Source organism: Thunnus maccoyii, chromosome 18, assembly GCF_910596095.1.
Source record: "Thunnus maccoyii chromosome 18, fThuMac1.1, whole genome shotgun sequence".
NCBI lineage: Eukaryota > Metazoa > Chordata > Actinopteri > Scombriformes > Scombridae > Thunnus > Thunnus maccoyii.
This window is the reverse complement of record NC_056550.1, coordinates 20509745-20633209: the sequence shown is the minus strand read 5'-3', so window position 1 is coordinate 20633209 and position 123465 is coordinate 20509745. Positions and strand designations below refer to the sequence as shown.

Below are 123465 nucleotides of genomic sequence, written 5' to 3'. Positions count from 1 at the left end.
TTCAATGATTCAACACCTTTATTCCTTAATTTTACTGGAAAATTTTAAGCTTTTCAACTCTAACATAATAAAGGAAGGCTGTTCTTCATAGTTGCAGGTATCACAATTTTAAATTTGTGTAATCATGTGTATCACATCAGACATCATATGTTAAATACTTTTCCATATATTATCAGACTTTCTACTAAATCAAATATCTGGGCTCATGTTTTAGAAGTTACCTCACAAATTGTCACCAACTGATGTCATCTCAAATACACCGAACTGATTGTGTTGAAATGGTTTTGTTGAGGCACATAGTTCTCATTAGATATTTTATGAACAAATCGTAATACTGTACGTACATACAGTAGAAAACATTTGTTTTTGGCAAAAAAAAAAGTATTAGAAATCAAGTTAACTTGAACAGAATATGACACTCAATGAAACTGTAAAACTGTTGTTGTAGATATTGTAAATATTTTATTAAAAAAATGAAATCAAATGCTGAATTGTGTAAAATCAGTTATCCTGAAAAATAAAAATACAGAACTGAAAAACATGTCAGTGTACTGCTGCCTTGATTTCTTTTATTACAAAAAGGTGTGATCAGGAATGAATACCGGCAAAATATCAGGCTGATAATATTTCTAAAGACTAGAATTAAAATTATATACAGAAAAAAAAAAGGTTTCATCCTGATATATTACAGTATATCCACATGTACAGTTAACATCTGTTTGGTCCTCAGTATCTTCGTTTTCCTCCCACAAACGAAACTGAACAACGAACACTGAACAGTATGATATATCCAACATTTAAAGATATCTGAAGGGCTGATCCAGTCTTCAACAACATCTGCAGTGCAGACCTCACAGCTCCTCCACCTCCTCCAGTTTGTGGCTGAGGATCACGTCGTGACCCTGAAACTTGAAGTAGCCCACAAATTTCTTCTTCTGGAGCATCAGGGGGAACCACAGAATGTCATCAGCCCACATTTGACTGAAGGGGACTTTGTCACATTCAAACCACTGAGGCCTCATTTCTAGAAACCGAAAAAGAGAAAATAATTACTAGACGTCACAAAAACAAATCAGCTTTTTATCATCTACCTTGATGTAACAGGAGGAACGCCAGAATCCCAGAGTTTATCACTAATCACCGTTTCTGTGCCACTTCTGACCCATCTCAGTCACTGCTCAGTGCACTGTGTTATTATCATTAAATCAATTCAAGCTGCATTATGACTTGCAAAATTACATGTAGCTGACAGACATCATTATTAACCTCTGTGCAGATAAAAACGGTATCAAACTCCTTTCCTGCTTTATCTAATCTATTCTGTACAAAGACGGAGGATGTTCTCGTGAACTGAATATTAAATTATCCTACTTCCAATTCAGTAAAGCAACAGTTTCATAGGAATAAGAAGGTGAAATGTGATTTAAAGTGTTTATATTGAGCAAGCGATGTCGGTACCACCACTGCTGTGGGCTGTTATGTATATATGGAGGCATAATTTTGTTCTTTAGTGGGAGAAAAACCAGGATTTCTGGCTGTGAAAAATTATGTAAGTACATACAGTACTGTGCAAAAGTTTTAGACACTTTAGATGTTTCTTATCCATAATGCAATACCATCTGGGAGGTGTCTGATTGGTCCCGAATTAATTCTGCAGCAAGACAACGACCCCTAAACATACAGCCGGGAGTCCTAAAGAACTATCTTCATCGACAAGAAGAACAAGGAGTCCTGCAGCAGATGGTACAGCCCCCACAGAGTCCTGATCTCATCATCATGGTCTGGGATAACATGAGGAGACAGAAGCACCTGAGATGCCTAAATCCACAGGAAAATTCTCCACAAATGCTCAGAACAACCTACCTGCCAGGTAAAACTATTCTTGGCATTAGTTTTGAAAGCATCCTCACTTTACAGCATTTTTTTTCCACAAGTGCCTTAAACATTTGCACAGTATTGTACATCTTTGAGGAAATTCAGTCTCTCCTTAAAAACCAAAACAATCTAACTTGTATCTTTGTGTCACAGATGATACAACTTTTGCCCATCTTATCCTGCATCAACTGCCTAGACTGCCTCTCAGCCTGATTCCACACCTTTGAATTGCTGCCAACTTCTCCGATTTGTTCAGCAATTTAAACACATTCTTCCCTTTCACTAACTTCAGGACATTTCATTCAAGCTTTTTCTCCTCTTATCTCTTCACCCCCCTCCCCCGCCCCCCCTGGCTGTTTGACTTCTCTAACCCTCCAGACTCTTCAGTGCTCAAGCTGTCTGACTACTCTTTGAGCTGTGGTTTGCTGTGTGTCTCAGGACTTCCCCCCGGTCGACCTTGGCTAAATTCTCAGGAAATACAGATCAGCTCAGGGTCTCTGCATTCCTTCTGTCGAGTGCCTCCTGTCTCCCTTGTGTATTTACAGTCCTTTAACGTTGGTCTGTTAAGAGCACACTTATAAATTCTTCCCTTTCACTAATATGCTATTGTTCCCACATAACTGTTTCAGTCAGTACACTTAACAGAACATTACTAGTTTACTTTCAAAGTGATAATCGTAAACTAGCTATTATTCTTTGGATTCTCTGACGGCTTCATCTAAACTTTAAGGACCAACCTAAACTATAAATGTCATGTAGTCTCAAGTGGTAGTGAGGTAAATCATTTATAAGGAAGTCAAGATTAAGAGGAACCAAAAGTAAGAAGAGAGAAATTTCATAGGATTCCTGGGGTTTTTCCACACTTCATTTACTTGGAATTATATTCCACCAAAATATACAGTTCCTCTCCACCCACAGAGTGCGTGAAGACTTTCTATCATGGGAACCAGTACTTCCCTTTATACAGTGATTGTTTTAAAGGTTATGCTATTTTTACATTATAAGAAATTTCCATTTAAGGGTGTTGTTTTCTAGCTTCAGTTGTGTGAAATCTAGCTTTATTTTCGAGACTTTTACATTTTTATGTTACATATTATATATATTTTTGTACATAGCTGTTCCATTTTTGTGTTCTTCTGATTATTCCACTGTGATTATGATTATCCCATAGATATAAAACACTAGTAACACATAAAAACGCTTTCCAATTATCCTTTAACAGTACCCACTTCTGTTTCTTCACACTTCATTGCAGTGCAGAGGAACTCGTACCTTCTGATTCTGTCGGTTGTCCGTTATAACTGTCGGCTCTGAAAACATGGACGTCGAGCAGCTGCGTTTCTCCGACGAATTCAAACTTGATATTTCCGACCTTCTCGAGAGCATCCACCGTGAGACCGCTTTCTTCATGCAGTTCTCTAAGAAATAAAAACATCACATACATTTTTGATGACGCGTTTTAAAAAATAATCTCACGGTACACTTCACACGGATGCTAAAAGTGAACAGATGGTAAAGTAATACAATATGAGTGTTTTGCAGACATGGGATTTATTGTGAGTCATCTCCATTTGCTGATGAAGACCATGGGATGCAGTTGAAAGCATTCAAGATCAGTTTGCAGTCAATTCTTACACTCAGTGCCATTTAGGTCCCTAGCATTATCTCCCTCAAGGTTGACCCCTGAACATGTATTCTCATAGTGTGATAAACACTGTTATCTTTGATTTTTCCCACCAAGGTTAACATCTACAATGTTAAGTCCTATTTCCTTCTGTCATCCTTATGACTTGTGATTTATCTTTGCAAAAAGCAAAGATAAATCACAGTAAAACATTGACATAGCGTACAATATTTGAATCTTGTATCTTAGACATCCAATACTAAATAAAAAAACGTTATTCTCCTCAATATAGACACTTAAGTTAATAGCAAAAAATCTTTCCTCTGATTGATTTATCAATCTAATAGCAGTCAAACAGCAATCACAAGTATTTTTACTGACTCACAGAGCTCTGATATTGATGACTGTCTGGCTGTCCTAAGAGCTTTTGTTCCAAATATTCTTTACACAAAGCAGGTCTGTTTTTCACATTTGAGTGAAAACATCTTGGGACTTGGCCTGTTTTCCCTCAGGGCTTCCTTCCTTTAGCTTTAGAGCAAACTTCCTGCTGATAACTGATCAAACACTCATCATTCATTTATTTTGTCGAACTTAACAAACTACATGAACTCACATCTTAAATGAGTTGATCTTTTTTTACTATTTACTATCTTTCTTTTAACATTTGCACACTATACTGGGATTGTCTATGTTGTTATATCCAAATAGACAAACTGTTTGAGTCCAACAGCTGCTTCACAGCTTTGGGCATGTTGTTTTTATTAATGCATGTTAGCAACACAAAAATGTGATAGCATGCACTGTGAAGATGAAAATGAATTGCAAAATCAGCTACATTTTTTATCAAACTTCCTTTTTTCCTTTAGTGCATTATGCAGCATTCATAGCTAATACATATTTGGTATCTGAGGAGTAATAAATAGAGGATTTTTACTGCTTTTAATCTAGACTTTATTAAATGTATCTTAGGTTTGAATTCACTTCCCTACCTTATATTGTGTGATAATAAACTGTGAGCTGATTGTGTCCTTACACCCTTTCTGCTCATTAACTTATTGTCACTACATTGTACTTAGACCAGTTTTTTAAAAAGACTTGATCCACTACATTTCAGAGGGAAATATTGGACTTTCTACTCCACTACATTTATTTGACAGCTTTAGTTACTTTTCAGATGAAGATTTGACACAATGGATAATATATCAAGCTTTTAAAATAAGATTAAACCAGTGGTTTCCAACATTTTTGGCTTTTGAAGTATTACAAAAAGCAGTGTGTAGTACGGGTCACATTTCAGATGTCTATGAGTTGTTAACAGCTCCACCAAATAGTGATTTTTCCCTCTAAACTTCTCACATGGTTTCATTTCAATAAATAATCAAATGATCCAATATTTCACCAAAAATCAAAGATTAGAGAAAAACTCCAAAAACTCGAAGACAAAGACTTCTTTCCTCTCCCATGAATCATCTCAAGACCCCTCAGATTTATCTGGTGACCCTTTGGAGGGGCCCGACCCCTAGATTGGGAACCACTGGACTAAACTAGCTAACTGTATATAAAGTAGTTCAAACTAGCTCCACCTCCAGCAGCTACAACAGTAACACGCTGCTTACACAGTGATGCTTCAGTATTAATAAACTAATGATTTCATTTATAATAATATATCAGTCAGAGGAACCATGCAAATACTTAGGTACTTTTACTTAAGGGGGATTTTACAGGACTTTTTCATGCAGGCCTATTATTGTATGTAACTTGTATTTTTACATTGCAGTATTGGCACTTTTAATTTAAGTCCCCCTCCACTCAAAAATATGTTTTTATATGTCTGGAGGGGATCTTTAAGTACAAGATCTTCTTCCAATTATCTATTAGTCTATAGTTCATATAGTTCATATACTAAATACAAACAGCTTTTCCCTTTAACATAACAGGAAGGGTGTCAGATTAATATACCTTCTTGCAGCATCTTCAATGGTTTCTCCAGGTTGAACTTTGCCCCCAAACCCATTCCACTTCCCAACCCCAAATCCTCTCTTCTTCATGCCCAGCAGCACTCTGCCCGGCTGGACCACCAGAACCAGAGTCAGCAGCTTGGAGGTCAACATCTCACCTGTCTGTGGAGGGAAGTATAGGCCCACTTAAACACACTGTAGGCTAAATACTGCGACCAGTAACATTATCTGCCAACCTGCACTGTCTGGGCACAGTCAACACAACGTTTAGATCCTCACCTGTTCAGTCTGTGACCTGATGAAAAACAAAATACTGAACAATGAGAAAGTATTTATTGTCTGCACGCAGTACACAGTGATTTTAACGTTGATTGATTCCCGCGTGCAACACTACAAGACGTCCTCACGTGACGTGCTGATAATGTAACACTACGGATTGGTCTAATCATGTTAAACTCAATCCACGAGTTCCATCATTCACGTGAAAGATCAGTTTTTTTTATGTGTAACCCCGAAATACGATCGACTGGAAACCTGACCAACGTGTTCCTCCAGTCATACGTCACAGTTTCTAGTGTTTTGACTAAGACTTTGTGTTTTTTATTTATTCATTTAATTCTCTTTGTCACCACATGGGTCATCTGTGTGATTTGTGTGATGTGACATAAAATGAATAAAAATTTAGGCTGATATATTTCATTTCCATGATTTAATTTAAAAAATGCAAATATTAAGCTAAATATTGTACATTGTACAACAATTTTGCTTGCATTGTTAGGTTGTTCTCTTGTGATAAGAAGCTGGATGTTATACCAACCTTAACAACAACAACAACAACAACAACAACAACAACAACAATAATAATGATGATAATAATAATAATAATAATAATAATAATAATAATAATAATAACAACAACAACAACAACAACAACAACAATAATAATAATAATAATAAATAACATACATAATAAATAATAAATAATGATAAGAAAATGAAGATCGAATGATAAAAATATTCATATATAACCTTTGTCCAATGATATTTCCAACGTGCCTAAAAGTATAAAACGTAATGAAAGACAGAAACGATTAAAATGTAGAAAATTACAAGATACAGACAGAAAATGAAACATAAATATTCAGAGAAAGATACAAACACATCGCATTCATACGCGTTTTAGAAGTAGGAACTACTTTGCAGTAAGGGGGACATGTTTAGGCATTACACACTGTGTCTTTCTTCAACCAATGGCGAGTTGTATTTCGACGCAGGCGCAGTTGACTACGCGTCGCACATGACCCTGCTCAGTCAAAAACAATGTGGTGCCCTTCTCTACAGAGGAGGTTTGTTCACACGTCGTTATGTCTCCTGAGGAAGATGAAGGGGAAGACTCCGGCAGAGCAGCGTTGGCTGCAGCGGCAGCTCAGTGACCCGTATGTCAAAGCTTCTCACGCACAAAACTTCCGGTGCAGAAGTGCCTTCAAGCTGCTGGAGATAGATGACAAGTTCAGGGTGTTACAGCCTGGATACAGTGTGGTGGACTGCGGAGCTGCACCTGGAGCCTGGAGCCAGGTGGCAGTTCAAAGGGTCAACTCAGCCGGGACAGGTGAGACAAGAGGCGGGTATAGATGCAGCTAATCACGTACGACACTATAGAGACACTATGACAAGCCACTGTGGACAATGACTACACCTGTTTAAATTATTAGGGTCGTAATTTACCCAAAAGCTTAGTCAGTAAGTTGTTTTATATTGTCATTTATAGGAGAATGAGCCTCTTGATTAATGCATCTTTCTTGCTTTGTTTTGAACTTAAAAATGAAGATTTATAGAGTAACTTGAACATGAAATAATACTGGAAAAACTGATATTTCAAGACAAGTAAGTGATAAAGTGGTACTGTACAGTATGGGGTTACTATGGACACCATTAATATTATATATGGACAGTTTTTATACTTTTGACTCAACACCTCAGTTTGAAAAATATAATAAGTTTGTATTTGGTATAACTTTAGTTGTATTTCCATCAGTATTTGCCCATGATATATGATGCTGTGTGATGTTTTGATACTCCTCATGGTGTGACCATAACGATTAAAAAAAAACAAACTAATTGCAATTATTTTGACTGATATTTCAATTGCCATATGATTTGCGATATTAGAGAGAATGATAATTCCTACATCATTGTTCTCATTTTCATTGAAAAACATATTAAAATGATTATGGTATGATTTTTGCAGAGATCTGTAGCCAACAGATGTTTTTTTTTTTAAGTCTGTAGAATATGATGTGTAGGCCAGTATGACAATATTTAATTCAAAATGTTATTTTTTACACACGTTTCACCTTTAACAAATATTGCGCCTCCTGCAATTGTCATATTGCTATTTCAATAAAATTTTGAATATTTGTTCAGCAACAAATAGAAGCTGGAAGTTTCTACACTAAATAACGGATAGATTCGCTGCAACTAACAATTATTTTCATTATCGATTAATCTGTTTATTATTTTCTCGATTGATTGATTAGTCGTTTGGTCTATTAAATGTCTGAAAATGGTGAAAAATGTCCATCACTGTTTCCCAAAACCCAAATGTCTTGTTTTGTCTCGACCAACAGTCCACATCCCAAAGATATCATCATCATCAGAATAGTTGGTGTTTAATTTTCAGTTGATTGATTAATCAACTAATTGTAGTAGCTCTAGATAAACAATTATATACATCAGCGAGTGACTAATTTTACAAGTTTTTTTAATTGTAAATTGTCACATTTGACTCTTTGATTAGCCTCTAAAGTTTGTACAAACGCACGGCACGACTCAGAAAGCCACAGCAATGTGCTGCAGTTGTATAATATCTGAGATATTGAACATAATGTGAAGTGTCACAGCAGATGTCACAGCTGAAGCCACATGTTTAAAACCTCTATTAAGTTCTGTATTCTTTACCTACATTAACTGCAACCTGGATTTTTAAAACACACTGTTTCCAATGTTTTATTTGTTTTTACTTTACTCTCTCAGACAGCGGTTTTCACTATGGTATGAAAATCAACACACAGACACTTGTACCTGTTCTTGTGCATTTATTCTTGTCAAAGTTAGTTTATTGTTAATTAGTAATGAAGCATATTGATTTGCAAAGTTTACACTGCACTAACAAGCAACACAATCCAACCAACTTTTGATAAAAGTAGAAGCAGATGTGACATTGATGGATTACCAATCTAAAGGATTTTAAAAGTCTATACAAGTTGATTTTCATACTAATTAAGCGAAACCTGTGGCTGCTCGGAGGACAGGAGATTAAGCAAAGAAAAATTTGGTTGGGTGAAATATACATAAGTTTGGCTAAACAAATGCAAACACACTAGTATAGAAATGTGTATATTATCTTAACATCGAAGCAATATTTAAGTAGTGAACATATTAAAAACCACTAAAAGGGCTTTAAGTTGGCAATTAAACCACCAGTACTTTACCAGTTTCCCAGAAGAATCAACTGAAATCTTTTCTTTCATTGCAGATTCAGAGTTACCACGTGGTACAGTTGTTGGCATTGATCTGCTAAACATACCACCTCTGGACGGTGCCCACTTCCTGTCCAATCACGATGTCGCTGACCCCACCACGCACGCCAAGCTGCTCGAGCTGCTCCCCAGCGGCCGGGCCGATGTCATCCTGAGCGACATGGCGCCCAACGCCAGCGGTTTCAGAGAGATGGACCATGAGAAACTCATCACTTTGTGTTTGTCTTTGATAGACTTGGCGGGGAAGATTTTACAGCCGGGGGGCTCTCTGCTTTGTAAATACTGGGACGGGATCCTCTCTCAGAAACTCCAGGATAAACTCTCGAGTGTGTTCAGTAATGTTCGGACTTTGAAGCCAAATGCCAGCAGAAAGGACTCAGCTGAGAAATATTTCCTCGCTAGAATGTACAGAAAGCCAATAAAATGATGGTAGCTCTCTTTTATTTGTCTAATTAGTATTCTACAATGAACAATTTGGTCAAGTTAGATGTTCTCTTGAGATCCACAAAAGTGTTTTTGATGAGTCTGAACATGAAGAAGAGGCTTTCTTAATAACTCTCATCAAAAGGTGGCACTGTTGAGGCATCAGTGAGTCTCGCCGCTGAAGGCACAAGACACATCACATACTGTTGGTGTTGATTTTTATCCCTGCAAACTTCACACAGTAGCAGCACTGAATCAGTAAAAGGTAAACCTATGCAAGAATCATCTGTGTGATATTCCTCAAGAGCCCAATGCTATGGTTTCTCTCAAGTTGTTGTTTGCCTCACAGTGTTTGTTCTACATTCTCAGTTTGGTATTTGCTTTGTTACAGAAAGTCATTTACCAGTGCTGCTTATGCTAATAATTTGCACTGCCAGCCATGTAGAAATATGTGATCATTCTCTCATTGAAACCTAATGCATAAGAGTCACATAGCAGCATGACTAATAAGAAGTGGGATGATACTGAAGGCTCTGCTCTCTGACAGCGGAGAGATGTCCATTTCCTGGAAAAAATATTTTTAGCCCAGTGGACTGACTGAACTTTTAAGATTCCTCCTTAAAAAAACACACTGCTGAATTCTTTTGAAAGTACCATTTATTTTGTTTGTTTCTGTCCTTTTTATATATTTATTTGATTCTGTTCTGACCAGAGTTTGGAAGTACTGGTGATGAAATAAAAGAACATTTCAGAGGTGCATAATGTATGATAGATGAGTCATGTATTTGATGTCACAAAAAATGTACAGAGGTTCACTGTGTAGGTCATAGTAACATATCTTTGCCTATAATTTCATGCAAATAATTGCTTGATAATTGCTTGACTTGCAGTGAGTGACTCCATTCACAGATTAATAACAGGTCTGATAAGCAACAGTTAGAGGGCGTTGTGTACTATGGACGCTGTGCATATTGCTTGAAAATTACCTTTTGAGAAAAGGGTAATTAGAGGTGAAGTACATTTGATAAAATTTCTATTAAACATTGAACTTTATGGATATCAATAAGTATTTTTGTTAAATTTACCAGCCCAATACATGTTCCTTCCAGTTTAATTGGAATATCTTCATTTTTTTTTAAATTAAAACAAATAAAAATAAATATTGAAATCTGATTATTCCAAAATTGATTTTTGAAGCCTGATTGTTCCACAAAATGAAAATTGGAAACCCTAATCAAGCTCAAATTTGCATTTATGGCAGCAAAGGAAGGGATGGCTCGCATGAATAAATTAATATGGCTGCTATTTGGCCTTTGTGTCTCAGGAGTGATGAGTAATACAGTATGAACTGAAACATTCATGCCTCTTGGTAAAATTAACTGGATAGAAAGGGGACTGACCTCTAAAGATGATTGTTTGGAATGAATGGGAGCAGCCATGCCTGTTGATGAAGCTGATAGTGAAAGATGTGAACAGATGACCAATTTTACTTCTCATTACTTGTTGATTATTCAGCCCTTTGCTATTTAGATTTAAATTATTCTAAAATTACTTTGGGATTTATGTTAATTTCATTGGAGCTGAGCACTCGGGCTCAGGATGAATGATGATTCATTCACAGGTTAATTCATTCTTCTCTTGCCAGCTGCAGGTTCAGATGTAAATATTAGTGAAATTAAGAGAGAAAAACAGTTGGAGAGCCACAAATTTTAAATTCAGATCCAATTCTAGATGCTGTAATCACTTCTGTAATCGGCTGACAATTGAAAACAAATCTGCCACACCTCTCGAAAACCTCTTTGAACTGCTTCAATTTGTTTTTAGTTGAATACGTTTGAATGCACTTTAATAGTGTGACGTAATTCGGGATATCAAAGGTGATATATGCTGAAAACCCTTATACAACAGCTGGGATAAGCTCCTTTTGATTACCAATATATATTACATATCACCATATACAAATATTAGAGGAAAAACACTTTAAATATCACACCTTTTCTCTCAGTTTATGTGTAAAGTGGCTTATGTTCAAATTCTGACTATGAAGAAGAGTATAATCTGCTGATGCTTAATGTCACCTTAATCAGCTGTTACCTGGAAATTTCTGCACATAAACACACAATCTGGCAGTAAGGGGTTTTTTTTCTCCACAGGTTATTATGAATAAAATTGTGTTCACTTGAGTGAGTTCTTAATAGATACATCTGCTTCCTCCCATGCACTCTGACGTTATTTGCTCTGGAGGTGTCAAAGGCCTGCAAAAGACATGAAATTAGAAAAGCTCTTGAACGGTATGCAATCAGAATTGATTTGTTCCACTGCCTGCATACTACATCAGAAACTGTATGGCTGCTGGACTATGGAGTGATTTAGAAAATGGCCATCATATTCACATGCAAACTAGATGTTTATGATGTTCATCAGATGCAACAAAACTTTCCTTCTGTAAAAGGAGGGGACTGTGTCCTTCTTGTATTTTGCTTGGCCTCGTAATAAAAACAAACAATCACTCTAATATTAACGTAGTGGAAGTCTCAAATTGACAGGAAATTAAAGAAATGGTAATATCATTCCTAACCATCGTGCCATTCATTCCCTTGGCTGACCTGAGTTGCAAGAATGAATTGCTCGTCTGACAACATTCATCATTCCCCGAGCCTGTCGCTGAATGTTAGCAGACTGAGCCAAGCAGGCATTCACTGACACAAAGTAATGACTGCTATTATGATGATAATTTCATACCATCTTCACAGATAAATGAATCCGAAATCTCAGGACTGTATGACGACTGCTTGGTTTTTTTTTTTTTTATGGGTACCACTCCCAGTTTATGATGTTGATGTTTTGGCAGGCCATTTGACATTATGACATTGGGAAATTTCCCCGTAAACACTGAGTTTCTTCAAGGATGTGGGTGTTTAAATTGAAGCTTACAATTAAAATATTCATGCCTGTACAAACATGATATTGTAGCCACAGTGCTCCGTTGCATCTCACAACACAAAATGTTAAATTCTACCAAAAACTTAAATTTTTTCTTCTTCTTCTTCTCTGACGCTACCATACAAAAGGACACGTCAGTGAATAACCAAGCAATCTCCTCTTGATCTTTGCTTTTTTCGAGGTTGCGGCAGTCCTGCAGAAAAATGTCAGAGACATTATTGCAAACAGGGTGAAGGATGGTTGTGGGAGGAGGGTTAAAGTGACAAGGGAAAAACAAAACACGGGCAAACAAAACACAGGTTGCTCTCGGTGGCACCATTTTGCATCCCCATATCAACTGAGCCTGACATTTACAAGGAAGAATAGATGATGGCTGCAGATGCAAACTGAAAGCGAATAACCTTATGTTGACATTCTTATTGCTAATGTGGATTTCCTCCAGGTGAGATGCATTCATCAGACTTTTAAGTTTTTAAGTTTAAATGGTTTTAGCCAAGTCAAAACTTCTGCCAAGCACGGACAAATGGTTTATTTAAAGAAAATAAGGAACAGAAAGAGACGTAAAGGGACGTCGTGGAAACTGAGGCAGTAGAGAGGAGGATGAGGATTATATTGCAATATCTTTTTAAAAATCTCAATAACATCACTTTCTGTTGTCTCCTTTGCATTTGCACACAAACACATCTTTTCACTCAGCTTTTTATTTCATTGATAAACTCTGTATTGCTAGTTGCAATACTTTCTAGAGAAGGTCTAAGCTGATGAAACATTATGCCCAAAAGTGGCAGCTTCTTTTTTAAACCCTTGAGACATGAGTCTAGAGCTCATGAATAATAATGCTTCATTATCATCATCATCAGCTATCCTTTGAAGACCAGAAAGACCACTTATCAGTCTCAAACACTTCAGTCTCTATAATGGTTAGATCTTAACATCATTGTGTTTCATATGAATCAGCTAATAAGTAGGTATGAATTTGCTTGTTTTCTCTTCTGCTACACCCCCTCTTTTCTTGTAAAGACATGATCCATGTCTAATCTGCGCAAGCACAGATGGCATGTTTTGTTAAGATACAGATCACTATACATCATTTACAACCACAGCTTTTTGCAATTTGTGAACGAAGAGGAGGGCAGTGAAGATTTCAGTCAGAGTCAACTCCAGAATCAAAAAACAGGTTTTAAACTACAAAACTCATCTAGTCAAAGACTGTGCCCAGTTACTGGCATCAAACTGTGAAGCACTGCCATTTTGGAATATGCAACTGTATCTTGCTATGAGGGTCTAATTTTTTAATCATGTCATTATCATCATCTAAGAACAAACTGGTCATTATCCCTGGGATGATGTTGGTGGAGCCACTGCAAAGAAGTGAAGTGACTCCTGATTAAGGGTCGAGTGGTTAGACTATTTAGTCCGCCATCATTTACCTGCCCTGTACCTATTATATTTCACTTAAAAAGGAGGGAGTCTCAGGTACAGTACAGCCGTGCAGATTTATATACTAAAAGCCCACGCGGGTAGTTCCGGTTCTGAAAAGTGAAGTCAATGCGGAAGTGCCTTAAACCTGCATTATCTCTGATGGCCAGCAGGGGGCGACTCCACTGGCTCCAAAAAGAAGTCCGACTGTATAGAAGTGTATGGAAAAATGACCCTACTTCTCACTTGATTTATTACCTCAGAGAACACTTTCCTAATGAGTTTACGGTCTCAATATCTAGTTTCAAGTCTTCTTCAACACAATATGATGTTCATTTTGTAAATTACGGTCCCATTTAGTTTAAATTTGACGATAAAGCAGGGTATGCTTTGGGGCGTGGCTACATTGTGATTGACGCTACCATGGCGACAACATTACTAACGTTGAGTTAGTAACAGTTGCTATTTCAGTGTGTTTACAGTTCATGAATGTTAATTGTAACATTTTGGTCGCCTAAAAAAGTCTTGTTCATAGTTTGGTTGTGCTAAAAGACCCTCTAAGGAGTCAGATGTTCAGTTTTTCCGGTAAGTACATTTTGTTTTAATGGTTTTACGCCAGTTTTTCACTAGCGAAAATTAGCATTAGCATTAGCATTATCACAGTTAACCATAGAATGTAAATGCACTGTGCTAATCAAGCTAACAGTTAGCGTTAGGCTCAGCTCCACCCTCTCGTCCAAATATAGTCACTTCTCACCATTCATCCAAAAATCCAAGATGGCGACGATCAATATGCCAAACTCGAGGCTTCAATATCATGGATGTATAAAGAGAACATTATTCTCTTTGTTCCTTCATACATCCATGTTCAAAACACGAATCTATGAGCAAAAATGCTGTTTTCCATAACTGGCATGCAGAAATCTCAAATTTCTTTAAGCATACGTGTACTTTGCTTTAGGTAGAAAGATAAAAGCCACTGCATTGTCTTATGAATGTGCACACACAAAAAAACACATATATATAGTGTGTATGTACACACACAAACACACACACACACACACACACACACACACACACACACACACACACACACACACTAATATGTCTAAATAAGAAGTTGTTATAAGTTATTTCCTTGTTTTCCTAAAGAGCCATTTATATTGTGCCTCTTTCAAGCCCACTGGAATACTGTTTTATATTGACTTCAGGCAATAGTAGCTATTTTGTCTTTATTTTACAAGCCACAGTATAACAAGCAGATTTTGTGGTCTGTGCATGTTTGCTGCATGTTTTTTTTGCTGATTCAAAGACGCAGGGATCATTGTTTCAGAGCAGTATTTCTTAGTTTAAGCACATTGTATAGGAATCTAATTGAAATCTGAGTTTTAACTGGATCTTTGTTTTCTTTTTCATTTAATCGACTTGTCATGATACAGGTGTGGTGACTTTCTTCTGGGGATTGTAGAGCCGATCTGCTTGCTGGTGGATAGAAAAAAGTGAAGCTGCAACTGTGAATGAGGACTGAGCATAAGACAGATGATGAAAGGGATAATTGTATGACATCTTACTTCATGTAACTCTGCATATTGGACATTTTTATCTACTTACAAACACACATATTCTTCTACCCATAAACTTCTATGTTGACAGTTGAAAAATGTTTTGGTTGTTCAGGGCAAAATTACACTTTTGTTGCCAGGATTTGCATCTTTTGGAAGTCCGCTAGGTTATGATGATATAAATCAAGAATCTTTATCGTATTAAAGACTTTGAAGTGAAAATCAGCCACTTTGCATCTCAGGTAATGACTGGAACCTCCCTGGATTACTTAGAAAGTGAGAGTGGAGGCAGGGGAATCTTTTGGAGTGTGCTTGCTCATTAATCTTTCTAAAGATGCTGAAGGCAGGACTTGACATGGTTGTACAGTGGGTGCCCCTTGGGTTTGTGTCAGCACTGTATGGAGAGCTGGTTGTACAACCAGAGGCACTGTGTTGGGTTTTGTTTTTCTCAAGCAGAATGGGAGACAGATCGGACGAGCTGTCTGCGGGGCTCTCACAGTGCCCTAGTGGTTGTTATGGTTGACTTGTCTCATTCCTGGAAGGTGCAAAGCTTCACCTATTGGGGGAGTTGTCATTCTACCAGCAGGAGAGAAAGACAGCACTTTTGGCAAGACATCTAACATTCTCTCAGAGTAGAAAGCAGCAGGGGGTTGATGAATGTAGAGGAAAAACATGTCCTCATTGTTATGCAAGAGGATTGAATTATCCTTGTTTCCGGTTTAGAGTTTTGGTCGCTTCAAGCTGTGATTTCAAATATTCATATAATTGACAAGGATCCTGTGTTAACATACAGGACTTGCAAGATGGTGTGGATTATCACTATCAGTGTTGACATACAATAAACTATCATAACAAACTCATGCAATAAGATAAAACGCTATAATCTAACTCATCTTTTGAGTTTTATTCATTTAATTTAACTACTTCCTGTGTATGCTTCTCTACAGCAGTGTCTCCAGGGAAAATTGTCAACTGGGATTTAAGAAAATATTTTGTATGTGTGCAGTAATTGCTCTGGGATGTTTCTTGTTTTGCCTAATTGCCACAGGAACATGGGAGCAGTCTTTGAAGTGAACTATATGAAAATCTGTTTATGAGATACTCATCAGAATTTTAGAGGCCTTTATGGGAAAAAGAGAAAGGCTTCAAATTAGTTTTTGTCTGTATTGTGGTGTTGAAACAATTTGAAGACACAGTAGACAAACACGTCCATGTGAAAGGTATGAAAACAAGAAAAGAATCCACTAAAAGATGGATGTGTGTGGCAAGCGGGGCCGAGTTGGGTTGTTGGTCAGGAAGCGGAGAGGGGTGAGGGGCGGCTTGATGAGACAACCAGCAGCACCTGAGTCCCATTAACTCTCTATATCTGTCCCCATCCTTCTGCACAGTCACAACCTATTCCAACCGCCTCACCATATGGTGGCTTCATCTTTTTCTATACAGGCTTTATTTTATGAAAATAGTCTTTTCCTGCCGTCCTCCGCTTTTCATTTCTTTTCAGGTTCAGGGGAGTCTCGGCAGGAGCCACCATGTTGAAAACTTCTCTTTTGTGACAGGACTTGCCTCCCTCTGCGGAATGAGCAGTCTCTTTGTTTCCAATTTTATTGTTCTGATTTTATTTCAGAAATGCTCTATCATCTATTTCCCTCAGCCTGCTGTTAAATGAATGAACATTTCTTGTCGTGGCATGGTCCTTTGGTTTTGTGAAATACAAGAGGGAAGAAAGAAAGCTCCAGCAAAAAGAAAGCATCTTGCCTGAAAAACAACTGGTATTTGGAGCTTGTTGCTCTTGTGCCTCTTTTCGTGTGGGCATCATTGAAGTCTTGGGCTTGGCCAAGGTTGCTGAGAAGAGTGAAAGCCAAGCAATGACGTGCTTACCATCAGGGCAGTTGAATATTCATAGCTGAATAGGACATAATTAACTTATGAATGAATCTTAACTGAATAAGGCAAAGTACTGAACTGTAGGTTGGCTAGTGTGGGTTATTGTTCAGAGTCTGTGGCTCTTGTGTAGTGTAGCTGGCTACTATCAGGCTAAGTGTGACCGTCTGTTCTGCCTGTGATCGAATGCCACGTTATTGCTTTATTCAAGATTTGATTTTCTGTATTGAAACAACCCACTGTATTTGATTAAAATAATGCAAACAGGGGGAGCCATCACGAAAATCAAAGAATTTAGAATATACATTTCACAAAGGGAAGGTGGTTTAATTTCAGTCGGACATTAATGCAGCAAAGTAGCTAACGGGGGCGATAAGGCTAGCATGGGGGTAATCATCTTGAAATGATCCATGGGTATTTCTAAACTGAAATGATGGGAGGTTTTCCTGTTTTTCTATTGTCAGGGTTATGTCCCATGTGCTTTACCCATACCCCCACACAGTTAAAACTTCATTGAAATTATCCATTACTACAATTTGTGTGTGGAGGTACTGCAATGTAACTGTGAGGCCACCATAAAAATGCATTGTTGTGCATCTTGTTTTATCTTCAATGGATATTAATATTCAGATTCCTACATAAATGTAGTCTTCAGCACTATATTATGGTATTACTACTCTGTTAGAGCTGTTGTGTAACCACCCCACCACTGTTTTTCACATGCCATGATAGAGAATTATGCCAGATAATTTCCTTGATAAAGTCTTAAACTAAAACTAATGGAACCTAATAGAGAAAAATCGCCATTGTCAAGCCAGCCAAAATGAAATGATCTCTCAATAACCAAAGGGGTCACTCCGTCCTTGTCTTACTCTGCCTTCCTTTTGCCTTTCGGATAAACTGAGACTCTCACATACATGCAGAGAAAACTTCCTTCTAAATGCCTCTGGTAATTGCATGAGTAAGTAATATTTGAGTGTGTTTCAGGATTTCATAGGTGTAAAGATTTCACATTTTCCTCAGTCTTTTTGATGCATGAAATGCAAATGTTTTAATTTATAGTTTTTTCAGGAAATTGTTTGCTTTGATGCTTCCACTTCCCTCTTTTTCTTTCTCCCTTCTGCTTGTGTTGATTCTGTGTTGATTTATGTGGTGTTTGTGTTGCAATTTTGGAAAAAATACATATCAATTTTATGAAAAACCTTGGTTGGACGAAGGTCAAATACAAAACTAAGAAAAAAAAGTGTCCATAAGAGCAGCAGAGTTTGCAGACTCAAAAGGAGGTTTGTTTGCATCAGTTGAGGCTTCATTCTAGTCAGATCAGCCTTTTCATAATCATTGTTTCTAACTTGCAGTGTGACTACAAATGAGTCTTGCCACTTTGACAATAATTAGAGGGAGGAGTTGGCTAATACAAGTATCTTATCTCCCTGTGAAAATGATCTCAGTTGAGCTCGAGACATGACGAACAACAAACTTACTGGTACAATTTCCTGTTCTTTTATTTCAAGGTCTATGCAGAGCAGGTGTAGGGACTGAAGGCTTTGTCTTAAGGAAGGTTTGATCTTATATTCATATGAGTCATCTGCTGCGACATTCTGGCTTTTACATGTGATGCATTAGAATACCTGCATTATATTCATAATTATTTCTCCTCTGCCATAGAAATGATCCAATGAATATTAATACTAAAATCAACCTGTAGGCTATAAGTTAAAGAAAATACAGTTGCTGTTGGATGAAACTTCATATAATAGCACCTACATTTTAGAGTTTATTGAATAGCCTAGTTAAAGAATAGTTTGGAAGATAATTATAAATTTGTCAAATCATTAAAATCTTCAGTCACTTTGTTGTTGTAAACATCCACAAAAGCTGTTTATTAGCAGTCAACAACCAATGCCGTTCCTTGTCTGATTTTCCTTTAAATCATGCAAGAGTTAATCGACCGTGTTAGGAAGAAAGTCTTTGCTGCATTTTGTTTGTGTTCGTGTTGAACAACTGGCTGTTTTTCTCAACGGGGGATGTGATTTTAGTATGAATTAATGAAAACAAAAAAATGACTAATGAAGCAAAAATTTTGACCTCTGCTGAGAGGGGCCCTGTTTTTGTCTGCCTGAATAAATGATCAATGCAGGTCTATTGTCAGTTTGCTCCAGCAGATTTGATGGCACACTGCTGGAGACCAGAACACCGATGTCTAGCAAGACATTTTGAAAAGTTTAATCCAATTCCGCTGCTGGCGCATCAGTCTTTGCTGCCATATGTAGACTCATTTTTCTTTACATTTCCATAATTCCAAAGCCATTCACATATTTGGGGCAATGTAAAACACATTTATTCACCTCGGGTCCAGCTTAGGTAAAAACAAAATGATAGTTATTGATCTCTCTCAAACGGCCTCTCATCCTGCTCTTAAGGCTGCATCCATCTATCACATTAACTGTAACTGACAGTCACTGTCAGTGTAGCAGCTTAACAGTCCTCATGAGATTTGTGGCTCTGTTGTTTCAGCTATAAGAGAGATGAGCGGGTCCGCATTCACACTGAAGAAACTGGATCATTATGAAGTGATCTCAGTCTGAAAGTCATGGGAATAACGCGTCTCAATTCTGATAAAGGGAGGATTTTCTTTTTAATGAAGAGAGCTTGTCAAAGTAATTGTCCCGCTTTATTTCTTCTCTATTGCGATGGCATGTAGTTCATCAGTCGACTACAAAGACGTCAAAGTGGAGATTCAAACAGAAATGGGAACTGAAACACAATAGTCAAGCTTTGAATAACAGTGCAATATAGTAAATTATGAAGGCACTTTTGTTACACAGTGGAAAATACGAAGTCTGACCGTAGAAAAAACGTGATAATCCACATTCTAATGTACACCAACTCCGTACGCCTGACGCTGCCGTTTTCACATTTTATAGCAGACATAAGGAATTTACCACATAATCTGGAATCAGCATGGCAATGCAATAAATGATTATGTTGCCGGTGCTAAAAATACATCTCAGGATCATGTGACTGTTTAACAAACAGAAAGGGCATCGATTGAAGTTGGGACTGAAACAAGCCCATGAGAGTAGATCCGAATGAAGTGAGTTAATCAAAGGAGCAAGTTGCAGACAGAATGTCCATATTATTGATGTTCCATAAATAAGAGGCATATATTTTACCTTTTGACAGGCTTCCTAGTTACTGAGCCATTTCGGATCAGAACATTATTACAGCTGGCCAAAATATAACGCTGCAGGTACTTACTGATGTGACTGATGCTTTTCATTTACTGCTTGATTCTTTATACAGGGATATAGATGTGTCCAGAGATGTGTAGCTGCATACAGTGTGATATCTGTTTAAAATTGAACAACTGTGGAAGTGTCAGTGCTTTGCAGTTATTATTAAATATTATTTAAATAATAATACTATAAAGTATCATCCTGAATCTTTGGTCTTCTCTTATTGAGCACAGAATCCTGTTTAAAGAAAGGTAAAACCAATCTTTTACATCTGGCATAATAAAGAAACACCAGTAGCAATTTCCAGTTTCACAGATTTGTGTATTTCAGTACTGTGACCTTCATGAATAGGGTTGTAGACTGTGATGCGCCTTTAGCCCGAATGTCTGTTTAAGGAATGGCTTCAACTCTTTTCTGTTCATCAGATGTGACCAATTGAGGCGGGAATGAGGACACCAGAATCCTCTGGGCCCCACAGCTTCAATTTACGCTACATTGTTGAAAACTCTGCTAAAGCCCCATTCAATCCCTCATTCAGAATGTGAGGAAACTGAGTTGTTTCCAAACAGCGGCTGTGCTTTCCTGGAAAGCAGCATGTATAGGCTTGCCGTGTGTTGATGAAACATTGCAGCCTGGGCCACTGATAGCAAGCACAACAACACGATTTGCCTGATTAATTTGAAGCTTTATTACTCAAGAATGAAAGTTTATATAGCTTGCAGTCATGGTGATAACACAATTGCTCTACTGCAGAGTGATGAAATTGGACTTTTCAGTCAATAATGCCCCATTTGCTTCACATTTACTTGAGGAAAATAGCGAATACTGATGAGAAACAAAAGTAAAACACAATGTTGAGAAAAATCTGAAAACACAATGTTCAGCTGCAAGAAATGACAGCTGGCGAGTCAACCTTTTCTCCACACTTTGTGTACATTTACACGCATGGTCTGTATCACCACCCTCATTGAACTGTTCACGCACACACCTGAGCCAGTCCTATTCTTGCAGGGCAGTTGTCAGCCTGCGTCGAGGCTCAGTAGAACGAAACAACAAACAGCTACTGGTCGTTTTTACATTGTTGGTTTGACAAATCATTACAGTATTGCAGTAAATAGATGTATTTCATACGGAGGCCAATCCAGCAGATTTAGATAGTTTGAATGATAAACAATGAATTGGTTAAATCGAAAGCTTTTAAGTGATTAGGACACATAGGAGAGGTTAAGGCAACTAAAACATTTGGTCAAAGTGGTGATAATCAATATTTTTCATAGCAGTGTATCAAATGACCATGTATCATCCGACTCTGCAGCTCCTCTCGGCTTTACAGAGCTTTATAGGAAGTTTCTGCTCAATGTTAAACTGCTCAGCTGTAACTTTACTGTTTTGGTTCACTCTCACCGCTCTAATAGCTTGTTTTTGGCCGCAGCAGGCAGCTGTTTTCAGAGTTGATATGGCAAACTTTTCAGAGTTCGCCATATCAACTTAGAAGGTTAAGATATGTCAGTGTTGTGTTCACAACTTGTTTCCGCTGCCACAAAGCGGCCAATGAATTATTTAATGCAGGTTTAAGGTTAAGGAAAGATTATCATGATGGTTAAATATTTTTAAAAAGAAGTAAAGTAAAGGAATACACACTTATTTTCATCTACAATTAACCCAAAATTTAAAAGTGAAGCGATTTAAGCTGCAGATTGTGTTTTACTGTAATATTTAGCTTTAGCTCGACGTTAGCCACACACGTAACAGAATTTTAAGCTTCGTGATATGGGACATCTTTTGCGGAAATGCATCTAGGGAGTCATAGCTAACGTCTACCTCGATGTTTTTATGTACACAAGCTTGTACTTTTTATTCAAGAACCATATATTTTCTAATGCAGTTCTTAATCATTTGTATTGATGATTTATCTGGGAGAGTTTCATGCAGATTCAAGTCTTAGAAGCACCAACTGCGAGACACGTAACCTTATCTGGGAAAAACGAATGGACTCAAGTCATTTGTATACTGCACAATCACCCAATATGGACATACAATCACTTCTAGGGAGACTGGGCTATATCGTTTCATATTTCTAACAACTCAGTGACAAACTCGAGACAAACACATTCTTATCATGGAAAACTGTATCGAGCATCCTCAGTCAGTGGCACATTCCAATATGACAGTTGGGTCGACCGCAGGGCTGAACTGGCAAATAGCTGCATCATCTCAGCAGGAGTGTGGATAGAAATTATTGGTTATCCACTGGAAACTGCAAAATGAAATGAAAGTAAGTTCCACAAGTACCGCTTCTTCCTCTACAGGACACCAGCAGGTTTTCAAGTCAGAAATTTCAGAGCACACTCATTGATTATTCTTGGCCAAAGTCTTGTGTGTTTTCATGAGGCAGGAAATCTGTCTCCAAGCCAGTGGTGCATCAGCGTTCAATGAAATCTTCATTTCTGTGTGTTCATCCAAATACGTGAGTCATGTAGCTGAACGTTGCTTCTCATCACAGCGCTTACAGTGGTCCGCCTGGGTGGTCACGCAGATACACAAACAGAAACACACAAGCCCACACACACACACACACACACACACACACACAATACCACTGTCCATCTTGTTCTGTGCACCTCTATTTATTGTTTACATTGTTGCACAGAAAGCAATTACAAGTTATGCAAAATGGAATGAAATGTCACTATTAATAAATGTAATAGCGGACACTGATAGAAGTAGAAGGAGATATAACTGATGATCTGGTGCCAAATGTGGGTCTGTTGTCACTGAACTTGAGTCAGTGCACAGCCAAAGCACTGTGTGACTCTGCATTTATGATTTTAATGCGCATTTGTTTTCAAATACCCTGTCTGTGATGATTTATGTGGACACTTTGATAGATGTTTTGTTGAGATTCAGCGGCAGAAAATCAGATGGCATTATCCATGGCAAAATTGAAATTAGCTTATTCTCCATTATCACACTGGAAGTGCAATCATAGTGACAAGGGATGTGAAACCTATCATCACGAGGCCGGTCTAAGAGTGGGAGAGACAAAAACAAATCTACTCTGGTTGAGCAATTTTGTGTTTCACCTTAATTGCGTTTCTATACCTTGGGAGACGGCTGAAGTTTGCGCTCGGGACATTTCTGCTCATATTTTATTGAAGACAGTCATTATTATTTAAGATGTGAAAATCATTTTTGTATTAAAGTATGAAGTAATCAGAGCACAGATTTATTCACCGATATCTATATATAATTGGGTTATTCATTATGATTGATACATTACCCCACTTTTTCCAGTTTCAAGAGTGTTACTTGAGTTGATACATGATACAGAAATGTTAAAGATCCACGACATGTCAGGACTCATGTTGACACCTCATTTTCATGTCCCTCACCCTATCTCACCCTCCTGCATATGTATTCATCCATTTCGCTGCAGATATGTACATGTTTCTTTAACACTATTCCACCTGAAGCGGGTGTGAAGCTCACTGACTGACAGTCACTCTTCAAAGTACAGACTGTCCTTTTCTCATGGCACAGCCCACAGGCATCAAACAGCTAATTCAGGTCAGCAGTCAGGCACTCGTCCCATGTATCTTTGGCAGCAGCTGTAAACGAGTGGGGCTTTGTGTGTTTAATGGCATGTTTAAAGCTTCTATGGGTAGGTTACATCTGCTGGTGACCTTTATTGCAGTGAGCTGCAGACTGTCTGCTAAACCTGCACATGTTGACTGTTCTGGCTGTGCTTTTACAACATTTTATCCACAAATCTCAATTTCAAATTTAAAGCTGCTCTAGTTAATATTTTTAAATCAACAAAGGATCAAATAACCGTGCATAGAGAAAGGTGTCGCTTGTATGGATGAACTACAGGGGGTGGATGCAGGTGTACACCAAAACAGAGCTATACAGAGAGTGAATAATGGACTTACATTTATCAGGTGAATAGAAACATGTGTAAATAAGTTTTAATATGTATAAAAAAGCCAGTGCTTGCTCATAGGTTTGCCATATCAACTTTATATAGTGACTGTAGGTTTAAAGTTTTAGTCTAGGACCATATAAACTGTATATAAAGATGGACGTAGCGAAGTGTGACGGCACCCATTGGTTTGCATTGGAGCCGGTTTGAAGCCCAGAGTTGCCGCTTATGATCGGAGCCGCCTTTTCCATTTTCCATTTGAAACACGCCTTGCTACCACAAACGGAGCAAACACTAGATAACTGGGAACACTGACCTGTGCACACTTGGGCTAATGTTAGCTACTTTAGCTAAACTGTGTAACAGAGCAGGTATCGTAATCATGTAACATTAAACTTACTAAAATATTGCGACAATAGTCCAACTCAGCAGCAGGTGAGCAAACTGTCAATCACAGCTGTCAATCAACGCCCACACGGCAGACATCAAAGCTACTATATGTCTTTAAACCTTATTACCAGAAAACTGCAGGCCTGCTGCAACTCTCAGTTCTTTTAAATCACACCTGAAGACTTTTCTGTTTGCCTTTTATGAAACCAAGTTTGAGGGTTAGTATCTTACACTGCACTGTAACTTTTATTCTCCTATTTTATCCATCTTATTATATTTTAACTCCTTTTTATTTCCAATTTAACACTTTTTAATTGCATTTAAATGTCTTTTTACATTGCCTTGTGTTGCTTTCATTTTCTGTCTTGATGCCTTTTATACTTTTAACTTGCCTTGCCTTGCCTATTAAAGGAGCAATAATTTCCAAAATGACTACCAGCACACTTATTAGACTCTAGCTATTAAGACCATAATGACCTATTGAAAAAAATAATTGACTTGATATTTCTAGAGAGAAGTTGACACATTTTGAATGGGAGTCAACTGGAGCCAGCATCTAGCGGCTGTTGGTGGCATTGCAATTTAAGGTACTAAGGTACTGTATTGGCTTAAGCTGTGGTACTGGCTGCTTATACAGGATGTTGTTAACTTGCACACTGTAAAAGCCAAACATATGCTGCACATCAAAATAATATTATATGTTGTTATTTCACCATGCAAAGGATATAATTTAAAATGCATATCTAAGGACTAGTCATTACAGTCTTTCTGTGCCGTTCACATGTTTCTGTCTTTTACAAACTAATAGCAAGAAACATTATCTATGTCTGAGGGCGGATGATGACTGCTTTAGGTATGATTATAACAGCAGCCATCATACTGAGAGAAAATCTTTCCTGGTTGCATATTTGGGGATTTAACATAATTAAACTTGGGTCAATTGTAATATTGCGTTATTTGTTTTGGTTTGAATAGCTTCTATCTCTACAGTTTATGAATTTTGAGGCAATAGAAGTTCAGACATGGGAGTTCAGACTGAGCCACAACAAGTTCATGAGCAGCAACATGTTACAAATACATCACATAACTCCATTATCAGCCATTTTTTCCCAGCATCCTCTGTGGGTAGAAGATGTTCAAGGTTGTTCAATTATGTAATGAAACCTGTAACTCATCTGCAGGGCAATAGTCTCATCATAGTAAAATTAACAAAATAGTGATTCTCCTCCTTCTTTATGTGATTTCAGTTGAGTTTTATGAGGTGTTGATCCTCATATTGCAGAGATAGATTTGAATAACTGCCATGTACAGCCATTACAGTGAAGGCAATGGCCATGTTATCGCTGATTATCAAAACTGGGGGAGTCTGTTATTTAGGTTCTCGCTGTCTCAAGCATGCCCCAGCTCCTTTCGGTGTGGTAAATTATGACATTGTTTTATACCAAATCCAATAATGCTACAGATTTACTTTTTCAATAACAAGTAGTTCTCAAAATTCTGTGTTTTCACATAGTATCTGCGCCTTCATGATGAAACATTTGGTTATTGCGTCTCTTTATTCATGGCTATTGTGCTATAATTAAAGAGATATGACTTGAAACAGTAATTCAGTCAATATGCAGTCCTCAGTAGTTCTTAAAGGATGATTAGAGTGAGTCACAAGTTAGTGGAAGGATAATTTATAATAATAAATTTACAAACTTGGCAAATAAAGGCATGCTGATATGCATAATAACTGCTTTATATTCGTCCCGTCACCTTTTAAACCTGGTGAGAAACGAGCTGGAAACACGGAAAACAAAAAGCAACTAAAGCTCATTTGAAAGAAGGAAAACAAGAGTCTTCAGGCTCAGATTAAATGGGGGAAAAAAAAACATTAAAATGCAAAATACTGAACAAATTTGAGCTGCTGAGTTCAAAATTAAAACAATTTTGAACCTAAATGTGCACCAGGTTTCTACCACATTACATTATCTATTAGAGTTGACATGACAATATGCCTCAGCATGGTAGGTTGCAACTTCCTGTTGCTTTTGTATGTTCATGTATTGAGTATTTTAACTAAAAAAGTCTTCGAGCAAGCTGTAGATTAAGTCTTAAGCGGATTTAAGTTCATTTAAGAGATGCTGTTTAACTGTCATGTCATGTTCCTGAATCTGCTCGGTATTATACATTCAGGTTGCATATAATATTTTACTTTATCGTGCAGGTTTTATTTATGGATTTATTGTAATGCTTTCTCTGACATTTCTGTGTTACTTCAGACTTGTGTAGCAAAAACAACACTACACTGATGGAGCAAAGCCTGCAAAAATAATTCAGTGCTCACAGTACGCACATACAGTACATCCAACCCCCCCATTGCTCTGTCAAGGCCTTATGCATTGCTTCGGTCTGCACATGTAGCATTTTAAAGCAAGTCAGGTTTTGGAGGAAACAATCATGTTTGTGTTGTGCTTCCCACACTTCAGATTAACTGTTGGCCTTAAACTTGGACTTCACACCAAGATTTTTCCTGCAGTCTGCAAGTTTGGACCTCACTCTTTCCAGAGGAGATCAAAGCTTCACTTCAGCAAGCTAAGTGCACTTACAATTTTCTTTTTTTTTTGCTAACTTGTGTGTGTCAGTGTGCTTTAAAGGCTAGAGTAAGCTAAAAGGCTAGGTTTTATTCACATCTGTGTTGTGTGTTGATTTTGGGAAATGCATTTGCTTCTGCTGGCTGCTAATTTGTGCTGCATTTATGTTAATTGTGAAATACTCTTGCTTTTTTTCTCTTTTACTTGTTATTTGGAACATGTGTTACGATGCTTTTATGTTGTTTATTTACATCCTGGTGAAGCTGAAGTATTAAAAAGTGAAGTGTTTTGGGCTGAAATGACATATTCCCCTTCTTTGTTGTTGCTGTTGTTTTTTGTGCAGTTCCCGTTGTCTTGCTGCAAAGTGGATAAAAACAACATTACTGATATTTCTTCCCCTGCTGCTGCTTATCAATTGGAATTCAGTGTTTAGATTTATCCACCTCTGTTCACCAGTATTTCCCTGCAATATTTGGAGGTGCTTTGTTTGGGAATAGCCACGCTGCTGCTGTATAACCGTCCCCCCACACAGAGGATCCCACAGAACAGCTGGTGTTGGGCTCTGTGTTTAATGCAATATTGTATCTAATGCAGTGTCAGAGTGAAGTTTATTAATCGATGTTTGCGACTCTCTGCTGCGCTACGCTTGGTGCTTGCAGAGCCTACAGGCCAAAATATGAACTCATATCATATCAGTACTCAGTAATTCACATAACAAATGCATTGGTTGGTACAGCACAATATTAATATGTAACCTAATATAAAATAATCAAACCAAAACAACTTTTTATTCACATAAATCAGATACAGAGAAATAAAACTCAACATATGTATCACAAAAGTATGTTGTTTGATGAAATCCGCCATATTAATCTTCTTTATCCTCTCATCTTTCCTATTTTCTTAACAACAATGCAGCATTCAGTGTACCATGTACAGTGTGAAGATGCCTAAAAAATGTAAAAACAAATGCAGCAGACATATAGTATATACTGAAATAAGAAATTACTAAAAGAGAATGGGGTTATTTGTTGTGTTGTGACAGCAGAAGCTTTCAGTCATTTGTATGGCCTTTGTGGATTTCCTTTTTTTTTTTTTTTTAAACTTTTGAGACCGGTGTCCCACCTCGTCCACTGCTGAATCCAAATGCTGAATCTGGACTTGATGCATTGCTCCGACTTTTGCTGCTGTTGGTGAGTCACAAATACATCATACGTGCAAGTACAGCAGTTTTCCATTAGTATAGAAGTTTTAAAGTATTATAGTGTGAGTCTTTACACAAGAAGTATGATGTACAGTAGATAAGAATATAAGTATTTTGTATGTGTCTATGTGAGTGTAAAATAAGCTTTTACAATTTAGACACACAAATTCTTTCCATCGCAATCTTACTGCAACAGGAAAGTCTGACAGCCTCATATCACTGCTGAGCATACTGTCTGTCTGTAAATACAGTTTTACTCTGGTTTCTTAAGTGAATGAATGAAGCCATCTTTAAGCTTTCATCATCGATGCATGATGGGCTGGTGAGAGCTGGCACAAAATTGTTCCATTTGTTACTTTGAAGAACAACAATTTGTCTTGAAATGACAGTGACCGAAACTGCTTAAAACCCTCCTCCACATTATATCAGCATTTTCATGCAGTGGTAAATAATCTGTGGAAAGTCTCAAAAGTTAGAATGATGTGAGATATTACACAAAAGAGACAAATGCAAGTATTTTTTTTCATCTTTAAATGAGTTTATTAGGGGCATTTAGGCAGAAGCATTAAGTACATTACTCTTAAGTACAGTATCAAAAGTGATTGTGGATGGCAAAACAACAACCACATTATCTATATGATACTTAATTGATGACTCCAAAAATGTCTTCTTGTTTTCCTGTTTTGCTACAAGTACAGTTACGTTTTAACTGTACTTGTAGTCACTTATAATCATAATACAGAAACATCTGAATTTATTTATTTGATAGGGACGATGCAATTTAACATAGTTCCAATACAGAGCATGAAACTGATGCATAGAGAGTGAACACTTTGCAGTTTCTGTGGAATATTTTGGTCTAAAACCAAATTGTTGCAGATGAAGGAGTTGATTGGTGTCTAAGTGGTCAACTAGATGCGATGCCACAACCTTCTCAAGTACCTTTGACAGGACAGGAAGAGTAGAAATAGGGTGATAATTGCATATCAGATCATGATCCCCTGCTTTGAAGACCAGTGTGATGACTTCCTTTTCCCAGTTATTTGGGAATTTTCTGATGAGTCACAGGCCTTATCAATATAGAACTGTATTTCTTAATGAAACAAGTATCCAAATTATATATGTTCTTTGCCTTAGAATCTAATAATTTCTTAATGACTTCTACAATTTTTGCTTCATTGACCTTTTGGATATGAAAGGAATCTGGTGATTCTATAGCTACTGTGTTATTAGTTATTAATAATATTAGTTATTAGTTGGAGAATCAAAATTTTGTGTCAGTTCGTCTACTGATTGTATAAAATATGTGTTAAATTCATGTGCAATGGTGACATTATCTGTGATTTTCAGTTCCTTAATTCCTTTTCGACTCTATGATTTGTTGGGTAAATTGTTTAAGTGTTTCCAGAGAGATACATTGTGACTTTTGGCGTCTACTGTAAGTTGTGTGATATGAGGTTTTTGCTTTGTGTAATTGCAGGACTACTTCATTTCTTAAACTTTTGTAGATCAGATGATCAGTATTGAGTTTGGAAGATAGAAGAAGATGTTTTCAGTGCCAGATCTGACAACACGAAGAAATGTTTTGCATCTGAAAAAGCAAAGGGCTTCAAACCACAACATTTTTAATGAACATTTTTAAGTGATCTTGATGCTTGGAGCATCTTTTACATTTTTTATACTTTGTTTTATATTTTTTATAAAATGAACCGAAGAGATTATCATTAATGGATCCAAGAGCAATACAGTAAGCAGTACAGCTGCCGAAAACAGAACAGCCTGGAAGATTTGTTTCCATAATTGCCACCCAATTAATGAGCTAACTAAAACAGTATGTCCTGCAGCAGTTTCCTCTGCTTTGTCCTCATATTAAGTTGTGCCTAAATTTAAATGACACATGTCCTTTGGAAGATAAACATTCCCTTATTAGTTTATGCTGCTGGCCCAGTAAATTCTGCTTGTTATAGTGTGAAAAAATCCCCAATGTATTACTCAGTCGTATCAGAAAGAAACTATTTAATATTTTCAAATGCAAAATATTCCAAAGTCTTTTAATAGCACATTTGTAATTTAGCAAAAAGGTTCAACATATAACTTCCTCCTCCATATTCATTGAAGCACTACAGTGGGGACCTAAAAGAGGAAATTGACAAGGGGGTTGTTGGTGTAAATCCTCAGATAATCTTGAAAAAAGTGGGCAAGGAAGTGAATGAACTCTCTTCTCCTAACTACAACCATCCAGCTGCCACTGAGCTCACTTAAAGTCAGTGTTATATCATGAATATATGAAACTGTAAGAATAGTGGTAAACACTTGCTCAGGTTGTCCAAAATGTCTCAAAAATTACTGCACATAATTCTGTATAGAATTACTTCTGTATTTATTGTGTAATTTGTAAATAAGTAATAAGCTTTGAAATTTTGCATTACTTACTCTGACCTATAATTATATTTACTATTATTTTCATCGCTGAGTAATCTGTTTTTAATAAATTATTTATGATATAAAATGTCCAATAATCACGAAAAATACAAATTACAATTTACCAGAACCCAAGATTTAATCTTCATATCAGGTGTTTTTTCTATCAACAGGTCCAATCTGAAGAAATTCAGATTACAGTGATATGAAACAAAGAAAAACAACAAATACTCACATTTGAAAAACTGTAACCAGTGAATGTTTGGGGTATTGTTTAGAAATTACTTAAGCTATGACAGTTTGTTATAATTTTGTGTCATCGACTAATTGTTACAGCACTAAAATATACTGTGCTTTTGTCTACTAACTATATAAGATTTTTCTTATATTTTTTATAGGTCTGTGGCATCATTCATGGGGCTGCCATGATTTAAATATCAGGCTTGCATCTCATTGGTGCCATGATCTTTATAAAGGTGACACGTAGCAGTTTGTCAGTCGAGAAAAATCTGATAACAGGTAGCAGACTTCTGAAGCAGTGCATATCGTAAAACCTCCTAAAGGAAATTTATTTGTCCAGGTTGATGAATTTGGAAAAGGTTTCTTGCTTGTTATCTGCTTTTTTAATGAGAGCACTGATTTCAAATGGTCAAGCAAGGGCACAGGCATCGCACAATATTATAGATCTTTGTCTTGATGTAGCTGACATCCAGCCACAGCATGCCACGCTGTGCATGATAAACACCCTCAAACTGGAGGACAGTATGGACCTCAAGTAGGTCTACAGAAGCATGAAAGACAGTGGGTGGAGATCTCTGTCAGTGCTTAATGCAATGTAGCAGATAGAATTAGAAAATGTGTCTAACTTAGAGAGCAACATTCACAATTAATACATGTTGGAAATGAAGTTCAGATGCGTTTCTGTATGATGTTTTTAGTCTTTTGAAAAGGGCCAATAAAGGGCTTTTGCAGTCCTGAGTCACTTTATTAAAACACCGTCATTATGCAACATCATTGTTCCCCACTGGATCAATGACAAACTCAGGTGGAGGTGGATGGAAAAAGGGAACCACCTGTTGTTTGACATTTAACAGTTAATTTTCATTTGAGGTTTCATGAAGAAATGTTTCATTTCTGACTTCCTTTAATTCACCACAAAGCTGTTTAAGCGCCACATTCTGTGGGTGGAAACTATCTTCCAGGCATTCTCGATTGGAGTGGGAATCTACAGTAATCGCATGAGGTTGCTGCCTGTCATATATCTGTAATTCTTGATGGGATTCATACACTGTAAACTATTCAGTCTGTGCACAGCAGTTCCAAAAAACTGCAACATCAAAGCTAAACGTCTAGTTGCTTCGGCTGCAACACACCCGAATTAGGGTTTGTTCTGTTCCTCTGAGATGTTAAACATTTTTCTCTGAGCCGAGAAAAACAGGCCTGCCTCACCTTTCTCAAGATTATACGGACGAAAACAGTGAAGAAGACAAAAGCATTAATTCCACAGTATGTTTCATTAAAACGACTCCAAGGATCTTTTACAGAATCGATTAAATTGTGCTCAAATTTGCTTCCTCCATTTATATGACACCTTAAAGTGTAATTCAGAAAGACAAAAGTGATCAGATGAGAAAAGTATTGCCTGATATAGAGCCCTGGGATGTAAATGACTTTGGCTAATTGCTGCATTTAGACACCCAGCGCAATTGAAAAGAGGAGAGCAACTGGAAGGAAGACGTCAGCTGCAGGTGCAATAAAAAAGGATGAAATGTGGCGTGTTTTTCCTTTGCAGGGAGAATGCAATACTGAAAGAAAATGTGCTGCCTCATTTGCAATATATGATGTTGGCTTATATCATCATATCAATACTGATACTGCAGCTACAGCCACAACTACAGCAGATGATAGTGATATTAACATTACTACTGATGCTGCGTCCAATGTTAAAACACCAAGCTATTCCCCAGCATGTTGCAAACAAAAACGTTACTGAAATTGTACATGATTTATCCAGGATGGTGCAGAGTCTTGTAAATTGCTATCTTGTGTTTGTCTAAGGATAATGTGAACATCTAAGAAAACCTGCTCAGCTGCTTTTCAGTGCTTGAAATGTTTGTGCAGAATGTAACATGCACAGATGTTTGAGAAATACATAATTTCAATAAAATATCTATTTATATTCATACAGTCTTCATGGCACATTGACTGGCTAATATTGTTGTGAGCAGGAATACAATGAAAAACACAGACAAGAGTGGAGCCTTTCTTTTTTCTCTGAACATCCTGGCAGTTTTGTCATTTGTCATTTGAATTAGAAAACTTGAATATCCCTCTTTCTTCCCTACTGGAAATTGTCAAATCAAAGAGGAGGAGATGTGGACAGTTTGCAGCAGGTTTTGTTTTAAGTGTGAACAAAAGGCGTTTTGAGCCTTTAGATGATATACAAGCTGCATAATCTTCTCGTTGTTTGTTAGGATCTTAGACATGAAAGGGAAAAGCAATTTGTTAGACTGCAAAAATGGGCTCTGTCTTTCATGAGCTGTGGCATGCTGGCCAAGCACCCATAGAGTCCTAACAAACTGTAGTTTTAATGAACAGCAGTTCAAGCAAAAGGGAAAAAAGACACTGGCAAGTCAAAAGATTATTAAGAAGTTATAACATAAACACTGAAATGGAAGCCTTTCAAGGTCGTATTATTGCCTTTAATCTGAATGAAGCATGCACGCTGTATGACTTTCATACTTATTATCTGCTTTGTTCTCTACTTCTGATGCTTATAATGGGAATGCACTTAGCTCATTAAAGACATAAGCAGTCGCTTTAAGCTTGATGACTAAGTGGTACTCAGCTTGGTAAATCAAAAATGGAAAATTTACAAGGTGAAAATCAAAGCAGTCTGGAGCTGTAAATTGTCAGCGAGGCAACATTACAGGTGAAACAGAGGCCATTGGTGAGACAGTGTGATTAGTTCTGCACGGTAATGATCCACATTTCCAATAAGCATAGAAATTAGTAGAAAATCAAGTATAACATTCGAAAGGATGAAATCTGGAGAATTGAAATAATTCAGCAACATCTGAGCAAGGATTTGACAAAGCTTTAAAATGAAAACCTGCATGTGTGTTTCAGCTACAATGACCTTTTTTGAGGGTTTAAGGTTCACATGATAGTTTATGCTATTAGACAGGTCTAAAAAATGATCCTTTCACTTTCAAAAGTTGTAAAGGGGCTCCATTGTTTCTACTGTATCTTAATATTGTTCATATGGCATATTAGTACATAATCTTTTGATGTAAATAGGTGCTTCCACTCTAAAAGAACATAAGAAATTGTCTTTATGGATGGAAAGCTTCAGACTACCAAATGGCTGTCTTGTAATAGGCATTTTTTGTCTGTAATAATAATAACAATAATAATAATAATAATATTAATAATAAAGGAAATTCATTTGTATAGCACCTCTCATACAAAAATGCATCTCAAAGTGCTTTACAACAAAAGAACCTGTAAACCTTTTATACACAGAATCACAAGTGTATCATTAACTGACAGGTCTCTCCAACATATTATCACAGTGGTGGAGTGCTCTGAATAGATTATTCATAGTGTCTGATAACTGTGTGGGATGTCTGTGTAGGAGAGGGGATAGAAGCAGGATCCACTGAATTATGCCTCAACGACTGGGCTACCAACAGCTGATGTCTTCATCACATGTATAACAGGCCTTTGTTTGATCAGTCGTACATTTAAGCTGCCACTTTAGGTTTTTACAGCAGTACTCATTTAACAGGAGAAAAGTAAAATAATGGAAGCTCCTCCATCGTCCTTGGGGAAATGTGAGCTGGCCTGAAGTGGTCTGAATCATTTCTCTCTCTATTGAAAATAAGCCAACATATCCATGCAAACATGTAGTGGAACAAACCTGTGTGTGTGACCTTTGCATGTGTTTTCTTGGAATTAGGGCTGCTTTCTTTCATGTTACATACATGCAGGAATTAATCTACTTTAATTAATATATAACCTTGTATAATCAGGGAACCACCTCCTATAAAGAACCTTTAATGTCTGCAATAAACGCAAATTCACACCTCTGAGTCACTATGTCTGGATACTAAATGTCACACTGGGTATGTTTACATGCACAATAATATTCCACTATTATTCCAAATATGACAATATTCTGAATTTGAGAAAGGTCATGTAAACAGCATATTCTGTTTGGATGATCCGAATTAGGCTTTATTCTGAATGTAGCATTTTCCAATTAAGACGTGGGTTATGCTGGTGTTATTCTGGTTTTAGGAGCATTCTTCGGACATATATACAGTGCATTCGGAATATGCGTCTCAATTGGGTTTTGACAAGAGATACTGGATGTGCCTGTAACTAAAAATTTATAATATCAGTCATATCAATATCCCTAATCCCCAATAACCCTAACCTTTATAAATATCAGGCAGCAGGTCACTAATGTTTTTCTCCTCGCTGGTTTACTTCACTGCTTGGGGAGATCTTGTGATTCCCGTTCCCACCACAGCAGAGGGAAACCCTGAAAACCCTCTGCATGTAAACAGGGATATTAGTGGAATATTCATTAGCCATGTAAATAGCTTAGTAGGAATATTTCCTTTTTCGGAATAAGGGCAAAAACTGGAATTTTTTGTGTATGTAAATGTAGTCATTGTAACCCATGTATTGTAAAACTCTTCAGTAAAACAGTTCAGCATCATACATTCATTTCATAATAAGTAAATCGTTCCTATCAACATACCAAACATTAACATTCATATTAATGCTTCCCCTGATGTTTAGACATTCAACCTTCATTGATTAAACCTTCTCAAACCATCTACACATCTAATAGTGAAATAAAAGTTTAAAGCAACAATCATGTGATTAGATTAAACTTTCAGAAACAATATAAATTCAACATAACTCTTACTTCATGATATAAAACATTCAATATGACTATTATTTCATAATGAAAGTAATCGTTAAACCTGAAATTCTTCACACATTTTCTTTATACATTCCTATTATTTCAGAAACTTTATTCTTTCAATACAACTATTTATCTAATTTAACTATTAAAATGTTTGTCTTTAATAAGGTTATTAGAGAAAAAGTTAAACACTTAGGTGATTTTAAAATACCATTGCATGGTTACTGAACATTCATTAACTCTTAACATTTAAAATTAAATGTGAAGTTCTAACCTTATAAATGGAGGCAGTATTGTCACATGTTACAATATGCAATAAAATCAAAAATTAATATCTCTTCAACGGATGATAGTATAGTTATCAAGGTTATACCATTCTCTATGATTTTTTTTATAACAAACAACATTACATGATTTACATAATGATTAAATATTTAATTCACACAAATTTAGATTTGGCTCAGATTTGCAGAGAGACTCAATGAATGTCCTCCAGGAATGTGAGTTAGAGTTTATGACTCTAGTTTTGGGGAGATAAGGAAAGGAGTTTTCTGTCCATGGTTACGTGGAGCTGTTGGTCCTCTCTCCTGGTTCAAATGACCCCAAAGGTCATTGATGCTTTTAGTTGAAGCCATAATTTAGTTATTAGTCAGAAATGGTTTCTCAGGAGGTCTATACCTTCTCCATTTTGTCACAGTGTTTAACTTTGGTCTGTCATGTTGTCAGACCTCCACCGGGGAAAGATGTCAGTTCGGGGGTCCAGGGGTCAGGTACTCAGCCATGTCTCTGTAGAATTCACTCACCTCCTCAGTTTGAAATTAAAGAAGGGTTGTTTTATCCCATGAAATTAAAGAAAAGGCCACAATGTGTCCTACATACATAAACTGAAGACTTTTCAAGTGAATATGTAAGCATTTGAAAAATTGGCTGCAGATCCAGAGTTTTGTTGGTTGTTTGTGTTTGTAAAGTATTTGGTCCGTAATTGATGCTGTTGTGTTGACTGTGTGACGTGTTTTGAAGATGTGTACTCATTACTGAACCATGAATGTAACCGATCGTAAAAAAAAACTATAATAAACATTTGGTACACTAGTGAGTGTTTCTGACAGCAGGATAGTATATATGGAATTGACTCAAAATAAACAACAGTGTGTGTTCATGGTAATGAAGGAGCATCACCTAATGCTACGATGTGGCTCACTAATGTTTTTTTAATGGTTTTTGGATGACAATGCAAGTCAACGGCAAAAAAGGCTTTGACTACAATAATTGTTAGTAAGATCATTTCATTCTTGGTTTTGAGCCTTTCATTGGATTTACTGACAATAAGAAAAATATAAAATGTCACCAGACTTTGACCAAGGGTCCAGTTTAATTATATAATATACCGTATATGTTTGGCTTGATAAACAACTCAAATTATTAGTTGATATTTTTTGTATTTTTGTCTTTACTGGACAGTTGACAGTATAGAGACAGACAGGTAGAAAAAGGGATATGACATGCAACAAAGCTTCCCTGTCTAATAGTGTCTCAGTAATAATTTACTTTAATGAGCCTAATTGAGTAAATAGAGGGAACATTTCTATTTCAACATATGCACTTACAGTATTGCTTATTAATATTCTTGAATCACTCAGTGAGGCTAAAGGCTTTGTTTGTTTGTGACGATCTAATCACGTCTCAAATTAACACAACAAAAGGTTTAAGTATGATGCTCATCTGAGGTCAAATAGACACATTCCCTGAAGATGAAACAGCCAGGTAAAGGAGGCGGGTGACACTAAGAAGACCATGTACGTGCATTAAGCTGTATATGAGGAATACTAATGTTAAATAGTGCCCTGAAATTCTAATTGTGTTCCTGTTAATCAACAAGACTGACAACAGGCAGGGTGAGCTCTAGAGGACTGAGAGGAAATCTATTAACATGCAATATGTTGTTGTGCTTGTTAAAATAATGGAAAAGCTTTGTGGTGGGGATGGCTGGGGTAGGTGCATTGTTCTCCTAGCTGTCGCTTTAGTTAATTGCAAATCCGGACTCTTTAAAGCCTTATGGAAGTTTGTGCAGTTTGACAAGCTTCATGAAGACTTGAACTTTATACTCCCAAGGAATTGTGTCTCCGGATAATCCTAATTGAACATATATTGGCCATGCAGCTTACATTGTTGTGGCACTTATTAATAGCATGCTGAAGGAGAATTCTAATGTGGTTTCTACAATTGAAATGAGAGATAAACAAGAGTGCAGATCTCTTTGGCCTGTGGAGGCCAGTAATGCTTGACTTGTCACTACAACTCCTCTAATTGGGCCCTAGGTGAAGACAGGATGGGGCTTTAGGGACTGACTGGCTTTATTTTACAGATCTATTCTTATAAAGGCATTGTGGCTTAGATTTGGATGTCTTTGCTCTCCAGTAAAAAGTATGGATTGCAATTATTCCAATGGATGGATCGCTTGTTTTCTTTGAAATGGCAGGTGGGAGATTTCTGAAAATAGAAAGTCCTTTTTTATAATGGACCATATTTTCCTGATAAAACTGTAATATATAGACTCATTAAAGCCTTTGTTGGAGTATAAGTAACAGAGCAAACTGAGCCTGGCGTGGGTGCTCACTGCTTGTGACAGAACGTTCACAAGCCTGGGTCCCAGGGGTGCCGTGCAGAGAGGCTTCACCACTGCGCCTCTTCTGTCAGCAGACATGGAAGGCAAAGAGTGGCAGCCCCGGGGGAGGGCCACTCAGTCCTGTCTGCTCACTGGCCAAGGCACAGACATGTACTGTCAGATACGTCCTTCCACTGGATAACCAAACTTTTGTGGTTACATGAACTACATGACCCTTTACCCCTTATCTCTGAAAATTTTGGCAGGTTTTTGAAATTTTACCTATTCTGTACCCTCAGGTTCTTACTCAGACAGAGAAAAGTGTGAAACTGTCAAAAAGGTTGATTTGAGGCTAAGATAAAAGGTGTGATGATCAAGTCCACATGTCCTCTCCTGGCAAATACAGAAACCTCCTTAGTGGGCGTTCAAGCCAAAAATAGCACTATGTTAAAAAAAAAAAAAAAAAGGGAAGGACTGCTTTAGTATGGGCGTGTACCTATCTATCAGGTAGCGGTGAGAAGATGAAATACAATCCAGAAAGTCCAGTTTGAGTAATAGATCCATGAATTTTGAGGCTTAACAGATGCAAAAACAGCAGTTTATAATAATAAATGAGAATAAAGGAGAATAAATGCCATTCTTGTTATAAGGAATTCTCCCTTAAATGTGCACTGCAACGTGTTGTGTACATAATGTTGCAAAATTACAAAGTGGAGTTCAACTTTTATCACCAGATTTTGGCCGGAGCCCTCTGTGGTATCACTGAGATGAATAAGTAGTCTTTATTTTTGTCATAGTGCTAATATTGGTATAATCCTTTTCAAATCCTCTATCAGATCTATTTACTGCCTGTAATCTGATTAGGGGGAGGCACCACTGGACTGCACAAATACAGAAAAAGTCTTTTTGTTGACATTGATATACACAGAACTCTTGTTTTGCAAGATAAATGAATCCTGCAGATCTTTGTTTTCTAATATGTTTAGCTAAATAATTTACAAATTTACATAGCTCTTCAGAGGAGATAAAAGATTTGTTAGACTCAGGGCTTAAAATCTGGGTATTTAGTAACTGGCACTCAAAATGGAACCAGCCATCTGACCCCAACACCAGTTGCTACTAGTGTGTGCCTCCCCCGCGCCTTGCATTTTGGGCCACTGCCCTGGACAGTTTCAAGTTGAACATTTCAATTATGCCATGCGTTTCATTAATTTTCCTCCGGTTGATTGAACGACTCCACTGTCAGGTAAAAATAGTACACGGGTACCTGATGTGACTGTCTTAAGTGCTGTAAAAGTAGGGCAAAGGCCTGAGGAGGCTTGGTGTTTCATTAGGGTTGTAAAGTTGGCACCTCCATTCAGAGATGTGAAAAGCCTACAGGAGGCTCAGCATTTAATTCTGATATCCCACAACCACCATTTTTATACATACAGTACTCTGGGCATTCATTGGAGTTGCTGTACACTGTATTTACTGCAGTGTGCATTCTTTAATTTAATTTAGCCCATGGTATCACTAATAATTCCCAAACTTAACATCAGTGTCAGCAACAGTAGGCTGGTGGGTATTGGGCTAATGACCCGGATGTTTGAAAGGAAACAGTCAGCCTTTAAAGGTTATGGTTTTAAAATGTTGATGCTTCAGAAGTTCAGAAATTGCATAACATAAGCAAGAAATAGATTTAACCATTTGAAAAGACCTAAAACAGGGTCTGTGGACAACTTTCATTGCAGCTGTGCATGAATATGGTAGATTAAAGCATCTGTCTTTTGCCCGAAACTGCTGCTGCATTTGTCCAACCGTGGGTCCAGACACCATCAAAGCTGACCATGTGATGTAGAGCTTAGATATGCTTGTAAACATACAGATAGACATCTTGAGAAATTATTAGTTAGAAGTTAAGTTAATTAAATGCACACAAAGTGGCAGATTCATAACCCATACAGAGCAGTGTCGTCAGCATTTTTAGCCTTTCAAAGTTGTGTTTCTTGATGTCAGTTAAAAATCTCTGTTATGAAATCTTGCCAAAACCAATTACGCAACAGTTAATCTGTATCAAGAATTCCCACATTGTGATGGAGGCACTCTTGTGAGACACATGCCAGGACTGCAGAGTCAATTAATCCCTGCAATCAGTGGTCTGATGAAATAAGAGCTGGATGTTGCCCCTCCCAAGACAACTGTTAACAGAGCTGTTCAGCTCTTATTAGTTCTGCAAACTGCTTATCAGACTGCTCCAAATCTGAAGCCCAGCACGCCATTTTCAATCAAGTGTTGCTCTCAGGAACTGCACTGAAAGTATGATTGTGATCAACTCAGAGTCATTTGAATTGTAGCCCTGTGGGTATTAACAGTGATCAAGGCAAAACATACAGTATCTATGTACCACAGAAAAGATCTTGTTATTACAAGAACCTGGAGCCCATACTTGGGTCTCATGTGCAGTTTCACAATGAAATTTTATTTGGAAATGTTCACCTTAACTTACTTACTTATTTACATTGACAAATGTGTTACAAGGACTGAATTTAAAACCTAGGAACTCTTCTTCAGTCAATCAGAAAATCATAAAGCAAGATTCATGCAAAGTAAATGTATTTACACATCTTGAATGAGCTATGAGGCATTCATCATGCTTTGCAAGCTACATAAAATAATAGACGTAGAAAAAGTCTGCCTACAATGAGACTGCAATCTACTTTCATACTGTGAAAGTGGGGTGCAACAAGTTTTACAGAAGTTTTTAGTCACAATGAACCAGTGTGACATTCACCAAGTTAACTTTGCTTCCAAAGTTAATGTGGTAGTAACTGCAGACATTTTAGTAGTAGTAGTAAAATGAATTGTTTACATTTTGGAATAAAACTTTCCCTGATGTTTCTTGTCATATAGGTACATTTATTGGTGCTAAACAGTGGGTACTGTAGCTCACTCCGAATATGTAGTTTGTGTGACAAAAGAGCAACACTTAAATGAATTTACATATTACATAACACATTGAATAAGAGTGCAGGCGGTTAGCTTCAAAAAAGGGGCGTGAGCCTAATTTATTAGCCAAATACAGTAGGCTACAGTGGTGGTAACTTACTGGCTCAATTTCTCAATCTCTGGTAAAGAGCATCCATGTTAATCTGCCTCTGGACATTTGTATAGTACCTGGAGGAATAAAGGTGTCGACAAAGGTAACTTAAAGACAACTTTATCTCAAATATAAAACACTCCAATGAGGGTAATTAACAACATTTGTCAGCTGTAATGTCTGGCAATTAGCTCTTTGGTTCTGAGTCTTCAAAGCATGATGAGCCGACTAACCATGCTTCAAAGGGGCCAGATCGTTTGTGTCAATTGCAAAAGGATTTTGTATCCGTCAAAATCCTGCTGAATTATTTACTACTGTACATCAAGGGAAGCTGCCTTGAAAATCATGATGATACAACAGTATAGCATCCATAAAGATGAACAGTGAACATTGATGAACATTGATTTGTTGCCAATGCACAAAGCCAATTAAAAAAAAATTGCAAAAGCAAATCGCTGCCTGTGGTGCATATAAATAAACCCATGGTTGGTAAATGACTGTGCACTTCTATCTCCTTGAACAGCAATACAAATCTTAGTTGTAAATTATAGGCCCCGAGAAGATAATTATGAAAGGTCCTGAAGGCTATGTTTAGTATCGTGCTCCCATAAGGCCATGCTTTTCACGTGTCAGCAAGCTATTATTCTGAGCGTAATTAGGATGAAGGTGGATAGAGATATCAATATTGGGCGTGCACGCTAAGAGGCGACAATAAAGCTCAATGAGCAACATGACAGTGATAATTGCTTCTTTTATCACTCTGCCAATGTAACATGTTTTGATGTATTAAACTATATTCTTCCTTTTGTTGTTATCTTAGTGTGATTATAGGACCAACACAAGGAAGTGTAGCTGAAAACAGTGTTTCAATTAAACCTTATGTAATGCAGTAAAATTCTGAGGTATAAAAGCACTACATTTCAAACAGACCAGATTCATTCTGGTGTATTGATGTGTTGTATCTGTCAGGTTTTTTTTTTTCCTTTTTTTCACTGTTCATGATGTGAAGCATCTTGAGCTGTATGGCTGTATGGTTGAAAAATAAAATCTATTTTTTTGGATGATTTACAATTTTCATTTGATTTAATGAAAGCCAGCACCACCTGCAAGGCTGTCAGTTATTCATATAAAAAAGATACAGGTTATCCGCTACGACCCTGGGCTATCGGTACCAGATGCTTCAACTAAGGACAGCATGACCATGACCATCCACTTTGATGATCAGTTTCAGCACAGATAAAACAGAAAAATCTGCACACTGCTGTTTATGTTTCTTGATGTCACCCTACAACTGCAGACATCTGGCTAACTACCATCAGTTACACATCAAGTAGGGACAGACTGAACAAAGTAGAATTTGTACACTTTTCAGTCGACTCCCGAGGCTTCACCTCTTGTAACAAGAGATAAAACAACACACACGCAGGCCGAGAGTGCTGACCTATTTGCAGTATTTTTTCAGTCTGTGCCTCTCGTAGATGCAACAGTTAAATTCACTATGAGAAAACCGCAGCCAACGAGCCACCTGAAGTCACAACAGTCAAATTGTAAGTATTCTTGCCATGTAACCAGTTGTCATCTATGTTCCTTTTTGAATGAATGTAACATTTTTGTGCATGTTGTAATAATACAGTCTTCACAATGTGGATATTTTACACATTGAGCAAAAATAAAATCATCCAGCGATATATCATCCAGCCTAACTGGGGCAAGAGACAACTCAACTCGACTCAACTTTATTTATATAATATATTATGAAAAGCAAAATAGACAACAATAAATACATTTTTGTCAGGCTTAAAATTATTCTACTTAAAATTAAGTAGAATAAAGGTCAATAAAATAAATACCAGGGATAAAATGATTCAGAAGATAGGTCTTTAATTTCCTTTTAAAACTACTGAGAAAGCTTGACGTTGTAATATCCAGAAGCAGTGTGTTCAACAGGTTAAGGGCATAAAATCAGAAGGCAGCCTCACCGGTACTTTTATGGGACACATAAGGAACATTTAAAAGAGAAGTGGTGGAGGACCTCAGTGGTCTGGCTGGAACATAAAATGAAAGAAAATCTCTGATGTATGGAGGAGCAAGGTCATTTAAAACTTTATAAACAAGTAAAAGAACTTTAAAATAATTTCTGAAAGATACAGGTAGCCAGTGCAGTGTCTTAAGCAGTAGGGTGATGTGATCCATTTTCTTTGCTTTAGTTAAGACTGTCTGCAGCATTCTGAACTATTTGTAGTTTTCTTATAGACTTTTTAGGTAATCCAGTAAAAAGGGAATTACAATAGTCTTAACGGCTAGAAATAAAAGCATGAATGAGCATCTCAGCATCTCTCTGAGTTAAAAAAAAGGTCTGAAATTGAAAATGTTTCTGAGATAAAATTGATTGCAGTTTTTGTCTTGCTGCTTTGGGTCCTATTAAAAGGATTTCAGTTTTCTTCTCATTTAATTTTAAAAAGTTTTTACCCATTCATACATTATTGTCATTGAGACAGGCAATGAGAGCATGCCGTGTGTTGGGGTCATTTGGCGATAGAAATGTATAATTGTGTGTCATTAGCATGAAAATGGTAATTGACGTGGTGATGGTTAATAATGTTTGCAATCGGGAGCATATATATGTAAACAAAACTGGGCCGCGAATGCTTCCTTGAGGAATACCATATTTTATACCATGAGTCTGTGATACATAAGCAACCAGGCTGACAAAAACCTTTGCACCAGTTAAATAAGACAGAAACCAAGCTAAAACACGGTCAGAGAGACCAACCCATTTCTCAAGTCTGTCAATTAAAATTTTGTGGTCATTTATAATTTTCAGCAGGGCTGTCTCAAGGCTGTGGTATGCTCGATAAATTGATTAGAGTTTTTCTAAAATGCCTTTCTTGGTTAGATGAGCAAGTAGTTGATTAACAACAAATTTCTCTAAAAGTTTACCGAGGCAGATTAGAAATGGGTTTGTAATTGTTGTGTTGTATCTGTCAGGGTTTTTTTTTTTCTTTTCTTTTTTTCACTGTTAATGACGTGAAGCACCTTGAGCTGTATGGTTGTATGGTTAACTTCCATTAGCTACACATTTAGTAGGTACAGACTGAACAAAGTAGAATTTGTACACTTTTCAGTAGACTCCCGAGGCTTCACCTCTTGTAACAAGAGATAAAACACACACACACAGGCCGAGAGTGCTGACCTATTTGCAGTATTTTTTCAGTCTGTCCCTCTCGTAGATGCGACAGTTAAATTCACTATGAGAAAACCGCAGCCAGCGAGCCACCTGAAGTCACAACAGTCAAATTGTAAGTATTCTTGCCACAGTTTACTGTTGTGATTCAAGACAGCATATGTAGCCAGTTGTCATCTATGTTCCTTTTTGAATGAATGTAACGTTTTTGTGCATGTTGTAATAATACAGTCTTCACAATGTGGATATTTTACACATTGTGCAAAAACAAAATCATCCAGCGATATATCATCCAGCCTAACTGGGGCAAGAGACAACTCAACTCAACTCAACTTTATTTATGTAATATATTATAAAAAGCAAAATAGACAACAATAAATACATTTTTGTCAGACTTAAAAATACAACAATAAAACAATAACTTTTTGAAAGTAGAATAAAAGTCAATAAAATAAATACCAGGGATAAAATGATTCAGAAGGTAGGTCTTTAATTTCCTTTTAAAACTACTTAGAGAGCTTGCCATTGTAATATCCAGAGGCAGTGTGTTCAACAGGTTAAGGGCATAAAATCAGAAGGCAGCCTCACCGGTACTTTTATGGGACACATAAGGAACATTTATAAGAGAAGTGGTGGAGGACCTCAGTGGTCTGGCTGGAACATAAAATGAAAGAAAATCTCTGATGTATGGAGGAGCAAGGTCATTTAAAACTTTATAAACAAGTAAAAGAACTTTAAAATAATTTCTGAAAGATACAGGTAGCCAGTGCAGTGTCTTAAGCAGTAGGGTAGACTTTTTAGGTAATCCAGTAAAAAGGGAATTACAATAGTCTTAACGGCTAGAAATAAAAGCATGAATGAGCATCTCAGCATCTCTCTGAATTAAAAAAGGTCTGACTTTGGCAATGTTTCTGAGATAAAAAAGGATGTTTTAATGTTGAAATGAGAATTAAAATTTGAATCAGTCTAAAATCACTCCCAAGTTTGTGACTTGTGTTTTAACCTGTTTGCTAAGACCACCAAGCATTGATTGCAGTTTTTCTCTTGCTGCTTTGGGTCCTATTAAAAGAATTTCAGTTTTCTCCTCATTTAATTTTAAAAAGTTTTTACCCATTCATACATTATTGTCATTGAGACAGGCAATGAGAGCATGCAGTGCGTTGGGGTCATTTGGTGATACAGAGATGTACAATTGTGTGACATCAGCATAAAAATGGTAATTGACGTGGCGATGGTTAATAATGTTTGCAAGCGGGAGCATATATAATGTAAACGAAACTGGGCCGAGAATGCTTCCTTGAGGAATACCATATTCTATACCATGAGTCACTGATACATAAGCAACCAGGCTGACATAAACCTTTGCACCAGTTAAATAAGACAGAAACCAAGCTAAAACACGGTCAGAGAGACCAACCCATTTCTCAAGTCTGTCAATTAAAATTTTGTGGACATTTATAATTTTCAGCAGGGCTGTCTCAAGGCTGTGGTATGCTCGATAAATTGATTAGAGTTTTTCTAAAATGCCTTTCTTGGTTAGATGAGCAAGTAGTTGATTAACAACAAATTTCTCTAAAAGTTTACCAAGGTAGATTAGAAATGGGTTTGTAATTGTTTAGCTCTGAGTAATCTGGATTGGATTTCTTGGGGAGAGGTTTTACCATTGAACTCTTGAAAGCTGTGGGGAAGATGCCTAAATGAAGAGAGGATTTTATTATACTTGTTACTTGGGAGTGGCTATGGCAGCAGGATTTAAACAGTTTGTTTGGGATGGGGTCTAGAGCACATGTGGAAGACTTCATCCTATTAATTACTTCACTAATGGCATCTTCTGACATCAAATCAAAGGATGACATCATAGATGGAGGCCCATGGGCAGGGAGGTCCCAGGAAGTGTCTGTATTTACAATGCTGGCTCTAATAGAAACTATTTTTTCTTTAACAAATGAAGCAATTCACATTTAAGAGTTGAGTTGTTATAAAGACTGACAGCAGGTGATGGATTTAAAAAACTGTCAGTTATGGAAAAAAAGCATGTTTGGATTATTTTGTTTTTCTTTGAGAAATTGGCTTGTCTCTCTTTCTTGATTGCATTATCGTATATTATAACTTGATCTTGAACATGTAGTTTTCCTCCGCCGTCCTTCAGTTTTTCAGCAATTTCTTTTCAGCTGACAAATTGCAGCAGTTTTTCATGGTGATTTGCCAAATAATTGCCTTTTCTGATTTGTGCGGGGGCAACTAATGAGAATTTTAATTTATCATTAAAATCGTAAACAAGGTCATCAACTAAGCCACTAAAACATTATCTTGTGCTTTAGCAGTCAATTCTTAACAAACACCATCAGTTAAAGGGAAAATGTTGATCAGACTAATCAAGCAGCTATTTGTATATTAGGTTTGAAATGCAGACATACTGTACATGTAGAAGTAGGTTTTGAATCAAAGTTTAACCTTGACCTTAAAGGTTAAAAATAAGTGTATGGTTGTTCCACCAGAGTCCTTCAGTATCCAAAAGCATTTGAAGAATTTGATGTTTATTTTCACTTAGTACAGCTTTTTTCTTTAATTGTCTTCATCAAATATTTATACATATGCTTATTTATGAAATTTAAAGACTGCTGCATTGCTGTTCATTCTCATTCTGTCATTTTCTTGCTGCTGGCAGCATGAGGCCCCAGTAGGGGAGAAGAATGGCCTTACCTACGTTACAAGAAGGATGGAAATCAGACACTAAAGGCTCCCTCAAATGCTTATTCTGCTTATTCAATAATCATCTATTTATATCACCGTCTATTTAAATATTCTTATCATCGGGGTATTCTAAGCTTATTTGTATGTGTTTATGCATTGATTTACTCTAAAATAGGTAGAAAAATAGTATAGTATGTAGTAGTTTACTATGCAGGTTTCTGTGCAGTCTGAGGGTGTATATTATAGTCAAAGCCCCCTTAAACCTGGACACTGAAAGAAGTGATATACATGAACAAAGAAAAGAAAAGCTTAACAAAAAACAATGAAATTAATAACAAAAGTTTGCATTTCACTTTCATTCCAAGACATTTTGCTCATTTTATGAAGCTTGTTACACTAGTGCCCCCTCTCATTCGCATACATTTCATACTTTAAAGATGTCAGGACATTTTGGGGGTGTAAGATTTACTATGGGTGTTGCCGTATGGGGGGCAGTAGTGACTGACATGGTACAATACAGAAACAAGAGCAGCAGAGAAATGGAAACCTTCCTTTCTTTAAGCCTTAAAATCTTGATGATCTTTAAATTGTCATAAACACATACATACATCCTGTATAAAAAATAGATGGACTTTGTATTTCAAAATAGAAGTAGTGGGTTTTCTCAGTCACTTCAATACACATTTTGTTGAGAGCCAGCATCTAGTGGCCATTAGAGAAACTGCAGCTTAAGATGCCAACAAACTGGCTTCAGTATCCAGGCTTGGTGGCTGCTGTTGGTCTTTGCTCAGGATAATATCAGTGTAACACATTGTGGAGTCCCTTTTATTCCAAAGTTACAGTTCAGGTTTCCCACTACAGCTTCACATTTATTTCGGTTGCACATTTAGTTGTGCCTCAAAACAAACATAGTCAATTGAAGTGAAAATTTCTGGGTTATGGGACTCTGAGCTGTGACTGAGGAGTGTGTAACTGTGGCGTTATGCCAAAAAAAGTGACATGGATGAGTCAGATGAACACCAAAGTAATTGGTGAAATTAGAGCAGTTTTTAGCATAAACTACTGTGTATTCAAAATGTTTAATTAACAGTTTAAGCCGGCCTAACAGTATCATTAGTATCATTAGAACAGTGTTTTGATCAAAGGATATGAAGCCTGATTTTGGCTGCAATTTCTGATACTTGAATTTGTACTTGAATGAAATATTCATTAAGGTGAATGTCAGATTTTAAATCATATATCTGAAGTGACAGTATTTTGAGTGTGGCAACAAGAAAATTAGCAATTAGCAATTGGGGTGCAGAAAAATGAAGAGGACCAGACATTGCCATTAGCACTACATGCCCATTAGGTTAAAAGAACATGCAGGTTGTGTATGTATGATTATAAAATACATGCTGCTGAAAATAGATTATAAAGTGATTTTTATTCTTTTTTTTCACCATTTACTTTTCCACTTTGGAGTTTCAGAGCTTAGAGAATCCTATTTGCAAGGGAATCATTTTTTTTCAATTTACTTTACAAACAGTAGTTTCCCTTGTGATGTGTTTATTCTTTCTAAATTAAAAGGAATAAAAGTCACAGGTTAAGACGTTTATTGAGTCTGAAAGCCTTGTGAGTCACGATTTCTGGTCTGACATGATAACCAGCAGAGCTGATTGAGGGGGATGACCTTCACAAATGCTTATCCAGAGCTGGTGCTCAGGGCAACCTAATATTGGCATTGGATTATTCCTACATTCCTAATTAGTGTGCTTGAGCTTTGGATCAGGCAACCTCCATCAAGGAGCATCCATGCAATTATATTTATCACAAATCTAAATCTAACAGGCTAGTGGACAAAAAAAGGTTGTTTGTTAAGAAAGGATTTGGAGATGGTATTGATCTTGGTGAAAATCTTGCTAGCAAAAAGAATGAGTAGAGTCTGTATTGAAACATAATTCATTTCCTTTTTTATTTTATCATCGTACAGTTTGATTCTGACCAGAATTTTGTCTGCTGCTTCTTTTTTAGAGCCATTGCCCCTTCAGTTTCCTTGAGAGTATGTAGAGCTCTCAGTGCTCTGCTCTGGGGCATGCACCTTGTCAAGCGAAAGACAAGTAGCTCTGTAGTGAAGTGATGGTGAGACTCTGGCCAAAATGATGCTTAAAATAGAGAGTTATCCCAGACCTTCTGTGTTGCATTATGAAATGAACCAAAGAATTCCATGGAGGGTGAATAATCAGCAGTAAGTTAAGATATAAAAAAAAAAAATTCAGCATCCTTCCTTAAAGGATTAGAACAGGATTTACTTTAATAAAAGCAATGCTCCTGCCATAGTTTTAGTGTAGAGGGCTAAATCTGACATGATCTTCCCTGTGGGAAAAAAGTCTAATGAGAAAGGCACAACTCATATAGTCAACAGAGCAGAAACACATACTTGACCTTGTGAGACCATTCTAATGAGGAAAACCTTTCAGAAGGTAAAGTAGCACACCAGTATTTCATTAAACTTAACGATTTCCTTTAATTGTGCTTAAAGGTTAAACAATAACTAGTTTAATCATTGGGATATCTTCATTTTCACCTATTCCCAATGAGACTGGACCATGAGCAAGAACATGTTGAGTCTACTTCATGAAAAATATGAAAAACAAAATCTGTAGAGGATAATTAAAAATTCAATAGCCACTCTAAAGCCAAACTTAAGTTCTTCAGCTTTGTGCTAATGACTTCCCTCAAGCATTTTGCAATGTGGTGGCTGCTATCCTGAAGAATTGGTCCACAGCACTGAGCAGTCATCTTTAAAAAAAAATAATCCTCACCAGGCCTGGAATTGGGAAAATACTGTATATTGGTCAACATAGTGTGACCGCTAACAATACCTCTGCTGCCTGTAAGAAACACTGAATGAAACTGCTATGTTTGATTTAAAATGTCAGCGTTCTTGGGATCAAATTTCTGACCACTTTCCTCACTTAGTTAAGTTTCTGGTAGATAACCCTCCTGCATCCTATGAGAAGCAGTATTGTATAAGATGTGTGCTACACTTCTGTGAGCCTGAGTGCCTTTGATCAATGTTTGTCAGATTGACTGAGTTAACAGTAGCCTGGAGTGTGCACCTGCGACCTGGCTGTAAAGATTATTCTAAGTCGATGTTCATTAAGCCAGAACCATTTAAACCAGCAGGACTTGCTTTGTGCGACTCAGTCTGCTCAGCGGACGGGCTCTCAACTTGTTGTTTCATTCATGCATTTAGACTGTGCGTCACAGTTCATATAACAGACAGGAACAGCACATTAAAATTCCATTGTTCACCACCGTCACTCATAAATTCAGATGAGATGTCTGAAGTAAGGGAAGCTTCTAAAAAAATCTTGAGGTCTGAGGAAATTTAGGTCCTCGGAGTAGTGGCATTTTTCCTTCCACCTTTCCTTTGGAGTTGGGAAAATTTCTGCTATTGCTTTTGACTGAGGAACTGACATCAGACCTGTAGTCGAGGGGAGCTGTGCTGTAACTGCTCACTTCTCCTGAACAGTCAGGGTGGGTCAACTGCAGAGGATGGATTTCCCATGAGGACTGATGAAGTAACTTGCAGGGAGAGATCTCACTTTATTTTTTTTGTCTTTGATGATTGATGAAGAAATTAGATGGCCACATAGTTATTATGATAAAATACTCTCCATAAGGCAAACCGGGTATTTATATAGCACATTTCATATACAAAAGCAATTTAAAGTGATTTATCTATTAAATAATTAATGAAATGCAAATGATACAATGGTGTAAGAGTTTAATTCATGTATGTCTCTTACATACATACAATGATTTATGGTAATCATATGCAACTGTTGCCTGGAGGCAAACTAAGGTCGATCAGGGCTCAAACGCTGGGCTACCTGCACTTAATGAAAGAGGTCTATTATTGTGAAACACATTAACACCTAAGCAACAAGTTTTCATACAACTACCACAATAGCCAGCCACATGTATTGTGCAACAACAGTGTCTTTCACTGCCTTTGTTACAATGTGGACAAATCATGCCTTTATACCATACCTTATACCTTAATCAATTCAATTTACCGTCCACCATTTTTATAATGGAGGCACATAAAAATTGTATATTTATGGTTTGCGTTATATTCTTTTCTAACTCCATACTTGAGTGAGAAAAAACAATTGCTAAATGAACCACAATGAGTTAATCCTGTTGCAGTAGCACAACGGGTTAAAAATATGAACCCGAATGCATCACTGTGCTGCTCTCTCAGTATGTATCTGTTAAGGCTGCTCTGTATCTTTGTTCACAGTGTCTATTTGTCCATTTCCTACATCAGACTTGTTATTTCACTTGAGGACTATGTGTTCCCTTTAATTTGTAGAAATCCAACAAACTGTCAAACACATCTCGGTGTTATCTCTTTCCACTTCACGGAACTTCCTCCTATTGTGCCCGTTGCAGTAAACATCTCTGAGCTGTAACTTTGAGCCTCTGCTCTCGAAATGTGCAACTAGGGAGCAACTCCATATTCCAAAGCACACTGTTGTTTCTGCCATTGTAAATATGATTCTGCGTCATTCTTTACAAAGGATATACATAACCAATTAATGCAATGTCACCAAGAGTTATAATGTTATTAAATACTTATAAATATATAAAGAGATGTTTTCTTTGATTTATTGAATTAATTGCCTTGAGCATATCTATTCAACTTAGATTACATGTGAGGAAATAAAAGTAAGGGCTCATATATGTACCAGCTCCCAGAGGCGCCCTCATAGTTGGTCTTAGTTTGAGTGCACCACAGAGGATTCAAAGAATATTGGTTCTGTTGGAGCAAAAAACTTCTGCACATGCCTCTGCCGCTGTTGGAAATATATCATACGCCATATATTGCTTGACCATAAACCTGTTGGAGCAGCAGAGGCTGCACAGTGAAGAGATGAGGTGTAGCTGCTAAGCGTATGTTGTATGTTTGTGCTCTGGACTGTGATGTCCAGAGGTCTTGCTCCAAAAGATTCGAGCACCAGGCAGCTGTAGCCCCTCTGGCCGTGTTTGCTTTTGTATCTAACTCACGTGAAATTGATGTGTGGTGGACACTGATCCATGCTGAAATGGGACAACACCTGAACAAATGTCAAAATCATTCCCATCCATGCCTCCCTGAAAGCACCACCATTTTTCGTGTCCACATCTCTGTCAGCTGTGGGAGGTCAGGCATTCAAATTAAAGGGCCATATAAAGAGTAAAGGCCCCAGTTGTAAGAAGCCTCACATGCTTCATGAATAACGGGTAAGCCAAGCACACAGATGAAAGGGGTTAGCTGCCCCCCTTCAGGGACATCTGGCACGAATAGGAATGTGCAGCCATATCATTCTTCCCAGAGGACGCTCTCAGCTCCTACATAGTATTACAGCTCAACAACAACATGACATGTTATCTCTTCATCTAGCAGATCATGTCTGTCCTCACATGGTCTCACAGTATCTCTGAGAACACAGACCACCAAAGTATGTCTGTCACCAGAATTCATATCTATAACTCAAAGCTATAATTCATATCTATAATAGCATATGTGTTATATGTATACTTCCCTCATCTCTGCATCTGAACAGACTCTTTACCAAATAACCCCCATGTATATTTTAATATGGTTTTTGAAGGATATCTTCCCAAGAAAAATGACAGGATCAGTTGTTTATAAGTGCTCCAAAACCACATATATTTATGCTCAAGTGACCGAAGTTTAAGAGCAGCTGAGACTGACACTAAAATAAGAATAGCTGGTCCACCTTGAAGGTCAGTCCACTTTTTGTGAGCCTGGTCAGGTTAGGCTAATGCATTGTCGCTAACTTCAGGGCCATTCTGAAGTCTTTTCTTGGTCGTGAGAAGTTGCAGCATCTATTAACCATACTGACAACTTACTGCTAACCTTTTCCTCTGTTCCGCTCTGCCACTATTCCTTAACGGAGCTACGCTACTCTTGTAACAATACCTTTCACGTAGATGTCCTTTAAAGAATGAAGAGAGGAAGGATGACTCGAAACAATTCCACGGTAACGTAGGGTGTTATCGTGCTCGCACAGTGTGTGAGTGAAAATCATTAGTAGCCCCTTGATGTTAATGATCATATGAAATTTTAGCAGTGGAGCTCATACTTTTGCCGTGCACCAATGCAAAAATGAATATAGGAGAAACACTGTAACTTTAATCCAAACTGCCACCTTTCCCTAAACCTAACCAGGCACAGACATGATGTCATCCTGCCGGTAGAGGCATCAGATCAGAAAACACTTGATGTATAGCCTGTTTCGTTCTGGAGTGCACAGACTACCAATGCATTTTGGCATTTCATTTGGAGGACTTAGAGGACGTTTTTGAGCAGCAAATTAAGCTGAGCTATCAGCACCAGAATGGCCTCACTCATTATTGGTCATTCATTCTTTCTCCTGTGCAGATTGCCTGCTGTCTGCCTGCATCAGAAACATGTGGAGTTCTCTTGTCTTAAACTGTTTATGACACTTGCAGGGGAATGAAATCTCCAGCTCGTAACTTCCAGTGTTTTTAGGATTTTAACCAAATCTGCCCTCTAATTAGCTTAATAATGATATTTTTGATTGACAATTTTTGTCAATCAGATGTGATGTAAATGAGCCTATTTCACATATTCTCTCAGATACCCCTTTTCACTAGTTTGGGGCAAGAAGTTTTTCACAAGTTTTGTGAAAATGTGTAGCTCACCTCTGACTTGGAGGACTTAAGTTTTAAGCCACCATGGTTCTAGGGATGACATTGTCAGTCAGTCCACAACTCCGGTCCATTTAACCTTTAACTCAGTCCCCTTTAAACTGTTGTTGATAAAACGGCACAATTAGTTTCTCTTAAACTCTTATTTAATAGCTTTTAATATATTTGTGCCCTTTAAAGAAGACAAATACCATCAACTTTGTATTCTATGCACTCTATCCTAGAGTTTCCTGGTGCTTTGCTGTCTAACTTTAGTCCCCACCTACCACTGTTCAAGTGTTCAGTGACCTATAGAACTTCCCTCATCTCCGCATCTGAATGGACTCTTTACCAAATGACCCCCATTGTTTGACCCAGTCTCAATTTCACCACTGCTCATTGTCACTTCATTTGATACCCAATCTGCAAGCATCCAGTGGTAAAAGATATGTCTTTTGTTGTCAATCTTGGGAAAATATTCTCTTTGTTTTGCCCCTTTAGAGATCTGGGGTCATGATCACCATCCCTATAGAAATCCTGCATCTAACAGGGATTAAAGCCTTGCTTAAAGACACTGCAGAAGCCTAGACTTGCCAATGCTAGGGCTTGAACTTGGACAGTCTGGTTGAGGAAAGATTTAAGGCCTATACTTTCCCTCATGGAAAGCCTTTCCAAATGTCCAGTTTATTGCCTTCATATACAACATTATAAAGACATTCAACCGTCATATTGGCAAATAATTTGTCGATCGAAGCCACCTCAGGCATGTATGTATTATTCATAATATGTTAATGAAAATAATGACACTGATATTTAAGCCCACTGCTACATTGTTGTGAGAGAGAGAGAGAGAGAAGGAAAGAGAGAAAGCAGTCTTTCTCTAGCCTGCTGTGTGGAGGCATTATCATCAGCTATCACGGTGCATGGCTGAGTTTTCTGATGAAGCTGCCATTGCCTGGGAGCAATGATGCAGTTTGCTGGAAAGCAAGCTTTTATGTGATGGCCGCTGTATCAGCTGGCAGCAGATGATAATCTTGCCGAGTCGACGCTGAAAAGGATAATCAACTCGCTTATGGCCATCACGAGAGGGAACGGTGCAAGAACAGAGACGCAGAGCCTCTTTAATTATTAATACTCTGGCAACAGCCTTTTCCATGTGGACGGTGTTAACCTGCTGCTCGGCCATTCACAGACCGAAAGACACCATAGGAGGTTCTTATGGCCTAATGTGCTCTGCAAAGTGGCACCGCTCAGACCACAGAGAAAATCCATTTTCATCATAATTGTGACAGTGCTCATGTAAATTCTAGCTGCGAAAAATTGCCCCATACACTTGTAAATTGCCATCTGGCCTAGTTGTCACCAGTACAATGCATAAATAAGGCCATGTTCACACCTGGCATTAACATGTGTCTTGGGTGATCTAATCACAAGTGGACAGCTCTAAGTACGTCATTTCACACCTGGCATTAGAATGCGTCTCCACATGAATCTCGAGTGACCACTTGTAATCAGATTTCAGTTCCCTGCTCTATATGGAAATAAACACGTACATAATTTCCTTTTGCAAAGACCAAATGCATTGTTGTTTTTAACTGGCGGGAGGCAGCAATGCACTTCCCGTCCCTAGTCTGCCAGGAATTAAAAAAAGAAGTTTGCAAAGACCTTGGTGCATGGGCAAAATCAAAACTCTTCGGGCCAAATGGAAATCAGACAGTGTGTTTTGTGTGTACTCCATCCATGATAATCCATTTTGCCTGTTGCTGTAGCTTCTTCTTCTGTTGTTTAACACTTTAACTGTGTCCACTTGTGATCGGATCACCCAAAATGCATTTTAATGCCAGATGAGAACAAGGCCTAAGAAACATTCTGATTCCCTGTTTTCTTTGTTGGAGTCTCTTGGTTTCATTTTGTTTTGAAGCTTTTCTCATGTTATCTTTGCAAGTATAACTCAGCCTTGGTGAGATCAACAGCATTAGATTTTTCAGCACAAAGACCTTTAACACAAAAACAAACACTAAAATGTGATAAAGAAGCAATAAAAACCAGGTCTCCACAGATACAAAAGACACTTTATTCACTAGGGCCAGAAAATCACAAGAGGAGTCAATTGGGTAGAAAAGAACCCATTTAAACACAGTGCCACTAAATATTGGTTAGTTAATAATAGGAGTTGTACAACTCCACAATGTACCGAGAACCTCAAAAAACAACATAAAAGTAGTTCTGAGCCAGGCTGGGGATGCAGCCTAGTGAAGTCTGGGAAAATTAAGAGGTTGGAAGCCCACAAAACTAAAGGACAACGCAGTACTGATGAAACACACACACACACAAACTCAAGTTTAGAGTACACGGTACAAATACAGCCCACTACACACTTATGCATTCAGTGAAAGAAGTAGACTGGTCACCATGATCGGTCCCTCCTGGATGAACTCTGTCTTGAGAACAAAAGGAAAAGAAGCAGGTTTTACAGATGGCTGGGTCTGCACATAAAACACAACGTCAGCAAAAACAGTAAAAACTCTTAAAACCAAGGAGAAGCTAAAGGTGATCAATGGATATAAAAACCCATAGCAAAGCAGCAGTTGGTGCTAAAAGATGAAAAGAACAGGGAGAATGTGAGCCAAATAGTTAAAGTGGAAAAAAGTAAGAGCATGTTACTTCAACAAACCTCCAAACAATGTTGTTAGGAGGGCCGTCTGACTACACATAGCTGATGCAAAACTGGGTAAGCTACACCTCTGTGACTCCTATCAGCTACAGGAGACATATGCACATCTCCAGGTCTATGTTTATATTCTGGGGCTCTTTTGGTTTATCTTTGCATGATTTACAGTTCAAAACACTTCTTATTTATAGTGTACTTATCCTTTATGCAACCCCTCGATTCAGACTGTTTTAGCTCCTGTCTCTTTAAGGCCCTGCTCCCGATGAGCATGCTCTCAGAAACTTCCCCTTGGCAAACTTCCGGCCACTCGGGAGGCTACATAAACAAACAATAGTAGAAGGATTTCACTTATTTTTCTCGTTCTTTACTCAAAATGGAAACTTCTCAAATACAGTACATCCATATATGTTTGAGCCCAAATCTGATCTGCAATATGTGAGCGTACAACGCAAACTTGTGGACCTTAGCAACAAAAGCCACAGAATGAACGTCCATTTGTGGGCATGTGCGAACAATCTTCCTGCTTTTCAGACTGAAAAGAACACGAGTTCAGAGCAGGTTGGAGCCTGGGATTTTGACTTGCATGCATTTTCACACACATTCGCCTCAAGTATTGGACCTTTGACCATGTTTAACATAGACATCCAACATCAACAGCATTAACAGTGTAAAAATAACAGAAAATCACAAAAAGCATGATATGTCCACTTTAAAGTGGACTAATGTTAAAGTGAAACAACTCACATTGCTACCTAAAAGAAGAAAATACAAAGTTGAATGTTGAATAGTTCATCAAAAGTTGCATTGCCAAATAAAAAGTAAATTTCATCACCAGTTTGAAGGCTGCCCACTAGTTTTAAGAAAACATTTATGACGATATAATGTAATAATCAGGAATTATTCACCTACTGACACAATAAAGTCATTCACACAATACCGCCCCAGTTAGAAATTGTGAATATGTTCCTTCAGTAAACAAGTAATACTGGAAAGGCTTGGAGTTGTTAATATTGAAAATTATTATTATTTTATTTTTAGAATCACCAATAATCCGATTGGAAATCTTTATAGTGTGTCTGTAAAATGTATACATCACATCCTTAAAAAAGTACTCTTTACAGCTTGTGAACACAACACGAGAATTATATCACAGCTGTGAAGTAGTGAGTTAAGTCTGATAGTAAGAGAGAGCCAGAGAAGAGCCTGTGACTGTGTGATGTCAGGATGGAGCAGCTGCCACACCGGCTGACCCTGCAGGGTAGCAGCCCCTGAGGTTAATTAGCCTGGACAGGCTAGTGCTCTAATATGCCCAGTGCAGGAGTTAGCATCTCTCTGTCTCTCTGACAGCAGTCTGGCAGAATATTGACATAAATACACATCAGGATGTCCTTTGTTGTAAATGGTGTTAAAGTAAAATACAATACAATTCCTAAAGTCTTGAGTAAGCTAGAAGAGAAACATGAAAACCCTAGCGACAGCTCAATTATCTGCACATCAATCAGCAGGGGATGTGATTGGTTCTGTAAATGGAGCGGGAGCGGTGTGTTGTGGTAGATCGATGACCCAGCGGTCCATTTCTTAGACAAGTCCACCGCCATCATCATCACCTCCACCCCCCCACACCCCCCTCAGAGCTGCTTGCATCTTGTTTCTTAACATGCTGATGACTTAAAAATAATGCAGATTGTGCAGAGTGTAAAGCTTTGATCGTATCGTTTTGTGTCAGAATTAGAGATGTGTTGACAGATTTTTTACGAGCGTCTGCAGATATGTAGATCATGCTTTTGTTCGAAGTACAGGTCCAATTTGTACATCATTTAAATACAATACAGTTTTACCATTTTTAAGAGTTAAATACACTTGATTCATGTTGCGCAAACAAGCAAATCTTAATTAATCTGTGGTTCAAAAACAGTTTAATGCCAAAATATTATGTATGTTTTATAATTGTCACAATAATTGACTACAACGTCTAATAAACTGTTGTCTGCTGCAGTATCATATAAATCCATGACCTCTCCTTGATAACACTGTCACATCATTAAACATTATTTCAGTGTACATATTTTAATAATGGTGTTTACAGTAGCTAATTTCTTATTTCTACTTCTGCAGGAACTTTTCCTGATTCTTCATGTTTTTTTTTTTATTTATTTCATGTTTACTGCTTTTCTGTCAGCATAAATCTGATGCTGACTATTGTATAAAAGCCATAAAACCCAAAGGCCTGCTTGACGGAGGCTATGAGTGCGATGTAATGGAATAGGTAAGAGGGAGAGCTATACATATTAGTGATGGGAGGTTGGTAGAAATGCCATTACCTATCATGTCTGAGAATGGAGAGCTCTCACATCTAATATTATCACCACCCCAGTCCCCTCTGAGTTCTGAACATCACTCTGATGTCCTCTCCTCCTGTACATCACAGAGAAGACAAGGGTGCTTTTAAGGAGTAATTTGCTGTGCACAGCTTTTTTTTTTTGTTTTATCTTGGAGCCTGTTTCCAGTGACCCAGGGCCCACTGCTTCTGTCATCCAAATTGTCTTTCTGTTCAGGATCATCTCTTGATAGTAGGGGATGCTCGGTTTTAATCTGAAATTGTACAAATATTCCACGTCTCCCCACATTAGTCATCATACTCTTCCTTTGAATGCAACTCCCCCCTTTTTAATCAACCTTGTTCATGCATGAAGCTCCATCACTCAGCTGCTGCAATAAGATAGGAAGTGTAGAAAATGGACTCATTCAATTTTACAGCCATTTCCATCACTGGCAGAAAAACCCATCCACAATTGATATGAAAACTTTGTTCTACCTCCCTTCATGAAAGAAAACAGTAAACTCCTACTCAAATAATGAAAACTTTTTGGACAAAAGTGTCTAAGCTGTATTGAGTCGTCATGCACAGTGTACCTGTTTGAAAGTTTTTAAATTAAGATTTTGATTTGAAGTTTAGGATGGTGTTTCCGCCTCTCTGTCAGTGATAATCAAATGCAGCAAGTGGTGAGGAAATGTGCATCTCAGCAATCATCTCCATTGACGTGTTAATAGCTCATCAGACTAAATTGTTCTAATAACTGCTTTCGAGAATCATGATTGCACATACTTCAAGGTCTTGATGCCTAATAAAGCCGTGTTTAATTCCTGAGCCATGCATCTATAAAATGTTTTCAGAACCTATGCTGATGTCTGATAGATAATTTGAATGTAATCAGGTGAAGTGAAAAGTGAAAATTGCGGTCTATTATTACTGCATAGTGACATATCCTTCTCTTTAGCTTGCACACAATGATACTATATCAGATGCAGACTGGTGCGGTTCCATTCCCATCAGCTGTCTACTGTATTTTTATTGAATTTAGTGGCTGTGGCACCTAAATCTGAATTTGGCCTGTCTTAAAACAATAGTCATGTGTTCATATGAACATTGAAACAGGTTTTGCCCACTGTAGTCATTCCTTCTTTTAATACTGACCACTATAAGGTCCCTAGAAATTAATTCACTGTCTTCTTTTTTATTTAAAATTGAAGCTTCAGCTGTTCAAATGAGCCAAATCAGGTGGATATCATCCACTGTTACTGTCTTTTTAGATCCATATTCCCTCTTTTTGTTACTGTCCCTCCACTGCAGCTGAGCAGGAAAACACTGTCCAGGGAAAAGAGGGAATATAGTATGAATTTGGAAGGTATCTATTTGATTTGTCTAACTCAGACTACTGAAGCCGCATATTAACTTCAGATAAGCTTTTGAATACATTTTTGCATGAATTAAGGATTGTGGATTTTGTCCTCCATCACTTGCATAGAGAATGCATTAGGAAGGGATCTTATAATGGTCAGTATGAGGCCCTGCTACATCATATAATTTAGTCATTATTTAGAATAACCCTTTAGGTTTTCTGACTGTCTCTCCATCTTGAGTTTTAGGTACAGTAGATCTACAGCATGCTGGTTTGAGAGAGATTATTTATAGTTCTGTAGGTGTTACGAACACAGAGAGCTTCATAGCAAGACACAATGTCTGAGTTAGGAAAGAGAGTGTTACTGTAGATGAATTTAATTACATTACATAATCATATAATCTCCAAATACAAGCTACAAGGCTGGTGCAGACATAAATACTAATAGTTGTTTACAGTTCATATTAAGTTAAACCTCTTAAAGTCTGTATAAAGCAATAATGAATATGTGTTCTGAGTTTGTCACACCACAGAAAAATGTGTAATTAACCTCCCAGCCAAATTTGTAAGATAAAAAAAAATTGCCAAGTATATAAAATTAGGTTTCAAAATTGTAGAAAAATAAGCAGAATTCTCTGCTCTGATGCGCTCAAAGCACTGAAAGCACAGCCCAACTGAACAGCCTCGGGGCTAACAACGTTAGTATAAAAATATAAAATACACAGATTAAATTGGCCTTGTTTGTAGGTGTAAGGCAAGCTACATAGATGATATTTTAGAAATAAAGTAATGATAGGAGCCACTGTTTAATTCAGAACATATTTTGTAGGTAAATGTGAACTTGTTTCAGTAACAATGTAACTTAATGACTAGTTAACAAGCGATCCATCACCAATCATCGTTTTGTTCAGTGCACTTAATGTTACTCAAACGTCCTTGGTGGCTTCATTGTGGCCATCACCCTTGAAGCAAAAGCCTCTCACGCCGTGCATTTTGGTGAAGTGCTGCCCGACAAATGCTCTCCCTCTGGCCAGGGACCTCCCAGCTGGTGCTGAAACTGAAGCCGTGGGCGGCGGCTGGCACCCGGAGCCCCAGTTGTCTCCGATGAAAGTTTGTAAAACTTCCCGGTGTAAAAACAGTAACTATGAGTATGTGTACTCTAATGTTTATATAGTGGGGGAAGGGTCATGCTAGTAACCCCTTTACATCATCAAGCCATCATTTCAGGCCTGCCAAAAAGAAATGGTGAAAAACAGTTTAAGACTCTAAGTCCAAAATTCATCACTACATAGTTCACAGTCTTTTCACATGTTTTCAGCAATTATTTTCTAACATGTATAATGTGTTTAAAAAGAAATCTCTGATTTTCCTTTACAGACTTTAAAATGATATGCTCTACACTTGCTATGATATGCATATTGATATTTAATAAAACACAGCTTGTATGTTTCTCATTCCCTTCCCATTTTTTTCTACATATACAGCCACAAAATGTGTAGATTCTTTTAAATTTAAGATTTCTTTTAAAACCTTTCACATGACATAATTTAAAACCAAAACATATCCATGTTCTGGGCAGGAGCCACGAAGGGCGCAAGTGCATCTGATATCGGCGCCCCCCATTAGATGGTGCCCTAGGCAGTTGCCTAGATTGCCTATAGCTAGGACAGGGCCTGACTGTAATCACAGTTTTATTTTATTTGCCGTAGTTATTCTGCACAACTTCTTCAACAAGCTGGTTTCTCACTTCCTCAACACAGCCCTTTATATCTGAAACAGAAGCAAACTGTTCAACTTCTCAGTTAATCTGCTTTTATTAAGACAGAGTGGTGCTCTCCTGTTCTACAGCGATTGACATGTGGGTGAGCGATGACTTACAGTGGAGATTTTCACAGATAGGCCAGCTGAAGGAAATATCAAGAAGTAATCAATATCGATAGCAAACAGCCCAAATTAGAAGAGCAGACAGTAGGGTGGGGGGGTTCCTGTTTAGCAGTCTACAGGCGAGAGCTGGGAGACTTAGTGGGTAGCACTGGGAGTTTTAATAACACAGAATCAATGAGCACTGCTTGCAAACCTTTCACGTTGAAGTTATTAATTGGAGAATGAACAATGCAAAACTGTCATTGCAGAGTTGTGGGCTTCCAGCAATTTAAACAGGGTCCATTTACCAAGGCAGGAAAGAGCCCTGCCTGCTTTGTATTAATGTTTTGCAGTACTTAGCTGAGATACTGCCGATCTCTCTGTTCCATCCCTAACACCCATGGATTTGGAAACAGTGGAAAAATTCAATCCATGGTCTCTGGTGTAAAATGTTGTTGTGAGAAACACCCAGCAGCTTCTTGTTAGTGCGTTACATGATATAGAGGTTACAGTATGGGAGATTTGTCCTCCGTTATCCTGTCAGCCCAGCATTACTCACCAAACAAAGCTCTGTGATTTATCTCAAAATCTATTATCAAAATGAGTAGGCAGAAACCGGGGCTCATAATTCAGTTGACACTTTACGGTGTTTGTTATTGGGAGCAGAGGGGTGGGAACACATACGGATACTGAAATATGGCTGCTGACAGACTCACTAATAGAGCTACTGGCCTACAAACTTAAAACACACACAGAGTGCCCTTGCTTTGAAAGTAGCCAGCTGAGCGTGGATGAAAATGACAAAGTAAATGAGCTGCTTGGTGTGTGTTTAACAAAGCTCAGAAAGCAGCTGGCACATATTCATCTTGATGGACAGGTACTTGTACATATAAATGGGGGCAGATGATATTTAGAGCAGAACCTTCATTCTGTGCATGTCAGTGCTGAATAAAAATTATTAGACCATGGCATCTTATCATCGTGTTCTTTATTGTCGAGTGATCTGAAATCCTTTTAACAGTTGACCATCTTTGAACCATTGTGATGTTCCTTATTTCATTTGTCACATTGGATTTAAAGGGTTTTCTACAGGATTCTGCAGTGCAGAGCATGTTCACTGTAAAACATCCCAAGTGGGAATGAGTTTGTATGCTGCTAAAGCCAAGGTTAGACTCGGTTTAAATCCTGCTTGCTGCGGACAGTTCAGAATAAATGACTTTGTGCTTGGGATGCTGTTCACACCACACAACAAACCCAAGATGAGCGTCACACTCACAAGAAGTAGAAGAGGTACAGTATAATGCAATGCTAACTTTTCGATTTGTTTTCCATTTCATCCAGAAAAGTTCATTGTAAAAACAGTTATAAAAACCATATGTTGAACGTATGTTGATTGCATGTCAAATCTGTCCTAAAACATGTTCATACTTGCCATTAACAGATCCCTTTATAATGCACTTTCAACGTGATGTGATGGGGGACAAAATCCACAGCCCTCCTTGTGTGCAAAAATGTATTCACTCATATAAATGTGTGAGTTGTTTTTTTACGCTAATATGACATTTTAGCCATGCAAATTAGTCAGATCAAGACAATATCTTTCAAAATTACAGTCATTCTACTGCCAGATTCCCTCTTTTTGTTACTATAATTCTACTGCAGCTGAACAGGAAACACTGTCCAAGTAAACACAAAGGATTTTTTTAACTAAAAAGACTGTAACTATGGAAGCTATCCACTTTTTTTGACTAACTCAGATGTCTGAAGCCTCATATTATCTTCAAATAAACTTTTAAATACATTTTTGCACTGAAGGAGGGCTGTGGACTTTGTCCCCCATCAATGACATTAAAAATGCATTATGAAGGGATCTCTTAATGGCCGATATGAACAGTAGGAATAATTACTGTGAGAAAAATGTGTCAATGATCATTTGGACATCTGACTATTGTTTTATGACAGACTTGTAAAATGGTGAACCTATCCATTAAAGGGGACCTATTATGCTTTTCCTTATATCCAGTCATATATATATATATAGTGCTACAATGTCAGTTAATGTTCATATAAATGTGGCCAAAGTGTCAAATAATGAGGTAAACGTATGTAGAAGTAATCCCTGTAAGCAAAAAGCACCAGCTTCAGACTGCTCTGAACGCATCTGCTCCTCACACAGCGTGCGAGTTCACTGCTCCACTCCGCTAACATTATGGCATTTTTCCGTTGTTTTTGGGGTAGTCACACCGAGCCATGACTAGAGTCAAGCTGGCACACTGTGAGTGTTTTTCCATTACACAGCATGGCAAAGTAAAATAAGTTGATTACCTGTCGGAGGCGTGCTGGTCATCTGCAGCTCTTCATCAAACATCATCATCACTGTGGCTGTTTTTGCTTGTACTATTCCTCCCTGCATTATTTCTAACTGATCCGCTGAACAAAGAGCTCCAAATATCTCCATATCTTGTTGTGTCAGTCAGTTTTTAGCACCGCTAACAAAGCTCTGCTAATTCTGTGAGGAACACTTTTCTTTTTTCTGTTAATTCTTCACAATAAAAGTTTCCCATTATTTAGTCACTTAAAATATTTTAATATGAAGCAGTAAAGCAGGAAATGTTGGGTTTTCATCAGCAGTAACTTAACACAACTCTGATACGGCTGCCCCTTGGCAAGCTCTGGAGGGCTGGCTAGTCAGAACAGAGTGGGCTCATTGGGAGGGGGGCCTTAAAAAGACAGGAGCTAAGACTGCCTTTTAATAGACAGAGGCTGAACTGAGGGGCTGCATTAAGGGCTAGTATAAGAAGGAGTTTTTTGAACTGTAAATCATGCACAGCTACTCTAGTGGAGTCCCAGAATAAAAGTACAGAGCTAGAAATGAGCATTATAGGTCATTTCCAGCCATTTAATGTTAGCTGTGAAACTGTGATCATATGTGATGTGAAAATGAATAATCTTCAATTAAGTTGTCAGGAGGTTACAGTACAGTTTGTATACATAACGCATAAGTGCAGCTTATTATGATGTTATTTTTTATTATGCTTTGACTCTACCTGTTGAACTATTTTGGTGTCATGACGGTGTGAAAATAGACCTCTGTAAATGGAGTAGACACTCCCATCTCTGTAATTTCAAAGACTGATTAGAGATCTGTTTTCTCATGTGAATTGGTCATTAACATTGCAGATGTCCTGTGTTAGAAATGACTTTGCAGACCTTCATCTGCAGATGCAATCTGTTCAAAGAGGGCTGGAGATAATTTTTGAAGAGTTGCGTCACAGTTGCATACTGATGTTATTTGCTGCTATTTTGCTGCTTTGTTTCCTGACTGAGGTAGGTGGTGTGCACCATCATGGCTGAACCCATTAATCTTCTTGAGAGTGGTAAATGAATGCAGCCTTACTGGTCTTTACTGTTTGGTGTTCAAATAATTAGAAGAAGTCTACGCCTAAAGTTCATGAGGCTTATTAGAATCATGATATCGAGTATGTAGGAACCGATGCACTTCAGCTTTCATGAACATTGACACTTGGCATTTTGTCACAGCGACAAGTTCCAATCTGTAGAGAATACAGGTGTTGGAGGAGAGCCGCTCCGGTGGCCGCCTCGCCCCGCCTCATCCCAGTCAGCTGCTGCAAGAAGCCCAGTGAACTAAATGGGCTTCAGGCTTCAGTCACTCAGTTGATCTGTTGTTGAGAGTGAAAACCAGCAGAGGTGAGATGGGCTACAACGAGTGCAACCGAGTTCAAATCCAGAGCTTAGAATAGAGTTTCAGCATGAATTAATGCCACTGTGCTTGAGGGAATATAATATAAATGGTTTTCGTGAGGGCTGAAAAGGTCATTGCACAAAAAAGTGGGCCAGCTGTGTGATGTTGAAACAACCCAGAGTGGTAATTTCCTGAGAGACATTGTAGTTAAATGCAATGTGAGTGTTCAGATAGTAAACATAATTGTATTGGCAGATTTGAAATGACTCCTGTGTAACTCAGAAGGCTTAAAGGTCCCAGGAAATGAAACATGTCTTTTCTGTTGTGTTACCTTGTGGCCCTGGGTGTATTGTTCTGCTGCCCATCATTGCATGCCAAAATGTGTGAAAAAATGCATGTTTGACTTTTTTTTTGGTTTTTTTACATCTCAATTTTTGCTTTTCCCATGAAGTGTCTTTTTCTTATTTTAAAGACTTATTCTGCAGTCAGGGACATGGACAACTGTGAAAACTCCTGCCATCACAGAAGACGTATAGGTCTACTTTCATCCAAAAGTCACTGGCAAAATCAACAATTTTCAACGGAGGTGTGTTGAATCAGGTTGTAAAATCATTGTTTCCATTTAGATACGATGCACATGAGTAATACTTTGTTCCTCCTACTTTTAAACTCTAATATTCCGGTTGAGTGTCTTTCAACATAAAGTCCCTGTTGTGTGATGAAACAAATCAAACCAGATAGAAGAAATACTATCTCAAAGCCACAGATGGATGTTAAAAAAGGTTATTTTTTACAAAAAGGGAGCAAAATATCACACTGAACGACCAAAATAAACAATTATGCATGTTGACTCGCTAGTGTGATCATTTGTGTCATTGAATTTATTTTTGTGCTTTTTATCAGTTTGTATCAGTTTTACTTTTTAGAAATTCAGTTTTTTACTGTATTGTATAAAGCGTGAGCTGACTGAGCCTGCATGCTCTTTCTCCAGCTCCACTGGAGCAGTTAGGGATGTTAATACAAAGTGCTCAAGGGCACTTTGACAGTAGTCACCGAGGAAGTGGAGAGCCTATCTCACTCTGTTTTTTTTTTACCAGGCAATGTTGGGATTCAAATTTGTTTCCTTCTCTAGCCTGTAGCTTCCTGCCTCCTTATTTATTGTAGAATTTGCATTTGGGACATTCGGGGAATATGACAAACATTTTAAAGGATTGAATAGAAGGTGAGAAACAAAAATACACTATTAGGACAGTCTAGGCTAAATAATAAAACCATTTATTATTATGCTTCAAGCCATATTGCACAACTTTTAAGACCATCTTATTTAAGGCTGTAGAAAAAACAATATAGAAGCTCTGATTTTCTAATATTTTATTCTTAAATTTGGCAAGAGGTGCATTTTTAAGGGTCCAGATCAGTATTTAAACTTTTGATCGAAGGGTAAAAAGACAAAATTAGGTTGAATATTGAATTTTATTGTCATATTTTACACCTTTTTGTTGGCAGATCATGATTGTCAATCTTCCCATCCAGTCAGTCAGGTATACAGCACTTGAGTTGACATTAACAGTAAGCTGTGCCACTCAAGCTGTCATCTCAGTGAGCAGAATTAGTTGGTGGAGTCACCAGTCTGTGTCAACAATTGAGATTGCTCTGCTTTTTATTCTCCAATTTAATACACATTTTTTAATGGTGATGTATCAAAGTCATGGCTTGCTTTTCACCTTTGCCACTGCACGTATATTGTGTTTAAGCTTCTATAAAATGAACACTACTCATTATAAAAAGCAAGATGTTACTTTCCATGTGCAATCTTGTGAATTTCACTCCCCAGTCAGTTTTTATTCCTTAAGCTCAAGCTGTCAAGCCAGACTTCACAACAAAATGTTAAAACAGATTCACTGAGGCAAGGTCATCATTTTAACACACATGCTTAAGCAGTTTATCTTGCACAGGGAAAAATAAACACTGCTGTACCTTATCACAAATCTGCTCGGGTATTTGTCTTAAAGCAAGTCCTGTTCACAGCCCAGACACCACTGCTCCCATATATCCACCAACTCAATATCCCTGCCTCTTATCATGGTGGGTGTTAGATTATGGTGCAAGAGATCAAGGGATGTAGGAAGTGACCGCAAAGCAAAAAGTGAGGAACAAATCAGAGAGTCTGTAAAAAGACAAGTGGAAACAGTCCTCAGCCTCAACTGGTTCAGACAGTTGAATAATGAGTGTGAATCTTTAAAATCTTCAATCAAAAAATATAATTCCTCTGCTTTAAAAAATAGCCTTTATAGTTTTATTTGCTTGGAAACATCTGTCTAAGACACTGACACTTGTAGGGTAATCCCTCACGAGAAAGAACAGTTTTTAGAGAGTGGGTGGACATGCTCCCTGTTGCTAGAAATATGCTTTTTTTGTTTTTAATGGCCTTACATTGTAATGTCATAAGTACTTTGACCATCTTGTCATGCAACATGCTGACATGATGATACATGAGAAGCTGCATATGAACCCCCTCTAGATCAGAGCCAAATGAAGTGATACATTTTCATTTAATTGCATTCTCATTTGCGATGAAAAGACTTTCATATCTATTGGGATTCACACATGCTTTTGATCGCTTAAGCTTTTCATAAGAAATCCTTCTGCTGTACAACTTTTAGGCTGTAACCATTAAAGAAAAATATATTATCTCTAACATTACTTTTACTACTTAGAAAGATAATTTGTCTGAATGTTTTAGATATTTGAGGAAGTACTACAAAGACACATTAATATAGATTATTTCACTAATAGGTTTTCTCAGTTCAATTTGATATTAGATTCTTCATCATATTTTATTCATCATATTGATGATCGCATATATTCTATGTGGATGATGTTACCATGTCTGCTAGAGGAAAGGCTTAAATAAGTTTTATGTGATGTTTTAGATCAAATCTACAAAAGGAATTATTTGGCAGTTAAGTCAGAAAATGCTGAGGATGTAGCTTGTTGAGGGAGATGTTATCTAAAAATTTTGGGAGACATTAGGAGAGTTTGCAGCCAAGCAGTCATCTTGCCCTAGTAGAAGCTTTAAAAAATGTCAGCCATTTCCAGTATTACATCATGACTGTAAACAATAGAGGACAAAACAATTACGATGATATCCCTTGGTCTCTGTGTGTTTGTTTTGAAGCAATGAGACTGTGTTTATAGGTGCCCAGCAGGGCTTGAAATTAGCACCTGCCCACCCTCCAAATATAGTTAAAAATTAATCGAGGCAAGTAGTGTCATCAGGTTACAAGCCAATTTGGCAGGTGATGAATTTAATGGTGATACTCCTGCACAGACGCAGACAGAATGACAAGCATAAACTGCACAAAACAGATGTGGTAAAATAAGAATTGTAGAATACGTTGAAGAAGCAGTGTCCTTTCAATTATCATCCACAACTGCTACTAGTACATATGAGACCCAGTGCGAATAAGTTTATGGCACAGTACAGGGCTCTAGCAATAAAAGTACATGACATTTTGGGCACATCTTTGCGCATCAGACTGGCAAGTCATTACACACAGATTATAAATTTATACACTGGAAATCACTAGAGTTATAGGAAGCATTCAGGATACATCCTAAGCCAAAAGATGTCAAGACTCAAGACGAAAACATACTTTATATTTTACTATGTTCTGTTATGTAAATGCAGAATGCAGTAATGCAAATGACTCAAAATTACTCTAATTTACTTAAGAGTATCTGCAGTATTGGTATTGTAATGAATACCTCTCAACTTTTAACGTTAAAAAAGTTGCTACAATAGATGTACTGTAATAGGAAAAGGCAGAAGTTATAGTGTATATATATGTAGATAATGCAACCTGAGTAAATTGTGTAATTCCATCTTAGTATAAGACACATAATTATTTTCTTGATTCACACATAGTGGTCCATAGGACTGTGCATCAGCCGGATGGCTCTGCACAGCATGCTTACATCATGGTAGTGCATTAATATGGAAAAGTGATAAGACCACTCCATCAAAGCTATATACCGTTATCTGAAATTAATCAACACCCCTCGAGACATTCAGAATTGAGTATTCATTGTGGCAGCAGTATGAAAGTGTAAAAAAAATGTATTAGGTCTAAAATCGGTGCGACCCCATAAGGATAATACCAGTGTGACTGAGTTTTTTGCTCGTCTCAGAGGATATAAATGGCTTTCCATCCACTGAAGACATTTTTAGTTCTATTCAGTGCTGCGCCAGAGGCGTTAATCTGAGATGTATTTACCTAATATCTCCTGGTTCCTTCATGCTGTATTTGAAACATTTAGGAAAGTTATATTTTTCACAAGTTGGTTACAGTCTGCAAATATGAACATGATGTCAGTTTTGGTATTTTAATGTATGCAGGTGCGCTGTGCTCAACTTGAAGATGAAAATGCATTTAATAGTTTCATGTGCAAGAACAAAAAGGATTGAATTAATGACAGTGTAACTCCTGGCATTTGCTTGCTGCAGTCAAATTTCACAAGATACAGAAGCTGGAAACATTGCAAGAGCTCCCGATATTCACCACATTCTGAGCTGCAGTCCATCTACACCTTTTTAAAGACAGTTGCCAGGAGGCAAAATATGAAACTATTCCGTTCACTGAGCTGACAAAGGTGACAAATCTGACAGAGTCAAAGCTCCTTAGTGACTGACACAATGACCTGAACAAAGAATTAAAATGAGTTTTCTGTGGTTCTGTTTTGGAGACAGGTGACATTAATGAGAAGGATCTCGTAAATAACTGCACATCATATTAGCAGAAGTCCCAGCTCTCAGTGTCATTGTTGTTAATTAGTGCTGCCAGTATATTGCTTGGTTATTTCAGTCGTTGTTATTGAAGTCATGAATGCACTCTGGTGTATCTTGTTAAAATGCAGCACAGCGAATGATCTGTGACTCTTCTTAATGGTTTTAGATATTAGATATTATTGTAAGTCAGAGTAAGAACTTGTATTGTGACACCACTATTCCCTGTGCTAATTACTCCCAGTAATAACAGTTGAGGTTTAAAGTGTTAGAAATGTGATTTTGAAGTGTGTTGCACACAAGACAGTCCATGAAAGTTCCCGTGAGGTTTATGCATTCTGTTCATGTTTGTCTTGGTTTCCTCTTAGACCTGCAAGTCAGAGTTGGTGACTAATCCATCTTCTTGCTCGCAGATCTGAAGGTGAAGTATTTGTCTTTGTTAGCTCTGTCACAGACTGGCAATGTGTGAAGAGTGTTTCCATCCTTTTTGCCCACTGTGTACATAGTAGGTCGTGGATTCCTGTGATCCTGACTACAACAGTGAAGTTTGGCCTGTAATAGTTTTTAATCTGTTAATTTTTTACTTTATTTCACATTTGTTACAGCTTTTAAAACAATAAGATGTTACTGAATATCAATAGGAACTTTGTCTTTCTTTTCAGTATAACATTAGGCTGCTAAAATTAATTACTGCAAAATAATTAAAGTCTCCCTTTTTCTTCTTGTTCCCTCAGTTGGATGTTTGAGTTTCACTGTGCAGAATGATGTATGTGTAGACTTTGACACTGGAAGGCTGTTTTCACATTCATCTGCTGAAAGTGGAAAGTTTCTCTGTGACATCACAACTAGTTTGGAGCCAATTGTGGACCAGTATGCAACTTACACAAGTGTGATGTGGAAACTTGAAGCCTCCAGTGCACATTTCACACTGAGAATGGACTTTTCAGTAAATTAGGACACCTTGTGTCCAGCAAACTTTAGACATGAAATATATGCCATTTTAAGGATTTTAATGTGGTTGTTATACTTTTTTAGTGGAAAAAATGTATCAGACACAAATTATTGTTAAAAGCACAATTATTTTTATACATTTTAATACATGTCTGGAGGGGATCTCTAAATAAACACATCAAGGATGATATATTTTTACAAAGTCAAAGTTAAAACATTGAGAGATAATAGTACAGATCACTGAAACATTCTCAATAAGTATCGCTTCTGTTTATTTTTCACAACTTAAGTGGTAGAACAAGTATCCCTCATGATGTTACATGTTTTAGCAGGTGTTCTCTATAGAGAAAACACAGTGACTCTAATGACTCCTGACAATTTATCCACTGCTATTCATTTGCTTTACTAATAAGCATATGTCTGTTGTTTGCAAGTCTCATATTGGGTAAGATCTAGCAAGGGTAATGTTCTTTTCTACCCTAACAATGAATATTTATGTTTATAACACGCAGTGAATCAATACACATTAATATAACAATTAAATCTGATGTTACTGCTTTTTATTAATGCATTTTACTGCAACAAACAAACAGCAGGTAGAAACTCATTTTGACCTTGAAGTTAGACCTTCACCTTACCCGGCTAATTATCCATTTAATAGGGACCTTTTTCACTTTTTTTCCATTATTTCTCTCGTGCCTTATTTCAAATAAGCCCTTAGGTAGAGGAGAAGATAACTTAGCTGGAGACACGTAATGATCTGCAGGACCCACTTTCTGCTCTTGATAATACTGTGTTGATTGTAGCATTCAAGGCATGTTCGGAACAAATGGCGTGTTATATAAAATGATTGTGGATTGTGCTAGTTAAGGCAACAGTTTGAAATTTTAATGAATATGGGAAAACGATAGGGTCCTCTGAGCTCCTGTACATAAAGTAAAGTTGCAGATAAACGGACAGAAGTACAGTAAAGCTTCTGAATATAACAATATGTACTGGGTTTTTTTATTTTGACATGTTGCACAAGAAGCCAGTGTTTGACTCGGTGTTTTGTATTTGTTAGTACATCTGAAATTTTTCAAATAGCCCAGTGCAAAGTAATTACAGTAGTTTTAACTGAACAAGACAGATTAGTCACTGGAAAATATTTAAGTGCCTCCAGTCAAAGCAGGTCATTGGAACATTTGCAAACTTGCATTGTTATGCTGATGATACCCAGCTGTACATCAAAATTGCCCCAAGCAGGTCTACAGCCGTGTCACACCTCAGCACCTGTCTTAAGGAGATAAAGGCCTGCATGAGCACAAGCACAAATTTCCTCCGGTTAAACAGCAGCAAAACAGAAGCTTTCCTTATTGGCACTCCACACCTGATTCAGTCATCCTTCATACCTCATCTCACCTTTGACATCTTTGATCCACATCCTTGACCACCTTCCTCCTCAGTCACTAATCTGGTTGTTAGGTTTGACCCTCAGCTGGCGTTTGATTACCATATAAGACATCTATGCAAAACCTCTTTCTACCATCTCAAAAACAACTCTAAACTCCACCCCTCTCTAACCCTGTCAGATGCAGAGAAACTTGTCCATTCCTTTATCTCCTCTAGACTGGACTACTGCAATGTGCTCTTCACAGGGATCCCTGCCAGGAGCATCCAGAAGCTCCAGTACATTCAGAACAGCTCTGTCAGAATCCTGATGAGACTGTGAAAACACAAACATATAATACCAATTCTGTTTTCATTGCACTGGCTCCCTGTCTCTTTCAGGATTGACTACAAAGTCCTGTTACTCACATACAAATCCATCAATGGACATGCGCCTCCCTACCTACAGAAACTGATCATACCACAAACCTCCACGCGCACCCTCAGATCTGCCAGCAACTTGCTCCTCCGGGACCCCAGTACTAAGCTCCGCACCATGGGGGATCGAGCCTTCTGTTCTGCTGCACCACACTTGTGGAACAGCCAGCACAGACCCTAGTTTCTTTAAAAAAAAAAAAAAAAGGCCCAAAGAACTTTCTGTTCAGGAAGGCTTTTTCATCTTAACTTGTATTACTCTTTTCTTTATGTTGTGTGTTATATGTAATTAATACTGTAGCAGTTTGAGTTTCACTATGAATGAAAATTGCCGTACAAATTAATAATTAATTTTTTTTTTTTTTTTATTAAACTTGAGACTGATGGTTTGCTGTCCTGAGTGCAAGTGCAGCTACTATGGAGGAGTGTGATAAAGTATTAATATGCACACAGACTACATTTGTGCTCAGAATTGAGCAGAGTGCAGTGGTACTGTAGGAGTAGAGGTGGCAGCTGTTGAGGTGCTCATTTCTCACCTTCTGTGGATGATGCTGCATGAGTGGGTACAGTGAGAGACTTTCAGATTGCTTTTTTATTGATTCTTGCTGTAAAATTATATGACTTTCAACTATCTAATTTTATTATGGTATATACATTAAGGCTGCGATTTGGGAAGTTGTTATATGGTTTACACAAGATCTTCTGTTTGACCACCCAAAACACAATGATCTTAAAAACAAGTCTAAAACACTAAATGTGTAATGATGAAAGTGTGTTTGAACTTCTGCATGTTGCATTATGAGGCAACTTGTGTCTAGTACATTTCTAGAGATAAGGTCATTGGTTCACTGAAAATGTTAGGAGTTGTCCTCTGGGGACAATGAATATCCTTTGCAAATTTCTTTGAAAACTGGTTGTTTGTTTTCAGGGAAAAAATGAATGAAACACTGCTTTTGGTTTTTCTTTCTCTTAAACTGTCTATCCCACTTCACAATAATGTGATGCTGGCATGCTCTCAGTGAAAATACCCCACTACAACTGAATACCTGACCCACTCGCTCAAGTAGTCTTTCCACACTAGAATGACCTGAAGAACAGGGAGGAAATTAAGAAGGCATAATTCAGGAGGACTGGGGAGAGATTGTCCCCCCATGAAAAACGAGAGCATCAATCATTTCAGGAAATGCCAAAAACAGCATATGATTACGTTACAGCAGCAGTAGAAATTAGGACTCTTGCCCACTGGGAGCAAAGGAGGAAGTAATGTGACAGTGTACTGGAACAAAAAAATCCACAGAATAGGTGGTCAGGGTGGATAGTTGGATCAACAAAAAATGTGAGTTTAACCCTTTCCTGTTTCCTACCAACAGTCAATGTTGAATTTTTTCGACCTCGTACACGAGTTGAACATGTTTCAGCTTGAGCGAAATATTTGCTCATATCCTGGGGTTTTATGAATCTGCTTCATAGATGTATAGACGAGGAAAAAGGACAGAGACTGGAGGGAAATAACAGAAAGAAGTGGAGTCTCTGGTGAGTTCTGAGTTCAGTCAGAGGCTGAGCTGAACACAAACACACGTAGATACTCCCACAGACCCCGTTGACGTTGCTATCTGAGTTGCTATTTTGGCTATTTGAGGCTAATTAACAAAAATACTCCAACAGTCAAACTCGTATAAATGATGCTTCACGTTCTGTCTGAAGACGCCATTAGGCTATACGTGTTGTTCTGGAGAGCACCCACCAGCTAAGTATTTTTTCGTTTAATTTTGAGGACTTTCTTTGAGTCTTCAAAGGGTTCACATTAAAAACTAGTCTGTTGTTCAGTCAGGCAGTGTTTTGCCTTTAGCCCCTGATCACTCAGTGTAGATGAGTTTAGAACATCGGGGACACAGGGGACAACAGAGAACAGGTGGATCTAATTGCCTTAATCACATCCTGCACTATCCAGGCACCAATGACATTGAATAGTTGCAATGTTTTGATTTTTTACTTTCTTTGTTATTTACATGAGATAAATGCTGAAAGGAGTGATGTTTCTTGTTTATAGTCTTCTCACAGGTAACCTTTTCTCACATATTTATAGCAGGAAAAGCACAGGTGTAACTAACAATATTAACGATGGCTCTGTTACATCTGAGTTCCCAGTATTCCATGGGAACAAATTAATCAGATATGACATTTCCTGTAGATATATCTGTGTGAAATCTTCACACTGCAGCTGAAGCATTTACCGAGATTTTAGATGCCTCACACCATCCATACCACATCATCCTGCTCAGGGTCGCGGGGTGCCGGAGCCTATCTCAGCATGCACTGGGTGAGAGGCGGGGTACACTGCTGGAGAGGTCGCTAGTCTATCATAGGGCTAATACATACAGACAGATAAACACATTCACACCTACGGGCAATTTAGAGTTTCTTTCACCTGACCTGCATGTCTTTGGACTGTGGGAGGAAACCCATGCAGACAAGCGGAGAACATAAAAACACCCAGGCTCACACCAAGACACACGAAAGACGGCAAATCTCATACTGTGAAACTTAACCTTTGTCCCATTACATATCAATTATAAGGAAACCGTGGAATCTGTTTGATAATTACGGTTTTCCTGCTTTGATTTCACTCCAGTTGTTCCCATTTGTTTTTGAGACCCAGATTCCCTTTTCCTTTACATGAAGCATAAGCAAAAACGTTTGGATCTCTGTTAACGCTTTTACTAGGGTAATGAAATTATGCACAGTCACCTGCAGGGGCTATTTGCAAATAATTCAGATTTTTCTGCATACCAAGGATGTGAAATGAAGAACAAAGCTTAATTTCAGTCACAATGCATACTAAAACAGCTTTCTCTGGTCTGATGCATCTCATTCTCTATTCAGCAAGAGTCTTGTCACTTCTTTTTTTTTAAACCTTATCCTTCAAAATGAGTTTCTGTTGCAGTGACAAAGCACATTCTTTAGTCCTATAATACAAATGTGCAAAATGCAATGTCTTAAATGTTATAATTACAAGATCATTTGAGCATTTGCAAATGTTATAGGTCAGAATATTTGGCCACAGCAATAATGTCCTCAAATTCGGGTAATTTTTCTGTGGGCAGTTTGCATTGTTGTGCTACATATCACAACCTTGACTTTGTACTACATTGTAAATGTTTTAAAGTAATTTTTTAAAGCACAAAGACAAGAGGTTGTGATACGTAGCACAACAAGCTAGCAAAGCACTGCAAACGGACCAACGTTCCCGTGCATGCGAAGTATTGTCTGCCTTACACAGAGCTACTTGAAGACTGAAAACATGATTGCTGTTATCAGTCTTTGGAGCTGTTTCTAAACCAACTCTTTGTGGTGAAGTAACATGTCACCCAGTGTGTCGACGTGGCTCACTGATGTGTTTTTAATAGTTTTTGGACAACAAAGGTCTATGGCACAGAGGAATAAGATACTGTATATCAGGCTTTGGATACACACACAATACTTTTAAATAGATCAATTAATTGTTGGTTTGGCTCTGAACATGTGATTTGCTGACCATAAGAATATATAGAAAATCGCCAGCTATATCCTTTAAAACTGCCCACGGGACTTAATGTGAGCAAGAGTCACTTTACCCGTCTTTCTGTGACTATCTGTAGCTCTCTGGTCTGTGACAGACTGGCAACCTGTCCAGGGTATTTCTTGGCATTCAGCCCAATGTATGCTGGGATAGACTCTAACCTCAATTTGACCCATGAGCATTGAAAATTAATGAGTAAATGAACATATGTTGGTAATCTAAAACAGTTGTGTCATATCTGATACACGTATTAAGTCTCCATCATTGTGACTCTGTGCAGATGTCCCATTCATGTTCATCAGCTTCTTCATTTCCTAATGTCTGTGTGCTTGTTACCATTGCAGTCTGATTAATACTTGAGTTCATATGTTAAAAAAGAGAGAGGGAGAAACAGGAATAGTTAGGGTTTGTGCAGAAGGTGTAGCAGCTTGCAGATTGTGACAACACCCGCCAATGAAAATTTGCGACACTTCCTTCCTTTTCTGTGTGATTTAATCGTCAACAGAACTGGGATAATAGAGAATTGTTTTCTCCAAAAAGAAAATAATGCACCAAAGTGTCAACTATTCAGAGAATTCAACTGCTTTTAGTGTACGATGGTAAATGACATTTCATAATAGATTGCAATCTAAGCTATTTAAAATCATGAAGCCTCTGCCTAATTGCATTCTCTTCCGCACCACAGTCATTTCACATGTCGAAGGCTGCAAATTTAGTTAATAATCCAAAAGAATCATACAGAACGACTTATAGCTTAAATGCCAAATACATATGAGCAATATCAACATATATATATAACAACTCAACATCCGTGTTTGTTTTTCCAGCTCTTCAAGAGCACTGAAAACCAATTTGTATTCAAATATTTGTTTGTTTGGAAATACATGGGATGCCGTTGGACATAATATGATCATGGCTATAAGTGCCTTTCACCGACAGTGAGTGAATTATTCCTTTTATTTATTTATTTATTTTTTACAAGTGAAGTCCTCTGAAATCATGTCACTATCAGGGCAATCAGTGACAGCTTCCAGAGACTTTATGATTGCTGGACAGATTAGAGGACTGTAGTATGCATCAAAGCCTCATCCAGGAAATAACAAGTGCCTCAGTAATCAGAAACACGTCCTCCAGTGCAGAAAGAAAAAAAAAAACCTGTGATTACAGGCTTTGAGATTAAAAGACATCACGCTGAGGACATAGCTATGGAGAATTCCAAGCTGGGACAAAAGCACCAACAAAGTGCGACAGACAGAAATCTCACATTGCATGACATCATTGCTCAAGATCTTGTAGTGACACATAGAGAGCACAGCACATCAGCAGGACATTGTTTCACTCAACACGGTGATTTTCTGCTCAGAATGATACCGCATCTGAGCTACTGCTGTGCATTAGAGGTGTTCACGGGTCCAAAATGTTGGACTCGACCCGTAACGGACCCATGGAAAACCTACCCAAACCTGCATAAATTAATTTTCAAAAAAGAGAGACCCGACCTGAGGGGGATCCGAGCACAGCCAGACCCGAACATAACAGACACCGGAAGAAGCCTGATGCACTATCAATTAATTCAATCAATTAACAAGCAGCCGCAGCAATATTATAATAATAATTCCCTAAGAACAAATGTGAAGTCATAGAAATGAAAATAATCTGTTTATATGCTTCAAACACAGATTTATGACATATGATATAATAACTAAAAATCCTACTACACCTCCTGTACCAACAATAAAACTTTCTGTAGCCAACTGGATGATAGCCAAGACAGACAGAAGACAATATTCTAACCTATTTACTCTTTATTTTATTTAGTATAAATTAATATTAAATGTAATATCTGTGAATAAAATTCCAAAATTAATTTAACAGCATAAATCTTGTAGACGACTAATTTTCCTAAAACAAGTTTGGCTTCAGTTCCCTTGTTTGCATAAAACAGGAGCAAACAGCTGATGTTCCAGTTGGTTTTACCTCCTTGTTCTCCTTTTCCTTTTACTTGTTCCTCACGTTTATTCTCTGAAATGTTCCCTTATTGGGTTACATTAAAAAATTTGGTACATTTTTCATAAATCTACTCTGTAACAGACTCAGTAAGACTTTTATTACTCTGCAGTAGTTTTATATACTTTTACATAACGCGCAGAATGTAAAATCCCAATAAAAATGGGAATGAGTACTCAGTGCTTCTGAGTACCAATCATATAAGGTCATGCAATCAAATATTGTGTGTTTTCAGGCCCTGCACACCCACACAGGTGATTTCACTCGTTCTGGCTATTAGACCTCTGATTAGATTTGGGTTCGGTGGAGCTATGCTGTAACATGTTGTCTTCAAACTTCATGAAGCAATAAGAATAATAAAGGTGTTACCCCCTTTCACTGTAGCCAGTGATACAAAAGTAATAGGATGGTCAGATGTCAGTCAAGCATGTCCACCCACACAGTCCTCAGATGAGGTATAATCAGGCAAAATAATTGAAAACACCTATGTGGGTAGGTGTGAAAAAGTCTCTGTTTCACAGGGCCCTGATTCCCAATATTACTAGTGTTTCTGTGGTAAATCACTAATTTCAGTCTAATGTTTCTGTTTATTTATCAGTCATGTTACACATAAAGTTTAACATGGGTTTGATTTGGGTGGATTGTGTTTCTTAATGTTATATTTTGATGACTTCAGTCCTGCTGTGTTGGTTTTTTTTTTTTTTTTGAGAGTTTTGTGATGGTGTCTGCTTAATCAGTGATAGTGACAACGGGTGTGCATCATTAGCTGCACTAAGCAGTGAGTCACAGCTCTGTCAAGTTGAGGTACTGTAGGAGGGATAAAACTGTTGTGAAGTAAATGACATTCTGTATAATTTTGTGCACTCATGGCTGTGCGTGTGACCATAGGAAATTGTGACTGTCAGCAGTAACTACATCAGTGTTGTTCTCTATGTTTTGAAAGCTTGGTGTCAGTCGAGCTCACCCTTTGGTAACCTGAGTAGATGGTACGTTCCAGTTAGGTGAGGTTGAGAAGGTAAAAGGCCAGTGACTGGTCAATTGAGACGGAGAAGGGAAGAGAGTAGGTGGCAGCTTGCTGTGAGGCTGCAGGTTTTATTTGTTTGTTCTCTGCTTCAGCTTAAGTTATTTTTGTTAAATTTCCTGGGGTTCATTAATATTTTGTTAATAAACATCACCTTTTTTGTACATATTCCTACCTGCTGACCTGCTTCATTAACTATAATAATTATTATAATAATTTTAAAAGTTTCAAACATCTTCTGTTCTGTATAGAGGTGGTGACACTGCAGTAGGCCATACATGTGTAGGGTCTTAACATTGAACAATACAGTATCTCTGTAATTCAAAAACATTTTTGTTTCAAAGATGCAAATGATGACAAGATCATATTATTTCTCGGCAACTATTTTGTTTGCAAAACCTGCCATTAACAAATATGGTTATGATAACATCCAGCAGAGTTCTTTCCTGTTAACTTGTCACTGTTTTTGTCACTGTTTTTGTCAATCTCTTGCACAGTTTTGTGAGATGTAAGACAGTGATGTTTCCTATTTCTCAACATCTACTTCATGGATTGGCACAATATTTTGTAAAGACATTCATGATTCCAAGAGGGTGAATCCCACTGACTTTTCTAATTCCCTGACTCCTCTGGCGCTAACATTTGTGGCTTTTTAGTGAAATGTCTTGACAACTATTGGATGGATTGCCAGTAAATCCATACAAACATTCATGTTCCCACAGGATGAGCTGTAATAACCTTGATCCCTTGACCTTTCATCATCAGGTCAAAATTTAATTTGTTTCATATTTTCATTTGTCAGTTTGTCCAATACCTTGGTCTCAAGCTGGATTTATGGTTCTCCACAGATACATGTAAACATGTCCTCCATAGCTTAATAACATGAAGTGTGGACCTGCGCATCAAGTGAGTTGGTTGCTGGATTTAATTGCTGTCAGGAGGCGGGTCTGAAACTGAGATAAAATCAAACATTAACATGCTACATATAAATATATAAAAGAAACAGCCAACGGTTCTGTGCGACCCTCGTGCACGATCGCCATCATGTAGCCCAAAGAACCATAATTCCAGCTTCAGCTGTTGTGAATATGTTAGCATGCTGACTTTATCATTTAGCTCAAAGCAACACTATGATTAAGTACAGCCTCACAGAGCATGGCTGCGTTCTGAATCGCATACTTCTACTTTTTACTTTTAGTACATACTGCAGCTGCCCTTACAAAGTACATACTGTTGCATGCAGTACACATGATGTATGCTTACAATTGGGACATAATAGTTCATCTGTCATTGTGGCCTCTGACGTTGCACTGGCTTCCATCATTGCGCTGTCATTGGTCTGTTCTCTTTCGGCGGCTCAGTCAATGTGACGTATCTTACACTGTGCAGAGGATTGTTGGTCAGAACTGCCAGAAAAGCATGCTGGCTTGCACACTGCAAAATGTGACCAGATGTAGAAGGACATCCTGGTTCTTTTGGCATACTGCATTTGACAAACTATGTATTGGGACATACTAAATCTTTTTCTGGCATACTAAATAGTATGGTAGTATTGGTATAGGAACTATCGAAAAAAAAAGTTTGACTGTAGACACTATAGAGTTAGACACAGGCACCTTAATCCTTTGGCTATCAGGACACGCCAGTCGAATGATTTTAATGTGAAGCAGTGACAGCAGCTGTGATACAGTATAAAGAGAGTGAACAGCAAATAGTGAGGCTGTTATCAATGAGATGAAATTGCGCTGGATTACATGTGTGCAGCGGGATTGACAGTTTCCCTGTGAATCCCTTGTGCTAAGGTTGGCAATCTGAATCCAGCATTGGAATAGCGGATTCTGAAATTTCCAATAAACTACCATATAGAAAGATAATCAAAAACATCCAATTTCTATTACAGGAAAAATGCCAACCATAAATGGTCTCAAAAATGGGGTTTGATTTCATTTCGAGATCTTAAGTATTGTAACTTTAAATGTTTTTTGGGGTTTTTTTTTTGTATGCGTAGCATATGAAACATATGTTTGTGTCCAAATACATTGATAGTGTTTAATTCATGCAAATAATTAAGATGCTACTTAAAATGTGGTGAAAGGAAATGAACTGATCCACCCTATTGTAAGGGTGTTCAAGGGAGTCCTCACCTCTGAATTGAATGGTAAGCAAATTCATAAAGCTACAAGGGGGAAATAATTAAAGCCTAAAAGCTTTTTATCTTCCACAAGAATGGAACCATTGATTTTTTTTCTTTTTTTTTTTTTTTGCGCAGCTTCCTCTCGTTTGTACTCCGCCATGATCAGAGGAGTCTTTGTTTAGGAGGGAAAAAAGAAGAGGACCAAAGATGTGAGGAAGAGACAGGCAGGCTCATTATCGCCAGAAGCAAAAGTTCCAGGAACAAAAGTCATGTGACCTGTGTGGGCACACATCTTATATTTTCTAGAGTGTGAAGACTCTTTGATTTGCTCTCACTTTCATATCGTAATGAGCCATTCGGTCTCTCCTGCTCCAACATGTAGTGTAGTTTGCTCAGCACTTCTTCTTCTCTTCCCTGCCAGTAGTGTTGACTGGTGGTCCCTGTGACCTGCCTTTGCACAGCGCTCATTTGAAGGATCATTCACTTGTTCTGCTTGGCGATCACTGGAGCTCTCGTCTCGAGCTGCTGTGCCGCGTATTAATGAGCTGGTTCTGGGTTCTTTCGGCTCGTCAGAATCATCCATCAGCATAAATCTCCTTTAACAAGAGTGAAGAGTTTCAGCCCATCAACATGAAGGTACTCACAGATCACAGGCTTCAACACCCCTTGGTAAAAACATGATAGATTCATTCATAATACTCTTTCTTGGGGGAGAAGCCACAGCAATAAGCACACCAGTCCTTTAACTATAAGGAGCCATGTGAAATTTTACCGCTGAATGCAAATAGCTTTTAATATCTAAATTAATAGTCATATTTCATATTTGACTACATTTTTAAATTCCAATTTCAAGACGTATTTTCATCTTAATATCTATAGAGTCACTGAGACCCTGCTGGTCATTGTCCATACTGGAAATGCTATTAGCTTGTTTCATCACCCTTCAAAGAAGCTTTATATGAGCTCGACCTGTTAATTATGCCAGCTATTTGAGCTTTGATACTTGTACAGATCTCAGTTTTAGAGCCCACTGTAGGTGCTCTGTGCTTCTTAACTGATCACCCATATCCAATTAGACATTGAATTTGACAAGAGCTGAGGAACTTTTTGGTGTTTCCTCTCCTCAAACACTTTAAACTCACAGCCTTAGTCATGCCCTGCTGACATCTGATTAATGCACTCTGTGCCATGTCTGAAGATACAGGGTCTCCATCGCTAAAACTTTGCGATTTAAAGAAAAAAATGTCTTGAAATGAAAGTATCTTTTTTGGTGTTTGTTCCACCGTGCCTTCTTGACTATGGAGGTGAGATTTTGTCTTATCACAGTGTTGCTCTTTCAGGAAACAAACAACATAAACAAGTGCATCAGGGGATTAGGTTGACCTTTTTTCTCATTATTACCTAGCTGTTATGCTGTGTCCCCTAAAACATTTGTTTGTGCAGGATCAACATAAACCCTTGGGTAAAGCCCCAGTTCTGTGATCAGTGTACTGCGCCCTGTTTCCTCAACCGTGACATGATGGAGTCCACATCCTGGAGTTCAGTCCATGCTGTGTCTGAAATCACTCACTGGTTCTCACTTTCATTATTTCCTACATAATAAACACTCAGTAGGTTATTGAATAGTGAGTAAAACCCCAAATCCCCAAATTATGCTCAAGTAACCCAATAAGCTCAATAACCCTAACCATAACCCTAATTCTAATTCATACAACTGTACATGCTGTAGGATATAATACGAGTCTTTATTGTTCTTAAAAATGCATTAAAAGTTTTGATGGTTTTTTCAAGCTTGTGGACCCTATTCCAAAGCAGACCATATATGTTTTAAACTGCAGTGTTTCTCATATCTTTAGCCATTGGTTTCCTCAGAGAAAACCGACGTGTTGAGACTTAAAACTTTGAGATCTGAAATTCCATCACAGCAAACAGCATTAATGCTTTTTGTCAGCAGTTGAATTTTCATCATAAACCGGCAAGTCACAATCAACATGGAAAATTTGTTGAGTACGACTCTAAAACTTTCAGCTCCCGGAGGTCAGCACTGCACTGCTTCAGCCATACAAAGATTAAGTGAGGAGTTACGGATGGAGTCTGTTTGTAATTTCTGCCTTAATGTTAACCTCTGTTGTTCAGTGATGTGAGTAACAACAACAAATCAAAGTCGACACCTTCCTTGCACAGTCTCTACCCTTCATTTCCCTCCAGGCAAGCCGAGCAAGTAAATTGCAATAGAGAGGCAAGTGGACGTCCAGCAAAAGCAGAACTGTAAACAAGCTATCGATGGCTGAGGTGAGCCGAGCAAAGGAAAGCAATATGGTTATTGCTTTGTTGTTGGATTCATTGCATTTTTTAAGAGAGTAGTAATGAGCAGACATTAGCAGGTGTCATATACAGCAAGTCTCACAGTTTGTCGAAGCCAGAAAATGTTCGTAAACTAAATGAGACGTGTAGACTTTCAATAAACAACAACATTAAAAAAATTTAAAAAAAAACAGTCTGGACCTTGACTTGTTTACTTTTCTTGACTCTAGTAATCAGCAACCTCTGCAGATGTTTACTACTTATATTATGCTTGCAGAAAGCAGAGAGTGGACTAGCAAACACATGAACTTTTGCTTTTAGTGAGAGGTGGAAGTCAGGACATATAAAAAGCTTTTGAATGCTGTCTTCTACCCTCTGTTATGGTTGCAGCCATGCAATCATGACAATGGCAGACAATGGCAGGGGCTCCTTTGATTTAGGGTCTATTGAGGCTACTTTGGGTGGAGAGAAGGGTATTTCTGCTCCTTTTCTCCCTGTATGATGGGTGCTAAATGCGCCTTGATTCTGAGAGGAGGAGGAGGAGGAAGAGATCAAAACCTTGCATTTACTGTTAATGCTTTCAATAGCTGAAAAGAAAAATTGCACTGGAAATATCACCACCAAACGACAACACATTGTGCGTTTGGCCAGTTATCTACAAGAACAAGAAAAATACATGCATAAACCACAACATGGGTTCAGAAATACAAGGTAGTTTGGTAAGAATAAGCTCTTAATCCATCGCTCAGTACTTACTGTCATTATTAGTCTAATCACATCAAAACATGTGACTAGGTTTGCATGGAAACATGTTTGTTGGTTGAAGAATTTATATCAAAATCAGACAGACAAGCGTAACCAACATGAAAGGAGCCAGTGTGTTTTTTGGGGAGGTCTATATTGATGCACCATCACCAGCTGTGCAAGCTTACCTGATTTGTATTAAAACCCTCCTTTAGTGCACTCCGTGTCTGTTATAGCACACATGATGTCATGATCAGCCACAAAATCACAAATGGGTGGGGTGAAAAATTACACTCGCAAAGTCAGTGTGCTTAATGTGTACAGAAAAACACAGAAGAGCCAATAACTATGACAAGAAAATTAATATAATAAATAAATTTAGACCTAATTACATTTCGCGGCCTAAATTTGTGCATTAATGAGTAACAATGTGAGGACAGCTCCTGACAGGTTTTGTTTAAAGGTCCCCTCTAGACATATTTTAAGACATCTAAAAATACTTGATAATACTATGTAATACTAATACTTAACACTTACTGTTTAATAATAAATTAACAATTTGTGTGTGATATGTTTTTTTATATGGTTAAAAATTCTTGAAATGACATCTACTCCTTCTCACTCATTGAAAAATTCAGAATTTACGAATATGCAAATATTGTTCATTTCAAAAGTTTAAGCGCTAGACACAAGATGTCTCCTACTACTATTGAAACGTCCATTTTCAGTGTATGTGCACTGTAGCTTCAAGTTTACATGTCACACTTGTGTAAACTGCATACTGGACCATGATTGGCTCCCAAACTAGTTGTGATTTCACATATCATGCTTGTAGGTACACACTTTTAACTATGATTTAAGGGCACAGAGAAATGTTCCACCTTCAGGAGACGATTGTGAAAACATCCTTTTAGTCTCAAACTCTGCATATACATCATTCTGCAGAGTGAAGCCTAAACAAAAATGATATGAATTGAACATACAACAATAATACCTATTTTGTCAAAGTAGAGCAGCTCTAAAGTGATTCTGGCATAAAAGTCATAATGAAGATGCTGAGTATATACTGTATGTGCACCCTTAACTTTATTTCACAGTACTTTGTCTGAAAGCAGATAACATAGTATTAAGAAATAAAATAAAAAAAAAACAACACATTTTTGTGCTCTTGTTTGTTTTGATGCACTTGAAACAACAACTTTTGATCTTTCTAAAGGTTTTCTCAACACTTTAAACTCTTATTAGACACAAGTGCTACAATATGCAGTATAAAAACATGTTGCTAAATAGCTAAATGAACTAGAAACCTGACAGCTCTCAGAATATACTGAAATGCTTTTATAAAAATAACAACAAATGGAGACTTGTCAACAGTATCAACGTTGGAAATAAAACAAAGGAAATTTACACTTGTACACATATCCCAAAATCTTAAGGCGGTTGAAATATTAAGTCAGACAACCAAGTTAACACTTCACAAGGTGCTTATGTAACACATTCACATCAGGCTCATGAATGGTTCATTTCACATTAATGAATAATAACAGCGTCATGACACACTTACATGAAATGGACGCAGCATTAGAACATAGAAAAATAGGGCTAACTAATGCCTGCAGTTACAAACTCAATGTCTAAAGGAGAAAAAAAAAAGAGTTGATGGGGGAAATATGTCGCCAGATAAATTGATTCCTTCTGGTCAGCTCTCCTATCACGACTGCAGACTCTGGTCCTCACCTCAAAACACAATCCATACAGTATATGTCTGTCCTGCTTTCATGCTTGCACTATAAATCCTTTCATTCATAAATATTTAAGTGTTGAAGTTTCGTTTCCTCCACAGTCCTGATGTTGGTACCTGTATACTCAGTAACTTTCTTAAAGTGAAGGTAGAGATGCAGGTAGGGTGACCTGACACAGTGTCTTAAGAGTATCTTGTAAGCAAAGTGTACAATAAGTGTTTGTCCAGTGTTTCATAGGAAAATCCAGAAAATGTTTCATTTCCTATAAACTGATCATAATCTGTCATCTGAAGATACATGACGAACAAGTACAGATTAATTATCATATCACAACCCTAATGCAAAAGTAGTAATTGGTTTTATTTGAATTTATAAAGGTGAGGATCACAATAGGATGGACAGAAAAGGAAAATAAAAACAAGACTTGCTGCTATTTTCTTAGTTTCCTGAAATGAAGATAATCACAGTCTAGCAAAATTTTTACAATCACAATTGAGAGTTTTAGTGTAGCCATAGAACGACTGATGTCATGAGCTGTTTCTCTGTTTTTGAATTCATCCACATCCTACTTCACAATACATTTAAAGTTAAACTATTGCAAGTCTTTGAATGAGTAACGGTGTTAAAATACATATTTATTGCTCATTCATGAATATGCGATGAATCATTATGAGCCTGTTTGGAATGAGCTCTATAAGCATCTTACAAAGGAAAAGCGTTAAGTCTTATATTTACTCAAAAAAATTTCATGATATACAAATTCACAGCCAGTAAGTCAGAGGATTCAGTTTCACATTCTCAAATTTTACTCTAGCATGTTGATATTTGTCTGGTACGTAAGTTTCATAATATACAAAAAGATATAACAGCCTAGCAGTTCAAAATAAGGTGAAACCTCTCAGCAAGCAACAAGGCCCATCCGAACAACAAACTACTTTCCTGTGTTTATCGGATCAGACATTATGCAATATAATACACTGGAAGAAATATTGAAGCAAAGGAAAAGAAAACACACAGTCGTTAATAGCATTAAATAAATATTTCCTTGAAAATATACATAAAAGCTGCCATAGACAGATCAGAATATGTATCTGTTACATTCATCCATCGGGCTCTCCTGCAGGGAAGAACAGCTGTCTCTGTAGTTAAACAACAGGTGACAAAGTACAGCTGCCTTCCCTTTGAAATGTTAGTGATTAATAGTAGGCTTTCAATACTATATCCTGTATGAGGATATGATTGTTTCCCAATATTCTCACTTCTGAAGGAGTAACTGATACAAAAAAAAGGAAAAAAGTCAACATAGACCTAATGCTGTATGTTCATACGATTCCCAGACCGTGCAGAAGCATTGTAAACATTTCAGCTTTATCTACTTTGGTAATAAAGATACAAATGATGGTTCATGAAACTGATGACTGAGACCTTCATTACAGCATGTGAGATACTACACTTTGCCTGCATGAAGCCTATCAGATTTCCATCCAGTGAATACTAAGTAGTGTGATTAAGGGGACTTTAAAACTGAATCCATCTGTATCTTGTAAATGCATGTAAAAGCTTTAAAAAAAAAAAAAAAAGAATAAAAAAACAGGCGGCGACGGTTAAAATGACAAATGTTCTGTCAGGTTTAAAGCGGGACATGCTGTTCTTCAGCGACAAGATATTCTAAATGAACAGCGCTCCCTTTGATAAACCTGATTCATTCACTAATACTTTTCCATTTACACAGCAAACATTGCAAATATAGAAAACCATATCTGTACATAGTTTTATTGAATTAAATATATGCAGGGAACGAAAAAAAGTTCCTTTTGAATGAAGGGTCCAGATAGTTCTTCAAAAAATATTGAAGTTTCAGTAGACATATCTTCATATAGTAGTTTCATATTACACAACAGCAAATCCACTGTCACAGGACTTGGCCATGCGATACCCAAAAACCTATAATCCATTGTAACATATATATTATTAATTTGCAATATATTTTCTCTTTAATAGATAAAAGTTTTCCAGATGAATGATTTACATAATATGACAAATTTAAAGAATCTTTACCCAATTTTCCTCACAGTCAAAAGAGAATGTGATACACGTGAGCGAGTAGTTGATTATAATATGGAAGTATCCATTGATTCAATTGTCTGATGAGGTTCTTGTGTCATTTCTGCAATGTGTAGTCCATTTAAAAACACCTAAAAGAGGTTATGATTTATGTTGGGCTGATACACCTTTCCAGTAGTCTAAAATATCATGCAGGTCCTCATCCTTTGCAAACTGGACTTTCTTACGCAGCGCATGGCCCGCGGCCATGTATTCCTCATCTTTGTGCCTTTTCCGATGGAGCTTGAATCGCTCCCAGATGCTGTGTGAAGGTTTGCAGTAGTATTCGGGACTTGAGGAGTAGCTTAGATTGTGATACTGAGATGAGAGTTGAGAATATGCTAAGTCTCTGGAGCGGGAGTGAGTAAGAGGCTCCAACATGGAGGACTTGTGGCTGTCAGGTCCTTCTAGCTCCTCTATCTGAGCATCAGGATACGAGTGTCGGTGGTCGCTGTACTGACGGATCTTCTCTGCCTCAGCCCTCAGGATAGCGGCAGCAGGTGTTACAGTGAGGATGGTCTCTCCTGTTGGGGTGGTTTTCTCTATGTACTTGGATTCAGAGCGATAAGGCCTGGGGCTTCGCATGGGCCCTCCTGTGGCAGTGCTGGGCCTCTTTGGCGAGACATCGGAGGTCCGATGCCTCTGCAGAGAATGATGGTAGCTGTCCTTATAAACTGGGGACAGAAGGGCAGATTTACTCTGTGGGTGCTCTGATAATAATACGAGCTGGGGCTCTGCGGTGGACACTGCTCCAGATTTCACCCCTTGAAAGGACGTGGATTCTGACTTCAGAGCATCTATACAGTTGTTAATTATCTGATTGACTTTATCCACCTCTTTTGCAATGGTGGAAATCTCTGCCACTGACCCCTGGCTATTCCCAGCCATTCCCATGTCACACTCCCTGCGTTCATGGTGGTCCACACTTCGCACATCCATGTAATTCCCCTTCATCATTTTAGGAGTATCACTTATATCATGAAATTTGTACTGCTCCATTTCACTTGCAGATGGTAAGTATGGCATACGTGCCATGCTGTCCCCGGCCAACAACTGCTTCTGTGACATTCGAGAAATAGTCCCTCCTTCTAGTTCTTGTCCATATTTGAGTTCCATAATATTCTTCTTCAAGCTTCCTGCTTTTTTGTGCTTTTCATCTTGCTGACGCTTTCTTCTTAAGCAGTAGTAGACCACCCCAAGAAAGATGACCATGCTAAAGAGGCAGCCTAAAATTGTCATAATGTAGTGAGTAGCTGTTGCATTGTTTACGACTCTACCCTTTCCATTCCTAGGGCCAGTAGGGATTGTCAGACAAGTGTGGTTGTGTCTAAGAGAATTACGAATTGAAGCAACACAGTATGTATAGTTAGTGTGGGGTTTAAGGTTTTTCAGTTCAATATCCTCCTTTATATCTTTCAGGTTTTGGATATCTGTGAAAAAACTGTTGTTGTACAGAACCAGGATGTACATCTTCTTGTAGGGATGAGGAATCTGAACCGTGATGGTGGCGCCTGTATTCGTTACTTGCTTCAGTTTCATCACAGGGTTTGCTTCCACATCATTGTAGGTTGTACTGATGGTAATGTCTTCTGGTTCTGTGCCTGAAGGACAATCTTCTAGCCCACAAAGTGTCATGTCCGGAGGAGGTGTCGTTGGCTCAATGGGCACAGGAAAAAATGGTGTCACATAGTCATCAGTACACACAGTGGTGAGCAGGTGGAGAGCATTTCGATATGTTGGCTTGTTAGGAATCTGGCTCAATAAACTATAACCAGAGACGCCAGGTGGGGAGTCGCAAACCATCCGCTCATTTGTCCTGTTAGGGAAAACTGAGAGCCATTTGACAAAACCAAGTAATTCACAGGAGCAGTTGAAAGGGTTTGTGTACAGCTCACAGGTGGTAAGTTTAGTCAAACTGGTAAATGTGGATCCATCTAACTGCTGGATTCGGTTCATGGAGAGGTCAATGTTCTCAATGTTGGGGCATTCCCAAAAGGCATTGGGTGTCACAGTCTCAATCAGGTTTGCCTGGAGGTAGAGGTACTGCAGCTTTCCTAAACCCCTGAGGATCCCCTCTGTCAGGTTCCGCAACTTGTTGAAGCCCATTTGAAGGACTTGTAAGTTAAACTGAGCAGAAAAGGCCCCATCCTCTACGTAGGAGATTTCATTCTTAGTCAGGTTCAGGTAGGTCAAGTTGGCAAAGCGACTAAGGGCAGAATAATGGATACTTTTGATTTTGTTTTCATTCAGACGAAGGTCCACAATGGTGCTGTTGATATGCTGTGGGATGGCCTCATAAGGTGGTTGGTTTTGGCTACAAATTGCAAGCCATACAAAGCCCTTTTCACCCTCAATAAGCCAGCAGTCTCCATTGACTCTGTCAATATGAGTCAAATACACAATGGCTACAGACCAAAACAAGGCACTCATCACCATGCCTAAGCTGCAGGCCATTGGTGCTTCTCTGAGAGTCATGTGCAGGGCCAGAAAAATGAGAGCAGGGTGATACCACTGTGGTCTCAGTACAGCTGGAATGACCTTGTTTGAAAATTAGCCTGATGTTCAACTGTTCTCAGGGCTAGAAACAATCCATTTATTTGTCTCCTCTTCATTGATGGATGGTATTGTCCCCATGTACCAATCAAAAAAATCTGCCTTTTTACTGAATTTCATTCATTAAGGTTTGCCTGCAGTGGTGATGCTTAAAAGAGATTTCAAAACCTCAGGTTGGCTTGTGCTTTTCTCCTTAGTGGTTACCATCATTAAATGGTCTCATCTTATTGTTTCCTCCACTGTCTTCCTCTCTGCGTCTCTCTCGTGAGCACGGATGGATAGCCTGCAATATAGAGACAAGAAGACATTAATTAGACTTTATCAAGATAAGACGAGAAGAATGTACTTATATTGCATATGCTGGTATTGAAATGTTGCACTTAAAGCCTAGGATTCATGTTTACTGCATGCTCTCCTTGTTCCAGCCCCACCAATTATTTTGTACACAATTTAAGAGGTGTTTGCAGTCCCTGTGGCAGACTGCTATTAAAGGAAACCGTTGGCCAATTACCACTTGACAGGTTGAGAAAAGCAGGGTCCCTGTTTTCACACCATTAACCTGAGGACTGTCAGATGCAACTGAGGATGCAACGGAGGCCAATGTTAAGAAGCTGTATTAAATCAATTATACAATACCATGTGAAATGACACTTTGGATCAATGTATTTAGCATTTTCCTCTAAAAACCTTGATGCATACATTAAAATTTTTTTCCAGCATATACAAGAGAAAAGAGGGAAATCGAAGACATTTTCTTAAATTAAATTAATTTATCTTTTGTCATTGTTGCAAAAATACAAGAAACAGCTCTTCGTCTCTATTGAGAAGAGGCCATCGTAGAGAGGAAAAAACTAATTTCTTCTCTTATTTTAAAATATTATAAAATACCATTTAAAGCTACATTTGAAGGTTAAATATTACAGCTCTCTCAGCAGATATTCTTGCAGCACAGTCTTAGAGTCAGAGCATAACCTTACCCTATTACATCATCAAATCACGTATTATTACAGCCTTCATTGCAGCATTTAAGTGTAGTTCAAGGATCAACTTATTACTGACAAGAAAAAAACAAACAAAACAAACATATTGCTGCCTGCTGCACAGGTATGTGGTGGTGATTGAAAGACTGCAATCACCAATAATAATGTGTATTTTGAAGCAATTTATTAGATTGATTTTAACATGCAGCAAGGGGGTGTTTATACTCAATTGCAGGTTGAACGATGAAGAAACTGACTTTGTTTACTGCCGTCTGTTGTGATTGTTTGGAAGGATTTCATCTACTCAATTCTGGTCACTACATCATAGTGCATTAAAAAAAAATGGAACCTTTATTATTTTGTTAGATAATTCAGATCTTCAATTTTCAATTATTTCCTCTACTGTTCAATGTCATTTCCACAATACATTATTTACATATGAAGTGCAGTTAAGAACAGAAATGATAACAGTATTAAATAATTCATTTTTCATTCATAGAGTACATTGAAGTGATCACTATTCTGTTAGACAACCCAGAAATATTAAAGATTAATATTAAAAAGTATCATCTAATCGCCACTAATTTGTAATTAATCAGAGGACTAATCAAAATGTACTGTGAGTGAAATGAAGGCACTGCTTAAAGGCTGTTGAAAGCATAATGTGATGTGTGATTCATCTATTCTTCTCTTGTAGTTCACCAGTTCTGCCTCCAATAAAGGCCAGGAAGGGTTGCCTTGTGGGGAGGGGGGACACAGGGGGTGAGAAGTTGCTTTTGTGTGTGAGAGGACATGTCTCTACACAACAGGGATAATCACACAGTTAGAATAGAGTAAATGTGACAGTTTATGGCAGACAGAATATACTTCAAGTTGAAACTCCAATTGCCGTGGCAGACCTAAAGAGCATTCCTGCTGTCATTTGACCTTTTTGTGAGTTTAGTTTATCACATTACAATCACACTTAGTTAGGATTGGTACCAACTGGGGACCAGCGCTAGTTCTGAGGCTTGTGTTGGGGTTTTAAGGGTAATGGTAGGAATATTTGAAATTCTACCAAATAAAAAAAGGTTTATATTGGACAGGTCTGCAGAACCCCTGATTGAGATCAATGACAAAGTTTTTGGCCATACTCTAAGGATGTCAATGTCAGTCATTTGTCAGTTGGTCCACCTTTGGTCCAAATGAAAATATCTCAACTAGTGGATGGATTGGCACCAAATTTTGTATAGAAATGTATGGCTTCCAGATGTAACCTAATGACTTTGATAATTCCCTGACTTATCTAATTAAGTCAGCAGGTCAAAATTTAACAAATTCTTTGTTTATGATCAAATATTAACAAAACTAATTGCATTCCCAACAGCTTCAACTCTACATTGTGTTTGGTCCTAATTAGCAAATATTAGCATGCAAACACACTTAACTAAGATGTTGACAATGGTAAACATTTACTGCTAAAAATCTAATTAGCTTTTTCATTGTAAGCATGTTAGCATTCTGATGTTCACATTTGGCCTAAGGCACTGTCCAGAGCTGCTAGCATGGATGTAGATTCTAAGTCTTATTTAACATTCAGTGCCAATGTTTTGTTTTTTTTCTTTCTTGAGTATCTATGTATGACGACAAGAGTATGGTATAGATTAGGAAAAGGTCATGGTTAAGGTCAGGCAATTAAAACACTTGATTAAGATTTGGATATAGGTCTGTAATGGGATGCAAACACTGGTCTCCTTCATGAAAAAAAGACACCCATCAACCTAGACCTCCACACCTTTACGCCACTCTGTATCTCTACATACAGGGAACACTACATCCTACGTTGTTACTGAACCTAATTTATGGGTTCAATCCCAGGATCTAATGCAGTTACCATGATTGTACTGCACAGTCCAATAACAAATGTCTGTTTTCTCTACATTTAATATTCACAAACACACTCTAATACATGGGCAAAAACCCTCAGTTTGTAAAAACTGCATGCTGTATGTCATATTAAAATTACATAAGAAGTTCAACAGAATAATAATAACAGAATCATTCCACAGTATTGGAGAAAAAATGCACTGCCAGATCTGCATCTTGCCCCAGCAATAAATACTGTACTGAATGCTGATAAACTGATACACTCGAACATTGGTGCTACAATTTGAAGCTTTGTATGTTTCACATAGATTTGAATTGGCCTAGAGGGTGAGATTATATACGAATCTATGGCTCATATAGAGTCCAATTTGTACTTTATATATTAGGGGTAAGCTGTATGTCTTCATCGCCAATTCCCCTTTTCTGCTTTCCCATTCCCAGTCTTTACCAAAGCCAGATGTGGTAAATGTATGCATAGTACAGTAAACTGTATGTGGCATATTCAAAAACCACTTTCAACAAAGTCTCATATTTTGTTTAGAAGTATTTATAGGCAATATAACAAGGTTACACAACTGAGGGCAGCACCTGTCACTGAATGTCACACCTTTAAAACTACAGCTTTCTGATACTCTTCAGACAACACTGCTCATACACGCTTAAAAATAAATGCCCCAAGGCACACAAAAGACTGCACATTTAAACACAAATGTAGTGCAGTTTTAGAGAATAGAGTGTTTTTAATTGTTATCCTTTTTTGGCTCACAGTCTACTAAAGAAATTATCTGCAGAGGGGCTGAGATGATCTAGTGAAAGCACAGGTCAGCTATTCAAGCACAGATAAAGAGAAATAAATGCTGTGGTGGAGGACACACAGCCACTGAATGCCAAAGGCTGCCATTACAAAACCACCTTCATGACGACAAAAGAGCAGCAGTAGAGGAGCATTGAAAAAAAGAACACTGTCAAAGCCCCTGGGAGGAAAGCGGTTCCAAATCAAATGTTCCATGAAATGAATATGAAAAATACAGCTCTGTTCTGCAGAATATCTGGCAAGACAAAAAAAATCTCTCAAAGAAAAACGGTGTCTTGTTATTATTCCCCAGTCTCTGACCTTTATCGCAAATACCGCATGGCTGAGACTGAGGTTGACCTGACCTCCGCTCGCTCACAGCATGGCAGTGGTGCAAGAGCCGTTTTAGTGGCTAAATAGAAGTTTAAGTTATACCTAAGAAGTCTCCTCTCATTTAGAATGCATTGGCTGTGTTTTGTTTGTCCATGGTGACTCATTTTAGTGAGCCTCCAACTGATTCACTGCCTCACCACTGAAACCCATGCATAAATTACAGCTGGGCTACTTCTCCTTGTTAGGGTAAACACAAATACACAAGTATGCTTACACTGATAGGTAGTTTTTGTGAGACAAAACACAGATTTTGCATTCAAACACTGTATCTTAACTTCTGCACTGGTGCCCCGATGATTCCACAGCATATGCTAACAAAAACAATGCCTGTAGTCTTAAGTTGTCAGGGGACAAACAAAGCAACCAACTACATTAAAATTAATTTATAGCTCCTTAGTTTCATGCACATCACACCATACTGTATATTCGAATCTTCAAAGGAGCCTAAAGCAGCCAGCAGTGTATGTTGCCTTATGAGAGCTTAGGTCTATTTGCCACCACAGACCCACTTTCCATAATGGCAGCAATCTGTATGGTCCAGTGCTAGCCCTGAGTGCAGCAGGCCAGAACACCCAAGGCATCAGAGCTGAGTATATTCCTCTATCAGACACAGGCAGCCATTCCACAGTCTCTTTTCCATTTAGGCTTTATGCGCTGGGTAATGAAGGTTTTTCTTTTTCTTTTCCTCTTCTGTGGATAACCTATTGAAACCCTGCTCTTGAAGAATGATTCAAACACAGCCTTGTAAATTTCTGTTGCTCAGGGACCCTTCATACTTCCACTTCTACTCAGTAAATCATTGGCTCCTTTTTTGAAAAGAAAAAAAAAAGCAATAAGACATCACATATGCAGCTGTAAGTGTGGAGAAATAGAGCTCTATCTTTCGTAAAGCGATGGTCTTTTGGCAGTATGTAAAGCAACTAAATTTGACTTTTAAAGATGTCCAGTGGACGTAGTGAAAACAGAGTGAAAACAGAGGTCAAATGTTGATACGGCTTTACAGGAGAGGGTTGAAGTAGGTTTTGTGAAAGTGACAGTTTCGATAGTGCTTTAAGGGGAATCTTTCAGCTGCAGTGGCTCTCTGTGTCTGGCTGAAGTAGTGAAGCCGAAGAGTCGTCCTCTGCCACAAAGAGCCTCAGGAGTGTTGCTTTGCCACAAGAGCCAGTGCTTCAAGGCAAACTTTGACAGGAGCTCCAGAACACCACATGGAGAAAACCGACCTTCAAACTACTGTTTCCCCCCACGAACAGTGGAATTTTGTATGCAAACCAACCAGACTGAACCTCACCACCCTCACTAGCTATCTCTGCCTCTCAGTCCCCTTTTGTTTGTCAGTGTGTCTGTCCAAACAATTTCACTGTGCATACTAAATGAATATTTTTCTGTTCTATCTCCAAGAGTCTACAAAAGCGCGATATCAAAGGATCTGTTTTTACAGTTTTGACGCCCTGCTTTTTGTTGTTTCTCCCGTGCTCCTTATCTTGCGCTTTGTGACGGTGAAGGTGCCTCAATCTCTGAGGACCCCCCTCATCCATACCAATGACTGCCCTTTATTTGATGTCATTGAAAATGCATGCACTTCTCGCTGGAAAGAATGAAAAAAGTAAAGACGGGAAACCAGAAGTGGAGAATCAATTGAGCTGAAATGGAACTACTGCTCTTGGGGAAGGAAAACATTGTGCTCATTGAGGTACTGAATTGCTTTGGAGAGGGGGAGAACGAGGGCACATATGCTTGGGTTATATCAGAGGATATTAAACTCATACATTAATTACTCGGGGAATATTGCCCTGAAAAAGAATTGATGGTCCTGTCTTCATTGAATACTGTTTGCTTAAAGTTCATCTCTTTTTATGGCTTCAGTGAAATACATGTTGAACTTGGTGTGTCCTTTTCAGTAGACAGGCAAATGGATTTTTTTAGTTAGTATAACCTAACTTCCCTTGTAAGTGGGGAGTATTGTATGCCACCTCCATGCACTGAATCCATTTGTTTTCCACAAAAAGCCTTTTATTCCCACATGACAATTGGAGTTGCTTCCTCATATAAACCAGAGCCAGAAGACACCTTCACCACGGTATTTATCTCAATATGAATTCCTGAGCTTGAAATAAAGTGATAAATGGAACGGTAAGGTGCTGTATTTGGAATAATATAATATAGGTGTAGAGATGTTGATCATATAAGAGCCAAAAATCCATTTGAGAACACTTGAAAACACTCATTTCCATATAGAAACGTGGTAAATGTTATTTATTGGCTTGATTTCCCACAAGTACAAAATCTTACAGAATTTAATATAAATACTACTAGTTATTAGAATTGTGGAGGTAAAAATATAAAACCATACAAATAAACATTTATTTTTGTTATTATTTACTTTCCTGTATCCTGAGTTTCAAGTTTTTTGCAGAGATTAATAAAGGACAAATAACATCTTACTGCTGCCAATTAGCACTGGTCCCTGCTCATTAGCTGCAAATTAGCATCAGGATAATAAGTACTGTTGAAGTGTGGGTTGATCTCAATTAATGCTGATGATACATTAGTGCTAAATGTCAAATGATAGATCCTTTTTGGATAATTAAAGCCTTGAGTGCAAAGGTTGGGCCGATACAGTTATGCACAGGCATTCTGAATGTGAAACTGCCTCCGGTCTACTCCAAAGTTACATTCAACCCACTAACTACTTGGTATTCCACACAGGTGTCATACTTTGTAAAACTTTAAATGACTTACTGCCCTGCCATCTCTTGTAAATTCCCAATATCTCACTCTATTGTTCTTCAGTGTATCAAGAGTCCTTCAGCAAGCTCATGACCTAGTACGATTCAAGCTTAGACGAGAGCAAAAAAATCTCATTACAAACTAAAAGCTCTACTTTGGGTGACACCACTTATAAAGATGATAAGCCATGGAGAATGGCATGGGATCACACACTGCACTGATGGAGGCTGATGCATCAATGAAACCCTTCAGGAGAATTAAAACAGCCCAGCGCAATCGTTAGCAGAAAACAAGAAAGCAAGTCCTTCCACCGGTTCTTTCTCGAAATTAGTGCAGTGATCTCTGCACTGTAGATATGAAAAAAAATACTATTCTATAACAAAACTGTAACAGTTCAACTCGACAGGATGCATACTGAACAGGAGGGAAAACAACTGAGCTATAGAGAGCATTTATCAAAGGGACAGGAGGAAAGTAGAGTTTTAATTTAATTCTGTACGTTTGAGAGTAAGATACAGCTTGGAATAACACCTGAAGGTTTAAATGCAATTTTCCAGGCCATCAACTGACCATCAACTCGGCACGTTATTTTTGGCCTCCGAGCCAAAGTATCTGCCAGCAATGTCTTCAGCTGCTGACTCATGACATGTCGAAGTAAAGAGGGAGCTACTGTGCAGCGCTGAGCGTGACAGAAAGTTATGGAAAACTCACTATCCAGGTGGATTTAAGCTTGGTGTCAACGCCTTTATGCTTATAATTTCATGAATGTCTGATATTTAGAGAAATGATAAAGTTCACATATGCTGACAAAATCTGCGATAAGACTGCTGTCTCCTTATCTTTGTCAATTACCTCGCCATGCTGCAGCCAAGGTTTCCCCACCAATTAACCTTCAGAAAGTGACTGGAGCTAATTCAATTATTCTCTATGGCAGGACCCACACTTTTGACTGACAGCTCAACCTACCTCAGTGTTCTGATTGACAAGCTGTGAACGGCGGCAAAGCCATTCCCTGCGCTGAATGTTTATATCTGTCTGACCCAATAGACTATCTGACAAGTTAAGGAAGAGGACATTATCGCTCTGAGATTAGCTCCACAGAGAGGGCCGCGAGAAAAGTTGAACTTCAATCGTTTGCATCTTGAAGAGGTAGCTTGGTTTCTAGGGATTTTTTTTTTTTTTTTTTACAATTTTACATTCTACCCTGAATCAGTCAAACTCAGAGATGAATTTGCATGACCAAACTATGCCCATTTCTTTCAATGTGTCTCTGCAGGTAAAGTATGCTGAATAGTGTCTTGGCTATATTCATGGACACTTATAGTGTTTTTATAGTGATAACCACACACAGACACATTTAACTGATTTCTAAGCCTAGATTTTCAACTCAGCTACTAATAAAAACTCACTTAAGTTGATGTTAACTGTTGCTCTGGACCTGTAATATTTGTAATATGAAAAACATATTGTAGAATTAGAGTGCACATGTTATTTGAATTTAGGTTTTCCTCATGAGTTGCATATTGCCTCCTATAGTAATGTCTGTGGGCAGGATTTTAACACTAAAATCAAATAGGAAACATTTTTAATAGAGAAAACACTGACTTTATGAATACATAGATTTCAACATGTAGTCTAGTGAGACCAGCCATTAATGTTTGGAGAAGTTTAATGATGTATTTACTTACTCTGGGGAGGAGTAGTTTCAAATCCCATTGACATAAGGTAGAGAAATCTCAGTGTTTGACCTTTAAACCTAGTTAAAAATGTGTCTGTGAATTTAATGGGATCATCGGTAGATGTTGTAAATGTAAATTTACTTAACAAAATATCCATTTAAGTATATAATAGGTAATTTAAATCAACCAAAAGTGTTCAAATAGCTATATTTTCTCAGTTGCAATATGTCAGCAGCATATATTCTCCCTGGCCAAGTGTTCATGTTTCAAGTGATGACGCATGTTTTTATGTTGAATTGCAAAAATTAAGGCAAAACTATGATAACCATAACCACAGTCAGACACACTCTTGTTATATTTCACTATGAATACATGATTACATTGATTTAATGCCTCCATTCAAAGCAGCATGTTCAAACGCCAGCTGTATCAAAGAGATAATTATATGGTTAACCACTAGTTCATGAATAGTTGTATTGCATTGTAGAGGTGAATAGCAGTTACTGTACCTGCAGCAATAGCAGTCATCAGTGAAAAGCAGTTAGCTGCAGCACCACCTGCTAATCGAATAACATATAGTTGAAGACTGGCGTAGTGAAGGGTGTGTTTTCAGCTTGCAGTGCATGAAAGCCACTGGCTGGTTAATGGCAGTTAGCATCAATAGCAGTTACACACAGCAACAGCTGCGTGTAACTGCTATTGATGCTAACCGCTGCTATTTTCTAACTGCAAACTGAACATATGGTTGAAGGTGGGGTGGTGAGGGTGCATTTCAGTTTGCAACAGTGGCGGCTAAATAGTGAAAGCAAATAGCAATAGATGCATGAAGCAGGGTTTTTAACAAACTGGTCAGAGAGACATTAATGACTTTATGTTTGTCCCTAAACCTCTAGTATGAGCTCCTTTTAACAGAACAAAAATATTTCAGGGTGATAAAATGAAATAAAATTAAGCAGCACTGGTGAGGATGCTAAAAAAAAAGTCTGACTTTCCTACAGCTAGAATTTGATCCATCTTTGATGAGCGCAGGAATGAGGGGAAACCCAGGGAGGCAAATGGAAACAACCACCTTGTGCGATTGCTACTTTGAGAAATAAAACCGTCTCTCTCTTGACGGGGAAGTTATTGTTTCTTGTAGAGCATGTTCTCTCAGGCTCAATAAGGGGCAGGAAATGCAACAGAGAGCTTTTTTTGGTATGCTGCAGAAAGCCAAGTGTAGACATGAGGAAGATCTGAACACAAGATGTGGGACACTGGGAGGACTTTTTTTTTATCCCAGTTAGGTTGGAGAATGCAATAAATAAATGCTTTAAATGCTAATGGGCATTAGATAAGATAAACTGACATAAAGTGCTCTGATAACATTGTGTCAGAATTTGCATTTTTATTACTGTTGTCCGTTTGAATGTACTTCCACAAACTGAGATGGGAAACAAAGAATATTTGCTTTGCTGATGTAAAAAAAACTGTTTCCTCAGAAAGGAAAAATACTATGGTATGTCTTTATTCTAAACAGTGGGAAGCAAGTCATCTCTCTCTCTCTCTCTCTTTCTCTCTTTCATAAGTGATGCTACAGTTGTCACGGCCACAACAAAGACATCCAGGTTTGTTTCACACATTCCTCCGGTCTGGCAGATATTTTATTTAAATACATAATTCCCTATTGAGAGACACAAAAGCTTTAATGAGGTTTTTAATAGCAGGCTCCATCACCAACACAGATAATGCAAATCCTACATATAAAGACGAGCCTCTCTTCCACAGATGCTGCTCATCTTCATTGCTTTCTGCGCACTTCTTGTAAAATTCTTGTACAAGGGTGTCTAGTCAATAAATGTCATCTATGTCAGAACCTACTAAGGAGATGACGCAGAGGCAATTATCATTCTACAACAAAGTCGAAAGGTCATATGACAAGATATATTACATAGCGAATAGATGCCTTATGTGATGTGATTAATCATTTCGCCAGTGAAATGTCCAGTGTGTTCTACTTTTACCATGACTTGCTGAAATGACTGCTTTCTGTCAGGCCATAAATTCACTATGACACATTCAGGTTTTGCTGTGATGTTAAGCAGTAAATGTATGTTTTTGTTAAAGCTGCAAGTTTTTTTTTTTTTTTTGAGATTGTATAAAAGTAAAAGCAAGGTTATTTCATTTAAAGGCACAGTAGCTTTACTGAAATGGGACAGAGTTCAGATAAATCATATATTCATGTGCACGACTTCTGTCCTCAAGTTAGTTTAGTGAATTACTATTGGCTAATATGACGAACCACCAATCAAAACAATATTTTGTCAAATGTATTAAAAATCTTATTCATGGATTTTTTTACTCTCCTTACAACTCCCTGGTGTTTTTTTTTACTCCTTTTTAGTACCTCTCATTGTATAATTTATTTGTTTGTGTGTGTGTTATTGTGTTGTGTGCACAACAAGCTACTCCAAACAAATTGCCCCTTCTGGGATTAATAAAGTTGTTTGTTTGTATAAAATTCTTAAATTTATTTAAAATATTTTTTTAAAAAGTTACATCAAAAGAAAGATTAAAATTTTGGACATGACAAAAACTATTATATCTCACAGGAAAATCTCTATGTGTCATATTTTCTATACACTGACATACATTTGAGATATTTTTGATGCGTTTCATGTACTGTTGTCTTTGTATCTTTGTATCTTTCTATCTGAGTATCTTTTGATCAAGTTTCCATTGCATACTTATGTACCATACTAGGAGTTGTTCATAGTTTTGAGAATCACCCTGGGCAGGTTGGAATGTTTAACCACAGCTGTCTTCATAAAGCCTATAGGTATATAAATTGATATGTTTACAATTTATAAACATTTTAACCTGATTAAGATCTAGCTAGCCTTGCACTTACATGGGGTGTTATGCTTTTAACCTAGCCATTTATTCAGATGTCACAAGGAAATATTGACTACAATAATAAAAAAAAGTGAAGTTAAGTCTTGACTTTTGTGGCTCAAGCAGCAGGTTTTTTTTTTTGTCTTTGTTTGAGTTTGTTTATTGTCAAACAGAGTAAGTTTGTCCTTGTAGAAAAGGTCTTGCATTCAAGTCATGTAGCACCAAGAGCTGTGTGTATACCACTGTGTGTGTGTATGCTTTTTTATTGCATTCAACTATTATGGCTGTTTATTTAATCACTTCATTCCCTCTCGCTCACTGAAAGCAAATTAATAAGTAAATGCAGCTGCTTTAAAGTAAACCTGGATAAACATAAATCTTAATTGAACACAGCTGGAGACAACTGATATCAGTGATATGGATGGATGAGACATATTACCTAATTTACTCATCTGTTGTCCCGCCGCTTCATAATACTTATATAACCAATACACTGTTCTCCAATAGTAGTGGATTAATTACAGCTTCAACTAGGTTTTCAAAAGACTCTGGATGAGTGATTCTTTGTCGGGACGGCACCACAATCCTGACACGAGTTGGACAGTCAGTCACTGATACTAATCTTTAATCCATTTGAGAAGGAATTTTCAGCTTTAGTGCTATCTTCCAAAAGGGATAAAGGAATAAAGAAGCACAATGGCAATAAAGAACACATAAATCAATCCTCAGATTGTGAGGTCACTTCCTGTTAAAATAACCAAACACAGCAGCTTAGGATGGGAATTATAGATAATGATTTTATTTATTTTTTTACCGTCATTAAAAAGTGATGGCAGAAAGAAAAGGGGGTGAAATAACATTGTAAGTGAGGACCTGACTCGAGAGATTAAAAGCTAATAAAACAAGTACCTGCAGATGGTTTCTTCAAATGATGCTGTGACGGTTTTCTCATTTGAGTGGCCTGCTGTCTCATCTCTTACAGTCTTGTTATCTTTCAGACCGAAGAAAACCTCTCAAGAAAAATCACCAAACTAGACTAAATGCACCATGGGAAGCCTGTTTACTCGGATCAGCTTCACACGTAATTGTTGTTATTCTTATTAGTTGCTTAGATATTTTAAGTCAGTTTTAGTTCCATATTAAATACAGTGAATCAGATAACATTTACTTAATGCAAGCAGATGAACAACTGATGATAATTCTACCTGCTTGTCAGTGTTTATAAAGACTCATTAACCATGTTTTGTTATGTTATATTAAAAGACATTTAAAACTAGGTCACTGCTCAAATAACAAAGCATAATGTCTTACAAATTAAATTAAATTGCAACGTTAACGAAAGCATTTTTAAAAATGAAGAGCAGAGGAAACACAAAAACAGATGGCCAGAAATCCTTCTTTAAAGGTGAGTGGCCTAGGGTTTTTAATCTTTCTCTTTAGGCGTTAAACCAAATCCTCAATTATCTCCTCTTTTGTCACTCAAGAACATGCCTGAATCTGTGTTTCAGAATGGCGTATGTGCACTAAAACATGCAATTTCTTTGTGTTATATTGCAGTGATACGCACGCAAACAAGAAGCTTTGGCTGCTGTGGTCTGACTGAATGAATGGCACGTAATAAGAGGGGAGAATTGAGGTGTCATGACTGGAGAAAAGTCCCCTGTCATGCAGAGAAAGGTGCCGCAGCATTTTATCAGTGATGTGGAAAAAAATCATTAGGGAGTTCGCAAAGAATGGCTGACAGCTGTCTGTCAAATCTCTGTAGCCCTGTTTTAACTTACATTCATTTTCTCCATGATTGCCTTTCTCATTGCCAAGTCACAGCCCAACTGCCAGTACAAGTCTTTATTAACAAAATGTAGAATATGATTAAAGCAGAGCAGAGATTACATTATAAGCAACAGCCCTGTGTTACTTTTATTTATCTTGTTTACCTCAGATTTTTGCAGATCTCATAGGACAAGTTTGGAGTCTAATTTTGGCTTATAATACATGTATTCATTACATACATTGTGAGTTATATTTTTTTAAGCAATTGACCGCAAAAAAAGTTTTTTTATAACTTATGAACTTTGCTCATTTCTTTCTAGAGTTTAAGCACTTTATGTAACAAATAACGCTGAGGATTTAACACTGACTGACACAACAGAACTTGAACATAAACATGAGGACATGTTTGGTTTTAGTGCGGTCATCTTTTACTGGACAAAGCCTTTAATCTTATGGTGGCCATATTTCTGATAAATGGGGCTCTCATCAAGAAATTAATGGACTGAGGCAGCGTCAAATGAATAAAGTGATCACTAAAAAATTACAGTACATTAGGACTGACGACAGCCTGGGCAAGGCAATATTGGATGAGTTCAATTCTGGGAAAAGGCACCGGTACAGAACCAACAGAGGAGGCTCTACAGTTTGTCGGATTTTCTTTTAGTCTGATTGAGAGCTGTACTTTCCAGTGATAATTTAATCACCTGAATTTATCATTTATCAAGAAGTAATAAATGAACATTTATCAAGAAGTGGAAACCAGCCGTTTAGTCTTTTAAATATGGATTGTGCTGTCATGGAGAGTGAATTGATCTTGCCGAAAGAGCATAATGGTAAAAAATAAATAAATAAAAATGCAGGTTGGTTTTATAGAGTCACAGTACCGCATGTTACCAGATTGATGTCTTAGTCACTAAGTCATCAATTACAACTACTGTACATTTATCAGTGCGATATTTACAACCAGTAACCAAACATGACCGGAGCAAAGATGCACATTGCAGACAACGTGAGGCATAACAGGCCAAAGTGATATTGACGCATTGAGCAAGCGATGACAGAGGAGTTAAATTCCTTTGATGAGCAGGCAGCCCAATAATTGCCAACCATATGGATGTTTTATAATCACTTTATGTGACCAATTTAAGACTCCCTTGGGATCCATGTCTCTCACAGGCTAATCCATGATGCTCTTTACGGTAATCCATTCAAATAACTCTTCTCTAGTGCCATCAATTAGGAATCCAGGTTGACGGAGGACTTGGAACTATACAGCTTGATAGGACTAAAGTTTAAAGCTGTCGTAACATACACTAATGATCGTCATATTGATCAATGACTTTATGGTATTCTTAATTTGCAATATTTTATACTGATTCGAGGTCAAATTGATACACACAGTTATGATGAAGGAGTGAAAACTCTGAAAGACCATAAAAAAACTGCAATTTTATCACTAAAGGCAACTGTTAAATGTTTCTTTCTGTCGCGCACATTGCACATCCTGTACAAATCAGTGAAGTGAAAGCACGTACAGTATCTCTGCAGGGAAAGAAGGAATTATAGGTCCCCTCAAAGAATATTGTTCTGGACACTCTTTTTTTAAAATAAAATAATTAAACTGGGAGTTTTGTGGTCCCTCTCCAGCTTTGGGCCCACAGAATCGTCACTTAAACCTCACTAGCAATAGCACTACATCTTTTCAGTTTTAATAACAGTGTTAAAAAGCTAGCTGCACTACTCTTTCATGGGTTGTTTTAGGACAGCGATGAATAGTATGTCTGTATTGGCTCGTTGTGCTCCTTCTGCATAATGTGGTTTTATATTTATACCCTAAGAATTGGTGAAGCAGAAATATTCCTGGACAGTTCGACATAAAGAAAAATCCCCTTGGCCATACTTGAAAGGCAGCGAGGATTAAATCAAAGTCATTCAATTGATCCAGCACTCAAACACACATTTTTGATGTGTCCAATGGGGATTTAACGTTTGGAGTCTGTCCAGACATGCGTTTCGTTATATGATTGACAAGAATATACAAAACATAATATACAAAAGCTTAATGTCTCTCAACTTCTACGGTATTGTAAATAGTAACGCCACCAAAAGCTGCTCTTATTTAGAACAAACTGAAAATTATATAAACATGAAAAGACATGAAGATAAACTCAAAATACTCAAAAATACAATAAATAGTTTTTCTTGGTCAGTGATGGCAACAAAAGCAGCAGTTTCAAAACCCTTTTAAGTGCTTTCTGGCAAACAAATTTCTTGTTCCGAGCTGATTTAGATGGTGATGCATGAACCACTGAATACATTATGTGCAGTTTTCAAACGAGTCTTTATTATTTCTACATAGCTCAGTTGATCATTATTATCAGTCTTCTCCAGGGCCCTCTTCATTTAGAGATCATCTTTCTATCTGTTGTAGTTTCATTTTTGTTTAATGGGCACTGGGACTATAGCCATTTCTCAAGTGTTAACAAATTAGAAATCATAAAAGATAAGACTAGCAGTCTATACCCATGCCAACGGCCCCTTGAGGTTGTATTGCTGTAAACACACCGGATAAAAAAGTTGTTAGGGTGGATACACGAAGAGACACCTTTGTGTTTCTTAGATCTTTACACTGACTGCATGTCAGATATTTTACCTTAAAGATACCCTGTGGAGTTTCTGACCTCTAGCAGCGCTTTGGAGCAGTTTTTTTATGAGTGGGTTCCTGTTTTGTTTTCACTATGCCAATGATCTATATAGCACTGTCAGGACCTGTCATTGTGTTTCTCCATACTGTAATTTAGCTATTTTGGTCTATTTTGTACACACAACATCTACTGCATGTTAATCCGTCCTGAAAGAGAGATCCCTCCTCTGTCGCTCTTCCTGAGGTTTCTTCCAATTTTTTCCAGTTAAAGGTTTTTTGGGGGGAATTTTTTCTTATTTGAATCGAGGGTCAAAGTATAGAGGATGTTATATTGCTGTAGAGATTGTAAAGTTCCTTGAGGCAAATTTGTGATATCGGGCTATTTATGAATTAACTTGACTTGACTTACAAGCGCAGAGAAACACTGCAATGCGCCGACAAAGGCAGAGAAGAAGAAGAAGACTGCAATCTGGTAACCATGCAGGATTTAAAATACTTTGCAAATGTTTTAGGAGGAAGGAAATGCATTCAACACCTTTGTTATACCTCAAGGATACAAACAATGCAACCCTGTCTGCAATAAATTACGTTCATATACAACTAAATTGTTTTCCCAATTACGTTGCATTGGCAAACATAATTGCTGTCTAGATTATATTCACAAAGAACGATTTTTCGAGTCATTGAAGCGCTACATTTATATATCACACTGAAGCTGTAGGGAGGAGGTCAGGGTGGATGAGGGGGATACAAGACGATGCGGGACAACATTTTTGGAATTTTCCAAATATGTAAATTAACATTTTCTCATTATGTTGAAAGAAAACATAATTCAGCCAAGATTAGGTATTCGCTGTAGCGTAATTTCTAGGAGACAGGGTTGCACAATGTGTTTTGGTGAGTAACACTCAATGTTAACTTTTGTTTGTTTACAACAAAACTCCACAGGGCCCCTTTAAGTCTATTCAGCTGTATGACATCAGCCTCAGCTGTGCAACGTACAGTACATGACTTCAGACATTTACTTTTGAGCTATCATGCCATGGACTCTTTACCTGCTATGATTAAAAAAAAATACATGTAAGACACAAAGGCCTGTGTTGTATTTGGGTTTTCACAATTTACTTTTCCTTTTTTCTTCCTGTGCTTTTTTTTTATTTAAAAGGAAGTAAACACAAGACATCAAGGCAGTGCACAATATATGCTTCCTTTATTGTAGCTGTTGCGACAATGTTAATACTACTTGTCAGCCATCTACCACCCTGGTACTGCATTTTGCAATTTAGGACAATCACCGCTGCTTCTGTTCAACCACTTGACATGTGCCTCTGTGAAGCCATAGGGCACTCCCCATCTGCTCCGCTTTACATGACAGACTAGGTGAGTAACTAGTGAGTCATTTAAGCAGAAAGGCTGCGCAAGTTATGACAATGGATTTTTCTAGAAAGTGACTCAATGGTGATTCAAATGTTGAGGCCACATCTTTTGTGAATGAACTCCTAATTATAACTAATTGTTCAGTGTGCAATCATAGTGCGACCTGTCATTGCACCCACTTTAGGCAATGAAAGTACATATTTGTTGCTTGGTCACTGGTCGAAAGAAGAAGAAAGGAGAGAACAAAGCAAAAGACAGAACTACAGTGTTGTTCAAGATGACATGCAGTTCATTTCCAAAGCGCTTAGATTTTCAAAAGAAACTTGGTAAAATAGATCAAATACAGCCACAATAGAGGATTAACTATTAGACCATCCATGGTAACTTTAAACAACTTATATACTTTATGATGTACTTAATATATCTATCTATATGTCCACACCCAGCCTTCGAACAGAAAATTGGCAGAGAGGTGATGATAAAGGTATTGATTGACTGAAATGATTGGCATATTTTTTGATGGAGGTTTGGTTTTCCTTTCAACACAATTATCAGGGCAATAAGCTGTGATAGCATTTAATTATTTGGGTTTAGCTACCTACTAAACAAGTATTTACAAAATAGGATTAGAGTGAGAGTAGAGAGAAGAAAAAAAAAAAGATTTCCAAAAGAGTTATTCTTATAAAGAATAACATTCTTGGGGTTGGAGGTGGGTAAATAGATAATAAAATGATTATAGCAGGTTTTTTGATAATACTTCAACTGAAAAATACAAGCATTACTCTATTATAAGACTATGTTGCCTTCTCAATCCTGTAAATCAACATTGTAGTTTCCGGTGCTGACATACTGGTATATAAATGCAAAAGAAAAGGTTGAGACAGGGACACACCTGAAACCTGAACACAACTATAATCCACAGAGTGATATTCAGACCGTCAAGGATGACATGTCCTTTGAGTGACTTGTCTTTGGCACTGTACTTGTCAGGTGTATTGACCAGTGGATTAGCGATGGATTCTCTGTGATCCTCTTACGGGGCGTTTGCTTATGCAGAGCTGCGGTTGACTCAAGCTGCAAGCGACTGTACCAAATACCTGCACTTACCTCTGTAATCTAGGTTAAAGTCCTCTGTGTAAAGGAGCATCCCTGGTGTCCTCCATCAGTACAGATGTTCACTGATTTCTCGTCTTGACTCTGGAAAAATAAATGAAGACAGATGTTAAAATGAGTCATTTACTATCAAGAGGTTTGTTATTGAGCGAGGGAATGGATTTCATGTGGTGACCAGTGTCGAGTACTAAACCTATCCAAGTAACATAAAAGTATTTAAGTCAACATGTTAAATCCGAACCATTGAGGCCAATCTTAATGGTGCATGTATTTAAAAAAGCTGCATTTTCAGAGGATAACCTTCTTTTGGCACTGGAGTCTCCAAAATGAATTCACCAGCATGAATGTTCTTTTTTTCTCTTTTTCAAGAATCACCTCATTAACCTTATCTAACAAGCACGAGCTAATGAAATCCTCTATTTCACTTTCTGGTCTTGCCAAAGTTAGTTTTACTAATTAATCAAACATCAGTTTCCCTCCCTATCATCTTAATGACGCCCCATAAAGTGAATGAGAATGTGCTGCAAACATCGCCCAGGGGGAGTCTGCATGGGCACATCTTCATGCATTTTTATTGGAAGTTAAAATAAGGAGAAATGGATGCTTTGTACTACAGAGAAATGGATGTTTTGTATTCACTACAATAAGTGAAATAGAAATGAAACATAATTTCTTCATCCTTTATCCATGCCTCATCCTTGCTTTTATTGTTCTGTTTACCGAGTCTCTACAGCATGGAGTGATGCATCAGTTGAAGGCTGCAATTTTCCCACCTACATACATATTAATATCTGCATAAGACAAGCTCCAGATTACCGCACAATCAGTATTCATATTACTCCTCTACTGCTCTAATGAAACAATTCTGTGTTCTCATCCCTTGTGATTCAGAGTGTATGACATGCGGTATCAGATGAAAAGCACAGGCAAAATTCAATCTCCAACAATCAGTAATGGAAATCTGCAAAATGGCTAGATTCTCAGTAAATGAGAGGACAATAGATAATGCAATTCAATTAGCCGCTAAGGCTGCTATTTGCATTCCAGTGAAAGGGGTGATAGTTTAAGTGGCCCGAGGCAGCTGCCTTTCAGCAAAAGGCCCGTGACAACACAGAAAGCAGCGGAACCAAGAGAAAAGGGGAGTTTGGGAGTCTCTAGCAGTATTCTTTTAATTACTCATCATAATGGATCCATTTAGCTGTTCAATGACCCGTTTTACGGCGTTGAACAGGCATGGGAAGCTCTCTGTCCTTGGCAGGGTCAATCCTGCAGCTGCCCCTGCCTGTGATGCTTCAACCAAGAGGGAACTTTTATTTCCCCCCCACTTGGCTTTAACAGACAGGTTGCTCAAGAATTTTCTACAAGACACATTCACACATGTCCACACTGACTTCATCACCGTGAATGAAGCATGGACTGTATGTCATCCATAAGGGAATTAATTTTGAAAAAAAGAGCTCATTAAATGGAAGAAAATAATTATTCTTTTGCGAACGTTGCAGTGCATCAGCTAAAGATAGACACATTGGCACCCGCCATGAAGTTGGCACATAAAAGCTTCTAGATATGCTAATGACTTCAGTCAGACATCATATAAGATAAATGTTTCCAGTATGTTATATAGACTTTACAACAGTAGCAACCATGTTCTTTTTCTTTACATTTAAAATGTAACTCTCTTAAGTCCAGGCTAACATGTAAATTAATACACAAAATGTGGCTTCACTTCTTTCATTTAATGTTGCACTGAAGTCACTTTAACCAATGTTTATCCCTTTGATTGTGGTGAAAAATCTGCACTTTGTGAGACCTTGCATTATGCTAAGATCTTCAGTTTTTATAAATGTGTTATTGGGCATAAAAAGAAACCAAGAAAAGAAATCTGCAGCTGTAATAAGGATTTTGCAAAATTGCATTCCTCTTGAAAGTGATTTCTATAGGCTGTTTTGTATTATTTGCTCATGCATTGTGTAATTATAAGATCATTTGTTAATGCATTGTGTAATATAGGAAATTTTATTGAACCCATGAGGAAACAACAAACTTTGATTTGCCTATAGCCACAGAGGTCAAGTTTCAGCTTTGACTGCTTGCTTGTTATCATGGCACATTATTGATTCTGGACGCACTGCCTGCCTTTATATTCACAGTGTTTATACTGTAGGTGAGTATGGGGGAAGGGTCCATTGCTCTTGGGCTCCCATCTGCCCTATGCCCTCTAGTCCAAGCCAGTCACATGATGAAAATCACTCCTCTCGATTGACTTACAGCAAGAGTTGAAGGGAGGTAAGATGTTTACACATTAATAGAAGTGAATATTGTCAGAATAATTTATAATAAGGTGTTACTGTATGTAACATTTATGGTGAAACTGCATGAAGCTACAACTTTCTTGTGATAATCTGTAACATTCACTAACGTTAACTAAAAGTATACAGTTAATCTTAATATATATACTGTTACATAAGCAGTAGCCATCCATCATGCTCCCTCTGTCTAAAGACTGTCATCTTTTGTTTGGCTTTTCCTAAGACATAAAGTACATGAGGGTGGGTCAGGTTGCAGCCCTGGAGGAAGGGGGGGGGGGGGGGGGGGGGTGCAGGAGGGGGGTAGTGTAGGTGCTGTGGAGAAGCAGACCCCATATGGTCTTGAGGAGCTGGAATTTCTGGCGCAACTCCAGGATGCTGACCCAGAGCATTGAAAGGTTGAGCCTTGGCACCGATCTGACTGATTCTGCCCAGCTGCTGACGTGCAGAGGAGCGCACATGGATATGAGGACAAAAATAGCTTGCTGTGGTCCACAGCTTGACGAAACTGTTCAGAATTTAAATCGCTGCTAATTTATTCAGTCCCACGTCAACTTTCTTTGAGATGACTACTGTCACAACATAGCAATATTCCCCAAACCCTCAAAAAGTATAATTTTCCTGTAGGCTGTATTATAAAGTGTTACCCAATATTTTGTTAGTGTAGATAAAGGATGTCTCATTTGATTTTATTTGATTTGTGCTATTGCTGTCTTTAAGTGGATACTTTAGAAAAAATGGGGAGACTTTAGATTTACTATTCAAGTAATGTGCAATCTATTTGAATAAAGAAAGCAGTTAAAATATTCAGAAATGGATTGACCCCAAGTCAAATTATGTGTGCCCTCTTCATCTTGCAGCGTAACAAAGGCAAACTATCTTGTTGTGCCCGTTCATTAATTGAAGAGATTAGTGTGCTTAAGTGGTTTGCAGAGTAAAGGCCTCTACATTTAGATGGTTATAAAACAAAGATAAGCAGAGGGTGAGATTTTCTAAATGAATATTACTTCAAAATGTTGAGAAATCCACCAAGAAGTTACATTAAAATCTTCTCTCTTTTTGCTGCACTGTGTGATAGTTTGACTTGCGGAATAAACTGAAGACCAAAGTTGGCTAGACATTCATTTTTTGGATGATACATTTGACACTTTTAACTTCAGTAACAGCAGTATATTACCATAGCCCCATTATTTTAAAAAATGACACTAATTGGACCTTTTTAATATGACAGGTGGCAGTTGGTATAATGTCTAAATCTGTAAAGTTGTGTTTTCCTGGTCAGGTATTTAATGTGTTGAGCAACAAGATTTGTTTAGATTTTCAGGCCTATGACACGTATAAGCTCATATAGTTTTAAGTATAATTAACTTTGAATTTCTTGCATTCTCATGTTAATCAATCCAACTCATGCACACATGCACATTTGAATTATCCTCAGGAAACTGAAGCAGCCACATACTCCTACATACATTTCTTTGAGAGAGGAGGGAGGACAGCAACATTTTGAGCCCAGCTTTGAAAAATAAGATATTTACATTCACCAGTTGTAATATTGGAGCTGATCTGAAGAAATTACTTTAGCTCCCCCTCTACCTCTAGTGGGAGTAATCTCAAGTGTTGTACTCCTGGGTGAACCCAGTGGGCATCAGGTGTTACCAACCAATCAACAATTTAGAGAAAGTGTCCTTAAAATTGTATTGACCTTGACACACAGTCCGTGAGATGCTGTAGACTGCTCCCTGTGGTATCCAGCCTGCTTAAAAATGAAGCCTGTGGTCTACTCTGATGCCAATACACATCTTTTAAATTGATTTATCATCTTTCCTGATTATACAATCACCATAATTTTCACAAGCAGACAATAGGTTGTATTATCTGTATCTGTATTATCTATTATCACTGCAGTGGCCAAACATCAGAATAATATTTCAATGTAAAAGTGTTAAGATGAAACAAACATGTTGTTTCTCAAAAAACTGTACACAATGAAGGTTTTGCTAGTGAATGATTTATGATCAGGAACTGTCGATCAATGAGTGCTTACTTCACTCTGCAGTACTTAACAGCTTGGCAGCTGGGCTGGAGGAGGGTGTGCAAAAGCATACAAACCTTTTGCATGCTGCACAGTCTCATGCAACAGACTGCACAGAGTGAGCAACACACTGTATCACTGCTCTTTAAAAGGTCCACTCTGATAGAGAGTGTGATGGGAGGTGTGTCATGAACGCTGCTGGGCAGATCAGTTTTGGTGTTGTCTTAAGGGTCAAAAATGACCCGCCACCATGTTAAACAGCAGAGAAAATCCCCTAAATGATCTTTTTTCAACTTGAAATTTTAAGACTTTTCCTAGAATGACCCCAAAATTAGAAAAAGTTAAACATCTCCTTTTTTCATATTTCCATCAAAGCTGTACAAAGGTTGTCTTAGGGTCATTTTTGAGTATTTTTAGTACTCCTAGTTCTCTCTTTGCTGAAGCTTTGAGTGCATATTTAGTTCCCAACAACTTAGAGCAAGAGAACAATGATTTAGAAGAGGATGTATCTGAAGAAGAATATGGGGAAGAATACAACCCCGAGAACAATGCATCACCTTCAGATGAAGAAGAAATCCCCCAAGCTGAAATAGAGACAGCAAAATAAGACAGTCCTTGTCACCATATGACAACCAGGGCAGGATGGCAGCACAAAATATCATAATGATGACCCCAGGGCCCACAATTCCTGCAGTAGCCCATGTCCAGGACATCGCCTCAACATTCTACATGTTCATTACACCAGCCATTGAAAAGATCATCCTGGAGATGAAAAATTTGGAGGGTTTACCGTAAATAAGGAGACATCTGGAAAAGGATGGATAAGATGATGACCTGCAAGATGTGTGAGAGACAAACTGGCGGCCATAAGAGAGTTCTGGGAGATGTGGGTGGAGCGTCTGCCATACTTCTACAACCCTGAGCCTGAAGTAACAGTGGATAAACAACTGGCTCCATTCAGAGGTAAATTTTTATTTTCATATCTGTAACGTGTTTTTCACTGTTCATTTTATTACGTATTGCTGTAATATTGATTTATGTGATTGTTTTCTGTGACACTGATACTAATAACTGATAGTGATCTCTTTTTTCAAGAGACAGTATACGCCCAGCAAGCTAGCAAAGTATGGCGTCAAGATATGGGCAGCCTGTGACACACAATTCAGCTACGCTTGGAACATGCAAGTCTACACAAAGACAACCAGTGGAGGCCCAGAGAAGAACCAGGAGATGCGGGTTGTGCTAGAAAGAACAAGCCTGAGCTTCCTCCCTGCACTCCTCGCAACAAGGGGGAGAGAGGCTTTCTCATCAAAGTTTGCCTTCATCCCCACCACCACTCTAGTTTTTTTACCTCCCAAAGAGGAACAAGAATGTGGTCTTCCTGAGCACACTGCACAAAACGGCTGAGATCAGAGATCGTGAGGAGAGGAAGCCAGCCCTCATCCTGGACTACAACCACAACAAAGGAGCTTACAGCTGCAGGAGGATGACTGCCCACTGGCCCCCTGCTCATCTTCCATAACATTATTTATGTGTCCTCATACAATGTCTTTGTGATATGGAACAAGATCAACCCTACCTGGATGCTGGATAAGCGGAACAAGAGGAGGGTGTTCCTGGAGCAGCTGGGAAAGGCATTTGTAACCCCACACATTCAAAGAAGTGAGCGCCTCCCCTGCACAGCAGCCTCTGCAGCGCTTATGAAAGCTATTCAGGGGGCTGAATCTTGTTCTGATTCACCTGAGGCTGCAGCTGGGGCAGGCAAGAGGAGGAGATGCCAATTCTGCTCCCCAAAGATGGACTGTAAAACAAATACTGTGTGCTGCAGATGTGAGGAATACATCTGCAAAGTCCATGCACACACACCTGCATATTGTTCTACACTGTCCCACTTATTAGAGTTGATTTATTTATGCTCCTCAAGTTTTGTTTTGTATCTGTTATTTTATTCTGGTTTATTGTTGTTTGTTTATACACCTTGTAGGTAGGGCAATGGTTCAAAAATGGGAGAAGACTAGTATTCTGTAGTTGAATTCCTTGTTGTACAGTATATAAGTTGTACACTATATGTTGCCAAAAAAGACTTTCTGCATATTTCTGCTACTTTCTTAGGCTATACAAGTGCTATCTCTTGCTAAAAAAAAACACATTTACACCTATGCAGTACCTTTAGCAATAATAATAGTAATAAGCCCCTACTTTAGTAAATAAAACAATTATGGCAGACGTGCTATAATAAAAAATGCCCCCAGCGCTCAGAGCATCCCCATCGGGTATTCAGGAGTATAATTGAGTTCTGTGTGAACTTTTTTCACCCACAAACAGATCGATGTGTAACTGCAAACCTTTGATGTGTAACTGCAAACATTTGTGCAAATCTTCTTTATGCACTCACACACTGGAAATTATTTGTGCAAATCTTTATCATTTGTTCACAAAATGTCATACACAGCTACAGATCTCCTTACGGATTCAAAAATTATATTTGTTCAGATTTTTTTTTTTTTACACATTCAAACAATTGAATTTCATTTGATCAAAATGTTTTTACATATTCACACATTTGAATGTATTCATATTTAATGTTTTCACATATTCACATACCTATTTTGAGCCCATACGGGGGCAAAGTTATTAGATTAACATATCGTTCTCTAAGAGTCAACATGGTGAAGGTCTTGATTTTACATCTGAGTGACTCAAGCTCAGTTTCATTTAAGCCTGAAGGTATAGAAGTGAAGAACTCCTTAGATTCCCCTATGGAGGATAAGAAAGTATGTGCTGCCTGTTGAACCCACAAACAACAAGCCGTAAGGAAAGCAACACACACATGCACGCACACACACACACACACACACACACACACACACACACACACACACACACACACACACACAAAAAAGATGTTTCCATTTAAACACTTGCCCATGTGCATGCGTATGCACACAGTAAACTTTGAAATTGCCTTTCTAAAAATAGACACGCTGTAATACTTACTGTACCCTCAACCATAGCAAATGGTATCTACAGTAAAAAAAAAAAAAAAAAAAAAAAAAAAAACACATTTGGAGGCAGAATGGGTTTCCTGATAGCTTCATGAAAGCAAGATACTGGTGTGCTATTCCTTCACTCATTCAATATTAAAGTAGCATGGCATGCTTTTTAGAGCACACATAATGATGTCGTAATAGCCCTACAGAGAAATGGAACATGGCTGGTCGCGGACTTTGCTAACAAAGTACAAAATAATACTGCTCTGAGCATGTGTGAAAGCCTTCCCCTCAATAGGAAACAAGAAAAATAAAATAAATAAATAAAAACTGAGGTTTGCTTAAAGAATCTTAAAACCACTAATGAAGGAAACTGCCATGTTTTCATGTGACGTTTAAAATTTCATACATCCAAAGTTAAATTGTACATGCCACCTTATCTAAAATTAAATGAAATTTATGATCAAATATTTAGTTGAAAGTCCCATTAACAATCTTACAAGATCTTACAAGAGTTAATGTGCATTATGTGATTTAAATTGTATGATGATCTGCTGTAAGGCATCTAATAATCATACACTGTATATACACATAACATCACATACTGCTTATTTTTTACAACTGCTAGAAGTCTATTAAATGAGAACACTTTCTTTATTTCTAAAATAAAATAAAAAATGTGTTATTGACAAAGAAGCTCTTTGCTCTCTAAAACTGCTAAGCTATTCTCTCATCTGCTCACACTGTGGCTACACTTTAATATAAGCTTAATTAGTTTCTAAACAAATGCATGTGTATATTGCATAACCTTCAACTCCAGTGCACAGTGGTGTCGAATCTACTGCCAACACTCTCTTTCACTTTCTCAAAAGTGATAAGTAAGCAAGCATTTGCAGGCAGAGACCCTGACCTCAGGAGCAACTCACTGAGGAGATATGAATAGCAAACACTATATTTTTTTCAAGACAGCTTGAAGTATTTGACAACTCATTTCTGCTATTCTGCTATATAACTTTTTTGTTCCTATATATGGACCTCGATGGAGGCAGCAGTGAACATTTCTTTATAAATGTAGATTCTAAATTGTTACAGAAGTGTTTCTAGTCAGTATTTTCATATGCAATATTGTATTTAGGAACCTAACACTCTGACGTGTGGCACCTCTTGTGTTGTTTTAATGTGCAAAAGCTGTGCACTTGACCTTTGCCATATTGAAGGAAACCCTGCTGTTGACACTTCATTGCAGAGGTGCATTCATAATCTTGTGTTCGAGCCGTTTCTGTGCTCTGTGAACAGACTAGCCCCTGGGGTACCGAAGCAGGAAAGCTATTAAGTGGCACAAACTCTGGGGCTATTTTGTTTTGCCCGGGGAATCATTCATTTAATGTCTGATCTGTGCTTCTTAGTTTCTTCTTCTTTGCTTGCAGGCCAAGCTCTGAATAGTAATGAATAGTAACAGAATGGCAGTATGCAACCAAGAGTGGCCTTGCACACATGGATTTGACAAAGGCATTCATGTACTCCCATGTCTGTTTTTGCTCTCCAGGATTATTCATCAGGAACATCTTGTGAAGCGCCATGACTTTTATTCACGGTCAAAGTCAGATCCTTTGAGTGACATGTGCAGTAATTTGTTATTATCTGGAATAAGTGGGGTAGAATGATAAGGATGACAAGTATAACAGGGGCTCCTCATGGTTTTATTCAACTGCCTTTATTACTTTTAGCAGATTTTCTTCAGGGCAGGACCGAAGCTAAAGAGGGCATTGTGTGCTGGTATTCTAGGATTGCCTAATAGGAACAGTAGGGAACATGTGCGAGCTGAGAATAGATTAATGCACAGAGGCTCTTTTCAGGAAAAGAAAGGATTCATGCTACATTGTGCACTTTCAGTATGCATCAAGACATGTATAGCACATACTGTATTCATTTTTAGCCATAATAATGTTCAGGATTACATAATATTTAACATTTGAATTATTTAATAAACTGGTACCAACATGAGAATCTATGGACATTTTGTTAACAAAATAATTGATCTTGGAGGGCGTAGTGTAACCACAAAGTGGAATTCGCACAATAGTACACTCATAATACACATCTTACTCACAGGGGTTGCTTCATGTAAAACACTTTCTCTGATATTCCCATGAGTGGACATTGAAGGCATATGGAAAGACATATGGTGCAATGAAACACAGTGATGCTGCCGTGGCACCTTTTTTTTTTTGGTCCCAAATAAAGATCCCATCCAGAAGCAGTCGCAGAACATCTCCCGCGCTGCTGCGAGGATTCATTTAAAACCTACAGCAGCGCAAAATCTCACCACCAGTTCCACCATTAATTTAAAATGAGCCTGGTCATCAGTGCCATCATTAGACGTGAATTCAAACTGTGATTCTGAGGTTCGCAAAGGAAATCCATGAAGCATCCCGTGGTTCACTCTTGGTATTTTGCAGTCTGTCTAATTGATATCATTTGAAAATCTACCACATTCTGCAATGAATAAAACTGGAATAAAATATCATGGAAATCATTTCAAGCTGGTTTATTTCAGTATTTTAATAGTACATACTCTAACACAGCCTTGTAAAAATACAAACATTTTGTAGAATCACCATTACAACATGAAATACATTCATGTTGTATCATCACTGGCATTGGCCAACTGAAAGCCTTGCATTTTTTTTTCATCATCGTGAAAATTGAATGTAAAATGTAAAATTGGTGTGTTTTTATTAACAAAACCTTGTAAAAATAAAATCATGCTGTAGAATAACAAGCGTTAACAAGTGTTTTCAAGAGAAAGATTGACTGTTCGGGGGAATTACAGAATTTAATTGTAAATTGACAACAGAAAAATCACAAAAAAAAACAGCCATTAGCTGTAAATAAGACACTCAACAATATTCTTCAAAAATGTGAAATGTGTGTGTTTTTTGTTTTTTTACAGTGTATACTTAATGGGATTTATTTCCATTTATATTCTTCACTAGTGGCCATACTTTATAGTCTATATTGTAAAATTTTAATAGATACACTCATGTCAGTTTGCTGAGATTGACTAAGTCACAGTCAGGTTATGTGGGTAGATTTAAAGGCAGGGTTTACTGTGTAAAGGACAAAAGGTATAAGCCCTCCATAAAGAGGAGCTTGCAGTTTAATTGATGGGATCAGAGGAGAGTTAGAGGACTGTGAGATGTAAAAGCGTGGAATTGCTGCATCCCTGGTGAGCACCCTTAAGGCCTTAGAGCTGTTTGCAGAGGTTGTCAAGATGACAGAGCGCTGTAAAACCCTTGTGTTTAAGTTCATTATTATGCCTAAACCAGTTCAGATTGGATTTTCACCGTGTAGAACTGAGCAATATGTCAAAAATCCAAGCATTAGATGGGGAATGTACCCTGCATTTACTGGTAGGTGATGCATATCTCGGACATGATCTGACATGAAAAATGGGACAAGTTATGTCGCCCTGTTCAAGTCGCAGAGCTCAGCGTGCACAAGGGAGAGGGAGTGTCAGGCCCATGGGGTTGCACTGTACACATGCTAACACGGAAACAGTTGAGGCCGCAAAACCAGGAACGAAGTAGCATGTGGAGTGCCCTCGCACTGAGAGAGTGTTCAAGCAGTTTAGAGGGGAATGTGAAGCCACTCAGCTGAACATGCAGGAGAGAGAATATAGATATGTCCTCCATGCACAGTTCCTCTGTATTCATTATTTAGAGTGAGTGGTCAACACCGATAAATGTTAAGAATCAATTTGGTGCTGCAGACACGATTACCGCGACTGTTCATTAATCCACTCATGAATATGGAATCATTCAGACCTCATTGGTTCTTTTACAGTAATGTGAGGAGTGTAGCCGTGGAAAATCTCTCCCAACCACAGAGCCTCACTTTCCAGGTGAGAGCACTTTATTCTCCCTGCTTCCCTCTGCAGCAAGCCCACTCAATAAATCACAGCACAATGCTCCGCCTTTACTCTGCAGCCGGTAAGACACCAATGTCAGTGGCTGTGAGGATAAATTGTCATGACTCAGCAAAGTCTAGGCTGAAAGAGGTTTGCTTTTGCTTCCTATGTCAGGAATTCGAAAACAAATATGTAGAAAATACAACGGGTTAAATTAAAAAATAGAAAACGACCACAGGTGGATCTCTTTAAGGGTGATGATGGTAATTAATGTAATTGCCTCTTTTGGATGAATTGAATAATTCAAAAGGGAAAAGGAACAGACATCATCTATAATACAAAGAGTAGAAAGTAACTTGAGATACATGCATGTACAGGTATTGTTGTCTGTGAGAGTCCTGTTCAAAAAACTGGTGTTACATTTCATGGTTCAATTTACAGCGCACTGTACAGGTAATGTCAGAAAAAAGTCATGTCAAAAAGCATTTTCTGTAACAGTGTTTAAGGCGATGTAATATATGAAAGTAAACATATTAATCATTAAGTGCATTCTGGTTTGACATCATAAATGAGAACAACCTGCAGCTACCCCCCGACCCCCCCACCTCATTTTCTTCAATCAGCACTTATAGAATGGATAGGGCAACAAGCTAAGTGTCTGCACTAAAGGCATTATTCAGTGTCTTCATATTGATGGCTCTTGCCAGAGTTGATTCATTAAATTGTTTGAGTGGAGCTAATGCACTTTGGGGTCTGATGAAGCTACAGTGTCAACACTGAAGCCAAGCAGCGTAAGTCTTTGCATCATGATTTTTTTCCCGTCAAAACAGCCAATATAACAAACTACAGAAGAGCAACGTAGAACGCACTATGCTGTTTTCATAACTTGTCAATAATTTGTCTGTCCTGCTCAAAAAGTGATGACGTACTCACCAATTTAGGATTATTTCTACCAATTTCAGTTGGGGTAATGCCTGTTATAGTCTATTTTTTGCATTACAGTGGAGAATGTAATAGGTTGAAATGTTTAAATAGCCAGTTTCTGGTCTTTTCTAAAGGTCTTTTGCTGTATTAACTGGTATTTTAATAGAAAAGCCTTGTAAAGGTACAATTATGCTCAAAGAATATAACAATAATATATAACTTAATGTGCAGGGTATATCACATAGAGAAAGTGCAAAGTGTACAGTGATAAAACAAAAAGTGTTCTCTCTTAAATTATCTACAGGATCTGAGTCATCCAAAGATTAAAGTTGCTATTAGATTGTGAGCAGCGACTCTTTTTCCAGAATTATTCTCTCAGTTACTAAAGAAGAATTTATTTGACTACTAAAACTTACTGAGCTAAAGGGCTTATTATAGCGCATTACTTCCATACACTTTGTATTGCTGTAGCATTAAATGTAGCCTACCTTTGTTTTTTTATAGATTGTCATTAAGAGCTTCCAATGATTTACTTGCAATACTATTTCATTTTAACTTGGTTGCTGTCAATGAAGGCCAGTGGGAAATTAAGTCTTATTAAGTTCAAGTTATTAAGTCTAAAACTTTAGTTTGAACAGTGTACATTTGAATTAATCTGCAGTAAATAAAGTGAGCAAACTGATGATTTACCCAAACCAAATGTTTAACATGCTGTATTATGTACAGTATATCTGAAACATGGAATGTATTTATATATATATGACATAGACCAAAATATGCTAAATGTTGAGCTCTGTTGTTACGCTGATGACACTTGAATTTAGTGCTATGCCACAACTTCTGCAAAATCCATGCACCATGTCAATATTGGTTCAATATAGTTCATCAAACTTATGTCAGTTGAAACTTGTGCTGAATACTGATATAACTGAACATTTGGTATTTTCTAATTCTGGAAATAGTTGACTAAAACTTCCAAATATTTCAGTTTTCAGGGTAATAGTCTGTCTTTTGAACTGCATATTTAGCAGCTTATTTAAAAAAAAGCAGTTGGAAGTTGTGGGGTTTTTATTTTAGAAACAAGGCTGCATTTTTCTTGATTTAAGCCAAAATTAGACTTGCCACTTTGTTAAACACAAGTGATGTTTACATTAGTGCTCATCTGCTCAGTGGTGATGTGCATGTAAGTATCATGATTGTATACCATTTACATCATAACTTTTTTAATCTTTCAAACTATTTTTAGATCAACCTCACTGTAATTGTGCAATTATAATGTAG

General features: G+C 37.8%; 3 protein-coding genes and 3 long non-coding RNA genes across 9 annotated transcripts; 4 read left to right on the top strand and 2 right to left on the bottom strand.

The window, feature by feature from the left end:
- Positions 1–549: 549 nt before the first annotated feature.
- On the bottom strand, positions 550–5962 carry nudt1 (nudix (nucleoside diphosphate linked moiety X)-type motif 1). The gene is made up of 4 exons (XM_042392371.1): positions 5737–5962; positions 5459–5619; positions 3148–3293; positions 550–1024 (listed from the first exon to the last, which is right to left on the bottom strand). The coding sequence occupies exons 2-4, from the start codon at positions 5608–5610 to the stop codon at positions 852–854; spliced, it is 471 nt and encodes a 156-aa protein (XP_042248305.1). The 5' UTR covers positions 5611–5619; positions 5737–5962; the 3' UTR covers positions 550–851.
- A 728-nt stretch (positions 5963–6690) lies between these two features.
- Positions 6691–9434, top strand: mrm2 (mitochondrial rRNA methyltransferase 2). 2 transcript variants are annotated; one of them, XM_042392890.1, is made up of 2 exons: positions 6691–7078; positions 8993–9434. In XM_042392890.1, the coding sequence occupies exons 1-2, from the start codon at positions 6778–6780 to the stop codon at positions 9421–9423; spliced, it is 732 nt and encodes a 243-aa protein (XP_042248824.1). In that variant the 5' UTR covers positions 6691–6777; the 3' UTR covers positions 9424–9434. The 2 variants fall into 2 exon arrangements, with proteins under 2 accessions (XP_042248824.1, XP_042248825.1); XM_042392891.1 differs by having other exon boundaries at positions 6692–7066.
- An 8494-nt stretch (positions 9435–17928) lies between these two features.
- On the top strand, positions 17929–84862 carry LOC121884587. 2 transcript variants are annotated; one of them, XR_006092381.1, is made up of 4 exons: positions 17929–18185; positions 18736–18782; positions 27244–28541; positions 82499–84862. It is a non-coding gene; the product is annotated as an uncharacterized LOC121884587 (long non-coding RNA). The 2 variants fall into 2 exon arrangements; XR_006092380.1 differs by lacking the exon at positions 18736–18782 and having other exon boundaries at positions 17931–18185.
- LOC121884588 lies at positions 65227–73752 on the top strand. 2 transcript variants are annotated; one of them, XR_006092382.1, is made up of 3 exons: positions 65227–66107; positions 66575–71309; positions 73610–73752. It is a non-coding gene; the product is annotated as an uncharacterized LOC121884588 (long non-coding RNA). The 2 variants fall into 2 exon arrangements; XR_006092383.1 differs by lacking the exon at positions 73610–73752 and adding an exon at positions 71623–71664.
- Positions 84863–89172: 4310 nt separating the features above from the next.
- elfn1a (extracellular leucine-rich repeat and fibronectin type III domain containing 1a) lies at positions 89173–92546 on the bottom strand. The gene has a single exon (XM_042393451.1). It carries the CDS (start codon positions 91729–91731, stop codon positions 89359–89361), a length of 2373 nt encoding a protein of 790 aa, XP_042249385.1. The 5' UTR covers positions 91732–92546; the 3' UTR covers positions 89173–89358.
- A 22293-nt stretch (positions 92547–114839) lies between these two features.
- LOC121883410 lies at positions 114840–117251 on the top strand. The gene is made up of 2 exons (XR_006092215.1): positions 114840–115323; positions 115456–117251. It is a non-coding gene; the product is annotated as an uncharacterized LOC121883410 (long non-coding RNA).
- Positions 117252–123465: the final 6214 nt, after the last annotated feature.

What these genes read in the sequence shown, in the direction of transcription:
- elfn1a (XM_042393451.1), bottom strand. Translation starts at nt 91,731, where the DNA reads ATGACTCTCAGAGAAGCACCAATGGCCTGCAGCTTAGGCATGGTGATG.
- mrm2 (XM_042392890.1), top strand. Translation starts at nt 6,778, where the DNA reads ATGTGGTGCCCTTCTCTACAGAGGAGGTTTGTTCACACGTCGTTATGT. An exon ending in CGGGACAGGTGAGACAAGAG is followed by an intron (nt 7,079 to 8,992) that starts GCGGGTATAGAT and finishes CTTTCATTGCAG; the next exon opens with ATTCAGAGTTACCACGTGGT.
- nudt1 (XM_042392371.1), bottom strand. Translation starts at nt 5,610, where the DNA reads ATGTTGACCTCCAAGCTGCTGACTCTGGTTCTGGTGGTCCAGCCGGGC. An exon ending in ATTGAAGATGCTGCAAGAAG is followed by an intron (nt 3,294 to 5,458) that starts GTATATTAATCT and finishes TTTATTTCTTAG; the next exon opens with AGAACTGCATGAAGAAAGCG. An exon ending in ACAACCGACAGAATCAGAAG is followed by an intron (nt 1,025 to 3,147) that starts GTACGAGTTCCT and finishes TTCGGTTTCTAG; the next exon opens with AAATGAGGCCTCAGTGGTTT.